General features: G+C 42.4%; 2 protein-coding genes and 1 long non-coding RNA gene across 4 annotated transcripts; 2 read left to right on the top strand and 1 right to left on the bottom strand.

The window, feature by feature from the left end:
• Positions 1-24,258: 24,258 nt before the first annotated feature.
• LOC140727631 (uncharacterized) lies at positions 24,259-48,173 on the bottom strand. The gene is made up of 3 exons (XR_012098886.1): positions 47,661-48,173; positions 31,239-31,390; positions 24,259-25,023 (listed from the first exon to the last, which is right to left on the bottom strand). It is a non-coding gene; the product is annotated as an uncharacterized lncRNA (long non-coding RNA).
• A 135-nt stretch (positions 48,174-48,308) lies between these two features.
• LOC140727629 (NXPE family member 3-like) lies at positions 48,309-82,976 on the top strand. 2 transcript variants are annotated; one of them, XM_073045236.1, is made up of 6 exons: positions 48,309-48,342; positions 60,670-61,123; positions 63,059-63,837; positions 72,613-72,686; positions 75,241-75,450; positions 79,199-82,976. In XM_073045236.1, the coding sequence occupies exons 2-6, from the start codon at positions 60,989-60,991 to the stop codon at positions 79,750-79,752; spliced, it is 1,752 nt and encodes a 583-aa protein (XP_072901337.1). In that variant the 5' UTR covers positions 48,309-48,342; positions 60,670-60,988; the 3' UTR covers positions 79,753-82,976. The 2 variants fall into 2 exon arrangements, with proteins under 2 accessions (XP_072901337.1, XP_072901336.1); XM_073045235.1 differs by lacking the exon at positions 48,309-48,342 and having other exon boundaries at positions 60,299-61,123.
• A 12,348-nt stretch (positions 82,977-95,324) lies between these two features.
• LOC140727626 (NXPE family member 3-like) lies at positions 95,325-124,362 on the top strand. Its single transcript, XM_073045231.1, has 6 exons — positions 95,325-95,465; positions 102,980-103,156; positions 104,399-105,184; positions 117,305-117,380; positions 121,653-121,862; positions 123,615-124,362. The coding sequence occupies exons 2-6, from the start codon at positions 103,010-103,012 to the stop codon at positions 124,166-124,168; spliced, it is 1,773 nt and encodes a 590-aa protein (XP_072901332.1). The 5' UTR covers positions 95,325-95,465; positions 102,980-103,009; the 3' UTR covers positions 124,169-124,362.
• The last annotated feature ends 19,817 nt before the right edge of the window (positions 124,363-144,179 follow it).

Here is a 144,179-nt window from a genome sequence, read left to right as displayed (position 1 = left end):
TCTCTTCTTCCACTATCAATGCTGCCCTCACCCGCATCTCTTCCATTTCATGCATGTCTACCCTCACACCCATCCTTCTGCTACCTCTCCAGGGATACGGTTCCTTTTGTCCTCACCTATCAGCCTCCACGTCCAGCACATAATTCTCCGGAACTTCCGCCATCTCCATCGGGATGCCACTGCCAAGCACATCTTTCCTTCCCCCTCCCCCACCCCCAATTTACGTAGGGATTGTAGGGATCGCTCCCAACGCAATTCCCTTGTTCTCCCCACTGATCTCCATCCTGGTACTTATCCTTGCAAGTTGAACAAGTGCCACACCTACCCCTACACCTCCTCCATCACTACCCTTCAAGGCCGCAAGCAGTCCATCCAGGTGAGGCGACACTTCACCTGTGAGTCTGTTGGGGTCATCTACTGTATCCATTGCTCCCAGTGTGGCTTCCTGTATATTGGTGAGACCCGGCATACATTGGGAGACCACTTCGCCGAGCACCTACAGAAAAAGAGAGATCTCCAGGTGGCCACCCATTTAATTCTCCTTCCCATTCCCCTTCCGACATGCCAGTCCATGGCCTCCTCTATTGTCACGATGAGGCCATGCTCAGATTGGAGGAGCAACATCTTATACAGGTGTTCCCCGCTCTGCAAATGTTTGCTTTATGCTACTTCGCTTTTACTAAAGACCTACATTAGTAACCTGTTTTCGCATTACAAAGAGGATTTTCGCTTTGAAGAAAAATTTTCCCATATAAATTAATGGTTCTTCACTTTACACCATTTCAGTTTAAGAAACGTTTCATAGGAACGCTCTACCTTTGTAAAGAGGCGGGGGGCACCTGTATTCCATCTGGGTAGCCTCCAACCTGATGGTATGAACATCGATTTCTTGAACTTCCAGTAATTGTCTCTCCCCCCCCTCACAATTACCCATTCCCATTTCCTTCGCTCACCTATCAGCTCCCTCTGGTGCTCCTCTTTCCCTTTCTCCTATGGCCTTCTGTCAGATCCCCCCTTCTCCAGCCCTCTATCTCTTTCACCAATTGACTTCCCAACTCTCTACTTCACCCTACCCCCCACCCAGTTTCACCTATCACCTACTAACTTGGTGAGTTCCTCCAGCGTTTTGTGTATGTTGCTCGGAACATTGACAATTCCTTCCCCGCCCAGCTCCTCCAGCAGATTGTTCAATAACTTTCCGCTGTTGTTTACAGCAAATCGGCTGCTTTCTGTACGGTAGTTTGCCTGTCGTTTATTAGGGAAAGGCATTCAAGTTATTCATCTGGCTACACTGTATGCCAGGCAAGCACATCTCTCTGCTCTCACTTCCAGTTCACCATTACCCAACCCAGGAAAAAACAACTCTGAACATTCACCCTATCTATGTCCACAATCCTGCATTCTAGCCAATCGTTAACCCACAACCAAGTTACTAAGTAAGTATCTTCATAGGTACGTTAGTTTGATTATTTGCACAATCTGACAGGTGGTAAGCTTGTAGCTAAGAAATTCAATAACCCAAAGTATTGTGCACTTCTGAGACGGAAATCCACACCATTACCCCAAGTACAGAAGTACAGTGAAAAACTTTGTTTTACACATAGGAGCAGAATTAGGCCATTGGGCCCATCGAGTCTGCTCCGTCATATAAATATTTATCTCTTATCAACCATTCTTGAGGTATATACCCAGAATATATGGTCTTACTTTCTAAGGGTATTTCACATTTAAAATGTCTTGTAGGGCATTATGTATCCCACTCCCAGAAAATATGATAATGGTTGCATTTTGATTTCCACAATTTCTCCAGTGAACAGAAAGGTTACTATCATAATGGGATTTCTGAAAGGGTGTAATAAAATATCTTATCAAGTTTTTCCGTCCAAACTCCCTCCATTTCTGTGAACTGGTACACTTCCATTGATACCTCCATATTACACACTTGAAATGATTCTACTACCATTATCTGAATTATATGCTCTTCTAAAGAGCTCTATCAAACATGTACTTGCCTTGGTTACATTTTTAACCGTCCTATTAACATACTGTCGCATCTGCAAATACCGATAAAAGTCTTGTTTTTCTAATAAGTGTTTCTCTTTAAGCATTTCAAAACTGAACAGTGTTTCTTCTTTCATTATATTGCAAAGAACTGTTCTTCCTTTAGCTGTCCAGTCCTTAAATCTAGCATCCAATTTATTCGGCGTAAAATCCAAGTCATATGCACACCATTTAAGAATTGCAATATCTCCTTCTAGTTTATATTCTTTTATAATAGTTTTCCATATTGTAAGAGTCCATTTCACCCATGGGTTATCAATAGTATTTATGCAACTTTGTAGGTTGTTATCAGCCAAAATTGCCTGTATGGGAATGGAAAGTATCCTCTCTTCAATATTTTTCCATTGAGCATCTAATGATGGGTTACACCAGCATATCCCAGCTCTCAACTCTACTGCAAAATAATAATCTCTGAGAAGGTAGGCCCCATCCCCCCTTTTCTTTGGCTAATTGCAAAGTTTGAGATGAATTGTAGGCCTTTTTCCTTGCCATATATATCTTTATAACATTTAGTTCCATTCATTGAACTGATTTTGGTTCATCTCTATTGGTAGGATCTGAAAGAGATATAATAGTCTGGGCAATATACTTATTTTAATGGATTCAATCCTTGAATTGAGACTAAAAAAAGGAATTAGGTTCCATCTTGTTATATCTTCCTTAATTTTTTATATATATAGGAGGATAATTGCATTCTGATAATTTTGCCAAATCTTTTGGCATAATGATGCCCAAATATTTGAAAGACTCTGTTCGCCATGCCCAGGGATATCTACTTTCAATTTCTCTTGGTGGGCTATAGTTATATGAAAGTAATTGGGTTTTATCTATGTTGATCTTGTATCCCAATAATTGACCATATTGTTCAAAGGATTGCATCAATTTAGGTAAAGAGTATGTTGGTTGCCCTAGATACATCAAAATGTCATCCGCTTAACAGTCCAATTTATGCTTTGTCCCTTTAATAGTAATTCCCCTGATATCTTCATTTTGTCTGATGTATTGAGCGATTGGTTCCAGATATAATGCGAAGAGTAGCGGTGACCATGCACAACCCTGTCTCGTGCCCCTTTTTAGGGTAAAACTATTTGATAAATATCCATTGATTTTAATCCTAGCAGTAGGATTGTCATATAGTGCCTGTATAGTTTTAATAATTGTGTCATGTAAACCAAATCTATGTAAAACTCTGTAAAGAAAATTCCAATTAACCAAATCGAATGCCCTTGCAGTGTCCACGTCAATCACTATTGCTTCGATTTTATTTTTTTGTATATGATCCATATTGTGAAGTGTCCTTCGTATATTGTCTTGTGTTTGGCGCTGTTGTATAAAACCTGTCTGATCATTATGTATCACTGTGGGTAGAAACTCTTCTAATCATTTGGCCATGATGGAGGTAGATAATTTATTTTATCATGTGAAAAAGACTAAGGAGCTGGTGGTGGACCTGAGGAGGGCTAAGGCACTGGTGACCCCTGTTTCCATCCAAGGGGTCAGTGTGGACATGGTGGAGGATTACAAATACCTAGGGATACGAATTGACAATAAACTGGACTGGTCAAAGAACACTGAGGCTGTCTACAAGAAGGGTCAGAGCCATCTCTATTTCCTGAGCAGACTGAGGTCCTTTAACATCTGCCAGACGATGCTGAGGATGTTCTACGAGTCTGTGGTGGCCAGTGCGATCATGTTTGCTGTTGTGTGTTGGGGCAGCAGGCTGAGGGTAGCAGACACCAACAGAATCAACAAACTCATTCATAAGGCCAGTGATGTTGTGGGGGTGGAACTGGACTCTCTGATGGTGGTGTCTGAAAAGAAGATGCTGTCCAAGTTGCATGCCATCTTGGACAATGTCTCCCATCCACTCCATAATGTACTGGTTAGGTACAGGAGTACATTCAGCTGGAGACTCATTCCACCGAGATGCAACACAGAGCGTCATAGGAAGTAATTCCTGCCTGTGGCCATCAAACTTTACAATTCCTCCCTCAGAGTGCTAGACACCCTGAGCCAATAGGCTGGTCCTGGACTTATTTCCACTTGGCATAATTTACATATTATTATTTAATTATTTATTGTTTTATATTGTTATATTTCTACACTATTCTTGTTTGGTGCGACTGTAACGAAACCCAATTTCCCTCGGGATCAATAAAGTATGTCTGTCTGTCTGTATCTACATGAAGAACAGATATTGGTCTAAATGACCCACATTCCATTTTATCCTTGTCTTCTTTCGGTATAGCTGAGGTTATCGCCTCCTTCCAGCTGGGTGGCATTTGTGCCTATTTTAGAGCCCAGTTCAGTGTGGGGAGTAAAACAGGAATTAACTCATTTTTAAATTCTTTGTACCACTCTGCCGTATACCCATCTGATCCTGGTGATTTGCTTAATTTAAGCATACTAATTGCAGCTTTTTGTTCAACTTCAGTTATGTCAGCAGTCATCGTTCTATTTTGTTCTTCGCTTAAAGTGGGTAACTCTGGAGAATTCAGGAAGATGTCAATTTGGGTTATGCTTTCCCCTGGGACTTTGGAATATAGAGTTTTGGAAAACACTTCAAAAGCTTCTTGAATTTCACTTAGCTTATTTTTATCACTTTTGTCTTGGATCCCTAATTCTATGAATTGTATTTTCTGCTATCTTTTTTTCTCAGTTTCCACGCCAGTATTTTCATAGATTTAGATCCACTTTCATAGTGACTTTCTTTCAGAAACAATAAATTTTCCCTAATTTCTTGTGTAGCCAAACTATTAATTTCATTCCTATTTTTCTAAATTTCCTCTAATGTCTCCTGTGCCAAACTCGATTTATGTGTTTTTTCTCGATCCTTCAGCTTATTTTGTACTTCCTCTAATGCTTTATTCCTGCAACACACACAAAATGCTGGTGGAACACAGCAGGCCAGGCAACATCTATAGGAAGAAGCACTGTCAATGTTGTGGGCCGAGACCCTTCGTCAGGATTAGTTTTATTTTTCCTTATTTTTTTTCTTATATGAAGATATTGCTATAATTTTCCCTCTTAAGACAGCCTTCAAATTATCTCATAGAATGGGAGGTGAAACCTCTCCATTATCATTGAGTTCTAAGTAAAGACCAATTTATTTTTTAATTTGTTCCTTAAAATAGGGATCATTGAGTAGACTTGAATTTAGTTTCCAAATATTATTCTTTGGTTGTAGGTCAAAATCAACAAATAAATATATAGGTGCATAGTCACTTACATCTATTGTCCCAATTCCACAGGTGTTTATTTCATCTTTGTCTTTTCCAAATGTTATGAAAAAATCTATTCTTGTATATAAAGAATGGGGGGGGGGGGCAGAATAATGAGTGTAATCCCTTCTGTAGGGGATGCGTATATATTCAATAGAGTAACTATATTTCCATCTATATTCCCCTTACCAGAATATATCTGCCCTCCTTATCTCCCATTTTGAATACTCTTTAAAAATTTAGCTTGCTTGAAATGAGAATAACAACTCCTCTCCTGATTTATATGAGGAGAAAAACAAATTAGTGAAGCCCATTCTCCTTAATTTTCCATGTTCATTATCATTTAAGTGAGTTTCCTGTAAACATACTACATGGGCTTGTTCTTTCTTCATTTTTGATATAATTTTACTGCATTTGATTGGATTTAACAGCCCATTGACATTAAAAGAAATGAATTTTACCTTGTCCTTAGCCATGTATATTTACCTGTCGGTATATCATTGAAATTAGCAGAGTCGAGCTTAATCGATCTACTCCCTGAACAAATAAGAACCAGGAAATGCGAATGAAAAAAAGGTAACGGAAGTGTGATTCCAAGGCTGAGGTCTCTAGTAGATGACCCTGGATTGAGCTAGAGGAAACATCTAGCCGTTGGGGATAGCCCCTCCTACCTGTGAGTTCAGGGCCCCCTCTACAGTACCCAAAAAAGTAAGTGAAAAAATCTATGTCCATTACACAGAAAAGACATCCCTGTCTATTCCTCCCATGTACATATTCACATTTAAGTGGGGAAAAAGGAGTGAATGAATGAATAAAAAATAAAATAACTGAGTAATATAAAATCCACATTGCAATATGTCCTTCTTGAAATAAGTATAGCACCGTCTATTTTTGCTTCTGTTTAGCTTATCAACTCTTTTGAAATTAGTCAGACCTTATGGCTGTTCTGGAGGGGGTGAGGTCTGTCTTCTGAAAACTCACAGTCTTTTCCTGATATTTTCTTCTCGCCCTCCTCCCGTCCCCTGCTTTCTCGATTCTCTCACTATTTCCCAAGAGAGCGGGATAGCTGCTCAGCCAAGCTTTCCCTCAGTTTGATCACGCTGACGGGCAACCCTCTGGCCTTCATGTCTGCAGTCATCACTTCCACTGTCTGATACAGCCGCGTCCCATCTTCATAAAATACTCGCAGTTTAGCACGGTACGGAGTCTGGAAGCTAATCTTTCTTTGCCTTAATACTCGCTTCACCTCAGAATATTCCTTATGTTTCTGCAGGACCGCTGAAGGGTAATCTTGATCAAAATATATTAATTTCCCATTCAAAAATACCTTCTTCTTTCCCCAGGCCCTACGCAGAATCTCTGCTTTGGTTTTGTACCGAAGGAATTTGATTACTATTGACCGTGGCTTATTTTCCGTCTCCATAAGGACTCGGGCTGAGTGCATGGAGTGCTCTCTCAATGTCAAGTTCTGTAGTCGGGGGAATCCCCAACATGTCCCGTAGTAACTTTTCTACAAACTCCACCATAGACAACCCCTCCGCTCCTTCGGGAACATTATATATCCTGATATTCTTCCTTCGAGACCTTCCTTCTTGGTCAAGTAGTTTATTTTCTTGTTGATTTAACACTTTTATCATCTTACTTAGTTTTGAACGCGATCTTCCACCTTTTCAATTCGTGTCTCTGCCACCGCTATTTTTTGATTAACATTAGTGAGCTCTGACTTGATATCAGTTAGTTGCTGTTTTATGTCTTTTTGGAATTCCCATATCTCTTCCAGAATTTTTATTAAATTTGCCGCTCCGCCTGAATGAGGCCCAGTGTCAGCCTCACTACCACACGCTCGTGTAAGAGAGCCACTCTTGCACCCCTCTCGCTCACAGACTCCGCAGTGATGCTTTTTTTTAATCTCCATTCCTTTTCCCCATTCTTGTCCCCCTTAACAGTTCAGATATTTTCAAGAGATCTTGTACTTGGCAGATTAATGGGGCAAAATAAGTGTTTTTCCAGAGGAGCTATTATTTTAGGCTGCCATTCTGGACGATGACATCACCAGAACCTTAAAGGTTTCAATGAGATCACCCCTCATCCTTCTAAATTCCAGTGAGTACAGACCCAGAGCCATCAAACATTCCTCGTATGATAACCCTTGTATTCCCAGAGCCTCTCCAATGCCAGCACATTTTTTCTTAGATGAAGAGCACAAAACTGTTCACAATACTCAAGGTGAGGCCTCTCCATACTTCATAAAACCTTAGCATCACATCCTTGCTCTTATATTCGAGATCTTTTGAAATGAATGCTAACACCTTGCATCTCAGATTTTTGGATTTTTGGATTTTCTCCCAATTTAGAAAATAGTCTGCACATTGATTTTACTACCAAAGTACATGACCATGCACTTTCCAACATTGTATTTCATTTGCCACTTACTTGCCCATTCTCCTAATCTGTCTGTCCTTATTTAGCCCACCTGTTTCCTCAACACTACCTGACCCTCCACCAATCTTTGTATCATCTGCAAACCTAGCAACAAAATCATCTATTCCATCAACTAAAACATTGATATACAGCATAAAAAGAAGTAATCCCAAATACAACCTGTACAGAACATCACTGGTCACCGGCAGCCAACCAGAAATGGTTCCTTTTATTCCCATTCACTGCCTCCTACCATCAGTCAATGCTCTAACCATGCCAGTAACTTTCCTGCAATACCATGGGCTCTTAACTTGGTAAGCAGCCTCGTGTAGCACCTTTGTCAAAGGTCTTCTGAAATTCCAAATATACAACATTCACTGTATCACTTTTGTTTATCCTACATGTAATCACCTCAAGAAAATTCCAACAGATACATCAGGCAGGATTGTCCCTTAAAGAAACCACGCTGATTTTGTCCTCTCTTGTCCGGTGTCACCAAGTACTCCATCACCTCATCCTTAACAATTGACTCCAACGTCTTCCCAACCACTGAGGTCAAGCTAACTGGTCTGTAATTTCCTTTCTGCCGCCTTCCTCCTTTCTTAAAGAGTGGAGTGACATTTGCAATTTTTCAGTCCTCTGGCTCCATGCCAGAGTCCTATGATCTTTGGAACATTGCTAATGCTGCCACAATCTCTATCGCTACCTCTTTCAGATCCCTAGGGTGTAGTTCACCTGGTCCAAGTGACTTATGTACCTTTAACTCTTACAGCTTTTTGAGCACCTTCTCCCTTGTAATAGTAACTGTACTCACTTCTATTCCCTCACACCCTTCAACATCTGGCACACGGTTGGTGTCTTCCACAGTTAAGGCCGATGCAAAATACTCATTTAGTTCAACAGCCATCTCCTTGTCCCCTGCCAATATTTCTCTGGCCTCATTTTCTAGTGGTCCTATATCCATTCTCATCTCTCTTTTATTTTTACATACTTGAAAAAGCTTTCACTATCCACTTTGATATTGTTTGCTAGTTTGATTTCATATTTCATCTTTTCCCTCCTAATGATTCTTTTGGTTGCTCTCCATAGGGTTTTAAAAGCTTCCCAATCCTGTCTTCCCACTAATTTTTGCTTTGTTGTATGCCCTCTCTTTTGCTTTTACATTAGCTTTGACTTCCTTTGTCAGCCATGGTTGTACTGTTACGTATTCGGGCAACAATAATATAGATGAGTTAGGCAAGGGGTTTTATAACGAATAACACGTTTATTAAACACTGATAACAAACCCCCTTCAAAAGTAAACAAACCCAAACAATGACCCGAAACCAGCTGCTGGCAGCTGAATCAAACAGTTCTTAATAGCGTTGCAGTCTCAAACAGTCTTTAAAGCGGTATTGAAAAGAACTCAGTTCTCTAAAGCGATATGCCGAATGAAAACAGTATTTTAAAACGATATGCCGGCAGTTCAAAAGCTCACGGTACTTTTAAAAGGAGAGACTTTTTAAAGCGATGTAAATTCTCTTCCACGTCGATGTCCTTCGATTCCCAGCGTCGAACTCCCACGTCGAATTTTATTAAATATAACAACTTAAAGTGACTGACCTCTCTTCCACACTATTCTCAAACCCTTTCTGGTCATCCCAGGGGTCAACAGCGAGAATAGTCAACGAAATCCTTCCGAATGAGGATCAAACAAGGTCGAAGTCAATCCATCGAAAATCGATTCTTCTCGATCTCCATTTTCCAAACTTTTCTTCACTCTCCCTTAGCAAAGAAACCGTTGGCTCTGACCTTTTAAACTTTAGGCATTAACAAAACTTCATTTTTAACTAAACTGCGTCATCCTTTTAAATCACGCAGTGACATGAAGTCATCTTGGCAAATCCAGCCACGAACTGCCCCACCTGACAGGGTGGATCTTCCTTTTATACCCTGTAGAAAAAAACCTGTCACATGACCTCTACTGGCGGGAAAATGACATCACTCCACCATTACCTCATGTCCAGTATAACTTCAACCCCAGTCACGTGACAAGGGTACCACTGTCACGTGTCACGGGTACGTAACACCTCCCTCCAAAAAAAAACATTTTTGGTCTGTCAAGAACAAAAATTTTTAACAATTACTTACAAAAAAAAACAAATGTATAAATCATATAACATACACAATACAGTAGGAGTGTTACAATAAAAAAAACCACTCCAAAAAAAACCATTGTACATTCAACATCGAGATAGACAATCAGCAACCACATTATCTTTACCTTTAATATGAGTTATCACAATATTGTACTCTTGTAACATCAAACTCCAATTTAACAATCTTCTGTTTTTGTTTTTCATCTTACTCAGAAAGACTAACGGATTATGATCAGTGTAAACAATAAGTGGTTTTTGAGTTGTACCAACATATACCTCAAAATATTCCAAAGCTAAAACAAGAGATAACAATTCTTTCTCTATTGTTGAATAGTTTCTTTGATGCTTATTAAATTTCTTAGAAAAGTAAGCTACTGGATGATCAACCTCATCACCCTCATTCCTTTGCATCAATACTGCTCCCGCAGCTTCATCACTAGCATCCACAGCTAATGAAAAAGGTTTTTCAAAGTCAGGTGCCTTAAGCACAGGTTGTTCACATATCATTGTTTTCAATTTTTCAAATGCTTCCTGACAAAACACTGTCCACACAAACTTTACATTCTTCTGCAGAAGGTTAGTTAATGGAAGGGCAACATTAGCAAAATTCTTACAAAATTTTCGATAATATCCTACCATTCCCAAAAACCTTCTGAGAGTTTTTTTCCCCGTTGGAGTGGGAATTTCTAAAATTGCCTGAACTTTTGCCTGAACAGGAGCTACCTTACCTTGACCCACAACATAACCAAGGTAAGTCACAGTAGCATGTCCAAATTCACTCTTGGCTAAATTAATAGTCAAGTTAGCTTTTGAAAGCTTTTCAAACAATTTCTCCACCGCAATAATGTGTGCTTCCCAAGTATCATTTCCTGTCACTAAATCATCAATATAAGCATCAGTATCTTTCAAACCCTGAATCACAGAATTAATCATCCTCTGGAAAGTACCTGGCGCATTCTTCATCCCAAATGGAAGAACATTATACTCATATAACCCAGATGGAGTTACAAATGCAGAAATTTTTCTACCTCTGTCCGTTAGTGGAACACACCAATACCCTTTCAACAAATCAATCTTTGTAAGGAACTTTGCTTTTCCAACTTTATCTACACAATCATCCACTCTAGGAATTGGATATGCATCTGTTTTCGTTACAGCATTCACCTTTCTATAGTCCGTACAAAACCTAATACTACCATCAGGTTTTGGCACCATTACACATGGCGAACTCCAATTCGAGTTAGAATGTCTAATAATATCATTCTCTAACATGTATTCAATTTCTTTCTCAGCAAGTTCACATTTTTCCATGTTCATCCTATATGGATATTGTTTAATAGGTTTGGCATCTCCAACATCTACATCATGTGAAGCTATAGTAGTCCTTCTCGGAACATCTGGAAACAAATCCTTATACTTAAAAATCAATTCCTTCATCTGTTGTTTCTGCTCTAGCTGTAAATGTGCTAATTTCTCATCCATATTTTCCAAAATAGTCGAATTAGGTAACCTAACAGAAACAATGTTAGATTTAGAATGAAAGTCAGATGAATCATCTATCATGTTCCCAGTTAAATCTAACTCATTCTCACTAACCACAACAGTCACAGTATCAGATTGTTTCTCAAAATATGGTTTAATCATATTTATGTGGCAAAGTTGTGTTGACCTTCTACGATCTGGAGTTTTTATTACATAATCCACATCATTAACTCTAGACACAATTTCATAAGGTCCATGAAATCTAGCTTGTAAAGGATTTGTCTGCACTGGGAAAAAAACCAACACCTTATCTCCAGGCTTAAACATCCTCATCCTAGCTTCCTTATCATACCAAGTCTTCATTTTCTCCTGAGCCAACTTCAAATTTTCCTTGGCTAAGCTACAAGCTTTATGTAACCTGTCCTTAAATTTCAAAACATAGTCCAACAAATTAGTATGCACTTCCTTACTAATCCACTGTTCCTTCAATAAAGCTAAAGGTCCTCTAACTCTATGTCCAAACACAAGTTCAAATGGACTAAAACCTAAAGATTCCTGTACCGATTCCCTTACTGCAAATAAAAGTAAGCTTATACTCTCATCCCAGTCACTTTCATTCTCCACACAATATGTCCTAATCATATTCTTGAGAGTAGAATGAAACCTCTCCAAAGCACCTTGCGATTCTGGATGGTATGCAGACGAAGTAATTTGCTTAGCTCCCAATTTATAAACTATCTGTTGAAACAATCCAGACATAAAATTACTACCTTGATCAGTTTGTATTTCCTTAGGCAATCCAAAATAAGTAAAGAATTTTATAAGAGCCTTCGTCACAGTTTTAGCTTTTATATTCCTAAGTGGTACTGCCTCTGGAAACCTAGACGAAGTACACATGATAGTCAACAAATACTGATAACCAGTTTTTGTCTTTGGTAATGGACCAACACAATCTACAATAACTTTAGAAAACGGTTCACCGAATGCTGGAATAGGTTGTAATGGAGCTACTGGTGTAACCTGATTTGGTTTACCCACAATCTGACAAGTATGGCACGTCTTACAAAACATCGCCACATCTTTTCTTAAACCAGGCCAGTAAAAATGTTTTAAAATCTTGTCCACAGTTTTCCTTATCCCTTGATGTCCACCTAAAGGCACACTATGAGCTAAAGTCAAAATCTCATTCCGATAAACTTTAGGAACAACCACCTGGTAAACAACATTCCATTCCTCACTTGCAGGAATTGTAGGCGACCTCCACTTCCTCATCAACACTCCTTTTTCCAAGTAATATCCTACTGACACCTTCTCAATTTCACTACCTAGTAAAGCTTGTTCCTTTAATTTTACAATCTCAGGATCTCTATTCTGCTCTGCTATCATCTCCTTCCGAGACAAAGATAAATCTTCATAGTCAGACTTACTCCCAGAATCTTGTTCAAACAACGAAGGTAAGAAAGTTTCTGACACACCCTCAAAACTCGAATCCTGAGTTGAACAGTCATGAGTAACAACCTCATTCTGCACATCAAACTTTTTAGCCATAGCTCTAGTCACAACACAAGAAAAATCTGTGTTAGAATTCACCTCAGGTACCTCTGACTCCATTGTCAAATGCACTTCAGGAAAAACTTGTCCACCTGCCAAATCATTACCTAACAATAAAGAAATACCCTTCACAGGTAAACTATGCTGTAATCCTACCTTAACAAATCCTGTAACTAACCCTGACTTTAAATTTACTTCATGTAAACGTACAGGCATAAAATCACTTCCAACACCTCTTATGTAATTTACCTCACCAGTATCACTCTCTTCATTAAACTTCAACACACTATCTAACATCAGTGATTGAGAAGCTCCAGTATCCCTAAGAATTTTTATTGGCACCAGAGTAGATCCTTCTTTCAAGGATACAAACCCTTCAGTTATAAAATGATCATATCCCTTTCTAACTTTGTCAGACTCTAACAAATCCTCATTTGTGTTTACCAAACCCTGTAACTTTACAGGTGCTTTAGTATGTTGCACACAAGCATCTGGAACTGCTTCCTTCTCTTTCTTTTTCAATTTGAAACAGTTAGCTATTACATGGCCAGGCTTCTTACAATAGTTACAAATAAGACCAAACTGTCTTTCCTTCACAGGTTTTCCTTCCTCCTTACCTCTCTCATTAACCTCTAATTTAATTTCTGATTTACCTTGAGTCTCCATATTATTTTTCCTCTTAAAAATTCTACCCTGAGGAAATTTATTCTTATGGATTAAAACATACTCATCAGCTAATCTAGCACAGTCCTGCAATTTATCAGTATCCCTCTCATTTAAGTAGGTCCTTACTTCAACAGGAATGCTTCTTTTAAATTCCTCCATTAAAATCAGCTCTCTCAATGTCTCATAGTCCCCATTTACATTTTTAGAAGAAACCCATCTCTCAAAACACATAGCTTTATCATAGGCAAATTCCACATAAGTCTTTTCCACAGACTTTTTCAAACTCCTGAATCTTTCCCTGTACGCTTCTGGGACCAATTCATACGATTTGAGAATATTTTCTTTCACAATATCATAATCTAATGCTTGTGCAGCAGTTAAAGCTGTGTAAACCTGTTGTGCCTTGCCTTTGATTACACTCTGTAATAACACTGACCATTTATCTTTCGGCCACTCTAACATCCGAGCAATAGTTTCAAAATGTTGAAAATATCTCTCCACTTCTGTTTCACTAAATGGAGGGACCAATTTAATTTCTTGGCTAGCAACAAACGGTTTTCTAGAATCAGAAGACTGATTCTCAGACCTTAAATTCACCATTGCATATTCATATTCTCTTTTCTTCTGCTCAGATTCCAATTTACACCTCTCTAACTCTGCTTTACTTTGTTCCAACCTCATTTGTTCAATTTGCAACTGCATCTCCAGATTACTTATTGGAAACGATTCTAAAATCGATTCTTCAAAATGACCCGAAGCCACAAAATGTGATGCGATCTTTCTCTGTATTACAGCTTTTGATGTAGTTGGCAAAATCCCTTTAAGATGCAACCGATTAGCGATCTCAGACACTTCAGTTTTTTTCGCCTTCGCTAACAAATCCGCGTCTGGCGAATCCAGAAACTCATCAATATTCATCGTTGCCGAATACCACTCACAAGCCAAACAAACAAAAAGAATCGAGCAATCCCCGTTACCAAAACACCGATTCAAAATTCAAAAAACTTTTTAAAATCAAATAATTCAATCCCGGACGAGCCCCCATATTTATGTTACGTATTCGGGCAACAATAATATAGATGAGTTAGGCAAGGGGTTTTATAACGAATAACACGTTTATTAAACACTGATAACAAACCCCCTTCAAATGTAAACAAACCCAAACAATGGTCCGAGCTCAGCTGCTGGCAGCTGGTCAGACAGTTCTTAATAGCTTTGCAGTCTCAAACAGTCTTTAAAGTAGTATTGAAAAAAAACAGTTCTCCAAAGCGATATGCCGAATGAAAACAGTTCAAAGAACGATATGCCGACAGTTCAAAAGCTCACGGTACTTTTAAAAGGAGAGACTTTTTAAAGCGATGTAAATTCTCTTCCACGTCGATGTCCTTCGATTCCCAGCGTCGAACTCCCACGTCGAATTTTATTAAATATAACAACTTAAAGTGACTGACCTCTCTTCCACACTATTCTCAAACCCTTTCTGGTCATCCCAGGGGTCAACAGCGAGAATAGTCAACGAAATCCTTCCGAATGAGGATCAAACAAGGTCGAAGTCAATCCATCGAAAATCGATTCTTCTCGATCTCCATTTTCCAAACTTTTCTTCACTCTCCCTTAGCAAAGAAACCGTTGGCTCTGACCTTTTAAACTTTAGGCATTAACAAAACTTCATTTTTAACTAAACTGCGTCATCCTTTTAAATCACGCAGTGACATGAAGTCATCTTGGCAAATCCAGCCACGAACTGCCCCACCTGACAGGGTGGATCTTCCTTTTATACCCTGTAGAAAAAAACCTGTCACATGACCTCTACTGGCGGGAAAATGACATCACTCCACCATTACCTCATGTCCAGTATAACTTCAACCCCAGTCACGTGACAAGGGTACCACTGTCACGTGTCACGGGTACGTAACAGTACTATTTTGCCATTTGTGCGGTTCTTCATTTTTTAGACTGCATCTATCCTGCACCCCCTCATTTTTCCCAGAAACTCAAGCCATTGCAAGCTCTGCTGTCATCCCTGCCAGCACCTTCTTCCAATCTACTTTGCCCATCTCCTCTCTCATACCTCTGTAATGTCCTTTACTCCTCTGAAATACTGCTATATCAGGCTTTACTTTCTCCCCATCAAATTTCAGGTTGAACACAATCATATTGTGATCACTGTCTTCTAAGTGTTCTTTTACCTTAAGCTCCCTGGTCACCTCCAGTTCATTATATAACATCCATTTCAGTATAGCTGAGTGCCTAGTAGGCTCAACAACAAACTGTTCTTAAAAGCCATCTGATAGGCATCGAACAATCTCACTCTCTTGAGATCCATTTCCAACCTGATTTTCCCAATCGACCTGCATATTGAAATCTCCCATGACTATCATAACATTGCCCTTTTGAAATGCCTTTTCTATTTCCTGTTGTAATCTGTGGTCGACATCCCAGCTACTGTTGGGAGGCCTGTATATACAGGGTCCTTTCACCCTTGCAGTTTCTTAACTCAACCCACAAGGATTCCTTTTGATTTGATGCTGTTCTTTACCAGCAAACCTCTTTTTTTCAGAGTTGATAAATATCTGAAAAAGAACAGGTGAAAGGACAATAAGAGAGGAAGTGGAATTGCTCCAAGAACTGGCATAGGCTTGAAACATGAAATTGTTCCCTTCTGTGTCTAAGCAACATTGATTTGCACAGAGAGAAGACCTGGGATTAGAAGATGCATGGGAAAAAATGATCAATTATGCAGGATATAGAAACACTGCTATGAACAGTGTATACAATTTTCAACAAGTTGTCAGCTAAGAAGTGAAAACTACAATAATTAGATAATGCTGTGGAATGTGGTATCACGTCATTTAGACCACTAAAAGAGTTAAGATGGTAATCAAGGAATTTTGTCGTTACCGCCTTAATGAAGTATTACGAAATTTCGATCTAGCATTGCAAGGAACGGATTAATGAATGTAACGATCCAATCAGCAACTACGGTCTGAAGATTTTGACCAATCCACAATATTGAGTAGATTAACAGTCTTTGACAAAGATCTGGCATTTCTTTGTAAACTCCTTCAGAAAATCTGTTTGAATACAATTGAAGCACTTGAATGCAAAATTACAATTGAATGCAAAAGCAAAAATTAACAAATCATGCTCACAGTATCAGCGATACCTTTTATTAGAATGACAAAGTGAACAACCTGTTTGCACCTATAACCTTTGACCTCGATAACTGTGCCTATTATTTGGTTCCTTCAATATGTGTGTAATCACCTGGAAAATAGATTTCCTGACGATGAACTAAGAAAATAGTTAGCTTTTGACTCCGCTGCTATTGCTAACGCAAACAATTTTGAATTTGGAAAAGAGAATGTTGTACGATTGGCAAAACTTTTACGAACTACAAAGAAAGTGTTTCCTCAAAACTATCACAGAAATATGGTGACTTTCAAACTTGTTGTTTCTGAGAAAGTTAAGACTTGTTCAGTTAAGACATTCACTGATATGTTGAACTACTTGCTTGGAAATTAAGCATGTGAAGAGCTGTCATTTGAACAAATGTTCTCATTGAAACATTTCAAGCTTCTAGTGCTGACTGCCAACAAATATAAACCCAGAGACAGACAAGAGGTGGAAAATTTGGATGATCTAATGTATCTAGACAGTGCTTATGGACAATGGATTTGTAAAGCCAGATGAGAAAAAGTTTCTAAAGTGTGAAAGATTTTCTTCGTGTTGTATTTAATTGTACCCTTTAATAAATAAAATGAAAAGTATGTGATTTTTCAATTTTCATTCTAAGTATTCATAGTAGGCATATTACACAAGAATATTTAAAGTGCTGTGCAGTTTTCAGACCGTGTAAAGATTTCCTGCTCAGAGCAATGGTTGGTCTGTGCATCTCAAAAAAAAATTAGATGGAATGTTGACTTTGAGAATAGGATTCTGATGGATAATAAATCAGACATGATGGAAAGATGGAGCAGACATGATGGGCCAAATTACCTCATTCTTTTCCTATATCTTATGGTCTGCTTTCTAGACTTAGCAGCTAGAGGTATCCACAAACAACAGAGGCACTATACACATGTTAAAGGTTATAAGAAATTTCTTTATCAAATTAATATAATGCAGAATAAATACAGAAGGAAAATGATTAATGAATTTCTAAAAGAGACAAAGTAATACTTATTAAACTATCACACAGTGCACAGCAGGAGGGAACCAAAAGTATCCAACAGCTTTTCCAGTCTCTCGCTCTCCCTCTCACTCTCCTCTATTAAGAGGAATAGTCAGAGTGGACAGCCAGCGCCTCTTCCTCAGGGCACCACTGCTCAGTACAAGAGGACATGGCTTTAAGGTAAGGGGAGGGAAGTTCAAGGGGGATATTAGAGGAAGGTTTTTTACTCAGAGAGTGGTTGGTGCGTGGAATGCACTGCCTGAGTCAGTGGTGGAGGCAGATACACTAGTGAAATTTAAGAGACTATTAGACAGGTATATGGAGGAATTTAAGGTGGGGGGGTTATATGGGAGGCATGGTTTGATTGTCAGCACAAGACTGTGGGCCAAAGGGCCTGTAATGTGCTGTACTATTCTATGTTCTATGTTCTCTCTCCATGTCTTTGTCCCTGTCTCCAGCTCTCGGCACTAGCTGTGACCCAGCTTAAGAGAAGATTCCCACTTGCACAGAGAAAGTGCCCCTTTTAACACCCTTCAAGACCCTTTACTCTAATCCATCCCAAGCCATTGCCTTTTCTCAAGGCTGTGGACTGGTACTCACACTAAGTTCTCAAAACACTGCTGTAGGCTGGTTCCCCTGCTCTTTCTCAAAATGTTCCCGCATTTAAACTTCCATTTTGTATTACACATTTTCAGTACACAAAGAATGAATCAAATTGAACTCCTCCCTTACACTCCACCCCTTGATTCCTCATTGGCACTTTATACAAAGTACTGGATTAAATACAAGGCTGAAGTTGACTATATTAATCATGCTTACAGTTGAAGCAGTGAGATTAACGTAATATGAATTCCATATGAGTAATAAATCACTTAACATGGGAGAGGCCTGATACTGCAATTATCTGGAACCTCTCCCTTAAGACAATAAATGACACAGATGACTGTCAGGTGAGGCAATGGAGAACATCAGAGTGGAGAGCACCCTTGTGGCCACCCCCCAACAATAAGCACTCTGTTTTGAGTACTGTTGGGGGAGACGACCTACCTGGGAGAAGCAACAGCGGCTGTGCCTCCAGCACTGAGTCTGGTCCTGTGGTTCAGAAGGGCAGGAAACTGAAGAGGATGGCAGTAGTAATAGGGGCCGCTATAGTGAGGGGGCAGATATGCAATTCCGTGGATGCGAAAAGGAAACGCAGGTGGTAGTTTTCCTCCCAGGCACCCGGGTCCACAGTGTTTCTGAATGCATCCACAATATCCTGAAAAGAGAGAGTGAGCAACTAGAAATCATGGTACATATTGGTACCAACGATACGGGTAGGAAAAGGGAGTAGGTCTGGAAAACAGAATACAGGAAGTTAAGAAGGAAGCTGAGAGGTAGGACCTCAAGGATAGTAATCTCAGGATTACTGAGTGAGGATAAATGCGTGGCTGAAGAATTGAAGCGGGGGCAAGGGTTCAGATTCCTGGATAAGTGGGACCTCTTCTGGAGCAGGTGTGACCTAAACAAAAGGGACAGATTGCACTTGAATCCAAGGGGAACCAAGAACCTTGCAGGCGGGTTATCTAGAGCTGTTGGAAGTGGTTCAAACTAGTATGACAGAGCTGAGGACGAGCCAGCAGGTTTACAAACAGATGATGTAATATGTATTATGAACGTATGGAAGAACAGGCAAATTATTGGGTAGAACTACAGACAGAGCAAAGAGTTAAATTGTACCACAGAGGCAAAATTCATATTGCATTTGCATTTGTGCATTGCATTTGGAATAAGGTGGACAAACTCATGGTGCGATTTGAGATTGGTGGGTATAATGTGGGCATCACTGAGTCATGGCTGAAAGAAGATCATAGTTGGGAGTTTAACATCAAAGGATATACTTTGTATTGAAAGGACAGGCAGGAAGGCATAGGCAGTGGTGTGGCGCTATTGGTAAGAGATGGAATTACATCTTTAGAAAGAGGTGACATAGGGTCAGAGAATGTCTAATCTTCATGGGTGGAATTAAGAAACTGCAAGGGTAAAAAACCATTATGGGAACCATATATAGGTCTCCAAATAGTAGCCAAGCTATGGGGTTGAGATTGCAAAGGGAGCTGGAAAGGGCTTGTAATAAAGATAATGTCACAATTGTAATGGGGAACTTCAGTATGCAAGGGGATTGGGAAAATCAGGTTGGTGTTGAAATGCAAGAGAGGAAAATTCTTGAATGCCTACAAGATGGCTTTTTAGTGCAGCTTGTGCTTGAGCCCACTCGGGGAAATGCTATCTTGGATTGGGTGTTGTGCACCAACCCAGAAGATATTAGGGAACTCAATGTAAAGGAACCCTTAGGAGTCAGTGATCATAATATGAATGAATTCATACTGCAATTTGAGAGGGAGAAGCATAAGTCACATGTATCAGTATCACAACAGAATAAAGGGAATTACAGAGACATGAGAGTGGAACTTCCCAGGTAGATTGGAGGGGGATACTGGCAGGGTTGATGGCAGAGCAAAGATGGCTGAAGTTTCAGGGAATAGTTCACAGTAGAGAACACCAAACTTTTGTGCACCGCGGACCAGTTTAATATTGACAATATTCTTGCGGACCGGCCGACGGCGGGGGAGGGGGGAGTTGGGGAGTGTTAATCACGACCAGAATATAGGTGATAAGTCAACTATAAGTCACTTATAAGTGGCTAATACACTCAATTTTGTTTCTAAAACACACAGCGCATATTTTCCTCACGTGAATGTAGTGATAAGTCAATTATAACTTACTTAAAAGTCAATAGCATCATAACATTTTAACTAACGTTTGGATATTAAAAACAGCGCATATTTTCCTTGTACAAACATATAAAATCATTGCAACACACTAATATCGCTGAATCAGTGGAAGCCCTGGCCTTGTTTCCCTGCAACAAGACAGTCCCATCGTGTGCTGATGGGAGACAGCAATACTCGAATACTCCAGTCTATTCTGCAATTTAGTTTTTGTGGCTCTCAGCACTTGCTTCTGTCCCACTTGCTCACGTTTCTTCGCTCAAAAAACTCAGCGGGTTTTTCTTTTTTTTTGTAATTTTTTTATTGAAGTTCATCAAACAAGCATTTCCATAAGATGTATTTCAGACATTGTACATATATATCGTATAATCATATATATCACAAAATCTCCACAAAGTATTTATCTGGGGTATACACTTATAGAAAAGAGTGGAAAGAAAAAAACAAGCAAAAGGAAAGAACTATGTACAAGTAGGGAGTGATCTTTTTTTTACAACAGATTCATTGATTTGTGAGAATAAAATCAGGCCTATGAGGCATTATGTAGTTAAACCATTTTTCCCAGTATGAATCAAATTGTTCCAGCTTATGATTAACAGATGCTGTTATCTTCTCCATTTTGTAAATGTCCATTTTAATTTCCATCCATGTATTTAAAGTTGGGCTCTCCTGCGATAACCATTTCCTAGTAAGAGTCTTTTTACCAGCCACCAACAGTATATTCATTAAATATTTATCTCTTTTCAACCATTCTTGAGATATATATCCAAAATATATGGTCTTACTCTCAAGGGTATTTCACATTTAAAGATGTCTTTGTAGGGCATTGTGTATCTCCCTCCAATAGTTTTTGATAACAGGGCAGTCCCAAAAAATATGATAATAATTTGCATTTTGATTTCCACAATTTCTCCAGCAAACAGGGAGGTTACTATCACAATGGGATTTCTGAGAGGGTGTAATAAAATATCTTATCAAGTTTTTCCATCCAAACTAGCAGGTTTTTCTTTAAGTGCAGGGTGCTTGGACTCAAGGTACTGATGCAGTTTTGAAGGCTTCATTGCCTCATTAGACAGCCTCCCGCCTGCCTGCCGCCAGATACCTTGGCCAGGTGCAGCTGGTCGTGGGTGGGGTGAGAGGTCAAGGTAAGGGCCGGAGGTCCCCGTACTGGGGCCGCGGCAGTCACAGTCTGGAGAGAGTGAGGAGGAGTGCGACAGGGCACGCACCCACCCCACTTGTCGGTAGGTAGGATCTATCGGCTGGCAAAAGTTTGGTTCAAGGGATGAATTTCAGTAGACTGCAGCAAGGTAGCTGCTCGGCTACTTATGGAACCCTGAGCCCAGATTAGGTCATCTGCGAATTTTAGCACCGGGTTCCCCACAAACATTCAGTGTGCTAAACGGGTTTAGAGGCCACGCCCATCTGTCTGCACTCCAGGCCAGTAGCATCAGCACTTCCCGCTGGCCACATGAGGCGGCCAGTTACCCGAGGCCAACCAGTGATCCCTGGTGTGAGGATCTCACTGCGTTTAGGCAACTGATGACTATGCGTGGGTAATGACTTTGCATGTGTAATGACCTCATGTGCGTTCAAGTTCAACGGTTTGGCGTGACAGGGAATGAAGAAAAGTGCAGCTGACTCATATCGTTTCATATCGCCAAATCATATTGCTTCCTCACGGCCCAGTGGTTGGGGACCACTGGTTCACAGGGCCCAGGATAGATGTGTCCCACAGAAGAAGAGGTTCTTAAAAGGCAGGGCTAGGCAACTGTGGCTGATAAGGGAAGTTATGGAATGTATGAAAGCCAAGGGAAGGACATATAAGGTAGCAAAAGTGAGTGGGAAATTGGATGATTGAGAAGCTTTTAAAATCCAACAAAAGGCAACTAAAAAAACTATTAGAAGGGAAGAGATGAAATATGAGGGCCAACTGGTGTTGATATTAGACCACTGGAAAATTATGCTGGTGAGGTGGTAATAGAGGACAAAGAAATGGCAGGTGAACTTAGTAAGTATTTTGCTTCAGTCTAAACCGTGGAAGACTCTAGCAGTGTGTTGAAGGTCCATGAGTGTCAGGGAGCAGGAGTGAGTGCCATTGCTATTACAAAGGAAAAAGTGTTAGGCAAACCGAAAGGGCTTAAGGTGGGTAAGTCACCTGGACCAGATGGACGACATTCCAGAGTTCTTAAAGAGGTTACTGAAGAGATAATGAATGCATTGGTCATGATCGTTCAAGAATCACATTATTCTGGCATTGTCCCAGAGGAGTGGAAAATTGCAAATGTCACTCCACTCTTTAAGAAGGGAGGAAGACAAAAGAGAGGAAATTATAGGCCAGTTAGCCTAACCTCGGTGGTTGGGAAAGTGTTGGAGTCCATTATTAAGGATGAGGTTTCGAGGTACTTGGAGACTAATGATAAAATAAGTCAAAGTCAGCATGGTTTCTGTGAAGGGAAATCTTGCCTGGCAAATCTCTTAGAGTTCTTCAAGGAAGTAACAAGCAGGGTGGAAAAAGGAGAGGCAGTGCGTGTCATTTGCTTGGATTTCCAGAAGGCATTTGAAAAGGTGACTCACATGAGGCTGCTTAACAAGATAAAATCTTATGGCTTTACAAGAAAGACACTGGCATGGATAGGGGAATGGTTGACAGGTTGAGGCAACAAGTGGGAGTAAAGGGGACCTTTTCTAGTTGGCTGCCAGTGATTAGTTATGTTCCTCAGGGTTCAGTATTGGGACCGCTACTTTTGACATTGTTTGTCAATGATTTAGATAATGGAATTGATGGCTTTGTGGCAAAGTTTGAGGATGAATGAAGATAGGCGGAGGGGTATGTAGTGCTGAGAACCAATGTGATTGCAGCAGGACTTAGATAAATTGGAAGAATGGTCAAAAATGTGGCAGATGGAATATAGTGTGGGGCAATGTATGACAACGCATTTTGGTAAAAGGAACAATAGTGCGGACTATTATCTAAATGGGGAGGAAATTCAAACATCAGAGGTGCAGAGGGACAGGAGTCCTCATGCAAAACTCCCAGAAGGTTAATTCACAGGTTGAGCCTGTGGTAAAGGAGGCAAATGCAATGTCGGCTCTTTTTTCAAGGGGAATATAATATAAAAATAAGCAGATAATGCTGACGCTTTATAAGACACTAGTGAGGCTGCACTTGGAGTATTATTGACAGTTTTGAGCCCCTCACTCTGAAAGTATGTGTTCTCATTGAAGAGAGTCCAGATGAGGTTCACAAGGATGATTCTGGGAATGAAGGGGTTACCATATGCAGCTTTGGGCCTGTACTCACTGGAATTCAGAAAAATGAGTGGGCATCTGTTGAAAGGACTAGATAAGGTAGACGTGAAGAGGATGTTTCCTCTGGTGGGGGTAGCTAGGACTGGAGGGCACAGCCTCAAAATTGAGGGGCAACCTTTTAGAACAGAAGTAAGGAGGATTTTTTTTTTTGCCAAAGAGTGGTAAATCTGTGGACTACTCTACTACAGACTGCAGTGGAGGCCAAGTTCATGGGTATATTCAAAGCAGAAGTTAATAGGTTCTTGATTATGTGGGGCATCAAGGGATATGGTGAGAGGCAGGTGTATGTGGTTGAGTGGGATCCAGGATCAGCCTTAATGAAATGGTGGAGCAGACTCAATGAGCTGAATGGCCTAATTCTGCTCCTATGTCTTATTGTTTTATAAACTGGACTATCCACTAAGCATTAAGGTACTATTATGGCAATATGTGAAAAAATCATAAATGAGGGGAGAATTTAAATGTTTGATCTCCAAACCCATGCTTTATTTTGGTTAATCAGTCAGTTTCCAAAGTTAAACATTCAAATGAATTTATTATGAAGGTAGGTATGCATCACTAAAAACTGCCTTAAGAGTTATTTACTTGCAGGTATTAACAGCAGAGCAATGAATTACATTATCAATGAAGAAACTATACTCGAGCAAAGACTGACAAGCAACCAATGTGCAACAGAGTACAAACTGAACAAACACAACACTAAATACATAAGTAATACTGAGAACAAGAGTTGGGGGGGGGTCAGTCCATGGGTTGTGGAATCAGTTCAGAGTTGAGGTGAGTGAATTTCTCCACACTGGCTCAGGCGCCTGATGACCAAGGGCAATAACTGTTTCTGGAACTGTCGGTGTGGGACTTAAGGCTCCTCCATTAGCTGCTGCTCAGGTTTCTTGGATTTAAAAGAAAATTAAATCTTTGGAAAACTCATGTTGTAAGATGAAATCTTGAAATGTTTCCACTGCTGCTTGGGCTTGAGAGTGAGGAAGGAGATCAGAAAGTCTCGAGTCTTATTGAAAACCACCTGGAAGAACTGCGGAACAAGATTGAACAGTATTTTTCCTCCCTTTCAGCTAAGAGTATGACTGGCTGAGGGATCAATCCTTCCTCTGAACCTTCTGCTCAACCTGAGAACTTGACTTTGAGAGATGAGGAAGGACTTTGTGAGCTGCAGTCTGATTGTGCACTCAAGATGAGATTTACTGACCTGCCCCTGGACAAGTCCTGGATTTCTGTGAAAGAAGAGTATCAACAGAAATTTATCATGTTTGCCTTATGAGTTATTAAAATTTATGAAAGGGAAAGAAAGAGATTAATTTCATGAAAGGTAAACTAAGCTTAACTATTTGTTTCCTTTTCAAGAAAGATTGGCTAAAAATTCATTCTCTACTCAAAGGAGCATTGGCAATTCTTTTTGGATTATCATATCTACAATTTACTGATCTCGCTAATGTTCCATAAGCTGTAGATATAAGAATTTTTATGCAGGGATTCACTGAGATCTGAAAATTATTTCGAAGGTTCCTCCTGGGCAAAAAGGTTGAGAAAGGCTGATCGGACAGAACATCGACCCTTTGCTTGTTCTCATCCTTCCATCATAACTACACAAGGTTTTGCTCCCCCAGTGGAGAGACTTCATCGTTCTGACTGTCCGGGGACCCTGACCGAAGCCTTCGGCAACAGGCTCTGTCATTCTGGATCAATCTGTTTTTACTTATTTTACTTTAACCACACGCCGTTCCAGCTCTTCGAATCACACCACACCAGCAATCCCCCAACAAACCCAATTAATCCTAGGTGAATAACAGGACAATCTAAAATGAGCAATTAAACTACCCACTGTGTCTTTGGACTGTGCAAGCTAACCCAATCCCCATACCCCTTTTGTCAATTACAGCTGCCCCCCCCCCCCCTTTACAAAGGTAGAGCGTTCCTATGAAACCTTTCTTAAGCCGAAATGGCGTAGTGAAGAACCATTAACTTATATGTGAAAATTTTTCTTAAAAGCAAAAATTCTCTTTGTAATGCGAAAACAGGTTACTAATATAGGTCTTTTGTAAAAGCGAAGTAGCATAAAGCAAACATTCGTAAAGAGGGGAACACCTGTATTCTTCCCATGATTCTTCCTACCCCAGCCCGGACCATGGGACAGGCACTAGGTTCAACTTTCTTTATATCATGGGGGTGTTTCCACAATGTGTACATGGTTCCTGTGGTGTTATTATCAGTCTGTGCTATTTCCACTCCCGCCGACTACAGACCTATAGACATCTCTCAGTGTGTTAGCCAGGGGGTTATCTGTGTCATTTCACTGCCTCCTGGACCTCTATTTGACTTCACTTTTCCCTCATCGATTTACCTTAGTCCTTCCAGTTTTTCAAGCCCTCATGGGCTGTCCCACTTGCAGTAAAAGAGCCTGCAGAACGCTCTTTAATTGTGCAAGTTCAGGTTCATGTGTCTTTGATTAAATATCTCATAATCTATGACATCCCTCCCCAGTCTACGGTAAATCCCTGTGTCTGTACCTACAGATCAAAGATTCACGATTCCTGACCCTTATTCTTAGTACTCCAACCAATGCAGACCTTCTCAATCTGCTTGAATTGCTACATTCAGAGACGCCAAGATCCCCTGTACATCAATGCCATTAAGGATCCTGCCAATAATTGTATACTTTCCCCCTGCATTTACCCTGCCAAAGTGCAGCTTGCCCTGATTAAAGTCCATCTGATGTCTGTCTGCCCAATAGGACAAATAATCTGTATCCACCCATTAGTGTCACTGATCTAAACAGAACACACGGAAAGATAGTTCTATTCTCACAGGTGTTGCTCAATTGCTCAAATGAGCAATTTTGCACTTCTCTGAACATCATTGATGTTAGGGCTAAAGAAGAGCTTTAGAGTTTAAAAGCACTCTCATCATGGTGGACAGTTAGCAGCAGATGACCAGATGGAGAAGACATTGCGGAACAGCTGAAGTCAGCTATCGCTTTCTCTCAAAGGTGCATTCAAAGGGAAATGTTACTTTCATAGATGAAGTTCAAATTTCAAAGTAAATTTTATTACCAAAGAACAAATACAGTATGTCTTCATATTCAATACTGAGATTCATATACTGTGGGCATCATCAGCTAATATATAGAATCGTAATTATAACAGAATCAATGGAAGATCAACTAGAGTGCAGAAGACAACAAACTACAAATACAAATTGAAATACATAGTAATAAATAATGAGAACATGAGGCAACAAGGTAAGGAGTACTTAGGGTGAGATCATTGGTTGTGGGAATAACTCAATGGATAAACAAGTGAGTGTAGTTATTCCCTTTGTTCAAGAGCCTGATGGTCCTAAATGTTCTTAAACCTGGTGGTGTGAGTCCTGAGGCTCCTATACCTTCTACCCAGTGGCAGCAGTGAGAAAAGGGCATTCCCTGGATGGTGGGGATCTTTGATGATGGATACTGCTTTCCTACAATGGCATTTCATGTAAATGTGCTCAATGATTGGAAAGGCTTTACCTGTAATGTATTGGGCCGAATCCAGTACCTTTAATGTTTCCATACCTGGCTGTGTTGCAGCTAGTCAATACACTCTCCACTGAACATCTATAGAAGTTTGTCAAAGTTTTAGATGTCATGCCAAATCTCCGCAGACTCCTAAGGAAGTAGAGGCCCTGCTTGTGCTTTCTTTGCAATTGCACTTACGTGCAGAGTGCAGAAAAAAATCCTCTGAAATAATAACCCCCAGGAACTGGAGGTCTCCACCTTTGATCCTTCTATGTGAATTGGTTAATGGACCTCTGGTTTCTCTCTCCTGAAGTCTACAACCAGTTCCTGAGATAAAGTGGAAGGCGCAAATGGTGTCCAAATGCTGGTGTTAACCAATGGAGACAGGAGAAGGTTACTTGGCTTTCACTGGGTTTATGATCCTGCAACTAATTTGAAAAAATATCTCCCTACAAGAGAGTCCCTTGCAACCTGTACCAACAATGGTCAACTCATCTTCTTCAATGGAAAATAAGGCTGTTTATACTGGCCAGGGCAGCACTCCGACAACCCTCTTCCTGCTCCTTCCTTGTGTCAGGCTCTGCTTCAAGACCCTGCACTCTGCAAAATTGCTCAGTACAGAGGCTATGGTGATAAATTTTCTACATTTGCAAGACATCTGCTGCTATGTGCCCCTCGATCAAAGCAGCCTATCAAATATTATATAGGTAAGGTTGCTTTATCTTTATTTGTGTGTGATCCAGGTTCAAGTGTAACTCGGTTTTGTGGTTGGAGAGTGCACTGTGTGAGCTGAAAGAGAGTAGAAAGTAGATCTTGTGCCCTCAAGTCTCTCCAGACACTGAAAATGTTCACCAGTGCAGTTTCTCTGAGGATATACTAATGGCCGTTTGACATTAACCATAGGAGAATCTCATGATTTACAACAAACTGCATCTTAAAGAAGTGGAACTATTTCCCATTGATGTAGAAATTGGTGGTACAAGTTTGAGGACAGCCTGGCACATCCCAGTGCAGGAGAACCCTGCTGCTCCTCACTGAAATTAAAGTAGTTGAAGTTATTTCTTTGTAAATAGAGAGTCTGGGAAACATCTTTCAAGCAGCCATGAGCAGAAAATTTGGAAATATGGGCAAAGGTTGGCTTGAAAATGTTCCAGTGATGAGGAAATTGAGAACTATTATGACATTGACCACTACTGATAGAGTAGCCCAGGTACAGGACCATAGCTGAAGGTTTTTCCACAGGATTTCACACCTCAATGATAAGTGTCTTGGAAAAATTGAGCCTCATAAAAACATTGTTCATCTGAAGTGCAGATAGATGCAATGTCTTTGAAGATTCTGGGATGAGCTCTTCCTCAATGAGCACGTCTTTGCCTTCTGCCGCAAAGTGTCTGACCCATTTGAGTGGTCAGCCGTTGTTGTGATAAAGCCTCAAGTGATGTCACTATTGATGCACCGATTGGAAAGGAATCTCAGCAGGCAAATGGTTGTAAGACACTCATTAACCTTTATAAAGTGTTTGGCCTGTGAATTTTGAAAATGTCTGGTCAGGAAAAAGCAGGGCACATAAACCTGGAGTGGACAAAGAATTGGCTAGAAGAGTTTCACCCAGAATTGTTTTTTAGCCTATCTGGGTCAAATGCAATTCTGCACATTATGCACTGTTGGAACTGGTGATTTCCAATCATCAGGTTCTTATGGGAGTCCAAGAATGAGTCGAAAACTTGTTGCTTCATAATTACTTATTGAAAGGGTAGAGCAAAGAAATAGGCACAGAGCACAGGGCAATAGTTTTACTACTAGGAGATGAGCAGAAACTAAAACAAAGAACTAATACGGCGATCTATGCAGAAAAGACACCTTTAGGAGCTTAGGAGGGATAATGACGCCTAACAGAAACCCCTTTGCTTGCATCTTCAGAAACAGCTCAGTTTCCATCATTAATATCTTCATTTTTCCCTTTCAGAGTTCTTTTGAAGACCCTGACCTGGAGTTACATGCAGGCTTTGGTTCTTTGTGGGAATGGGGCCCGTCCTTGGGGTTCCATGTCTGGCCATTATTTGACATGCCAAGTGTTTGACCTGAAAGTCTCGATTGTGTTCGGAAGCCCAGGATCTCAGGGCTCTGGAGATGGGTGGATCGAGGGTCAGTGTCACAGCAGGAAACTCGTGTGTCATCGGAGGAAAATCTCTCGCTGTGGGCCCGAAGACATGAGGTCCTTGCTATCTTTGGATACAAAGCTTGAAAAAAATGATGAAGCGGACTTTTAACATCATAAACCAGCAGGTTGTTGTTATGTCTCCCACTCGCTGTGAAAATGGGGGACTCCTCCCTCTCCCTTATTAGGGAGAGAGAGAACCTGTGGTTTGTCGAATGTCGGATGAAGTGCGAAGCCTTTGGGGTAACTTTGGTCTGTGTCTTTGCTATCGCTTAGCACACGCTTGGGCTCGGTCGCAGGTGCGCTTTTTGCTTTGCCAGTGGGGTGAGGGCGGATTGTTGCTCACCGCCACTTATGTGCAGGTGCGGGGAGCTAGGGGGTACTTTGGGGTTCTCACGTTTAACTATCATTCATTCTTTGGGGCACTTCTTTGTTTTCATGGATGTTTGTGAAGAAAAAGCATTCCAGGATGTATATTGTATACATTTCTTTGACATTAAATTGAACCTTTGAACCTTTATACCTAGGTGAGGCAAATTCCTATGATGGGGGGAACCTACTGGAAGTCACACAGGTATAGCATGTTTAACACTTAGCCAATAAAACATGAAAGGTGATAAACCATTACATAACTATTATATAATTTTGCCACCAGTAGGTAGAGTCTAACACCACATATTGTGAAAAATACAAGTTTTATGTTCGTGAAACTACAAACTAAGTCTTGCTAAAAACTCATATTTCAATTAATTACTTATTAAAACATAAATAACAACCAATTCCATCCAATCCCTTTGATTCTAAATCACACATTGGGTCATTACATCTGAAACTTCAGAGATAGAAAAACTTAAAGTATCTGTGTTACAGAGTAATCAAAAAAACTTCCGTTGTATAATATCACAGAACATATAGATGTTCTTCAAAGCATTTATAGCATTGGACACATCAAGCATACTTAAACAAGTTTGGATTACTTTGGTGATGATTGCCTTTAAACACAAAAACTGTAGATTAAGTTCATGCTTATTAAGATGAATATTGACCTTTAATATTGGGTAACCCAGCTTCAAAGACTGAAATTACTTCAATTAAAGAAAGTACAATTACATGAGCTGTGCCCTGCTGGAATGGTAGCTTCTGAACTCGGGCAAAAAGCATCCTTTATGGTAAATACATGAATATTGCTCTGCTACCCTATCCACAACAGCCCACACTATTGGATTGCTTTGCATTACCAGAGATGGTTATGAGTGCGGCTAAAATATGGATAGGGTCTCAGATGTGTCGTTTCTCAAATCATGCTGATCATTGTCACATAAACAACTCCATTTGAGACAATATGTGGGGGGTTAAAGACCTTTGTGTACTTGTGTCCCCTTGTCAGAATGGTGAACCACAGGCAAAGTAGCTACATCGCCGTCACTGAAATGTTTAATGGAAAGGATACATACTTGCTATGGATCTGCAGGAATGCCCAGCCGTGGTCGGAAGTGTGTGGTATACACTGACATGGCCAACAATTTGAATCATGAACAGTATCTGCATATTCATGTGATACCCATAAATATACATTATAAGTCATTTGAACTGGCATATCATGGGAAGGGGAAGTAGGAGATGAATAAAGTATCTATCTATCTATCTATAACAACAAACATCTACATAAAATCCATAATATCCAATAATTATCAACTTGCTTGAAGTCTTTTCACAGTACTTGTCTAAATCTGGTGTCATTTTAGCTCACTTGCAATGGCTGGCATGTAGCCACCTACCTTCTTCCTTGACTGCTGAACTGGTAATTAACAGTACTAGGTAAGGATCTTCTCACCGAGCTCCCAGTAGTTCCTTATGTGGTTTCTAGGACCCACTCACCAGGAATCAAGGTGTGCCCTCCTCCCAGTAGACCACATCAAGCAGCAGAAACCTGTTGAGAAGCAGACTGAACAGCTTGGGTTCTTTTCACACAATAATCACTAAACTATCTGCCATGGCGTGTGTACACCAGCCTCTCTGAGATCGAGGGCTCCCGGCAGTGAGATAGTTCACCTTGTTACCACTTTAAATGAACCCAGTTTTCTTTTCTTGTTTGGGGCTGCTCAGATGTTACACAAAATCAATTTGAACTTTCTTAAGAGTTTGTGGATGGTATTAATCCAGTATTTCTTCACAATCTTGGCGATCCTTCCAAATACCATGGAAATAAAGGGAAGACAGGTGGAAGCAACGGGTTTCTGCCTCATTGGTAGGTTTCTTGGTTTTTCCGTTGGCCCTTTTATGGGCCCAGTTGAACTCCTTCACCTTGTAGCCATTCCCTGTGAATGCAGAGCAGTGTATACGGACAGACGGGATGCACGGTGGGAGCCTCCATCAAGGAGCACAGGAGGTGTATCCACTTGGGTTATCCGGAGAAATCGGTGGTAGCAGAACATTGCATTCACAATAGCCATAGGATTAACTTTGATGGCATGTTGCCAGCTGGCATTTTTGAATGCCCTGAACTGAGACATTAAATAATGGTCTTTATAGTCTTTGATGGCACAAAACTACTGTGCCGCACCAATGGCTTTTGGGACCACCTGGTAAAGGAAGCCATTAAGATAAAACTAGAGGAAAAAGAATTTTAACAAAGATGAAGGTCTCACTCTAAGTAAGAACTGGAATTCGATTGTGAACAATGTGAGGCAGCAACAACTTGATTGATGTGCACTAACCAATCAGAAGGGATGGACAAATATTGGTTAAAATCGACATTGTACCCAGCTGGAAGCCCAAGAAGAGATTATTCACCAGGAAAGCACTAGATCCTTTTATACAAGTTATATGTTAGTGAAGCAAGACTAAATACTCATTAATTCAATTAATACCTTATTAAAAACATAAAGTACAACAGATTCCAATAGCACCTAAAATGTAACATGATCGCATTCCTAGGATGCTGAGTGATACACTTTCAGTTGCCACATGCAATTAAACTTTCATGACAATAACTAGGATATACTAGAATTCTGAAATATATTGAGAAAGTACAGGGTAATACATTTTGTATGCTCTGACTATAAAGACCATTATTTAATGTCTCAGTTCAGGACATTCAAAAATGCCAGCTGGCAACATGCCTGAGTTTCATTCCTTCCGCAACTACTGCAGCCGCACACATTCCTGCTCCTGATGGGCCACACGCGTACAAAACCAAAACAGTGCTGCCTCATCAAATGTGACAGAGCAGAATACTGATAACAACTGTACAGCAGCAATACCAAACCAAAACAATTGCCACTAGACTGTGACTGCTACAGACTGTTAAACTTAACCTTAACTTAACTTCACCCAGCTCCAATAAATGCTCCAAAAGTTGAATCCTATATTTGATCCTTTATTAGCAATTTGCAAACATACAAACTTGAAGCAAATAAACTTAAGCATACTCATATGTAAGCTAAGCATTATTCAGTGTTATCTCAACAGTCAGCAAAGGATATGATCAGCACTGCTCCCAAGCTACAAACCACCCCAGACTGCAAGAATACAGAACTTATTCCTCACTAATGTGACTACTTACTGTAGGTTTTCACAAATAGAGCAGCGCAGGCATTTTATGTTTAAGATAAACCATAACAACTCATTTATTGAACACCAAAAACTGAACACAAAGCGTAGTGAAAGTCCTTTAAATTATTACCTCATCACATCAGACCAGCCCCTTACAGCGAATCCCAATCCAATGTCAGTGGTTGTGAATTCTGTACGTTTCCACCAATTACATTACACTACAGAGCGCCCCCCGAATTCACTAAAACTGGCACTGTGCGCCTGCTTGGAGCTCAGACGATACGCCTAGCATGGGTCATATGTTCCATGAGTGGAGGAACAGCAGATGCCTTTGGCTCAACCAGAGGTGTGTCGGCATGCTTATGTCATGTGATGGCAGAGGCATGGCAGCAGAATACTCTGAATCTTCTTGGGTTGGCTTAAGGCGATCTACCAAAACACATTCAGGTTTACTCCTCTCAGCTATGATAAAAGGCTTTTCCGTTCATTCCAAAATGCAGAACAGGCCATCGTAAGGGGGTCTAAGGGGATGTTGGTGTGCAGCATGGTGGACGAAAACAAATGAGGCACAATGTAGGTCAACAGGAACCCAAGAGTGGTCTGCACCATGATGGGAGGAAGGAATAGGTGAAAAGGAATTGAATTTACCGAGGAGGGTGGAACACTGTTGAGTGGCTGGCCAGGAGGTCGTGGCATCAGGAATAAAATCACCTGGCACCCGTAACAGCTGCCTGTATACCAGTTCAGCTGCAGATGACTGCAGGTCCTCTTTTGGAGATGCGGGTGATACGCTGTGGCGTGATGTAGCCTAACACTGAGGTTCTGAGTCATCACAACCCAGAGGTCTGATATGAATTGGGGACCATGGTCAGAGGAAGTGTCAATTGGGGTGCCAATTCAATCAACGTCTGTGGCCATTGTCAATGCTAAAGGACTGACTTCCGGCCACCTGGTGGTATGGTCCACCATGGTAAGGAGGTGCATGAAATCACGGGGGAAAGAGGACCAACAAGGTCAACATTGACATGGTAAAACTGTTGCTCAGAGACCTCAAAAGTTGCCAATGGTGCCTGGACATGACGGTTAATTTTGGCTTGCTGGCACTGCAGTCTAATTACGCACATCCTTTCTAAGGCTATGCCACAGAAAATTTAGTGCTTCAGAATCCATCAGCCATTGGAAAGTCATCAATACACAGAAATGTATACCTGTCTACAAAGACAACATTCCTCATCAGAGAGATCTTCAGGAATGGTCTCACCTGAAGCATACTCGTTTGCTGGAAACTGAGCTGCTGAAAGGGGTGAATGTGTCTAAAGCATTCCATTGAAGATTTCAATCTCTCTTTTAGGCAGAGATGCAATGTGTTGTTGTTGCATCACTATCCTTGTAATTTCCTTCCATGTCCTTATGGCTTCCAACATGGCACTTAGATCTTTATCATCTGAAACACTAGAGCCTTCATATTGTAAATCAATATCCTCAGAAGCACCTTGTGCTATTGGATATGGCATTGGTTCAGAGTGCCTCCTTGGTGCAGGCTGAGTGTGAAGACCCTGAACTGCCCCTTGGGGTTCAAACTCATGGCTTATGGACATTTGTTCCTCAAATGTATCCACAATGACATCAAGTATGCTGGATTTTCTCTGTTGCATGTCATCATAGGAACTCTCACCAGAGAACTGCTCTGCTGGATCATATTTAGCATTCATGGCACTTGAAGCCCTTAGCACTTTAACTTTGGCTATCTTGGCTGCAATTTCTTCTTGCAACTTAACTTGGTTCTTCTCTCTCCAAAGTTCATTCTGGTTTCTCCAAAGCTGTTTCATCGTTTCTTCCTGCTTTTCTCAAAGCTACTCCTCCTTTTCTTCCAATGTGTGCTTGTTCCTCAATATTTGTTGTCATGCATATAACTCAGCTAAATCAGCCAAGATATCAAATGCACAAGTTATTCTGCAAGCAATAGAACATGCTGCATGTATGTTAGACATGCTATCTTCAGTGCATATATCATCATGTTTTTTGTCTTTGTAAACATTTTCATGTCCTCGAAAAAACTGATCTTGAATATCACGTACTTGTTTAATTTCACTCTTACGCTTAACTTCAAGGTCACTGCTTCCAGCTGGACTCATGTTGCTTTCCAAGCACACAAACCAGATAAAACAACAACAAATTCAACTCAGCTTGTCAACAATGGAAGCAACTCTATTCTGCAGCTTTTCAACAGAACCACCTGGCCTGAACACTTCAGGCAAACACCACTTTACAGCTTTTCAGTGGACACAGCAATGATGACCATTCAAAGCTATGTTTCAAACCTAAACACACAGCATGTATCATCAAAAAGTTGTTACTTGCCATAAGCTGCTCCTAACTGCATGGACACATTTGAATGCTTATGTTCATTTGATATAACTGTCGAACCAAACCGAAACAAACCTACTGTTACCTTCTCGCAGCAAAGGTTTTTGACCTAAAAACTGCAATGAAATAAGCAAGAATATATAACCTATTCCCTTCACTTTTACCACACACCCACTCATGTGATTAGTTACCATAATAAGCTTAATAAACATGCAGTACAGATTACAGTGTAGCTAGAGAACAGACTCCTACAGATTGCATGACAAAATTGTACTGGTTTAGGACTGCAGAACTCTGAAAAACAGGTGATAATATTTCCAGTTGTTTCTTGTCAGCTGTACAACCTACATTAAAACAGACAAACATTCAGTTCATAGCAGGAGTTAGCCACTCAGTCTTGCATATCATGGATGTAATTGTAACCTCAACGCCAAATTCCTGTCCACTCCCTATACTTGTACAAAGACGCCCAGGTTCCTCTGTGTCTCAGAGTCCTGTAATCTCTCAGCATTTTGTTAATGTACTAGTTTATTTTTCTTCCAAAATGAATAAATTCATATGTTCTCAATTATACCCCACATCTTTGCTCAACTAGCCTATCCATATCTTTGCAATCTCCAGTGTTCTCTTCACAGGTTACATTCCTACCAAATATAGCAACCATTCATTCACACTCTTCACACTCAGTTATCCAGAGTGTTGCAAAGTTGATGCTTAGGTACATCTTGCCAACCAGAGAAAGACCCATTTATCTTCACTCTGTTTTCTATCCATGCCAATATGTTTACTCTTGACCTTTGAGCTATGACGTTATTAATTATTATTTCAAACAATTTCCCTCTTACTATTGTTAAATTAACAATCCTGCAATGTTTTGCTTTTTGTCTCTCTCCCTTTCTAAATAAAAAAAACAAGTAATTGACAAAGGCAAGATCTTGAGCACGATGGATAAGGAAGAGAAGTAGATGGAAAAGGAGATATAGAAGTAGAGGGAGGAGAAGTGGAATTGAACAGGTAATCTATAAATTTACTTTTCAGCTAGTTTGTCCTTCAAGAACTCATCCAAACAAAATATAATGGTCCATGAATTACATTAGATTAACATTTTCTGTTAAGCATATTAAAGCATTTAAAAATTATCCAGCCAAATATATTCATGAATTCACATAGGATTTATGCTGATGTGTAATTTGAATTCTATACAAACCATTCAACAACATGAATAATACTAAAGACATGGTTGTTAGGGTTGTATTTTAAGAATTTTAACTAGTGGCTTGAAAAGTAGTATTTATGATTTGATTTCTCATTGGAGTCCAGGATGTAACATTACCCTCTGTGTATTTAGAGACAGATTTCGCCAACCTTTGCTGCAGCTATGAAGAGGATGAGAAATGGATGGAAACAGACATCTCTGTATTAAACACCAGGCTTGAGTGTCACTACTATTGACTCTACCTGATCACTACTACAAATCAAGCATTCTGCATTCCATCGTATTGAATACAGGAGAAAGGAACAAAATGACTTTGGGGTTTAACCAGGAGCTAATCTAGGAATAGATTCTGCAGGTGCAGCAAATCTTGAGCGACACACACAAAATGCTGGAGAAACTTGACCAGACAGGCAGCATTTTTTGGGGAAAACATTTTGGGCCGAGACCCTTCAACAGGACTGGAAAGTTAGGGGACATAAGTCAGAAAAACAAAATGGGGGGAGGGGAGGAGGAGGAAGAGTACCAGCTGGCAGGTAATAAGTGAGCCCAAGTGAAGGGTGTAATGTACTGTGTGAGTATTCGTAGTTCAGAGTGCGTATGACGTCAGAACGGGGGTTAAAGAAAATGGAGGTCTGTTGAATAAACGTGGTTGTTCAATCTACAGCGTTGTCTGAGTCACATCAATACTACATGGTGTCAGAAGTAATTGCAAGAAAAAAAGGAGTGAAAGATGTCACAGTTACAGCTACCGTCAAGTTTAAGCCTATGAGGTAATCTTGCTGAGAACTGGAAAATATGGATCCAGCGGTTTGAGCTGTTTTGCACCGCTAGCGGCATAGCTGAAAAAACGGAGAAAGTGCAATGTGCTACGTTTCTGCATGAGGCAGGGTTGGAGGCAATAAAGGTTTGCAACACGTTTGTCTTCCAAGATGGTGAGCGAGATAAAATTGAAGTGTTGAAGAAAAAGTTTCAAGATTACTGCGAACCGAGAAAAAAACCTATCGTACATCTGACACATATGTTTCACGAGGGCTCAAGGACCGACAGAGACCATAGACGCCTACGTAACAGATTTGAAGAACTGTGAGTTCGGACAATTGCATGATTCTTTACTACGCAACAGGATTGTATGCGGCATGCGAGATGGTCAAATGAGAGGCAGGCTGTTGAGAGAGGCGGGGCTTATATTAGATGTTTGCCATGCCAGCGAGATCACATCAAGTCAGGTTAAAGTGCTCAATGAAGAGATTGATGTGCACAAAATAAAAACTGTGAAAGCTGACAAGAGTAGGACAAAGCCAGCTCCACAGGATGATCAAAAGGAAGTTAACTGCAACAGATGTGGTTATAAACATGGATACAGAAAATGTCCAGCCTTTGGTAAAACATGCAAATTATGCAGAAAAATAATCACTTTGCAAAGATGTGCAAATTGCAGGAGCAAGCAAGGAAAATGCATGTTGTGGAACAGAGTGAGGGCAACAGTGACATGTTCATTGGCACAGTTGAAGTGGAACAGGAGGTATGCATCAAGAATATTGACAATGCAGAGATGGAGGATGAAGATGATTGGACTCAAGATCTGATGATAAACAGGAGGAATGTGACATTTAAGCTTGACACTGGGCAAAGTGCAATGTAATGTCAGCAGAAACATCAGAGGAAGACTGAGGAAATCCACCTGCAAGCTTGTTGCATATTTCGGTCACAAGACAGCACCATTGGGAAAGAAAACACTCACATGTGTGTACAAAGGACGAAAACACAAGATAGAGTTTGAGATAGTACAGCAACATGTTCCAGCAATACTGGGCAAACCAACATGCACAAAGCTAGGCCTGGTGAAGCGAATCTACGGTGTGGAAAAAGAAAATGACATTCTCAAAGACTTTGCTGACTTGTTTTCTGGATTAGGATGTTTACCAGGGAAACACCATATCCAGATTGATCCAACTGTTGCACCAGTCGTGCATGCCCTGAGAAAGATTCCAGTAGCTCTCAGGGATCGAGTAGCGGAGGAGCTACACAGAATGAAACAGATGGGAGTCATAACGAGACAAATAGAACTGACCAACTGGGTGAATAGTATGGTGACAGTGGTCACAGAAAAAAAGATGAGGATTTGCATGGATCCACAAGATCTCAACCGAGCCATCAAAAGAGAGCACTATCCACTGCTCACGGTTGAAGAGGTTGTCTCCTGCATGCCTATTGTGAAATACTTTTCAGTATTAAATGCAAATCAAGGTTTCTGGCAGACCAAGCTGGATGACGAAAGTTCCAAATTATGCACTTTCAACATGCCCATAGGGAGATATCATTTCCTGCGTCTACCCTTTGGGATTTCTTCTGCATCAGAGGTATTCCAGAGGTCAGTGGCACAAATGATTGAAGGCCTGGATAGAGTGGTCAACATTATTGATGACTTGCTGATATGGGGTGACACAATTGAGGAGCATGATCAGAGACTGAGGAAGCTCCGGGAGAGAGCACGTGAGTACAACCTAATGTAAGATCAGAACTATAGAGATCAAATACATAGGTCACGAACTCAGCGCTGATGGGCTAAAACAAGATAATGAAAAGGTCAGGGCTGTGGTACAGCTACCACCACCCGAAGACAAGCAAGAACTATTGAGGTTCATGGGCATGATACAGTATCTTGCCAAGTTCATTCCCAACTTATCAGAGGTCAGCACTCCACTTCGAAAGCTACTAGAGAGCAACACTGAATGGCATTGGGAAGACGAACAAAAGAAAAGTTTTGACACATTGAAGCAGTTGGTTACCAATGCACCAGCACTCAAGTTCTATGATGTCAATAAACCGGTGACGATGTCTGTGGATGCCAGTTCGGAAGGAATAGGAGCTGTTATACTGCAGGATGGGAGGCCTGTGGCATATGGATCACGAGCACTTACAGACTGTCAACACCGATATGCTCAAATCGAGAAGGAATTACTTGCCATAGTTTATGGGTGTGAGACGTTCCACCAATATGTATATGGCAAAGAAATCCAGGTTGAGAGTGATCACAAACCACTTGAGAGCATCTTCAAAAAGCCACTTCATCAAGCTCCTATGAGGATGCAAAGGATGCTTCTCAGGCTACAGAGGTACACTCTCACAGTCACCTATAAGCCAGGAAAAGAACTGCACATCGCTGATGCTTTGAGCCGTGCTTACCTCAAAGAGCAAAAGGAAGAGTTGCTAGGAAGAGAGCTGGAGGTCAACTGGGTTACACCTGAGCTACCTATTTCTGAGGAGAAGTTGAACATGTTCAGGAAAGCGACTGCAGATAATCCTGAAATGCAAATGCTAAGAAACATTACAATGAATGGATGGCCAACAGAAAGAAAAGATGTTCCAAAAGAAATACAGAAATACTGGACATTTAAAGAGGAAATTAACTATGCATCAGGACTAATGTTCGAAGCAGCAAAACTCATAGTACCAAATCAAATGAGACAGGAAATGCTCAACAGAATTCTTGAGTCACACCTGGGGACAGTGAAATGTAAAGAAAGAGCAAGGGACATTCTCTATTGGCCAGGTATGTCAACTCAGATAGAGGACATTGTGTCTCAATGTGCTGTTTGTAATGAAAACAGAAACAGCAATCCAAGAGAGCCTTTGCTTCCCCATCCACTACCAGGAAGACCATGGGAGAAGCTTGGCACAGATCTCTTTCGCTATAATGGTGCAGAATATCTGCTTTGTATGGACTACTATTCAAAATATCTGGAAATCACCAAGTTAAGTGACACATCCAGTCAAGGTGTCATTACCGCAAAGGTGGGAGTGGAGGATGCTATCACGTATTTGCTGCACAAATCCCTCTCTCACCAAGATGGGGTCAGTGGTGCTATGAGGATTACATTCCTGGACTTCTCTAGTGCCTTTAACACCATCCAGCCCAAGATCTTAAGGCATAAACTAATGGAGATGCGAGTAGACTCTCACATAGTGGATTGGATAGTGGACTGACTACTTGACAGATAGACCTCAGTATGTGCGGTTGGGAGACTGTAGGTCTGACACGGTGGTCAGCAGCACAGGAGCGCCGCAGAGGACCGTGCTCTCTCTGGTCCTGTTCACCCTGTACACATCGGACTTCCAATATAACTCGGAGTCCTGCCATGTGCAGAAGTTCGCTGATGACATGGCCATAGTGGGGTGTGTCAGGAATGGACAGGAGGAGGAGTATAGGAAACTGATACAGGACTTTGTGATATGGTGCAACTCAAACTACCTGCGTCTCAATATCACCAAGACCAAGGAGATGGTGGTGGACTTTAGGAGATCTAGGCCTCATATGGAGCCAGTGATCATTAATGGAGAATGTGTGGAGCAGGTTAGGACCTACAAGTATCTGGGAGTACAGTTAGACGAGAAGCTAGACTGGACTGCCAACACAGATGCCTTGTGCAGGAAGGCACAGAGTCGACTGTACTTCCTTAGAAGGTTGGCGTCATTCAATGTCTGTAGTGAGATGCTGAAGATGTTCTATAGGTCAGTTGTGGAGAGCGCCCTCTTCTTCGTGGTGGCGTGGAAGCATTAAGAAGAGGGACGCCTCACGTCTTAATAAGCTGGTAAGGAAGGTGGGCTCTGTCGTGGGCAAAGTACTGGAGAGTTTAACATCGGTAGCTGAGCGAAGGGCGCTGAGTAGGCTACGGTCAATTATGGAAAATTCTGAACATCCTCTACATAGCACCATCCAGAGACAGAGAAGCAGTTTCGGCGACAGGTTACTATCGATGCAATGCTCCTCAGACAGGATGAAGAGGTCAATACTCCCCAATGCCATTAGGCTTTACAATTCAACCGCCAGGACTTAAGAACTTTTTAAAAGCTATTATTAATGCTTTTTGAGATAGTGATTTAGATGCATCATATTTTTTACTGAGTTAAGTATTGTATGTAATTAGTTTTGCTACAACAAGTGTATGGGACATTGGAAAAAAAGTTGAATCTCCCCATGGGGATGAATAAAGTATCTATCTATCTATCTATCTATGAAGTCGACATTTGCAAGACATGGTATTCCAGATATTGTCGTCAGTGACAATGGTCCACAATATGCCAGTGGTGAGTATAGAGAGTTTTCAGAAAGCTGGGAATTTCAACATGTTCCTTCCAGTCCTGGGCACGCTCAGTCTAATGGACAAGCAGAGAGAACTGTACAAACTGTGAAGAACATGCTCAAGGAGGCACAAAGCAGCAACAGTGGCCCGTATATTGCTCTGCTTGAATACCGCAACACACCGATTGAAGGTGTGGGGTTCTGTCCTGCACAGCTGTTGATGGGACATCATCTGAAGTCCAAGCTGCCAACATCCACAACTCTACTGACTCCTGAAAGTAATGCTCAAGTACATGACAAGCAAATAAAGCAAAAGAGCTACTATGACAGACATACAAGACAGTTACCAGATCTGCATATAGGTGAAAATGTCAGAATACAGAGAGGAGACACTTGGCAGCCAGCTGTGGTTGTGAACAGGCATCAGCAACCAAGATCCTTCATAGTTCGCACACCAGATGGAAGAGTCTACAGGAGGAACAGGAAGCACCTGCTGAAGACAGGTGAGAGGGTGTTTCCACATACAGATACACAGGACATTTCCACGGATACAGACATGGAAACAAACGACACCAAGAGTGAGGGGCATGACGAAACCCCACGACACAATGACGGTGAAAGTTCGGCACAGACAGACCGAGGTGGAAATGCAGACACAGAGGTTACTCGAGAGACTGACTCTGAAGGACAAGCACACTCACAGTTCTGTCGCACAAGGTCTGGGAGACAAGTCAAACTTCCAGCTAGATACAGAGACTAGATCTACCTACAGTCTCGCACAGTTTGAGACAAAATCACACATGTTATAAGTTCCAAGGTGTGAAATAAAAGGTTTATTAGTCTATGTTAGTAAAAGAAAATATACTGCTGTTAGTATTGTAAGATACAATGTAGAATACAGTATAAGAAGTTAAGATTATTATTAGTTTATCTCATGGCTGTTGTAATGTTAGAAAGTCATACCTAGAGGCATTATAGACAATAGACAATAGGCGCAGAAGTAGACCATTCAGCCCTTCGAGCCTGCACCGCCATTTTGAGATCATGGCTGATCATCTACTATCAATACCTGGTTCCTGCCTTGTTCCCATATCTCTTGATTCCCCTATCCATAAGATACCTATCTATCTCCTTCTTGAAAGCATCCAGAGAATTGGCCTCCACTGCCTTCCGAGGCAGTGCATTCCAGACCCCCACAACTCTCTGGGAGAAGTTTTTCCTTAACCCTGTCCTAAATGACCTACCCCTTATTCTCAAACCATTCCCTCTGGTACTGGACTCTCCCAGCATCTGGAACATATTTCCTGCCTCTATCTTGTTCAATCCCTTAATAATCTTATATGTTGCAATCAGATCCCCTCTCAATCTCTTTAATTCCAGTGTGTACAAGCCCAGTCTCTCTAACCTCTCTGCATAAGACAGTCCTGACATTCCAGGAATTAACCTTGTGAATCTACGCTGCACTTCCTCTACAGCCAGGATGTCCTTCCTTAACCCTGGAGACCAAAACTGTACACAATACTCCAGGTGTGGTCTCACCAGGGCCCTGTACAAATGCAAAAGGATTTCCTTGCTCTTGTACTCAATTCCCTTTGTAATAAAGGCCAACATTCCATTAGCCTTCTTCACTGCCTGCTGCACTTGCTCATTCACCTTCAGTGACTGATGAACAAGGACTCCTAGATCTCTTTGTATTTCTCCCTTACCTAAATTTACTCCATTCAGATAATAATCTGCCTTCCTGTTCTTATTCCCAAAGTGGATAACCTCACACTTATTCACATTAAATGTCATCTGCCAAGTATCTGCCCACTCACCCAGCCTATCCAAGTCACCCTGAATTCTCCTAACATCCTCATCACATGTCACACTGCCACCCAGCTTAGTATCATCAGCAAATTTGCTGATGTTATTCTCAATGCCTTCATCTAAATCGTTGATGTAAATCGTAAACTGCTGTGATCCCAATTCCGAGCCCTGTGGCACCCCACTAGTCACCACCTGCCAATCCGAGAAACACCCATTCACCGCTACCCTTTGCTTTCTATCTGCCAAACAGTTTTTTATCCATGTCAATGTCTTCCCTCCAATGCCATGAGCTTTGATTTTACCCACCAATCTCCTATGTGGGACCTTATCAAATGCCTTCTGAAAATCGAGGTACACTACATCCACTGGATCTCCCTTGTCTAACTTCCTGGTTACATCCTCAAAAAACTCCAATAGATTAGTCAAGCATGATTTACCCTTGGTAAATCCATGCTGGCTCGGCCCAATCCTATCACTACTATCTAGATGTGCCACTATTTCATCTTTAATAATGGACTCTAGCATCTTCCCCACTACTGATGTTAGGCTGACAGGTCGATAGTTCTATGTTTTCTCCCTCCCTCCTTTCTTAAAAAGTGGTATAACATTAGCCATTCTCCAATCCTCAGGAACTGATCCTGAATCTAAGGAACATTGGAAAATGATTACCAATGCATCCGCAAATTCCAGGGCCACCTCCTTTAGTACCCTAGGATGCAGACCATCTGGACCTGGGGATTTGTCAGCCTTCAGTCCCATCAGTCTACTCATCACCGTTTCCTTCCTAATGTCAATCTGTTTCATTTCCTCTGTTACCCTATGTCCTTGGCCCATCCATACATCTGGGAGATTGCTTGTGCTTCCTTAGTGAAGACAGATCTGGATCTGGCAAAGTACTGGAGAGTTTAACATCGGTAGCTGAGCGAAGGGCGCTGAGTAGGCTACGGTCAATTATGGATAACTCTGAACATCCTCTACATAGCACCATCCAGAGACAGAGAAGCAGTTTCAGCGACAGGTTACTATCGATGCAATGCTCCTCAGACAGGATGAAGAGGTCAATACTCCCCAATGCCATTAGGCTTTACAATTCTACCGCCAGGACTTAAGAACTTTTTAAAAGCTATTATTAATGCTTTTTGAGATAGTGATTTAGATGCATATCATATTTTTTTTTTACTGAGTTAAGTATTGTATGTAATTAGTTTTGCTACAACAAGTGTATGGGACATTGGAAAAAAGTTGAATTTCCCCATGGGGATGAATAAAGTATCTATCTATCTATCTATCTAAAGTACTTATTAAATTATTCTGCCATTTCTCTGTTTCCCATAACAATTTCACCCAATTCATTCTTCAAGGGCCCAACATTGTTCCTAACTGTCTTCTTTCTCTTCACATACCTAAAAAAGCTTTTGCTATCCTCCTTTATATTCCTGGCTAGCTTGCATTCATACCTTATTTTTTCTCCCCGTATTGCCTTTTTAGTTAAGTTCTGTTGTTCCTTAAAAATGTCCCAATCATCTGTCCTCCCACTCACCTTAGCTCTGTCATATTTCCTTTTTTTTTTTAATGCTATGCAATCTCTGACTTCCTTTGTCAACCACTGTGGCCCCTTTCCCCCCTTTGAATCCTTCCTTCTCCGGGTGATGAACTGATTTTGCACCTTGCGCATTATTCCCAAGAATCCCTGCCATTGCTGTTCTACTGTCTTTTCTGCTAGGATATTCATCCAGTTAACTTTGGCCAGCTCCTCCCTCATGGCTTCATAGTCTCCTTTGTTCAACTGCAACACTAACACCTCTGAGCTGCCCTTATCCTTCTCAAATTGCAGATAAAAACTTACCATATTATGATCACTACCTCCTAATGCAGGGGTGTCAAACTCATTTTATGTCATGGGCCGGATTGAGCAAAATGCAGCTTCATGCAGGCCGGATCAGTCAGACGCGTGTGAACGCAGCTTTCGTTGCCTCCGTTTTTTCAGCCTGCTCTCATGTGTCTCAGTCTCTGCTATAACTACAAAGTGTTTCACTTTACAAATTCCGTTTCTTATGAAGAAGACTGCCGAGCAAGACTGCCGAATAAACACTAAAAACCCTGAAAACCTGGTACCTGAATAAACTCAGCATTAGCCATATCATAAGCCATAGGCGCTTCGATTACTGGGGCCAGCTTTATTAGTAATTAGATATTATCTCGCGGGCCAAAGATAATTCCACCGCGGGCCGGATTTGGCCCACGGGCCTTGAGTTTGACATATATGTCCTAATGGCTCCTTTACTTCAAGATTGCTTATCAAATCCTGTTCATTACATAACACTAAATCCAGAATAGCCTTGTCCCTGGTCAGCTCTCGTACAAGCTGTTCCAAGAATGCATCCCGTAGGCACTCTACAAACTCCCTATCCTGGGGTCCAGCACCAACCTGATTCTCCCAGTTCACCTACATATTGAAATCCCCCAATAACTACTGCAACATTACCTTTGCCACATGCCAATGTTAACTCCCTATTCAACTTGCACCCAATATCCATGCTACTGTTTGGTGGCCTATAGACAACACCCATTAGGGTCCTTTTGCCCTTACTGTTCCTCAATTCTATCCACACAGACTCCACTTCTCCTGATCCTATGTCCCCCCTTGCAAAGGGCTGAATCTCATTCCTCACCAACAGGGCCACCCCACCCCCTCTGCCCACATTTCTGTCCCTACGATAGTACGTATACCCTTGCACATTCATTTCCCAGGTCTGATCTCCCTACAGCCATGTCTCCGTTATCCCAACAACATCATAGTTACCCATTCGCACCTGAGCTTCAAGCTCATCCACCTTATCTCTGACACTTCGGGCATTCAGATATAGAATTTTTAGCCCATTTCTCCTCTCTCTGTTTGAATGTCTGCCTATTGTGCTTAACCCAACTCCCCGAACTCCCATCGGGCTATACGTCCCTAGAATTTTGTTGTCCTTCCTAAATTTACTAATTCTTTCTGCACATTTAACTCCATGTTCCGTCAGACAATCCCTCTGTACATGTGTCCTCCTTATCACTTGTTCCGCCTCACCTTTCTGTACTACACACTTAATATTCTGGAACCGTGTAGTCCCCACCTGTCCTTTATTCTTCATCTCGCTATCCTCTCTCACATTCTGGATCCCAGCCCCCTGCAAATTTAGTTTAAACCCCCCCACCCCACCAAGAAGCCCTAGCAAACTTCCCTGCAAGAATGTTAGTACCGCTCCAGTTCAGGTGTAAACCATCCCTTCGGAACAGATCCCACCTTCCCTGGAACAAAGCCCAATTATCTAAAAATCTGAAGCTCTCCCTCCTGCACCATCCTCTCAGCCACGTATTAATCTGTATAAACTTTCTGTTCCTTGCCTCACTCGCACGTGGCACAGGTAGCAATCCTGAGATTGTTACCCTGGAGGTCCTGCTCTTCAGCTTCGCACCTAACTCCCTACGCAGGCCCCCCTCACTCATCCTACCCACGTTGTTGGTCCCTACATGGACCACATCATCTGGATTCTTGCCCTCCCTCTCGAGAATAACCTGCACCCGATCTGAGATGTCTCGGACCCCAGCACCAGGGAAGCAACATACCATCTGAGACTCCCAATCTTCCCCACAAAATCTCCTATCTGCTCCCCAACTATAGAATCCCCTATCACTACCACTCTCTTCTCTTCCCTCCTCCCCTCCCTAGTCGAGGGTCCAACCTCAGTGCCAGAGACAAGACCACTGCAACCTGTTCCTGGTAGGTCATCCCCACCAACAGTATCCAAAACGGTATATTTATGGTTGATGGGAATGGTCACAGGGGTGCTCTGCTCTCTCTGTCTGCTCCCCCGCCTCTCTTGACTGTCACCCATTTGCCTACCTCCTGACTTTTCGGTGTGACTACCTCCTGATAACTCTTATCTATCTCTGTCTCTGCCTCCCGAATGATCCGTAGTTCATCCAGCTCCTGCTCCAATTCCCTAACTCGGTCTGATAGGAGCTGCAGCTGGATGCACCTTTTGCAGGTGTGGTCATCAGGGACAACTGTGTTGACCCTGACCTCCCACATACTGCATACGGAGCACACCACTGCTCTAACTGTCTCTCCCATTACTTGATCCCAGATTAGTCAGAATAAATGAAAAAAGAACCTACTGACCTTACCTTTTTACCTCAGCAAGCACGTACTCAGGCTCACTGATTTCCTCTCACCGAAGTCCTCTTGCGTCGAAGCCCGCTGAGCCAAAGCCCAGCACTCTGCTCCCGCGTACTTCGCTGCCCACACCGACACTGCCCGCTCCTCTCTCTCTCCGTCTTGTTTTACGGCGGTTGGCACCCAGCTTAATGGTGCATTACCGCCTCCTTCTGTTCCAGAGTATGCGATGGACTCACATTCTACATCCCTTCACCCAATCGCACACATACACATACCCTAACCTACACTTTATCCTCCCCATCCTAGTACCCTATTTCTGTTCATCCATCATATCCTATAAAAAAACCCTGTACCCCTTAAGAAAGCTAAAAATACCCTGACCTGTGTTCTCTCACCCATGCCCAGCAACCCTTTTAATGTGAATTCCTGCACCCCCAATACTGTTAGATTAATTCTCATCATCTCTCTCTGTATCCCATACTTCCTGCAACTCACTGCCACTCCTAAGAGTGGGCCTCTTTTTAAAGCCTGTGATCGCCGCTGACGTCACCCACGCCTGCGCAGTTTTACCTTCCTCATCAGGTACTCTCCAGGTAGGTCCGAGGGTCTCGGCCTACCTCGATCTCCAGTCGTCTGTCGACCACGAGCACTCCTTACTCCCGCTCCGCTGCCCGCACCGACAGTGTTTTGGTAATTCACAGTATTGTAAAAAAAAACTTGAGAAGGGGGATGTAATGTATTATGTGAGTATTCGTAGGTCAGAGTGCGTATGACGTCAGAACGCGGGGGGTTTTGTAAAATGGAAGTCTGGTGTATAAATGTGTGTGTTTAATACTTCGGTGTCCGAGTCACATTAACGCTACACCCACCCACCAGGACCCCAATAATACCAGGCAGATCCACCGCCATTTCATGAGCGCTTGTCTGAATTAAAACAAAGTCTTTGCCCGCTATTTTGTCAAACCTCCACTCCATGACCGTAACTATTCCTATAGCTTTAACGGCACTTAAAGTCTGAATTAACAATTCATTGGGACTACGAATGTCCACCCCACTCAATGCACACGCATTTGTTACCGCTAACCCCATGGACTCGCACCACGCTCAACCTCTGCAGCGTCCATAACCTTTTATCTTAATCACTTTACCGGACAATACAGAGGCTTAAACTGGATCAATGCTCAGGACAACCACACAGCATCCAACAAAATCAATCCAGGACGATACCCCGACAAATGAAACCCCGCTGGTTTCCTTGGCTGCGTAAGTCTACAGAATACACACTCCGGTTCCGCCAAACCCGCGAGACTGAAATGCCCCCCCCCCCCCCACCCCAAACCCCGGTTTTTATGGATGCTGTGTAATTTGCTACCCTGTGCTAAGAAATAACAGTACGCTGCATACGATTAAAGGCATTATATTTATGAATCTTAACTAAAGGATTAGTAAAGTAAAAAACTAAACTGGCCCGTTATAATTATACAGACAAATGTACACAAGTTGGAGCTCAATTCTTCCAAAAGGAAATGGACTGCGGCACCTTCTCCACCGGATCAAATCTTGCCGCCAGTTCTCTGCAGGGTCTTCCCTTTTCATCTCCAGCTGAAGGAAGGACTCGGCTCACATACCATAGCACCCCTTCTCTCTAACCATAACACAAATACTGCTTCGACAGACAGACCATTGCATTAGTGGTGAAACCTCTCCCAGGATATTACTGTAACATATAGAAAATGCTGGAGGCACTCAGCAGATTATGGAAACGAATAAACACGCAATGTTCGGAGCAGACACCCTTCAGCCTGTATATGCTACTGTGGATTTCCAGCATCTGCAGAAACTACTTTATTTATGAACTGAATTTAAACTTTTTAAAGTCTCTGGCATACTGATTTTGCAATTTATCACAGTTGTCTTATTCCTTTTTCACCTGTTCAGTTAAATTTTCACTTGTTTGTTTAACTCAACAGAGTCAGGTCTCAACTCCCATATTTGAGCTTCCAATTCAGCAACATCAAACTTTTTTTACTGTAATAAGACTGCTAATGTCCATCCAATTTTTCCTTTCTCTCAGTCATTCTCTGGATCTTAAATGATGCCTTATTCATATAGCAGCCAAATTTTATTAGACAACACTGATAATATATACAATTCATCTTGATTTCTTCATTAATCTTGTTAAATTGGAATATTTTGTTCTGTAATAACCTAAACCCTGAGGCATCTGTTCACAGGAAGGATAAGATCCCTCTTTTACTGTAGTGGGTTTCATTAATTTGACCACCACATTAACTTCGTTACACAGAACACTTAGCTTCCCACTTAATAAGACCACAAGACGCAGGAGCAATATTAGACCATTTGACCCATCACATCACTTCTGCTATTATATCATGGCTGACAGATTATCCCCCTCAACCTCATTCTCCTGCCATCTCCCCATAACCTTTGACACCCTTATTAATCAAGAACCTATCATCCTCTGCTTTAAATATATAGAACATAAGATATCCAATGACTTGGCCTCTGGACCTGTGGCAATGAATTCCACAGATTCTCCACTCTCTGGCTAAAGAAATTCCTCCTTCTCTCTGTTCTAGAAAGATGTCCTTGTATTCTAATGCCGTGCCCTCTGGTCCTAGACTTCCCCACTATAGGAAACATTCTCTTTATGTCCAATCTCTCCAGGCCCCTTCAATTTTTGAAATTATCTCCAGTTTAGAAAATAGTCCACATCTTTATTCCTTTTACCAAAGTGCATGACCAGACACTTCCCTACACTGTATTCCACCTGCCACTTACTCACTTGTTCTCTTAATCCATCTACACGCTTCTGCAGACTGTTTCCTTAACACTACCTGCCCCTCCACCTATCTTTGCATTATCTGCAAACTTGGCCATATCTACTGTTTGATAGCTGTCATATCCAGCATCATAAACTGCTTCGAGAAGCTGGTCATGACACGCATTAACTCCAGCCCCCAGGTAACCTTGCCAACAGACAAAATAGGTGCACATTCCCTGGTACTACATTCATCTCTGGAGCATCAGGACTATAGGACCACCAACGTTAAGCCGTTGTTTATTGAGTCCAGCTCTGCTTTCAGTACTACTTGTCCAAACAAACATCTTCAATCTCCTAAACTTGGGACTCAACGTCTTACTATGCAAATGGATCCTTGATTTCCTGTCCAACAAACCACAATCAGTAAAGATAGGCAGCCAAACCTCTGTCATGATTATTCCCCACACTGGTACCCAACAAGGCTGCATCCTCAGCTTCCTATTCGATTCCTTATATACTCACAGCTATATGGCCAGATTCAGCTCTAACTCCATCTACAAGCTTGCGGATGACACCACCATTGTGGGCTGAGTCTCAAATAACCATGAATCAGAGTACGTGTAACCGGGTGACCATCGAATGCTATTCAGTATTGTAAAAAGTGTACTCAGGCACCCATCCAGGTAATGCTAGAATAGTTGTCTGTGCCTTTAAGTGTAGATGGTGATGTCATTACGCATGCGCGGGATAGTGGGAAGACCATTTTGTTTCCTGCTGAAGAAGCTGGTGGGGCTTTGGAATTGAGTTCCTCCCAGAGGTACTGGCCTTGATGAGGAAGGGTGAGCATTAATCTACAATATCCATGTGAATTTGTTTATACTTGTTGGCAATGCTTTAGATTTTCATGAGTAAAGGACTCGACGCTGGATAGCATGGCTTGTGCAAAGTTCCTTACCAGCCAAGTAGGTCAGTCTTCCTGTAATTTAAGTACCAGGCGATATCTTGTAAAAGTTGTGCCAAAGTGTACCTTTTGTCTAACTTTATTGTAGCATGACTGATTGTGCATGTAACAGCGTGATGTGAATGTTTAGTCTCGATTCAGGGGTTCAGCACGTGTGCATTAAAAAGTAGTAGACGTCCTAGATGAGATGTATTTGCTTACATTTTTTGCTGCTATGTATAAGATACAGGGTTGGGGGGATTCTAATGTTGCTTCTATTGTGTTCCTTCAGAATTGCCACTACCATATTACTACTGTATTAGTTTGGTGCAGTTTTCTATTATGTATTTTTATACTGCATACGTAATCCATCGATACACAAGTGTGTGGATCGAAGGTTAAACGGAGATTGTAATGGCAGGACCTGATTGTGAAGTTATTCGTTTTGTTTTAAGACCCTCTTCTGGCACTTAAACATCTGAAACAGATAAAGGAATTAAAACCCAAAAAAGTATTTGTTGTCCTGAGTGTGTAATTCACCCCAGGCTACACAAGAAAGAGACAGAGAACCCAGTGGCATGGTGTCATGACCACAACCTTTCCCTCAATGTCTACAAGAGCTGTTTGTAACTTTGGGGGAGCATTTACTGTATATATATTGCCCAAGAATACATGAGTTCATGGCAGAGTAATGGATCACTGAGTCAGCATTTAACACCTTGCCAACCATGAGTGATCCATTCTTTTTATCAAATACAAGTTACATTGCAACTGCAGCCAAAATGCAGGGCTTTTCCCTGGATAATGTGCCACATGTAGCTGTACACAAATTATCTTGTCTTGGTATGCCAGATGGCTCCGGTCCCCTGCTCTGCAAAGTGAAGCCATGCTCTTCAAAGACCTCTCTTGCCTGGGATGGCTGCACACCATCTGTAAACTCTCATGACCTTAACCCTTACCTTGCTGCAACTTCCATGCTCTCCCATTTTGTCCTGTAAAGAACAATACACACCTTACCAAATAGCAAAAGCACAGAAACTCTGAAACTCTGTGATAGTTTCATCAGGGGTAATTGGATGTTTTATCATGATGGAAGCAGCGTCTCTGTGGTCCACCACTCCAGAGAGTGATCGCAAGCTAATATTCAGATTCAGATTCAGTTTATTGTCATTTATAACCACAAATACAATGCAGTTAAAAAATCAGACAACATTCTCCGGACTGATATCATGAAAAAAGCAAAAAACAGACCACACAAGAAAAACCATATAACATTTGGTAATCCCCAATCCAGAGTCCGGAGAGGCTGCTGTGTATCGATATCGTGCTACCGTCTTAGCACGTTCCCCAGAAAGGAACTACAAACCCATCAGATAAACCTAAAGCTACAAGACCTACACAAAACCACATAGTTACATATAGTTATAGTTAACATAGAGTTTCAACGGTGCAGACTGTTACGAAGGATGAACAACTCTGATGGGCAGAAGGGTGCAGAGTGGCCCATGTCCCCCTTTTTGGAGAATCGCAAATCGCTACTATTTCGATGCTGCTAACAAGGAAGTAAGAGAGACAAAAGGAAATCTGCCAAGGCAGTTGTTATTGATAACAGCTGATGAAAGAGAATGAGAGAGAGAGACTCAGCTAAAAGGTACCCCATGGTGGAATGGCTCCTACTAACAAAAGAGGAGCGGAACCATTGATTACTGCTATTGTCTTTTGGAGAAGGATTGTTTACTTGGTACTGTTCTATTCATTGAAACCCCTCGGGGGCAACCAGAGTGGGCTGGTTTGATGGGTTACATCATCCCAACCTGATTGACACATGAGACCCCGTGAGTGGGGATAAAAGTGAGGTCTGGAGTAACACCCCTCAGATGCACCAGGAGAAATGCTAGTGAGCAGCAGAAACCCACGAGACAGTGTGGGACATCGGAGACCGAACGAAGGGTCGGTAAATTTTAACTCACAGTGTTTATAGCGAGACCGGTGGGGGCTTGTGTGTGTGTCCACCCTTGCCTGGGTGACGAGTCCACCACGGAAGAACGGTCTAGCTAAAGGATGGAGGGGTCACGCTTGAATGGCCACAACAATGACACATCGACAGATGGAAATCGTAAAGGAAGGTTGGCAAAGACCATAGCTGTTACTGTTTGCGCGCTCTCTTTCTCTAGTCTTTCTCTCTCTCCAACAATTGCAACACATCGACTGACAACTACCGCAGCCTGCATGAACTGAACTGAACTTTATATTTCCATCTGACAATTCATTATCCCCTAGACAACGATAGAGCTTGTTTTATTATTGATTATTATTATACCCGCACTTTTAGGTTTAGTATTGCTAACGTGTATTATCTGTATATTTGCATTGATATTGATTTGTATATTTTTACTAATAAACACTGTTGAAAATAGTACCACCAGACTCCAACGGACACTTCTATCTTTGCAGGTAAGACACCCACCCAGTTACGGGGTTCGTAACAAGACAAAACCATAATTGATAAAAGACTAACTGACAAAGACCACATAATTATAACACATAGTTTCAACAGTGCAAAGCAATACCGTAATCTGATAAAGAGCAGTCCATGGCGTGGTTTTAAAAGAAAATCTCAAAGTCCCGACCGCCCATCATCTCACGCAGACGGTAGAAGGAAGAAAAACTCTTCCTGCCATGAACCTCCAGTGCCGCAGCTTGCCGATACAGCAGTAGATAGTAGAGTGAATATCACAATCTGCAGGAATGCTCAGTGTGTACAGTGGAGTTACCCCAACTTCCCAGCAGGGGATGAAACTAGGTGGTGATGGGGTCCTGTCCAGTCTTCCCAACTTTATCTTCTAACTGGATATACACCACTAAATCAGTGATATTCTCAGATGTTTCAGGGACGTGCATGCAACATTCCTGGCCAATGATTGAGCACATATTACCCATCTTGGGCAACAGGAAGTCTAGTGCTTTTCAATTTTGAAGGTCCACAGTGTTTTTGTCACCATTTCTGCAGTAACGTCACTGATGGCCTGGCACATATCACGTAGCACAATGGCTGTGTCAGCAGACAGCTTCTCCAACACTGACGTCATATTGATGCTCTCATGAGTGTCTAGAATGGGAATACTACAGTCTCCGTAGACCTTCCACGGCAGCCCTTTACAGCAGGATGAAGAGAGAATGTTGGCAGGCGGTTCATATATGCCACTATGTAGGCCGAATAAAATCTACCCTCCGCGACTTTGGTTCAGGCCGAATATCCGTTTTTAAAAAGGTAACCCTGGGAGCCAATGGTAGTCCTGGCAGCCACACACTCAACAGGTAGCTTTAATAGGATTCAGAGGGTCACTAGAGGTGTAAACATCGCATGTGCTGTTACCTAATATTGCTGTTACTTTGATGCACACCTCAAGACAAACAAGAACACGCTGGCCATGAAAGCTACCCATCCCCCCACAGGTGAGCAGCCACTGCCTGTAACAGCAGCAGACGTGAGCAGGAGTCTGCAGAAGAGTCAACCCCCGTCGGGCAGCTGGGCGAGACAACACCCCAGGCCGAGTACTCGGGGAGTGTGACACCAGCTCACTGGCACCTTCAACACTTCACTCAGCCAGGCTACTGTCCCTACAAGTTTCAAATCAGCTACCATCCTCCCTGTATCAAAGAACTCTACACGTGCAGAACTAAATGACCAGTGTCCAGTGGCACTGATGCCAATAATCATGAAGTGCTTTGAATAGCTGATAATGGCACATATCAAAAACACCATTCCTGTTACACTGGACACTCACCAATATGCTTACTAACAGAAATGCTGCACGACAGATGTCATAGCATCTGTCAATCATCTGGCCCTGACACACCTGGGAAACAAGGACACTGATGACAGAAGACTGTTTTTGGATTTCAGTTCAGTGTTCAATACTGCTGTCCCACAGACCGTGGTGAATGAACCCCTTCTCAGTCAAACTACAGCACTGTGCAAATGGGTGTTGGACTTCCTCACAAAAAGACCTCAGAAAATCAGGACACACAACCACTCCTCCGCCCCAATTTTCCTCAATCTGGGTGCCCCCAGGGATGTGTGCGCACAAGATTGCAGAACCAAACACCCAAGCAATCACATCAAGCTTACTGATGATATGCCAGTGGTGGGGTTCATCGCCAACAACAATGAGATGGCCTACAGAGAGAAGGTGGAAGAACTCAAGGCCTGGTGCCAGACAGATAACATCTTTCTTAATGTCAATAAAGCAAAGGAGATGATTATCAATTTCAGGAGAACTCACAGACCTCACTGTGACCTTTACATTGGCAGCACAACAGTGGAAACTGTGAGCAGTTTTAAACTCTTTGGGACTGCTTGGGACGGAAACTGCATTGCAGCAGACAGGAAGGCTCAACATGTAATCAAAACTGTCCAACACATCACTGGCACCAGCCTACCCATCACCAAGAACATATGAGAGGTGACAGAAAAGAGCCAGGAACATCATGAAGGATCCCACCCATTCCCATCAGGGGGGAGACGAATTTGCATCCACGGTTAGGGCCACCAGAGTTAAAAACAGTTATTTTCCCCAAGCAGTAGGACTGAACAACACCTTCACCCACTAACTCCACCACTACTTTTGGAGAGGATCCTAACGGGAGTGCGGCGGGAGCCATCTTGAATTTTTCTTATTCTCATCAGAGTTAAGAGAGGTGGGACTGCGCAGGCATTTGATGGTGGGCAGTGAAGCGGGGAAGATTTAAAAAGGACACAGCCTGATACAGCGGGCAGCGTCGTTTGCGGGCAGCAGAGTGAGCTGGGAGCAGAGTGAAGGTTTAAGGGCTAGGGCTCAACGGGCTTAGGTGGAAGCGGGTTAGGCGAGGTAGGTTCAGGTTTCAGTTTTTCCTGTTATTTGAGGAAACGGGAAGTATGAGTGTGAGGGCAGCTTGTTGTTCTCAGTGTCAGATGTGGGAGGTCCTAGAGTCTCCTAGCTTTCCGGAAGTCCACATCTGCACCAGGTGCACCGAGCTGCAGCTCCTAAGGGACCGTGTGAGGGAACTGGAGCTGCAGCTTGATGACCTTCATCTGGTCAGGGAGAGTGAGGAGGTGATAGAGAGGAGTTACAGGCAGGTGGTCACTCCGGGGCCACGGGAAGCAGACAGGTGGGTCACGGTTAGGAGGGGGAAGGGGAAGAGTCAGGTACTAGAGAATAGAATATAAAAGCAAGGAGATAATGTTGAGATTTTATAAGACACTAGTCAGGCCACACTTGGAGTATTGTCAATAGTTCTGGGCACCATATCTCAGAAAGGATATGTTATCATTGGAGAGAGTCCAGATGAGGTTCACAAGGATGATTCCAGAAATAAAGGGGTTTGAGGAGCATTTGGCAGTTTGGGCCCGTATTCAGTGGAAATTAGAAGCATGCGAGGGGATCTCATTGAAAACTACTGAATATTGAAAGGACGAGATAGGGTGGATGTGGAGAGGATGTTTCCTGTGGTGGGGGTATCCAGCCCAGAGGGCATAGCCTCAGAATTGACAAGTGACCCTTTAGAACAGAGGAAAAGAGGTATTTTTTTTAGCTGAACAGTAATAAATCCCTGGATTGCTTTGCCATAGACTGTGGTGGAGGCCAAGTCTGTGCATATATTTAAGGCGGAAGTTGATAGCTTCCTAATCAGTCAGGGCGTCAAAGGATGTGGTGAGAAGGCAGGTGTATGGGGTTGAGTGGGATCTGGGTTCAGCCTGATGGAATGGCAGAGTTGACCTGATAAGCTGAATGGCCTAATTCAGCTCCTATGTCTTATGGTCTTATAATCAAGAAAACACACCAATGCCTCTACTTCATCAGAAGGCTTAAGAAATTTGCCATATCCCTTTGACTCTCACATCGTTTTATAGATGAACCATAAAAAGCATCCTATCCAGATGCATTGAGGCCTGGTACAACAACTGCTGTGACTGACACTGCAAGAAACTGCAAGGAGTTGTGGATCAGCTGAACATATCCAGAAAACCATTCTCTCCTCCATGGGCTTCTTTACAATCCTTGCTGCCTTGTAATCAACAAGCACCCGACATAATCAAAGGCCCCATCCACCCAGACATTCTCTCTCCTCTGACGTAGATACAATAGTCTGAAAGCATGTACAACCAGGCTGAAGGACAACTTTCATCCTGCTGTTATAAACTAATTGAATGTCTCACTAGTACAATAAGATGGACTCTTGAACTCATAACTAAAGACTTTCACCTTATCGTCTGTTTGCACGGCACTTTATCTGTAACTGTAACACTTCACTCCACATTCTGTTATTATGTTCCCCTTGTGCTGCCTCAATGCACAAATGTGATGATCTGCCAAACATTGGACTAGACAAGTGCAGAACACTAAACATAAAGAAAGGTGCAATAGATCTAGTAGAATATAAAACAGAGCAGCAGGATATAGTACAACTGATGGATGAATATGAAACATACAAGTATCTGGGATATCAACAAGCAAAGTAAATGGATCATAGTGCGATAAGGGGAAAACTTCTGACAGAATTTACTTCAAGGCTTAAGAAAATCTTTCAAACAAAGCTTAAGAGTAAAAATATCACACAGACAATAAACATTTTCACTTTTCCCATATTAATGTATTCTTTTGGCATAATATCTTGGTCCAAAACTGATCTGGAAAATTTACAGAGAATAATAAGAAGGGAAATGACTACATTTAGAAAACACTATGTAGACTCAAACACACTTAGATTAATGCCAAGAGGAAGCTGAAACAATCCAGCACATCACAGGATCCTGCAGCAGTTTAACTCAATCTGATTACTTACACAGGCACAAACAAGTTGCACACATCATTCACCAAAACCTTGCTCTAAAATACAAACTCATTAAAGACACCATTCCTTACCATAAACACAAGCCTGATCCAGTTTTAAACAGTCCTACAAATTATATTACAACTGATCCATTATTACTGATAGGACAATCCATAATAACCATCCCAATGAACAAGCAAGAAAAACTTAATTAATATAGCCACTCCAAACACATATTGCATATAGAAATCAATAAGTAAAAACACCAAAAATATGATGAATTAAAAAAACTGAAACTGGAAGACAATGGAACATGAACAGGGTATACATTGTCCCAATAGTAATATCTACAACTGGAATCATCACAGAGTCACTGCACAATATCATTAAACAACTAGACGGACACAACAATATTTATGTAAATCTGCAACAATACTAAACACACTAAAATAGTCCAAAGGCAACACGAGTGAATCTGCAGATGCTGGAGATAAATAAAAACACAAAATGCTGGCAGAACTCAGCAGGCCAGACAGCATCTATAGGATGAGGTAGTGACGATGTTTCTGGCCGAAACCCTTGATGAAACACAAAACACTCCTGATGAAGGGTTTCGGCCTGAAATGTCGTCACTACCTCCTCCCATAGATGCTGTCTGGCCTGCTGAGTTCTGCCAGCATTTTGTGTTTTTAAAATAGTCCAAATGTGCTTAGCAATTGAGGAATGAGCATGTACAAAAGAAAATCTGCAGATGCTGGGAATCCAAGCAACAAACACAAATGCTGGAGGAACTCATCAGGCCAGGCAGCATCTGTGGAAAAAAGTACAGTCGATATTTCGGGTGGAAACCCTTTTGGCAGGACTGGAGAAAAAAAAGCTGAGGAGTAGATTTTAAAGATGGGGAGGGGAGAGAAAAACGCCAGGTGGTAGGTGAAACCTGGAGGGAGAGGGATAAAGTAAAGAGTTGGGGTTGATTGGTGAAGGAGACAGAAGGCCACGGGAGAAAGAGAAAGGGGGAAGGTCCCAGGGGAGACGATGAGTGGGCATGGAGACAAGGTGAGAGAGGGAAAAGGGGGTGGGAAATGGAGAAGAGAGTGGGGAGGCATTATCAGAAGTTTGAGAAATCGATGTTCATGCCATCAAGTTGGAGGCTACCCAAACAGAATACAGGGTGTCATTCCTCCAACCTAAGTGTGGCCTCATCCCGACAGTGGAGGAGGCCATAGATGGACATATCGGAATGGGAATGGGAAGTGGAATTAAAATGAGTGGCAACTGGGAGATTCCGCTTGTTCAGGTGGACGGAGCATAGGTGCTCGGCGAAACAGTCTCTCAATCTACGTCGGGTCTCACCGATGTACAGGAGGCGGCACCAGGAGCACCAAACACGGTAATTGACCCCAGCAGACTCACAGGTGAAGTGCCGCCTCACCCAGAATGACTGTTCAGGGCCCTGGATGGTAGTAAAGGAGGAGCTGTAGAGGCAAGTGTAGCACTTGTTCTGCTTGCAAGGGTAAGTGCCAGGAGGGAAAGGAGTGTGCTTGGCCTTGGTTATGCTCGTACCTCATGCCCCTACAACAATAATAATAATAATAATAATAATAATAATAATAACAACACATGGAACTTAACCAATTTACATCCCAGAAGTCTACAAACTTTGGGTTATTGAACTTCCTCGCAACTAGTCACAATGCAAACTATGCAAATCCAATGACTATAACCATGGAGATGCTGACTAATACATCTGTAACATGGCTTCAGTGCTGTTCGTTGTGGGTTATTATGCAACATTGTGTATGAAGTTATGAAGGGCAGAGGTGGGGTGAATGTGCAGAGTGCATTTCCCTGGGCTGCTGAACCAAGAGCTAGAGGGCGGACGTTTAGGGTTCTGTAGAAAGAGGAACGGTTAAAGTGTGAGTACGTTTAAAGCAAGAAGGATGGGATTTAATGGGAACTTGGGGGGGGGGGGGGGCTCATTTTTCAGCCAGTGAGTGATGAGTGTTTGAAATGAGCTGCTAGAGGATGTAGTTGTGGCACATTACAACATTTAGAGTCCGTAGTCGGAAACATGTTTTTTAACGGGCCAATCGGGGCAAGTGGAACCAGCGTAGATGAGAATCTTGCTCCGCATTAACCAGTTGAACCGAAGGATATCTTTATACCATGACTCAAAGTAACAATTGTGTCGCTCCCCACTGATGCAATGTGACGCTCGTATCTCACAGTGCTGGCGGCTGCACAGTCGCGCCCATTGATTCTGACATTCAGGCAAAACAAAACTTCGAAGGACTATTGTTTGAAATATTTATGCGTTGCCTGTCTTGGGCAAGGAGGTTCACTCGGCGAGTTTTACAATTATTAATAGGTAGATTCATAAAGAATAATACAAAATAAGTTTTGTTGGCAAAAACGACGTTTTCGGGGAACCATGGTCCAACAAAAAGGTGAACATTTTTAACCGTTCCCCCTTCTACAGATGCCTCTTGATGAGAATTTCAAACAGGATTACAAACACCCAGATTTAGATCGCCCATCCAGATGAAAATAAAGTGAGAAAACCAGGAAACAGCGCGCTCCCTCACCTTTCGATGCAGCCAGGAAACCATCAGAGTATCTTTCTCTTAGACAAAAGCAGCGAACTATAAGCACGATAAACTCTAGAGATCCTGGAATCTAAAGCAACACGCAAAATAACCGAGAAACTCTGCAGGTCAGCAACATCAATGGAAATAAACGGACAGTCGACCTCTCGGACCGAGGAAACGGGCATGCGCGTTAAAACTGAAAGTCCGTAAATGCACGGGAGTTCTAGACTTGCCGATATGGAAGAACAACCTAAATTTAAAAACGGTTATATCCAGCGTTCGCTGTTCGTGTTTTTGATGCTGTTAACTCTGACACTGGTCTTTCTAACCCTGCAGAATACAAAGGTGTGTATAATGGTGAAAGTAAAATGCTCAGTGAAAAGCAGTTCCTGACCATCGTTTGAAGTGATTGTGTTTAAACGAGTGCGCGTCTCTTGTTGAGCACCCGTTTTACAGGGAAATGATTAAAATGATCACAATCTGTTGCTCATCGCTCCTCTTCTCCTTCTACTGGCAACTCAAGACTTTAACCCATGCTCTCTTTCACCATCCTGTCCGCTCGGACACGCAAACTGTTGGTGCAGTTTGGGTACATCGTCGTTTTCGCTCATTACCAACCCTGCAAGTAGACACGGGTATCTGCTGTGCCTTCCCACTTTCTCCCCTTCAACTGTGGATCTACACACAGAGCAACGGAGAAATTATTAAGCTGCGCCTTCATAGCGTTGAAACGGCTATTTTAAATCACTTTTTATTAAACTATAAAAGTTTATTTACATCATCAGGTACAAACATTCAGTATTTACAAGACAGTAAGTATATTCAGATCAAAATGTGGTTACTACCGTCTATAAAACCGTCAATACCCCGTGCCGTGGGGGCACCGTTCCTGGAAGTTTCTCATTGTACCGCGTGCTCCCTCTCCAAGAACAGCCGGGAGCGAACAAATCCTCAGAAGAGGGGCACGGGGCGGGCAATCTGCCTGGGCAGTGTCTTCCATTTTCAGCCGCTTCGACACATAAATGGCCAACTTGGCCAGGCCCATGAGCATTCCCACCCCCTTCCGAACTGGGTGCCAGTAGATGAGGAACGCGGAACTAAAGTGCAGCGAGAACCTCAGCAGCAGCCCCTTGAGAAACGAACAGAGAGGCTGCAACCTCCCCCGTTCCGTGTACGCGTGGTTCACTGACTGTTCCCGTCTACAGAGTGGACAGGTGAACCTGCTCAGAAACCTGTTGTGCGGTACTGCCCGATACACCTTCCACCCCAGCTCCCCAATGTACAGTCCTTGTGACTGGTGTCCTCGGGTGTATTTAAGTAGCAAACGACCAGAATTTGAAATATGATCTGTTCCTTCTGATTTTTTATTGTTAAGTTCAGCCAGTAATGGAATTGGGAACAATGGTGAAGTATAGTTGACCCAACGAATCGATGTCCACAGATCTCCCGCTGCCCAGTTTTCGGCAGAAATGGAGTTTAGCAATCTCTACTGTTGGAAATTGTTACTTTAATTAGAGCCATTATGGATACAAATCGTACTGCCGTCCACGGGTGCTCTGCATGCCCTGACAAAGCGTTCTGTTCAGCACTGACAGTGAGCATTAACAGTTCACCTGACCTGTAGTGGGGCACAGTGGACAATCCCACTTTGCTGCATAGGCTGATCTAACAGAATCTTTGCACAATGCTCAGCAGTGAGAATGACTCTTTGTTTTCACTTCATTAACTGTGGATAATGCGAAATTCAGTTCCTCCTTTAGTTAGCTTCGGGCGCTGAGTGGATAAATTCACTGTATAGGAATACATTGTAAGCATTTTTATTAATTTAGTTTATCTCTTGTTTTTAGATATCATGCTAGAAAGTGTCAGGTAGAGCCTTTCTCACTGAAGTATACACTCAGTGGCCATTTTATTAGGTACAGGAAGTGTGAGTGTATTTTCATAATCTTCTGCTGCTGGTGCTCTTCTGCACACCGCTGTTGTAATCCACGGGTATTTGAATTACTGTCACCTTCCTGTAAGCTTGAACCAATCTGGCCATTCTCCTCTGACCTCTCTTATTAACAAGGTGTGTTCACCCACAGAACTGCATTAACAAGGTGAACATGTGTACCTAATGAGGTGGCTTCTGAGGGCGTGTATAATGCTGTGAACACTAGATAATAATTCTGTGATTAGAACTATGTTTTCTAATGATTCTCGACTTGATAATGAACATGAAAAAAATGTGGGTGTGATGATGTTGAAAAGTATATTCATTAATGTTGTTGCTTTCCGTAGTTCGAGCAATTTTCAACTTCCAGAGGAAAGCCCAAAAATCCAGCTCCAAAAAGTAATTCCACAACACAGCAGGAAGGGAAAATGGAGGAGATCGATTGGGTACACAGGCTGGTGAAGATTGGCTATCAGTATCACAGCTTCACTCCTGAAGAAAGATTGGAGGGTTCAGCCTTGATGAAACTGATTGAATGGCCAAAGCCTCCCAATGCTGAAGTTCCCTTTCAGAAAAGCAGTGACCCAACACATACTTGCTTTGTTATTTTAAATTCTGGAAAGACTTTCTATGTGGGAGATCAGTTACAGGTGATGGTACGTATGTACGATTTTGAAGGAAATCCAAAGCAATACGGGGGTGACTATCTCCAAGCCCGGATCCACACTCCAGAGTTGAAAGCTGGTTCAGCAGGAACGGTTATAGATCATCAAAATGGATTTTACTATATAAATTTTAATTTATCCTGGGCGGGAAAAGTCCAAGTGTCTGTTTCGTTGGTTCATCCCAGTGAAGGGATCCAAATATTAAAAAGGCTACGTGAAGAACGACCAGATAGAGTGTATTTGAAATGTACTTTCAAAGCTGGGGATGTTTCCGAGACTACAGTATGCAGTCTGTTTTTGCCTGAAACTAAACCACTCTGCAATTTTACTGATCTCAGGGCAGGGGAGCCCTGGTTCTGTTACAAACCAAAGAAGCTTTCCTGTTCTTCTCACATAAATTATGCTATAGGAGGATATGCAAAGAATGTTATAATTGGAGAAGAAAGACGTTTTTTTCAAAGGTTACGAACATTTACTTTTTTTGAAATTCAAAGTCAAAATGTGTTTAATATCAAAGTGTGTATATGATATACAACCCTGAGATTCATCTCCGTACAGACAGCCACAAAACAAAGTAACCCAATAGAACCCATTAAAAAACGACAAACACCCACTGTGCAGAAAAACAACAAATCATGCAAACACTTGAAGTTCCCGAAATAAGTCCACAGCCACAAAGCCAGTCATCACTGCAGCCAATTAGTTGCAGGGCACAGTGTCAGTGAGGCGAGTTGTACTGGCCTGCCCCTCACCTCCAGCCCTGACACCCTGACCTTTTTAATTTGGCCTGGCGTTTAAACTGTGCAAGCCTCAGGTCATTCCTCGCTCTTTTGTCAGGGCCCCTCCGGATCGATACGCTCTTTGGTCTGGACTCCACCTCCTCAATTCAGCCTGTACCCAGCCCTTCCAATTAGGTCCGGCACTTAAATTGTTCAAACCCCAGTCCTGCCATGGGTCTGCATGTTTCACCTTGGTTCTGTCACTTCGAATCATCTCCAAGTCTGCTCCAGGTACCACTGCCTTGATTTGCCTCATAAATGCCATGTCACAACCGCCCTGCACCTTCGAGGCTTCAGTTTACACTGCAAGGGAAGTTATAATCTAGTGATTGCAATGTTCATTTTCCATAAAAAGTGTTAATAATGACTTATTTAATAGTTTTTTTTAAAGAGCAAACACGAGGAAATCTGCAGATGCTGGAAATTCAAACAACAAGACACAGAAAATGCTGGTGGAACACAGCAGGCCAGGCAGCATCTATAGGGAGAAGCGCTGACGACGTTTCGGGCCGAGACCCTTCGTCAGAAATGTCGACAGCACTTCTCCCTATAGATGCTGCCTGGCCTGCTGTGTTCCACCAGCATTTTCTGTGTCTTGTTATTTAATAGTTTTGTTTGTTTTGTTTTGTGACAGGCAAGTAGACACTGTACTTCACCTGTGCTGTCTTGTTATTTTGTTATTGCCATTTTTCAGTATTTTCTGGGTTTGTTTCTGATTTGTATCTAACCTACGCTGTTTGTTGCTTTGAATTTCCATTCATTTTGTTTCTACATTTGGAGTTCTAATTAATTTAAGAAGTTTCAGTTGCTCCAGTTTGCTGGTGCTGGTTGTTAGGTTTAATTACTATAAATTATCTCTATGCTGGTACGAGAATTGGGGGAAGATTTGATAAATATCTGAAAAAAAACAGGTAAAAGGACAGCAAGAGAGACAATAGACAATAGACAGTAGGTGCAGGAGTAGGCCATTTGGCCCTTCTAGCTAGCACCACCATTCACTATGATCATGGTTGATCATACACAATCAGTACCCTGTTCCTGCCCTCTCCCCATATCCCTTGACCCCGCTATCTATAAGAGCTCTATCTAACTCTCTCTTGAATGCATCCAGAAACTTGGTCTCCACTGCCTTCCGGGGCAGAGCATTCCACATATCCACCACTCTCTGGGTGAAAAAGTTTTTCTGCATCTCTGTTCTAAATGGCCTACCCCTTATTCTTAAACTGTGGCCTCTAGTTCTGGACTCACCCATCAGCGGGAACATGTTTCCTGCCTCCAGCGTGTCCAATCCCTTAATAATCTTATATGTTTCAATCAGATCCCCTCTCATCCTTCTCAATTTCAGTGTATACAAGCCCAGTCGCTCCAATCTTTCAACATATGACAGTCCCACCATTCCGGGAATTAACCTTGTGAACCTACTCTGCACTCCCTCAATAGCAAGAATGTCCTTCCTCAAATTTGGAGACCAAAACTGCACACAATACTCCAGTTGGGGTCTCACCAGGGCCCTGTACAGCTGCAGAAGGACCTCTTTACTCCTATACTCAATTCCTCTTGTTATAAAGGCCAGCATGCCATTAGCTTTCTTCACTGCCTGCTGTACCTGCATGCTTGCTTTCATTGACTGATGTACAAGAACACCTAGATCTCGTTGTACTTCCCCTTTTCCTAACTTGACTCCATTTAGATAGTAATCTGCCTTCCTGTTCTTGCCACCAAAGTGGATAACCTCACATTTATCCACATTTAACTGCATCTGCCATATATTTGCCCACTCACCCAACCTGTCCAAGTCACCCTGCATTCTCATAACATCCTCCTGACATTTCACACTGCCACCCAGCTTTGTGTCATCAGCAAATTTGCTAATGTTACTTTTAATCCCTTCATCTAAATCATGAATGTATATCGTAAACAGCTGCGGTCCCAGCACCGAACCTTGCGGTACCCCACTGGTCACAGCCTGCCATTCCGAAAGGGACCCGTTAATTGCTACTCTTTGTTTCCTGTCAGCCAGCCAATTTTCAATCCATGTCAGTCCTCTGCCCCCAATACTATGTGCCCTAATTTTGCCCACTAATCTCCTATGTGGGACTTTATCAAAAGCTTTCTGGAAGTGGAATTGCTCCAAGAACTGGCATAGGCTTGAAATATGAAATGAAATATGAAATTGTTTCTTTCTGTGTTGTAAGAAAAGATCTAAAAATGATCTACCATTTTTCTGCCTCCTGTATAACTGCTTTATTTTCCTTTGCAGTCTTTGTCATCCTCTGCTTGCTTTCAAATATATTTGCAATGTCAGTAAATATGGTTACACTACATTCAGTCCCTCTTCCTAAACAACTTAAATTCAATGGAATATACTGTCACTCTGTCTGTACCACTGATGTGTTAGAGGTTGCCAACCAAAGTGATTCATTATCCTGACTGTTAATTAGTTGGTCCTCATTACATAATCTATAATATGATATATATAATTAGGTACTTGCATTGTGTGATAACCTTTTATCCAATAGCATCTGGAAATCCAAATACACAATTCTTGGTCTCCATTCACCCAGGGCAAGCCCTCTTCTCATTGTTACCATCAGGAAGGATGCCTGAAGCCACACACTCAGTGGTTCAGGAACAGCTTCTTCCCCTCTCCCATCAGATTTCTAAATGGACAATGAACCCATGAACACTACTTCACTTTTTTATTATTTCTGTTTTGCACTTTTTAAATATATATACTTTCTGTAATTGATTCATTTTTTCCTATGTTTATCATGTATGAAGTTATACTGCTGCCACTAAGTTAACAAATTTCATGATATATGCTGATGGTATTAAATCTGATTCTGAGCATTCTGCAGTGACTTCTGACATCATGGGGAAAATTCTGTAACCTGTTGATAGATGTTGCACTAAGTGTCTATTACTTGCTGCCTGAATTCTCTTTTCTTTAAATGGGGTTGTATTTATGCTTCTGTAAACCATTAGGCCTTTCCAGAATCTGGGGATATTGGAAAGTCGGGATCAATATCTTCACTATCTCTGCATCCACTTAGAACACAGAACAGTATATCTGAGGAAATGGTCCTTCAGTGCACAATGTTCCTTCCATTCCCTGACTGTTCATGTATCTGTATAAGTGACTCTTAAATGTTGCCTTCATAGAACATAGCAGAACATACAGCAGAAGAAAAAGCCTTTTAACACACAATGTTGCACTGAACCAGCAAAAAGCAAATGAAAAACTCCTGAACATTAATCTCTCCATGTCCATATCCCTCCAACTTCCTCACATTCACGTGCCTATCCAAACGTCTCCTAAAAGCCTCTAATGTATTTGCCTCTACCACTATACCAGGAAATGCATTCCAGGCATCCACAACTCTCCGAGTAAAAATACTTGCCCCTCACATCCCTCTTGAATGTACCCCCTCTCACCTCAATGCATGTCCTCTGGTATTAGGTATTTCAACCACGGGAAACAGATACTTTCTCCACTCTATATATGCCTCTCATAATCTATTAAACCTCTTTCAGATCTCCCCTCAGCCTCCAGCACTCAAGAAAACTGCCACCTCTCCTGGCACTTACAACTCTCTGTAAGAAATGTTTCTTCTTTACTTGCTTTAAATTTTTCCCCATCTCACCATCAACTTTGACTAACTATACCTCTCTTCATTTTATATTCTATAATGTCACATTTCAGCCTCTGACATTCCAGGAAAAGCAGTCCAAGTTTATCCAATCTCTCCTTATTACGACAAAGACTCTCGCCGAACGGTTTCAGCTTGAAACATCAACAATACTTTTTTCCATAGATGCTGCCTGACCTGCTGAGTTCCTCCAGCATTTTATGTGTGTTGCTTACCTATTGCTAATACTCTTTATTTTTAAATAATACAATTTATTTGTGTCACCAGTTTGCCAATCTTGTAATAAATGCTGCTTGGGTTCAGATAAAGTCTCTTTCATTTTGGCCACTTACCATTTTTCTCATTTTTATTTGGAGGGCACATCTTGTGTTTGCTTTTCTGTTTTTGTCCATCGTCTCAACATGCTGCTTATCATTATGCATTTGTTTCCTTGCTCAATTCCTCAACTTCACAAATTTCCCCTCAATTGGACCATAACTATGTCAGTAGACCCCATAGTATCCTAGGTATTTTATTTTCCAACATAAACTCTAACAAGTCTATCCAGGTGAAAAGGTCCCTTTCTCTCCATTTGCCCACAGAAATTGATGGCAACGTAGCATTTGTTCCATAATGGCATGCAAGCCACAAACCTAAACAATGTGCCTGCAAAGAGAACTATTTTTCTTCACGACCAGTGACAAACAAGGCTGCATCATTGCCCCAAAGCTTTTCTCAAGCCCCCTGTGTTTCACCCCACTGCCAATAATGGAGCTAATCCAATCTGTCATGGCTGGGTATGTTGCAAAAGCCCCTTACAAGTATTAGTGACAATTTTGTTTTCTAACTGAATTCCTGTCTGGTTTCTCTGAGACAAGGCATGGAGGGCATGAACCTTCCTCGAGGCTGACTTTCAATGTCTATCCTAATTCACTGAGTCACCCAGTTCCTCTGCCACCCCTTTTTATTGCTGAGCATGTCAGTAATTCAAATGCAGAGTGATCACAATATCATTAATTAATATGCCAAATTGGCAATGCCAAATATTACACCTATCCCTATGTACAAGAACAATCAACATGGAAGGCAAAGAAAGCACTCAGAATTTAGTATGGCTCAATCTTTACTAATACTTGGATCAGCTAAATTTTAGACATTCAAATAATGCTTATAACTCTCAATAATCTTACATCTATTAGCTTGCTACCTGATACATTCAATCATAGAACTCAGCAGCAGACTTGGAAACTATTCAATTGAAATAAACTGGCCAGGCTCACTGACATTGTTGTCATGAATATCTATTTACAGTCTGTACCTCGCAGTTTAATTACCATAGGTCATTTCTCACAGCAGCTGCCAGTTGTTAATACTTTGATCAGTCACTCAGTACTGATGTGACATTCCTCCAGTTAAACGGTTTGCATTTCTGGAGAATTTCACAGACCATGAACTAACCTTGTGTGCAGTCACTGTCCAGTCTTAAGTTTCGGGTTGAGTCTCTGCAAGAGTTCTGTTTAGGATTGGGACTACATGGGTGCAGAGTCTCGACCCCAAATATCAACCATTCATTTGGCTCCTCATTTCCTGTCCCAGCAAGTTCTTCCAGAAGATATTTTCTTTCTCCACATTCCAGTACCTATAGTTACTTATGACTTCTTGCTGTTTTAACCCTTTTTTCCACAATCATCGGTTCATATGAAGTTGGCCTTAGATACATCCCACCAAGTTCTTAGATACTGGCCAGAAGCAGCTGAAGTTATTTTCCAATTGAGATGGATTGAATTATGAAGGGCTTAAAAGCGTGAATAAGAAGCACATCTTCTCTTGGCAGAGGATATAGATTTAAATAGTTGCTAAGACAATTAGTAAAGATCTGAGCTGAAGTTCCTTCACCTAAGAGTTGATGTGCACACAGAATTGTGACATTCAATGTTGCACACCCAATCCTAGAAGTTGATGCAAGGCAAATTATGAAAACATTAGGTAGGAACTAGGAGAGTTAATTGGGAACAGCTGCTTTTGAGCAAGTCCACATCTGACATGTGGTTGGTCCTTAAAGACCAACTGCATAGAGTACAGGACAGATACTGTCTGTTCTGGTCAGAAGGAAGGACAAGATGGCAAGATAAGAAAACTTTAGATATTGAGAGAGGTGTTGAATTTAGACAAGAAGAAAAAGAGAAAGTACTTGTATGTAAAGCTTAGGAATCTATAATCAAGCAGAGCCCTTAAGGATTACAAAAGAAGACAGAAAAGAACTGAAGAAGGGAATTAGGAAAGCCAGGAGGGGCAATGAAAAGTCCTTGACAAGCAGGATTAAAAACAATTCCAAGGCATTCTATACATACAGTGAGAGCAAGAGGATAACCAGGGAGAAGGTGGGACCACTCAAGAATAAAGCAGTGGGGGTGAAGGGATGTCTGCTTGGATGCTGAGGATATGGGTGAGGCTCTTAATTAGTATTTTACATCAGTATTTGCCAAGGTGAAGGGCATGGGAGATAGGGAGATCAGTGCTGAGAGTATTGATATGACAGAGCATTTTGAGGTAAAGGAGGATGTGGTTTTGGATCTCTTAAAGACCATTAAAGTGGATAAGTCACAGGGTTTGATGGGATACATCCAGGGTTATTGAAAGAGGCAAAAGAAGAAATTACTGTGGACTTGAACAATGTCTTCAAGTCTGCTACAGCAACAAGCAAGGTAACAGAGGACTGGCAAGCAACTAATATCCTTCCATTATTCAAAAAGGGAAATTGAGATAATTCTGGAAATTATAGACCAGTGAATCTCACATCAGTAGTAAGCAGGTTACTGGGAGGAATTCTTTAGGTATAGGGTTTATGACCATTGGAAAACCATAGCCTAATTAGGGAGAGCCAGCATTACTTTGTGCAGCTAAGTCATGTCTTACTAACTTGATTGAATTTTTTTGTACTGGGACCTCTCTCTTTGTTATGTTATGACCTAAACGAAAATGTAGATTGGTGGGTTAGTAAATTTGCAGATGATACAAAGATTGGTGTTGTGGTGGATAGTGTAGTTGACTGACAAAGAAAACAACAGATAAATAGATAGATACTTTATTGATCCCAGAGGAAATTACAGTGTCGCAGTAGTATGACAAGTGCACAGGTATACAAATATTAGAAGAGAAGTAAGAAACAATAAAAAAAAGTTACCTCAAACAGTCTAACAGAAGGAGGTCATCATTTCCCCGGCTATAGGTTGACTCATTATAGAGCCTAATGGTCGAGGGTAAGAATGACCTCATATCACTCTATAAAGCAGCGCAGTTGTCTTAGTCATTTACTAAAAGTGCTCCTCTGTTCAGCCAAGGAGGCATGTAGAGAGTGAGAAACAATTGTCCAGAATTGCCAGGACTTTCCATAAGTTCTTTTGTTCTACCACAGTCTCCAGTGTGTCCAGTTTGACTCCAATAACAGAGCCAAGCTTCCTAATCAGATTATTGAGACTGCTAGCATCATTTGTGTTGATGCCATTGTCCCAGCACACCACAGCATAGCATAGAAGATTGTACTGGTGATAGCAGACTGGTAGAACAGGTGAATTTCTGCAGATGACTTGACATTGTGTTGTATCGAAAGTCAAAGGAATACAAGATAAACAAGAAGGGATATAAATCAGTTGCAGATATTGTTGAGAAAAAGCAGATGGAGTTTAAACTGCCTAAATGTGAAGTGTTGCACATTGCTAGGTCTAATGCAAAGGGAAAGCACACTATTAAGGGCAAGATCCTTAACAGTGTCAAAGAAACAGAAGTATCTTGTGGTCCCAGTCCATTGCTTCCTGAAAGTGTCTACACAGGTTGATACGATGGTTAAGAAGGCATATGGCATGCTTGCCTTTATTAGTCAAGGCATTAAGTTCAAAAGTCAGCAAGTTATGTTGCAGCTTTATAAAACTCTAGTTAGGTCACATCTGGAGTATTGCATAGTTTCGGTTGCTCCATTATAGGAAGGATAGCGAGGCTTTGGAGATGGTGCACAAGTCATTTACCAGGATGCTAGGCAGGTTGCTTTTTTTCTTGGAGCAGCGAAGGCTAATGAGAGATCTGACAGAAGTTTATAAGATTATGAGAGGCATAGATAGAGTAGACACACGGCGCCTTTATCCCAGTGTTTAAGTATCTAATACCAGACAGCATACATTTAAGGTGAGAGGGGGAAATTTCAAAGGAGACGTAAGGGTCAGGTTTTTTTTTACAGAGTGGTGTTTGCATGGAATGTGCAGCCTGGGGTGGTGGCAGAGGCAGACACATTAGGACTTTTAGGAGACGTTTAGGTAGGCACATGAATATGAGGACAATGGAAGGATAATGAAAATGTGTAGGCAGAAAAGATGTACTTAGTCAGCCATTTGATTACTAATGTAATTGGTTTAGCTAAACATTTTGGACCAAAGGGCCTGTTCCTGTGCTGTTTTATGAGATTACACTAGGTAGCTCCTTTGACTGGTATGAACCATATGGATGTGAATAATCTGAATGGAGCAATGCTACAGCACTGTTAATCCTCAAGTCTAATGTAATGGTTCTTATCTAGAGTCTGATACTTTAATAAAAGATGAATTTCCTTTAGTAGCAATAACATCTAATGTGCAAGGCAAGTTGGAATGCACTGGGTTTGCTGAGTTATATCTTTGAAACTATTAAAGAGATTGAGTTTAAAGCCAAAATTTTGGAGGCTACATTAATTGCATTGGGCTAGGTTGGAGAAATAGAATAGTTAAGGACTTTCTTCAAACTGTCTCCTGAATATTTTACATTGAACATGTGACTTAATCTATGGTATTGGTATTTACAGTGGTGTCAACATCAAGAGACCCATATTACCCTGTGGCATCGGTCATGTAATCGTAAAGCCGTCCCCACGACAAAGTAAGATCATTTATAATCATAACTAATAAACTGATAGTTTGGTATTTTAGAGAAAATATAAATAGAATAATGGAGTAGTTCCTTGGCGTAAGTATTGCAGATTTTTCAAATAAAATACAGGTCCACAATCCCTTATCTGAAATCCTTGGGGCCAGTTGCATTTCAGAATTCAGAATTTTTTTGGATTTCAGAATCCCTCTTTATTGGCTCCGGGACCCTCCATGGATACCAAAAAAACACATATGCTCAAGTCCCTTATTTAACCTGTCTCAGTACAGGTGGACTTTAGGACCCAGTGGAGCTCCGGACCTATACACATCCTCCCGTATACTTTAAATCATCTCTAGATTACTTATAATACCTAATACAATGTAAATGCTATGTAAATAGTTGTTATACTGTATTGTTTAGGGAATAATGACAAGAATTTTTTTTTATTTCCAACAAAATCATTCAATAAAACAAAAATATACAGCTTCAAATGAACGAAATCAAACACATGGTAAATGACTTATTGGAATAAATGTAGAACATCACTGTCACTATAAAACTTCAGTAACTTGTCTTTCTGTTTCTTTAAATCATATACAGCAGTAGTTCCGACACTATATTCTTCACCATATTCACCATATTCTTTCTTCACTGATGCACCATGATCAAGCTTCTGCAATAACTCCACTTTCTGTGTTATTGATAATGATAGATGCTTCCTTCTCTTTTTCTCATTGTTACCCATAGGAGTATCTGCAGCTCTTTTTGACATTTTCACAGTGAAATTAAACACAAAGTCAACAGTGAACACAAAATATCAGCGAACAGCAAATGCATGTGTAACTAGTACGAGCGCTGAGCCACAACTGGCGTCTGGCGGCCTCTGCTAGTGCTGCCACGTCACACCTGAGTGACGTCAGCTGTTGGTGAAAAAACACTTCGGTTTTCAGAGCTTTTTGGATTTCAGAATTTGGAATAAGGGATTGTGGACCTGTATAACTTAACAGTGTACATATTTATTTTTGGAATTACATAAACATCAGCTATATATCCTTTTAAAACTATAACTTATTCAGCAAAATGTACAGTTTAGTTGGTTTAATATTGATCCAGAATTTTACACTGAATATATTTATCAATTTATCAATGATGATGGACCATCATCAAACATACACTAAGCCTGAGCATTTCTGCCAGATCCCCCCCCCCCCACAGCAACAGCAGCAATAAATAAAATTGGTGACTTATTCCACAGGAAATGAAATGGGTTAGAACTAGTGGTTAGCCAGCTACTAATCACTGCTGTAATGCACAAATTGTAGATGAGAGAATTACCAGTAATCTTAAACAATTTTGTCCATTTATTATTCATAATGTAACATTTCATAAATAAGGTGGTGTACCATTTGCTCTTGGTGCAGATATAGTATTGCAGTTAATCAATGTTCCCTCTAATTTGGAATGTGTGCAAAATTCTTGTGCTGTGCAATTTTTTGCCCAGAGACAATAACATGTGCACTAAATAATTAAATCATTTCTTCAATATAAACAGTATAAATGAGCCAGTTCTAAAATCTGCAAACAAATCAAAAACTCCACATTGTCAACACCATCTGCATCAGAATCCAGTAAAGGAAATGTGATCGTGTACGATCGTGAAATATACTTAACATGCCAATGAGATAGAGGGTGACCATTTTTTGTGCGTAATTTAAATTCCTTTGTGTGCTACTGGCAAAAGGTGTGTACACACACAAACACACACACACCCCCACCCACCCACCCTAGAGGGAACATTGCAGTTAATATCTAATTAGTTTTGTAGATTGAGACATCTGGGTCCGATTTTTGAATAAACTACTTTCCAGGTTTATATTTGCTTCCTTAAAAACAGTCTGGAACTCTGCTATCAAATTGAGAAATGTAAAGCAAGTTGATCTTATTTATGGCCTGCCACTGCCCTACCTTTCCCTGCACTATCTGATAGTTGAAACAACATATTCAAACAGTATTCACAGGCTCTTTTTCCTGTGGGCCAAATATTCTGTCCCTAGGGATTTATTCTGGAAATCAACTGCATGATTTTTTCCTGAGGATGTGGAATATTGATATTAAACATTACAGATTGAAATATATTTGGGTATTAGTTGGACTTGTGATATGGTAATGCAAATACACACTGAAAATTCTGCAGTTTTGGCTGTGAAAAGAGATGACCACAGATACTAGGACATGGAGCAAAATGATAAGTTGCTGGAAGAACTTGGTGGGTAGAGCAGTATCACTGGAGGCAAAAGAGATGCCTGACATTTTGTGTTGAGAGCGTAAAAAAGTATAGCATAGGAAAAAGCCGTTCGGCCCACAGCGTTATGCCAAACCGATTAAATTAGTAATCAAACGGCCAACTAAACTAATCTCTGCCTGCTGACACAACATTATTAATGTCTTGTTTGGGTTTTTCCAGGGGTTTATCTCCTTTCTATGTAAGTTAAAACTCCTCATTTCAGAAAGTAATGGCAACCTAGCATATTTTTTATCTCCATGTGTCTCACTTTACGTTCAGCCACAGATCTCAGGGAATGTGTTCGGGGCAAGCCAGTGGTATCACCATCTGGCTTTTATTTTAAGAACTGGTGGATATCCACAACCTGTAATATTCGTCACTTTACCACTCCTGCAAAAATTACAAAGTGCCTTCGTGGGAAAAAAGTTCATCTGTTTGGAGATTCTACAATACGCCAGTGGTTTGAATACCTGACAGCTCTCCTTCCAGGTTAGTTTGATTCATCATTTGATCTTTGTAACAATGTTTCTCTGTGCATTTAAATATAAAATGGAAATAAGACAGGACATAATTGCACTACTCTTGTAGAACTGAGAAACAAGATGGGGACGGTCAATCTCGTGGGGATGTGAATAGGCTTCCCTGTTGTCAGCACAAACCTGAGCAGGTGTGCAAAAAAATTGCTCTGTTTTCTTTTGTACATTGGTTCTTTGTCAGTCTTTGTTTATGTATAGTTTTCATAAATTCTACTGTATTTATTTTCCTGCAAGAAAATTAATCTCATGGTGACATATACATACTTTGATGATAAATTTACTTTGAACTATGATTGAATTTAATTTACTTAAATCTTACATCCATCCCATGTGAGGGAGTGAAAATCTTTGTGCTATGACTCCGTCGCAATGTACAGAAGTAAATTTATAAGTCTACCAGCTTGTAGAAAGAAGCTGTCCCATAGCCTGTTGGGCCTGGCTTTAATGCTGTTGCAGCATTTGCCAGACGGAAGCAGCTGAAACAGTTAATGGTTGAGTTTCCCCAATGATCTTCCAGGCCTCCTTTACACACCTGCTGTTGTAAATGCCCTCAATGGAGGGAAGTTCACATCCACAATTGTGCTGGGCTGTCCGTACCACTCTGTGTGGTACCCAGTGATCAGGGTTGGTACAGTTGCCACACCAGGCATTGATACAGCCAGTCAGGATGCTCTAAATGGTGCCCCTGTAGAAGGTCTTGAGGATTTAGGGACTCATGCCAAACTTCTTCAGTCGCCTGATGTTCAAGAGATGCTAACTGGTGGGGTACGAGGAAGTGTAATGGAACTAGGAGTACAGATGCTTGGTTCATTCCAAACAGCATCACAAATAGACAGTGTTGAAAAAGACGTTTAGCACAGGCTGTCATCAGTCAGGGTACCGAGCATAGGAGTTTGGACATTATGTTGCATTTGTATAAGCTGTTGGTGAGACTACACTTGGAGTTCTGTGTAGAGAGTTGATCACCTTGTGTGTAAAACTGTATCACACTAAATGTTGAATTGACTGCATTGGTTGCTATGTGGTTGATAACAGGGTAACTTAACTGGCTGCTGTGAAGTGCCCTATTGTGGATGAGCAATGGTAGGAGAATGCCAGGTTGGTGTGAGGCAGTGAACAGGCATCAGGAAGAATTTTACCAAATAAGTGGGAGGAATGTGATTAAGAGGAATGCTCTAAAAGCTGGCAGAGTCAACGGGCCAAAAGGCCAAATTCTGTGTCAGTAAAGATTATGAAATACAGAAACTCTGATAATCTGCTTATAGGAGCTCTCCAGGTTGCACAAGATCTGACGATGCAAATTCCCCCATAATTTTTAAAGCCTTTGTCAGAGCAGCTATGTTAGTTGCAGAAATCCAAACATCTTCAGGAGTTATGGAAGTACTAATACATTCAAAAGGCAACAAGTCTTATTTTTTAAAAAAAACTATTTTCATGAAAGTTCCCTACAGCAATTAATCAGATGCATTATCTTTAAGAATTTAGCTTCTGGCTTACAATGAGAGGCAACTTAATAGATTTACATTGTAAACTAACAAGGCTAGCTCTTCTATTGATACTTATAAAATCCTTCATCAAATAGTATCACCTCCATTGAATCCAGTAGATGGTGGCATGCACTGTCACAGCGGCCTCTCTGGATCCAGTCAAAGGTGTAATTGTTCATCCTCTGTCTTTTTTTTCCAATCACAAGACACTTTCCTGGTAAGTTCCTGGATTGAATGGAGCCTGACTTGTTGCAAATCATGTTGTTGCCCGGACTTGTCGAGTATTGTCATGGCAAAGGAGTGTGCGGTCCAGCAAATAGTGAAAATTATTAACTTGGACATTTTTATTGTGATAGAAACATAGAAATCCTACAGCACAATACAGGCCCTTTGGCCCACAAAGTTGTGCCAAAAAAGTCCCTACCTTAGGAATTACTAGGGTTACCCATAGCCCTCTATTTTACTAAGCTCTATGTACCTATCCAAAAGTCTCTTAAAAGATCCTATTGTTTCTGCCTCCACTACCGTTGATGGCAGCCCATTCCACGCACTCACCACTCTGAGTAAAAAACTTACCCCTGACATTCCTCTGTACCTACTCCCCAGCACCTTAAACCTGTGTCCTCTTTTGGCAACCATTTCAGCCCTGGGGAAAAGCCTCTGACTATCCATACGGTCAATGCCTCCATTATCTTATACACCTCTATCAGGTCACCTCTCATCCTCCGTCGCACCAAGGAGAAAAGGCCGAGTTCATTCAACCTGTTTTCGTAAGGCATGCTCCCCAATCCAGGCAACATCCTTGTAAATCTAATCTGCTCCCTTTCTATGGCTTCCACATTCTTCCTGTAGTGAGGCGACCAGAACTGAGCATAGTACTCCAAGTGGGGTCTGACCAGGGTCCTATATAGCTGCAACATTACCTCTTCTGATCACAAGACCCCGTTGGACATTGTGTTGTCAATGAGCCAGTGAACTGGGATTTGGAGTGTTCTACATTGCCAGTGTTCATTGATAACACAGGCAGCAGTGGAACAACATTGCTTCAGTTGTTGCACAAAGCAGGTCCTCTTGTCCCAGTCTCAACTGCAGCAGCTGTCCGGAGGAGAAGACACCGAAGGTGATGTGGGAGGGAGCATTGTTCTCCAGTGTTCACTGAGTGGAAGGCAAGCTAGACTGCCTTCATCTGTGGCTGCACTAGTGCATAATGAGCTTGTTTTTGCAGAAACGTGGCTCAAAGGCAACATACCATGCTCAATCAATCTACACATCATCAGGCTGAAGTTACGTTATTTTTGTTGACACTCCTTTTCTGCTGACGTAACTGTCTGACCTGTGTGTAACTGTTGGCTGTGTTTCATTTGGCTATATTCATCTGTATGGTTGAATGATAGTGAAGCATAAAATTGAACTACTGTAAAGCCATCAATATTAATCAATGGATTTGAGACATTCTGACTGTGTACCATTGTAACTGCTTGAGGAAGACAAAAAAATGGTCATGTTAATCAACCTGATTAACATTGTTCATTTTTGACTTTTGGAAAAATTGGTTTATGGATATTCTCAGGAGAAGAACACTTATGTAATCCCTTTTTGACTCACCAAGCCCCTATTTCTCTCACTTATTTTAAACTTACCTGATTTATTGAAAATTGATTATAATAGTGTAAAATCTCCATACAAATGTGCAACATTTAGTTGTCCAGAAAATAAGCTAATAACACTGAAGTACCAGGTGTGCTGAATTATTGGGGTTTTGCTGCAATGTGAGAATTGTTAGAGCTTGGAATCTTCGGAGCAGCAGCTGACTTATTTACCTCAGCATACCCAACCTCAGTGCTCACGTGACCATAGTAGTTCTGCGGCTGTTCCAGACTAACCACTGGTTAATGGTAACTTGAATACATTGATGAAATGGGATTTAACAATTGTAACATTAGCAATGTAATTGAATGTCAAGGGGGGGGGGTAGATTATCTCCAAATGGAAATAGTCATAGCTTGGCACTTACCATATATAACTTGAGGAAACTAAATGATAAAGGCTCCAGGATTCCACTGTGAGAAATGCCCCTCTTTATTCAGCTCTAACCTTGTGAGATAGTTAATTCAATGCCTCCCTTTGGAGTTATGTTGTTTAAAATGTCTATTCAATTTTCAAAAAAATTATCATCAGGATTGTGACTTAACAAGTTAAATATATTTTATTTAGGTCTTAAAATGTTTGATCTTGGCAACCATATCAAGGCTGGCCCTCTGTGTGCTTTGGATGTGGAAAACAAGATTATGCTGGAATATTGTGCTCATGGTCCACCAATCCAATTCAGAAGTCTTTCAAGCCAGCATTTGTATTATATTTCAAATAAATTGAATGAAATTAAAGGAGGGAAAGATACAGTTATTGGCATTACCATATGTGCCCATTTCAACACTTTCCCAGTGGGAGTCTACATCAGAAGGCGGCAGTACATCCGGAGATCGATTCTGCAGCTGCTCAGCAGGAATCCAGATACAGTGATTGTTATAAAGACTGGGAATGCACGGGAAGCTAACCAAGATTACATTCTTAACTACAATGACTGGTTCTCTTATCAACTCGATGTATTGATGAGAAGAATATTTGCACACATGAATGTTGCATTTGTGGATGCATGGGAAATGACCATAGCCCACTACCTGCCCCATAACATACACCCTCCACAAATTATTATAAAGAATGAAATAGATGTGTTTCTTTCATATGTGTGCCCTTCTGAAAAGGAATAAAGGTATTTGTTTACCGTGCAAAGCAAAATCTACATAATGACATTGGAAATCTTAGATTTGTCTGTCTAAAATTGGTGCAATTTGAACCATAGAACATAGAACCACAGAAAACAGGCCATTCAGCCCTTCTAGTCTGTGCCAAAACTTTATTCTGCTAGTCCCATTGACCTGCACCCAATCCATAACCCTCCAGACCTCTCCCATCCATGTATCTATCCAATTTATTCTTAAAACTTAAGAGTGAGCCCGCATTTACCACGTCAGATGGCAGCTCGTTCCACATTCCCACCACTCTCTGAGTGAAGAAGTTCTCCCTAATGTTCCCCCTAAACCTTTCCTGTTTCACCCTAAAACCGTGTCCTCTCATATTTCTCTCTCCTAATCTAAGTCGAAAGAGCCTACTCCCATTTACTCTGTCTATACCCCTCATAATTTTGTAAACCTCTATCAAATCCACGCTCATTCTTCTACACTCCAAGGAATAAAATCCTAACCTGTTCAATCTTTCCCTGTAACTCAACTCCTGAAGACCTGGCAACATCCTAGTAAATCTTCTCTGCAGTCTTTCAATCTTACTGATATCCTTCCTATAGTTAGGTGGCCAGAACTGTACACAATACTCTAAATTTGGCCTCACCAATGTCTTATACAACCTCACCATAACAACCCAACTCCTATACTCAATACTTTAATTTATGAATGCCAGGATGCCAAAAGCTTTCTTTACAACCCTGTCTACCTGTGCCACCACTTTCAGGGAATTATGTATCTGAACTCCCAGATCCTTTTGTTCCTCTGCACTCCTCAGTGCCCTACCATTTACTGTGTATGTCCTACCTTGAGTTGTCCTTCCAAAGTGAAACACCTCACACTTGTCTGCATTAAATTCCACCTGCCATTTTCTAGCCCATTTTTCCAGTTGGTCCAGATCCCTCTGCAAGCTTTGAAAGCCTTCCTCGCTGTCCACAACACCTCCAATCTTAGTATCAACAGCAAACTTGCTGATCCAATTTACATTATCATCCAGATCATCGATATAGACAACAAACAACAATGGTCCCAGCACAGATCCATGTGGCACACCACTAGTCGCAGGCCTCCAGTCTGAGAAGCAATCCTCCACTACCACTCTCTGTCTTCTCCCACACAGACAATTTCGAATCCAATTTACAACCTCTCCATGGGTACCTAGTGTCTGAACCTTCTAAACTAACCTCCCATGTGGGACCTTGTCAAAGGCCTTACTAAAGTCCATGTACAAAACATCCACAGCCTTTCCTTCATCTACTTTCTTGGCAACCTCTTCGAAAAACTCTACAAGATTCGTTAAACACAATCTACCACACACAAAGCAATGCTGACAATCCTTAGTGAGCCCTTGGCTGTCCAAATACTTGTATATTCAAACTCTCAGAACACCTTCCAATAATTTACCTACTACTGATGTCAGGCTCATTGGCCTGTAATTACCTGGTTTACTTTTGGAGCCTTTTTTAAACAACGGAACAACATAAGCTACCCTCCAATCCCCCGACACTGCACCTGTGGCTAAGGACATTTTAAATATTTCTGCCAGGGCCCCTGCAATTTCTACACTTGTCTCTGTCAAGATCCGAGGAAATATCATGTCAGGCCTGGGGGATTTATCTAACTTTATTCGCTGTAAGGCAGCAAGCACCTCCTCCTCTTTAATCTCTGTATGTTCCATGACACTACTGCTTGTTTCCCTTCCTTCCATATACGCTATGCCAGTTTCCTGAGTAAATAGTGATACAAAATAACTGTTTAAGATCTCCCCCATCTCGTGAGGCTCCACACATAGACAATCACTCTGATCTTCTAGGCGACCAATTTTGTCCCTTACTATCCTTTTACTCTTAATATACTTGTAGAAACCTTTTGGGTTTACCTTCACATTATCTGCCAAAGCAACCTCATGTCTCCTTTTTGCCTTCCTGATTTCCTTCTTTAGTATTTTCTTTCATTTTCTATACTCTTCAAGTACCTCATTTGTTCTTTGTTGCCTATACCTGCTATACACCTCTCCTTTTCTTAACCAGATCGTCAATATTCCTTGAAAACCAAGGTTCTCTATGCCTGTTAACTTTGCCTTTAATCCTGGCAGGAACATGCAAACTCTGCACTCTCAAAATTTCACCTTTGAAGGCCTTCCACTTACTGAACACATCCTTACCAGAAAACAACTTATCCCAATCCACTTCCTAGATCCTTTCTTATTTCCACAAAATTGGCCCTTCTCCAATTTAAAACCTCAACTTGGGGACCAGACCTATCCTTACCCATAATTAACTTGAAACTAATGACATTATGGTCACTGGACCCAAAATGTTCGCCTGCACGTACTTCTGTCACCTGACCTGTCTGGTTCCCTAATAGGAGATCAAGTATTGCATCCTCTCTGGTAGGTACCTCTACATATTGATTTAGAAAACTTTCCTGAACACATTTGACAAACTCCAAGCCATCTAGCCCTTTTACATTGTGGGAGTCCCAGTCAATATATGGAAAGTTAAAATCCCCTCCTATTACAACTTTCTGTTTCTCACAACGGTCTGCTATCTCTCTACAGATTTGCTCCTCCAATTCACTCTGACTATTGTGCGGTCTGTAATACAACCCTATAGTTTTTATTTGAAGATGAATTCAATGCATGAATTAATTTGTCACTGTAAACAAGTATTTTGTCATAAGTGATTCATTTTTGGGCATTCTGTACCGGAAGCTTCAATAAAAGTAATAGTGTTAACTTTGAAAGGTTAGGAATTTGGGTTTTGAACATCTGGGTCATCATCTTTGTGTCTTCATCTGTCATGTCAAAATTGAAGTTGCATAGGAGGGCTATTATATAAAGGAAATAATAATACATTCATGATTTACAAAATAACAATTTATCAAGCAATTGATTGTCATAATCCAAATTGCTTATTCTGTAAAGGATTCATTGAATATCAGAGAACTTGGGATTTGTTGATTTTGTGTCTTAAATTAGGTGCTTTTGAAGATTATCTTTATTGACATAGAAATTATTTGTTAATAATTATCTTGAAGCTAATATAGAATTAGACTAAAAGAATTCACAATGTTCAAAAACAGACCAGAGAACTGCTACGTGAGTGATGATAGATTAGATTCTGATATGGGTCTCTATTGTGGACTGAGAGTGGGAAGGGGCAGGGAAAGGGGAATCAAGGTTGGGAAAAGAGGAAGGGAGCACAAAGCACCAGAGACTTTCTGTAATGATCAATAAACTACTTGTCTGGAACTAAATAATCTTGGATTGGTGTGTCTATCTCTGCACCATTCCCGACATCCTTTGCTCCCACCATATTTACAAACTCTCTTTCTGCTGCACGTTGACAAATACATTGCTATACAAAAGACAGTCATATTATATACAGTGCCCATAAGAAGTATTCACCCCCCCCCCATGGAAGTTTTCATGTTTTATTGTTTGACAACATTGAATCGCAGTGGTTTTAATTTGGCTTTTTTGACACTGATCGACAGAAAAAGACTCTTTTGTGCCAAAGTGAAAACAGATCCCTAAAACAAACATACAGAACCTAGGACTTTTGCACAGCACTGCAAGTCTTACCCTCTTTCAGCGTTATCATAAATGAGCAAGCACAGTAATTGCTATACTTTGTAGCCTGGGAAAAACACACATTCAAGCCAACAAATACTTGTTAGGGGCTTTAATTCCTTTATCTATTTTAGATGTTTTAATGCAGAAAGAGGGTATCAAAATAAAAACAGCAACACAAATTTAAAAAGAACAGTTCCTGCTGTTACAATCTCAGCTTAATTTCAGTCCATTAATATCAACTAGTTACATATGCAGTATGAAAGTAAATAAATCAAAATATACAAAACCAATAGAGTAGTGGCAATTCTAAAAAAAATACAAACATCAGAATCTCACCAACCCTGTACCTTATATACAACATCAACATATAAATAAATACATCTTATCTTAATTAAGTATACTCGCTTAGGGACACACATGCTCATGCATAGGCTAGACCCCCAAACGAGTTTTCCTCACTCACGCTACGCAAACAGAAATGAACACATTCACATTACTCTGTTATATTCACATTCAGTCATGAAATAATAAAGTATGACAAAAACTTTTACAATATACTACCTTGTAGTTAAATTACTAGAAAAACTAACCTACTAGGCCAATAAGGAACTTCACACAATCACGCTATCCAGCGCTGATGCCTTACTCGCAAAAATTTAAAGCATCCACATGTAAAACATGTCAAATTACCGATATTGTAGATTTACAAACAAGCATACTTGAATTTACATGGATATTATCAAATATTATTGACCTTTGCTTACCATGCCTGGGGAAAGCAACTCCCAGCACTCGACACAAACAAGAGAGAATCTGCAGATGCTGGAAATCCGAGCAACACACACAAAATGCTGGAGGACCTCAGCAAGCCAGGCAGCATCTATGGAAAAAAGTACAGTCGATTTGGCATGCTGAAACCCTTCAGCAGGACTGGAGGGAAAAAAAGATGGAGTCACATGGTGGGAGAAGCACAAGGTGATAGGTGAAACTGGGAGGGGGAAAAGATGAAGCAAAGAGTTGGAAAGTTGATTGGTGAAGAAGTACAGGGCTGGAAAAGGGGGAATCCAATTGGAGAGGACAGAGGGTCATGGGAGAAAGAAAACTGGGGGGTGGGAGGAGGAGCACTAGAGGGAGGCGATGGGCTGGCAAGGAGATAAGGTGAGAGAGGGAAAAGGGGATGGAGAATAGAAAAGGAGGGGGGGGATTAGCGGAAGTTCGAGTAATTGGTGTTGGGGGCTACTCAGACAGAATACGAGGTGTATTCGGACTGTGGCTTCATCGCGATGGCAGAGGAGGCCCTGGATGGACGTGTCAGAATGGGAAGGGAAAGTGGAATGAAAATGGGTGTCCACTGGGAGATCCTGCTTGTTCTGCTGCGCGGAGCGCAGATGTTCAGCGAAGCAGTCTCCCAATCTACGTCGGGTCTCACTGATATACAGGAGGTCACACCTGAAGCACCGGGTACAATGGATGACCTTGTTCTTTCTTCCATGGCCTTCTGTCCTCTCCTATTAAATTCCTCCTTCTCCAGCCCTGTAACTCTTTCACCAACTTCCCAACTCTTTACTTCACTCCCACCCATTTCATCCTCTGAACTTTTTTTTCTTCAGTCCTGCCGAAGGGTCTCGGCCCGAAACGTTGACTGTACTCTTTTCCATAGATACTGTCTGCCCTGCTGAGTTCCTCCGATATTTTCCATGTGTTCTCAGCAATCGCCATTCATTCAGGAACTTTGTAACTCTTCCTCCACACTGCATGTGCACAATGACGTCACCGGTTTCTCTTAAAGGCACTTTAGCATTACCAGGGTGAATACACAAGCACACTTTAACAATAAAATTTAATATTAATGGTCACCTGATACATATAATACAAAGCATGGCTAATAATTTATGTTACAACATACAAGGAGCTATAAAAGAATGATGTGCTATGAAATACAAACTTCAAGACAACTATTTGAGCTTAATAGCTATGACATCATGCAAGTTCTGTACTTACAGTAGGTTCATTTAAATTTATGTAAACTATGGTTGTAATACACTGTACTGCTGCTACAAAAAGTTAATACTCAATATGCATGCTCGTGACAATAGATTTGATCTTTAACTTGTAATTGAAAATGCCATACCCCAAATGATATTTAGTACTTAATGTGATATGGACACTGCCCTCTTAACATATTACACATAAAAATAACATAATGGAAGTTTCCATGTTCTGTCACTGCATTCATAGGACACAGACATTGAACTACTTGGAACAGGACTAGATGTGAGAAGGAAGCAAGGGAAGAAGGGAAGATAGGACGCTGGACCTGACACCGGCCCCGGACCGGACAAGGACTCCAGGCCTGGGCTAGGACCTGATGAGGATAGGGAACCAGGACATGGAACTGGGGACTAGGAGCCTCAGCTTGGACTCCGAGCCAGAGACTGGACAAGGGCCCAGAACCTGGGTCTTGACTCGGGCTCGGACTCCAGAACCCGGCGAAGACAAGACGTAGCTACAGAACGAGGAGAGGCACAGGGCTGGACGTGAGACTGCTGGACGGGACAAGGGAACCTCAGCACAGGACGAGGGAATCCCAGCACCAGGCAAGGTACTCTTGTGCTGGGTGAGGCACATGGACATGACAAGAACCCAGAGCCTTGGTCGAGGGAGAAACAGGAACATGGAACACCAAGCCAGGACCCCTCCTTGGGTACAGGATGTAGGGCCGGGACTCATTACTCAGAACGTGGAACGCAACGAGACTATTCCCGGTTGCGGCAAAATGGCCAGACCTTCCTAGCGAAGGCACGGACACAGACAGACAGTTCCAAACAGGGCGAGGCTCCAGGCAGGAAGGTGAAGAGAAGGGATACAGACAAGGGGTTTGGACAGGAACAATCCAGCAGCCCGAGGAACTCTCTCTCTCTCTCCTCACCCCCCCCCCCCCCCCCCCACCACCCAGCTTAATGGTGCATTACCGCCACCTCCTGCTCCGGAATGTGTGATAGACTCACATTCTAAATCCCTTCACCCAATCGCTCACACACACATACCCTAACCTACACTTTATCCTCCCATCTTTGGCCATCCTAGTACCCTATTCCTGTTTATCCATCATATCCTATTAAAAAAACCCTGTACCCCTTAAGAAAGCTAAAAATACCCTGACCTGTGTTCTGTCACCCATGCCCAGCAACCCTTTTAATGTGAATTCCTGCACCCCCAATTCCCTTAGATTAATTCTCATCATCTCTCTCTGTATCCCATACTTCCTGCAACTCAGAACTACATGTTCTACTGACTCCTCTTCCTGACATTCCTCACACAATCCTGTCTGGTGTTTCCCTATCAATTTCAATGTTTGGTTTAGTGCACAGTGCCCCAGCCTTAACCTAGTCTACACAATTTCCTCTCTTCTGTATCTACTACCTACAACACTTTCTGGTATTTGATATAAATGCCTCCCTTTCCCCTCCCTGTCCCATATTTCTTGCCACATTTGGTTGATTTTTTCCCAGATTACACAATTAACCTCTGCTTTACTGATACTAATGTGCATTTCTATATTTTCTTTCTTTAATGCCCTCTTTGCCAACTCATCCACCCTTTCATTCCCCTTCACCCCTACATGAGCTGGAACCCATAGAAATTTAACCTGACCTCCCTGATTTGCAACTCTTGTGACTGACTGAAGGAATTCATGAAGTACATCTTGCCGGCTGTTTGAGTGAGAAGACCTTAAACTTGCTAGAACTGAAGATGAATCTGAGCATATCAACGCTTTGACTAGTCCAGCTTTCTCCACCCAATGCAACGCAACCAACACCGCCATCATCTCCATTGTATACACCACTAACTTATCAGATGTTCTTCTGCTGATTGCAATTGCTTTTGCTGTTATAGCCACCCCAAACCCTGTCACTCCTGTTTCAGGTTCCTTAGCACCATCTGTATAGACCTGAGTATAATCACTATACTTTCCATCACATGACATTTAAATGCACTTACCAAATCAGTTTTATATTTTCCTTTCCTTTTTACCTCTAACAAATGCCAGTCTACATCAGGCCATACAAGCTTCCATGGAGCTACAACCGGATAAACTACTGAAGGACTTATCCTTAGATCAAACACTCCACATGATCTAGCAATATCATTCCCTACCCGACTAAAGTTTTCCCTCTGAAACCTCCCATTTTCCCAGGACTCCTGCAACACTCCTTTAGCAGGGTGAGAATCATTGTGTCCCTGCAAATTAGCCCAGTAGTTTGCCATCAATTGCATCCTTCTTAATTCCAAAGGCATTACTCCCATTTCTACCTGCAGGGCTGACACTGGTGATGTTTTAAAAGCCCCACTGCACATTCTCAAAACCTGAGCCTGAATCACATCCAGTTTCCTTATAAGAGACTTGCTGCTGATCCATATGCTACACTTCCATAATCCAACACAGATCTTACTAAAGCCACATACACTCTCTTCAATGCTGAACAACTTGCTCCCCATTCCCTACCAGTCAAACATCTCATCACGTTTATTACTTTTTCACATTTCTCTTCAACTTTCCTGATATGGTCTGCTCATGTTAATCGTGAATCAAATATAACTCCCAGAAATTTAAATGATCCAACCCTTTCTAATTCAATTCCATAAATCCTTAACTTCTTCCCTACCTCAATTCTTTTCCTAGTGAAAAATACAGTTTGAGTTTTTTCTACTGAAAATCTACATCCCCAATCATAACCCCACTCTACCACTTCATCAATTGCTCCTTGTAGTTTCCTGATTATATGCTCCATGTTCCTGCCTCTTTTCCACAAGGCCCCATCATCCGCAAACAGTGACCTACCTATATCCACTGGTACCTTTGTCAAGACATCATTGATCATAATGATGAAAAGTAATGGGCTAATCACACTACCCTGAGGTGTGCCATTTCCCACTATGTACTGTTTTGATCATTCTGATCCAATCCGAACTTGAATTTTTCTACCGAACAAAAAATCTTTAATCCAATTAAAAGCTCTACCCCCAACCCCCATCTTGTGCAGTTTAATTAATAATCCTTCCTTCCACATCATATCATAGGCTTTTTCAATGTCAAAAAACACTGCAACTACTGATTCTTTATTTGCCTGGGCCTTTCTTATTTCAGTCTCTAACCTTATCACTGAGTCCATGGAATTCCTTCCCTTCCTAAAACCACTGATAACTTGCCAGCATTTCTCTCTTCTCAAGATCATACGATAACCTTTCTGTTATCATCCTTTCCATTAACTTACATATATTTGATGTTAGTGCTATTGGCCTGTAGCTAATGGGTTTTGACGGATCCTTGCCGGGTTTCCTTATTGGAATTACTACTGCTTCTTTTCATGCACTTGGTAATCTTCCCTTCTCCCACACTCTGTTATAAAATGTTATAAATGTTATAAAATAACTTCAAGAGCGCTCCTTCTCCTAGATTTTTTAGCATAACATAACATATTAGATCTTTCCCTGGGGAGGTTGGTCTCGATCTCTTTATTGCTCTCACCATTTCTGCCAAAGTAAATGGATCATCAATTATATCATCTGTTTCTTTCCTCCTGTTTAACACACCTGGGTATTGACTCATTGTTCTTTCCCTTCTCCTTCTCCCTTCTTCAGACAAATTTTCTGAACTATGTATCATTACAAATGACTTGGCCATGATCTCAGCCTTATCCCTGCTGGAGACTGCTGTTTCCTCCTCAGATACCATTACTGGATATTCCCAATCCCTTCTATCTCCCCCCCCCCCCCCCATCCTCTTAATCATTCCCCATACCTCTCCCACAAGCATTGTTCTTCCTATTTTGTTGCAAAAACTCCTCCAACTTGCCCTTTTAGCTTGACGTATAGTTCTTCTCACCACTGCCTGTGCCTTCTTATATTGAATCAAATGCTGCATATTATGGATCCTTTTAACTAGCCTGAATGCTCTATTTCTGTTTTTTACATCCTGACAACATTCCTCTGTCCACCATGGAAACAGTTTTCTATTCATCCTATTTTTACTCCTGGGTATAGATCCTTCTGCTGCCATAATAATTGCTGAAGTCACCACGACTGAATCTGCAGATGCTGGAAATAAAAACACAAAATTCTGGCAGAACTCAGCAGGCCAGACAACATCTATGGGAGGAGGTAGTGACGACGTTTTGGGCCGAAACCCTTCATCAGGAGTGAAGTAACATGGGATGGTCGAGGGGGGATAAGAAGTGGGGGGAGGGATGAATTAGAAAGCTGGGAAGTGATAGGCTGAAGGGAAATGAAGTCACCTGACTGTTTAATACATCTATATTTCCAGAAATGTCAATCTTTGTCAATGCTTCTTCACTTAACTTCTGGAACTTACCCCAATCTGCTTTTCCAAACACCCACTTTGGGATTCCACCACCTGGTCTTACTTCAACTCTTTCACCCACTGAACATAAAACTGGGTAGTGATCACTGCCTACAGTTGAAGCAGTGCAAACTCCCCAGTTACTAATGCCAGCCAAGATATTAGACACTAATGTAATATCTAATACCGACTCAGTTCCTGTTGTTATGTTTATCCTTGTTCCTCTCCCATCATTTATACACACCAAATCCCTTTCCTCCATCAAATCTTCAATTACCTTTCCATTTGAATCTGTAATCAGACCCTCCCAAACTGTGCTGTGATTATTGAAATCTGCACACCACACTACTTTATGTCTGTTTTGTCCTTGTATCCTTAATAGGCTGTCCAAATCTAAACTTTTACATGGATTGTAGTAGTTAATTATATCTACTCCCTCCCCTCTCTCCCACAGTTCCACCACTATGTATTCCTGATCGTCTCCTTTTTCCAGTACCCTATATGGTATACCTTGCTTGATTAACATAGCACAACCCCCTCCTCCCCCTAGATTTCGATCTTTCCTTATTATTGTATACCCATATACCACAAAGTCTAAAGTTGGTTTCAACCAAGTTTCCTGAATACACACTACATCTGGTTTTACAACCATTTCCTTAATAAAGTCCTTAAATTCCTGGCCATTGGCCAGTAAACTCCTTGCATTCCATTGCAAAAGAATCACCATAATGAGTATTAACCAACCTATGACACTTCCTGGCTTGGCTGATTAGTGAGGTTCTCCCTCACTTCTTCCCATGTCAGTCCTACTAACCCTAAATGGTTTAATGCTGCTTTGACCACCAGCTGAATTTCGTCACTTTTTGACTTTACCTCAGCCATACTATTAATCATTCCTGCAATGAATGTTACTAGAGCCTTTTTGTCTACATAAATCCTGTTATTTGTCCTTTGCTGCATTTCTCACATCCCTATAGCTCCCTGTTCATTAGGAGCATTATTCTGTTCTCTTGACATTCTTACAGCTTCTGCATAAGTGATCGTTCTTTTCACTCTTATTTCTTGAATTTTGTTCTCCCGTCTCATAACCTCACACCCCCTATATGCCACATTATGAGCTCCTCCACAATTACAGCATTTTGGTTGCACTCCTGTTCCGCACTTTCCATATTCATGATCACCCCCACATCTAGCTCATCTCCTCTGCCTTTTACAGTTTTTAGCTATGTGTCCAAACCTTTGACAATTATAGCACCTCAACGGCTTTGGCACATATACCCTTACTGGGTAACTCATGAAACCCAGGAACACCTTCTCTGACACTCCTTCAAATTCAATCAATACTGCTTCACTTTCCTTTTTCATTCCCTCCTTTGTTCTTTTCAGTCTTAGAACATTAACTACCTTTCCCCCTTTGATATTCCTCTTTAAATCCTCCATGTTTATACTCATTGGTACACTCGTAATCACTCCTTTACAACCGCCATTTCGTGCTCTCACCCTCCCTGGATATTCCACCTTGCATTTTCCCATCTCTTTTAGATTGAGTGCTTTCTCAAGTTGTTCCTCATTCGCATATTTTACCAATAGATTGCCATCATTAAGGACTTTTGCAAATACTATTTCCCTGATCTTATTTGCCAGAGTTGTTGTTAGCACAAACGGGTTAATTTTCTTCATGTGTCCTTGCGCCTTCTCATTAAACCTAATTATGACAACACCTCCTCTCTGAACTTGTTCATCTTCCTCACTTTCAGAACTCTCTCCACTGTCATTTCTTATTCTTTTATTCCCTTTGTCTCGGTTTTCATTCATCCATCCCCTTACTATCTCCTCATTCCCATTATTTCTCCCTTCATAATAATCCATTTCTCCTCAGCTGCCTATCTCTGATCCCAAATCCCTATCCCGCTTCTTCCCCTCAACAAGTTCCCAGCCACAGCCGGACCGAGAGCTTTCGCAGCCCGAGGCTGAATCTTGAAGCTATTTATGGAGCCAGCCCCAACAAGAATCAGGTGCCTCTACAGAAACTGGGGAAACCCGGAAAACCTGGAATAAGGAGCGTAGACCGATCCATGAACCGGAATGCTGAATTCACGGACCGGACCATGACAATAGCCGTACCCTTGACAGCAGCAGGTGCAGTTGTTGTTTTATGCACACAGTACAATCTTTGAATGTAAACTGACGTCTCGGCCGGAAACGTCGACTGTTTAAAAGTTTGAAAATACATTTACTATCAAAGTATGTATAAAGAAGACAACCCCGAGGTTTCTCCTCCCATGGAACAAACAAAACACCATGGAACCCGTTCAAGAAAACATCAAACACCCAACTCGCGAAAAAAAAACACATTGTGCAATTGGCAAAAGTGAGTGAAGAACCCATAAAATATTAAACATGAAACCCGGAGTCTAGTAGTATTCAGAGCCATCGGTCCACTGCTGATGGCAGAGCTGTTCTTCAAAGTGCCCCAGATCACATCGATCATCCTGATCAAACCACTCAAAAACAGCAAAAAGAAACTAGAATCCAGGAACATTTGCAACATTAATCTCAAAGTCTCCCAAAACAAGTCCACAGACTCGCTGTTCAATCCTTGCGATGTGGATCCCAAGGCTCGTGCACTTTCCTCTGACAGCAGCTAGTGAGCGGGAGAGGAAGGCCGTGAAACCCTAGCAGACAGTACCGACCACCCGTCCATCCTCCGCTCTCGTCCTCGTTGAATTCACCCTTGCTCGCTGTCTCAGTTGGAGTGAAGCAATGGAGTTAGTTGAACGTGGGCTCACGCCAGGCTGAGTAGCAGAATCATAACCCTCGGCCCACAGGCTCGTAATGAGTTAGCTATTACCGTCAATCCAACCTTTCAGTAACATACTATAACTCTGCAATGTGTGGGGAATAGTGATGAGAAGGAGAAGGTAATTTCAAAGAAATAAATACACCCAGGGTAAATATGATTAGGGTAAACACAACACAAAAGTTTGAATGTCCCTTTAAGGGAAAATGAGACTATCATTTGTCTGAACACTGAAAATTCACCGTTCGCCAGGAAGCAATAGCTTAACTCACAGCAACATAAACTTAAATTAGAATTGTATGGACAGAATATTTTAACTGTAACAAACAAGATAAAGAAAGGGGTCCATCACACACATATAGTGTGCACGTAATTATTGGAGCTCATGATTGTGTAATCAACCAAATTTGCTTCACTTTATTAGCTCACGGTACCGAACAATTCTGGCCAAAAACACAGTAAAAGTGAAATGTCAATTAATATCCAGACCATTCTCTGCACAATGATTTTCCAACAGCAGTATCTATCCTTCCAGAAGGTTCTGTGAGCATTTCAGTATGTTCTTCACTCATGTTTGTCGTCCCTCTCCCTCTTCTTCGAGCTCCTTCCAGAAAATGGCTACCCCAGATCCTTCTAGAATCTTCCGGGCATCCTTTTAGCCAAATGCTAACATGACAAATCTTGTCAGCTAAGACAACAAGCCTAATTTGTCAATCAACTGAATTACTCAATTAGAAAAAAAACATACAGCACAATACAGGCCCTTCGGCCCACAAAGCTGATGTGATTTAATTAAAGGATCACGTTGGATTTTGATAAAATCTGCAGAAAATAAAGTACCCAACAGTATATCTCTATTAATAAAGCGAAGCATGGTCTTAAACCAGGGATATACACGTATTTGAAAGCAGTAAAAAAAGTCGTTTGATGAACTGGCTGCAGAACGTCATCGTTGGTTGCGTTCATCACTGGCACCATCTTGAAGGAATAATTTTGGTACTTTAATTTAATTTTGGTACTTTATTGTCGCCAAACAATTGATACTGCAGCATACAATCATCACAGCGATGTCTGATTCTGTGCTTCGTGATCCCTGGAGTACAAATCGATAGTAAATATAATAAAAATTTAAATTATAAAATCATAAATTAAAAAAAGGGTAAGTAAGGTAGTGCAAAAAAAACAAGAGACATGTCCAGATATTTGGAAGGTATGGCCCAGATCCGTTCAGCAGTCTTATCACAGTTGGAAGGAAGCTGTTCCCAAATCTGGCTGTACAAGTATTCAAGCTCCTGAACCTTCTCCCGGAGGGAAGAGGGACAAAAAGTGTGTTGGCTGGGTGGGTCGTGTCCTTGATTATCCTGGCAGCACCGTTCCGACAGCATGCGGTGTAAAGTGAGTCCAAGGATGGAAGATTGGTTTGTGTGATGTGCTGGGCTATGTTCATGATCTTCTGCAGCTTCTTCCGGTCTTGGACAGGACAACTTCCATACCAGATTGTGATGCACCCTAGAAGAATGCTTTCCACGGTGCATCTATAAAAATTAGTGAGGGTTTAGGGGACAGGCCAAATTTCTTCAGCTTTCTCAGGAAGTAAAGGCGCTGGTGGGCCTTCTTGGCAGTGGACTCTGCTTGGTTAGACCAAGTCAGGTCATTTGTGATATTAACCCTGAGGAACTTAAAGTTTTTGACCTGTTCCACCTGCGCACCACCGATGTAGATGGGGTTGTGCGGTCCGCTACTCCTTCTGAAGTCAACAACCAATTCCTTCATCTTGCTGACATTGAGGGATAGGTTATTGTCTTCGCACTATGCCACCAGGTTCTTAATTTCCTCTGTATTCAAACTCATCATTACCCAAGATACGGCCTACAATTGTGGTGTCATCAGCAAAATCATATATTAAGTTCGATGGAGGTTTGGCTACACAATCATGGGTGTACAGTGAGTACAGCAGGGGGCTGAGTACACAGCCTTGTGGGGCACCGGTGCTCAGAGTGATTGTAGAGGAGAACTTGTCCCCTCTTTTTACAGCCTGGGTCCTGTCTGGGAGGAAATTGAAGATCCAGCTGCAGATCTGGGTGCTAAGACCCAGGTTCTGGACTTCAGGAATCAGTTTATTTGGAATGATGGCATTAAAGGCAGAGCTGTAGTCAATGAAAAGGAGCCTTACATATGCGTCTTTATTCTCCAGGTGTTCCAAGGAGGAATGTAGTGGCAGAGAGATGGCATCTGCCCTTGACCTGTTTCTCCCACAGGCGAATTGCAAGCAGCGAGGTTGACCGGTAGGCTATGGTTGATATGGTTGATAAAGGAGTTTATTCCTTCCATAGATGCTGCCCAACTTGCCCAGTTCCTCCAGCATTTTGTGCGTGTTTCTGGCATTTACAGTATCTATTGTGTTTTAAATTTATTCGCTGTTTTTCCGATTGCCTTTTGTGGAGTCCAGAATTTGCTCATAGTCGTTCAAGGCACAATGTCACTAGACGCTGCCCATTGACAACAAACAACAAAAGCCGTTTCACTGAATAATTTTACAATCCTATGAAGGGTTACTGTTGCTTTAAAATTCGGCTATTATCATATTATTGCAACACGGTACGAAAGTCTGAGACTATTATAAACAACCAGAGTATTTCAGATATGACAAATTATGTACTACATTATAAACTAAATTACTGGAGTCAATTTGCTCTTTGTGAACTCAGTGAATTTCATCATCTGTAGGTTTTCTCGAGATTGTCACTGAACTCGCCTGTTTGGTGACAATAGACTCGTTACAGGGAGTGGTCGATAATGTTGCAAACTTTGGCTGTTGAAGAGCCGAGGAGATTATTACTATTTTTCTGATGGTTCGATCGTTGCTAACTTTACGAGAGGAGCGAAGTGTAATCCGGCGACGGCACCCTATTTTATAGTCCGAGGGAAACAATTACAAATCGCAGGTAATTCAACATCGATTCTTATTCCTTTATTCTAACATTTTTGTAATGTCTCCGAAAGAAAAGTCCTAATGAAAGCTGCCGGTTTAATCTCTCAGCAGCAAACTGATGTGGGAGACGATAATAAAAATATATTTCAGATACTTTTGAATCTCCGGGTAGATCGTAGTTTGTTTTGTTTGCATGACGCCAAATGTCGAATGAAAATTGAAGATCCGTTGGGAATCTTTCTTGGGTCTCTTGTGCTCGGGGACTGTACCTTTACATTTTGTAACACACGAATAAACTGCAACGCTCGACAGAAGCAACAGCTCCCGCGGAAACCTGAAGTACATGTTCTGTGGCCATAGTTTCTACGGAAACTTATAGTTACAGCACAATACTACATACAAGACATATTTTTAAAAAGTCATTCAAATTGTAATTTATACAGCGCTTCTTTTAGTGTTTATGTATCCAGGGAGAAATAGAGGGGAAAAGTGGGGACTATCCTTTTTTTTTCGCGTCAAGTCTGATTTGAATTGCTGTCTTCCGACACTGCCAGCTAGTCCTCGGAATATATTAACGAACGAAAATGTTTCGCAATTCTTCGCAGCTCAGGGTATCGAGGGAATAGCACATCTATTCTGCAACAAAAACATGCCGGATCTGTGGAGAGAAATGGCAGTCGACGATTCGGGTGTACTGTAGACGCCGATCGTCCTTTTTCCTCCACAGATGCTGCCTCGCCCGCTGTGATCCTCTTTTAGTCAGTGTCTTGCGTGACTTTAGGGCGTTGCGATAAAATAAGTACTCAGTGACGTATAATGAGTTTAAATATGCCACTATATTTAAACTAAAGAACAAAACTGTGTTAACAAGAAAATGTCCCAATAAAAATTGCACTCGACAATTCAATGAACTGTTCACTTCTCAATTTTCTAGAGAAGGGGGCTTCAAAGTTTTACACATTGCTTTGTAATTTAGCTGCCCTGTCTCAATTCTTTTTTCTTGTGAAGATATCATTTCTTCGCATTATGAAACGGCTTGTACATGTGATGAATTTCTTCACAGCAAGTCTTTGTGACGGTGATTGCCGACGAGAGGTTTTCCAGCCTCCTTGACACAAAGGATTTTGCAGTGTACAGAAAAGTCACTTAGCCCATTATAATTCTTCTGTCAGTGGGATCTCGTCATTTTGTGCCTTTCTCCCATTTCTTACATATATCCTTCTCAATTCTTCCTATCCAAATGTTGACGCACTTCTCTTCCTAAAACCTCTTTTTTTCTTAATTTTTCTTCAACTGTTGTTTCATGTCTCTGTTTCCACAGCCTCCGTATATGGGATTGGCTATTAGGACCGAATCATTGGACTTCTCAATCCCACATGAAGACTGTAGATTCCATTTTCATTTAGAACAAAGATAGGTGGATTCTTGAATATTTAGGGAAATTTAACTTTGTGCTTGCTTCTGTCTTTGACTTGAACTGTTCAATGGATTTACAGTATAGATGGTTTTCTATTTCTATTTTTGTAGTTTCTTTGCCTGTAGCTGTATCACTGTATCACTTTGTTACTAAAGCTGTTGCATGGACTATTCTTATCAAAGACATTTTCTTATATGTCAAGTTTGAGCTAGTTTTCAATACCAGATTGCCACAAGTTATTTGCTATTTTTCTTTTGAATCCTTTCTTTGTTTCTTGGTGTTATGTGTAAAGTGAGTTAGTGTTATGAACAGCTAATACAATGACTATCCACATGATATGCATCTCATTCTTGAATGCTGAAGAATTCTCTTGAGAATATTATCTCTAGATCCAACAGGAAGGAACGTCAGAACATTTGGATATGATCCAAGTGTGGAAAGGCAGACAGACACTGAAGCAGGTCAAAATAATAGAGTCATAAAGATTACAGCACAGAACCAGGCCCTTCGGCTCATTTAGTCCATGCCAAAACTTTTAACCTGCCTAATCCCACTGACCTGTACTGGGACCATTGCCTTCCATTCCCCTACCATCCATGTACCTAGCCAATCTTCTCTTAAATGTTGAAATCAAGCTCACATGCACCATTTGCACTGGCAGCTCATTCCAAACTCACGAACCTCTGAGTGATGAAGTTTCCTTTCATTTTCCCCTTTCACCCTTAACCCTTGACCTCTAGTTGTAGTCCCACCCAACCTCAGTGGAAAATGCCTGCTTGCACTTACCTTATCTATACCAATCATTCTTTTGTATTCCTCTATCAAATCTCCTCTTGATCTTGTACATTCCAAGGAATAAAGTCCTAACCTATTCAATCTTTCCATATAACTGAATTCCTCCAAACCCAGCAACATCCTTGAAAATTTTCTATGCATGCTTTCAACCTTATTTACATCTCTCCTGTAGGTCGGTAACCAAAACCACACATAGTACTCCATATTAGGCCTCACCAATGTCTTATACAACTTCAATATGACATCCCATCTCCTGTACTCAATGCATTGATCTATGAAGCCAATGTGCCAAAGGCTTTCTTTACGACCCCATCTACCTGTGATGCCACTTTCAATGAATTATGGACCTGTATTCCCAGATCCCTTTTTTCTACCACACTCCTCAGTGCCCTGCGGTTCACTGTGTAAGACCTATCCTCCTTGGTCCTACTGAAATGCAATACTATGCACATATCTGCATTAAATTCCATCTGCCATTTTCTCAGCCCACTTTCCCAGCTGATCCAGATCCCGCTGAAAACCATGATAGCCTTCTTTGCTGTCCACTACATCCACAATCTTGGTGTCATCCACAAATTTGCTGATCTAGTTAACCACATTATCTTCCAGGCCATTGATATAGATAATAATACAAACAATAATGGATACAGCACCGATCATTACGGTACTCCACTAGTCAAAGGCCTCCAGTCAGAAAGGCAACCATCTACTACCACTCTCTGGCTTCTTCCACAAAGCCAATGTCATATCCAATTTTCTACCTTATCTTGATGCCAAGTGACTGAACCTTCTTGAGCAACCTCCCATGCAGGTCTTTGTCAAATGCCTTGTCAAAGACCACATAGACAACATCCACTGCCTTGCTTTCATCAGCTTTCCTGGTAACTTCCTCAAACTCTATAAGACATAACCTACCATATACGAAGCCATGCTGACTATCCTTAATCAGTCTGTGCCTTTCCAAATACGTATATATTTGATCCCCTACACTACGTTCCACTTTCCCCCCGTTGATGTCAGGTTCACTGGTTTATTTTTAGAGCCTTTCTTGAACTGCTCTATCCTCCATTCTCTGGTACCTCACCTGGCACTAAGGATAATTTATATATCTCAGCGAGGGCTCCAGCAATTTCTACACTTGCCTTCTGCAGGGTCTGACTGAAACATTTTGTCAGGCTCTGGAGATTTAACCACCCTAATATGCCTCACAACAGCAAAGACTTCCTCCTGTAATCTGTACAGGTCCATGAAGCTGATGACACTTTGCCTCTCTTCTGGACTCTGTATCCATCTCCTGAGTAAAAACAGGTGAAAAAAAATCCATTTAAGATTTCCCCATCTCTTTTGACTCCACACATGAATTACCATTCCGATCTTCCAGATTTTGTCCTTTGCAGTCCTTTTGCTCTTAACACATCTGTAGAATTCCTTAGGATTCTCCTTCACCTTGTCTGTGAAGGCAACTTCATGCCTTCTTTCAGACATCCTGTTTTTTTACTTAAGTGTTTTCTTGGATTTCTTATTCTCCACAAGCACCTCGTTTGTTCCTACCTGCCTATACCTGCAATGCACCATTTTTTTTTTTGTATAAGAACGTTCGGATATGGCCTATGTGGGGAGAGAGAGCGAGAGAGACTGACTGAAGCAGATCAACAGTTCACTGACTTTAATGAGAATTGTTGCAGAATTTGAAAGAAAGGGGGAAGAAAACAATAAATGCTAGGCCAACGGGACTGTAAAGTAAAACTCAGAAACTGAAAGCCAAGTGCCAACACTGTGATAACTGAATGCTAAATGAATACTACACGTCCACAGTGTGTCAAAACGGTGGTTCTCTTCCCCGGACATGGATGAGGGTAAAAAGAGAGCATAACTTCGCTGGGCCAAGTCAAAAGAAAGAAGTTAAATACCACCATAATGAAACAGTGATTAGCTGGAATGTACATACTCACAAGCGCATTTGCCAATCCCAACCCCAACCCTAGTGCTCAGCCTGCCTGCAGGGGTGCAAAGACCCTGCAGTGGAATACATGGTTGTGATAGGGACAGAGAGAAGGGGAACTACTGACCTGTCAGCCTAACGTAATACCTCACATGCTCTTCATCATTTCATTTCGCTGACCCTGACCCTCTTTCTTCAATATGGACATCCAATCCCTATAGACTTCCGTTCCCCATCAGGAAGACCCTAAGGCTTTCCAAACAACAGACCTAAACAGTTCCATTTCACCATCACTATCCTCTGTTTGGTAGAACTGATTCTGACACTCAACAATTTCTCTTTGAGCTCTTCCCACATTCTCCAAGCCACCAGTATCACCATGGGCACAGGTATGTCTACCTTTTCATTGACTAGTAGAAGTGTCCATGTCCCAATGTTCCTCAAATCTTATTCAACTACATTGATACTGCTTCATGCACTCATGTCGAGTTCGCCAATTTAATCAATTTTGCATCCAACTTCTACCCCACCCTCAAAATTACTTGGTTCATCTGTGACACATCTCTCTTCTTTCCTGATCTTTTGTTCCCCTTCTCCAGAGACAGACTATCTATGGACATCCTTTACAGACTCACGGACTCTCGCAGTTATCTTGACTATACCTCTTCCCTCCCTGACACCTGAAAAATTGCTGATCCCTTTTCTCAATAACTCTGCCTCCTATTCTAGAATATCAAGGAGTTGTTGTTTATCAGAAAATGGGGCTTCCCTTCCACCACTCCACTATCAACGCTGCCCTCACCCATATCTCTTTGATATCACCTGTGTCTGACTCCATCCATTCCACAATTTGTCATAACAAGGATAGGGTTTCCCTTGTCCTCACATTCAGTAACACCCCACATGCTGCCGTATCCAGCACATCATTCTCTGCAAATTCTACAATATCTAATAGGATCCTACTACCAGGCACAACTCTCTCTCCTACCCCATTACCCCCTCCCCTACTTCCCACAGAAAACACTCTCTGTATGAATTCCTTGTCTACTTGTTGCTCTCCATTGACCTCCATCCCAGCACTTATCCCTGCAACCATGACAAAAGCTACACTTGCCCCTACACCTCTTCCCTCACTACCATTTAGAGCCCATCTAGGTGAGGCAACTCTTCACCTTTGAATTTGTTGTGGTCATTTATTGTATCGGGTGTAACCTCCTTTACACCGACGAGACCTAACGCAGATTGGGAGACTGCTTCAACAAGCACATTTGTTCTGTCCTCCCCAAATCCCAGTGACCACCCATTTGAATTTGACACTGCTATTTCCATTCCAGCATTTTGGCCTATGAACTCCTACCATGATGTGGCCAAACGAAGCTGCAGGAGCTACAACTCAAACTCCAGGGTAAACAACAACATCAATTTCTCAAACTTCACCATGATGCCCCGGTTTTTATTCCCCTCTTTTATTTCCCTTATTCTGGTAGCCCTTTCACCTCATCTGTTCTCCCTAATCCTCATGAACTGCCCAAGACTTCCCTCCAGTTGTCCACCCCACCTCCCTTACTCCACTGTCCTCTCCTATCAAGCTTCTTCCTCAACCCTCTGCATCTTCCACCTATCACTGTCCAGCTTTTCACTTAATTCCCCTCACTGGTCTCACCCATCGCCTACCAGATTGTACTCCTCCCCTTCCCACTAACTTCCTAATCTGGATTCTCTCCACTTCCTCTCCAGTCCTGATGGCTGGTCTCAGCCCATTCCTCTCCATACTGTAGATAGTGCCAGACTTGCTGTGTTGCTTCCGCATTTTATGTGTGCCAGTGTCTCTTCATGTTTTTCTGTTACCAAGCCACACCTCCTCCTAACCCCTTTCTTTTCCCAATTTCTATCCAGGTCCACAGTAGCAAACTAGTCTCTACCACCACAGTCACCCCACTGAAAAATAATTAGCTCACTTTATCATCCCATTCCCACAGTTCCAGCAAGGAAGAAAGCCTATCCCTCTACCCACTTATGAATTGTGAGATATTTGAAGATATAAACATATTCATCGTTAAAAACATATCCCCACTATCATGTCCCACTGCTGTACCATTGCCTTTTGAAGACTCTCCTTTACTTTACTGTCACCAAACAATTGATACTAGAGCGTACAATCATCACAGCGATAGTTGATTCTGCGCTTTGCACTCCCTGGAGTACAAATCAAAGTAAATATAATAAAAATTTAAATTATAAATCATAATTAGAAAATAGAAAAGGGAAAGTAAGGTAGTGCAAGTCAGGTCCGGATATTTGGAAAGTACGGCCCAGATCCGGGTCAGGATCCATTCAGCAGTCTTATCACAGTTGGAAAGAGGCTGTTCCCAAATCTGGCCGTATGAATCTTCAAGCTCTTGAACCTTCTCCCGGAGGGAAGAGGGAGAAAAAGTGTGTTGGCTGGGTGGGTCGTGTCCTTGATTATCCTGGCAGCACTTCCCCAACAGCATGCGTTGTAAAGTGAGTCCAAGGATGGAAGATTGGTTTGTGTGATGTGCTGGGCTATGTTCATGATCTTCTACAGCTTCTTCCGGTCTTGGACAGAACAACTTCCATACCAGGTTGTGATGCACCCCAGAAGAATGCTTTCCACGGTGCATCTATAAAAATTAGTGAGGGTTTTAGGGGACAGGCCAAATTTTTCAGCTGCCAAATTTTTTCAGCTATATCTTTTCCTCATATATTGTGTTTGCTTTTATCCATACTACCTTGATTGATGGAAAATTAGCAGAATTACCATGGACATTCCTTTAGATGGTAACCAGATTCCAGTCCTCCAGAAGAACCTTATTTGGATCTGTGGAAAATATGGTCAAAGTTTTCTCTTTGAATGGAGTGGAATGGAAGAAAGCAGCATCCATCATCAGGTTCCTCCACCATCAAGGCTATGCACTTTTCTTATTATTACCATCGAGCAGGAGGTACAGGACCCTCGGGTCCCACACCACCAGGTTCAGAAACAGTTATTGGCCTACAACCATCAGGTTCTTGAACCACTATGGATAACTTCATTCACCTCAATGCTGAACTGATTCGACAACCTGCAAACTCACTTTCAAGGACACTACTACAATACGTTCTTAGTATTATAGTTTTGTATTTGCACAATTTGTCTTCTTTTGCCCATTGGTTGTTGTCAGTCTTTGTTTATGTATAGTTTTCCATAAATTCTAATGTATTTCTTTGTTTTCCTTTAAATGCCTGCAAGAAAATGAATCACAAGGTAGTATATGGGGGCATGCATGTACTTTGATAATAAACTTACTTTGACATCAAAGCTGTCAGGTTAAAATTGTTTGTCTTAAATTTATTTGAATCATTTAAATTTCAGATTTGCAGAAAAGAAGTTTTAAACAGACCGATGGGCAAGGGAGCACAGCAACCTTCCAATATGAATGACCAATGTAAAATCAAAGTGCCTCTTTATTTCAATTCCAAGCAGCTCCTTTACATGTTTCTGGTATCGCTGACACTGCTTGTGGTAATTATAAGCTTTCAGCTCATCAAGGTGTGTAAAATGGTATTCTGAAAAATCGATCGAGTAAACTGAGCATGAAGAAACAATATTTAAAAGCTTTTCTTTTTAACACCAGATCCAAGAGGAAAGGATCAGATTGTTCATAGTTCTGTTGTAGCCATTTTGACCAGGAGCTGTGTTTCTCCCTGTTCACCTTGGTGGTTTATGAGAGCAGGGAGAGGGGCCAGATGCACTTTTGGAGATGTATGAGAATGTCATGTCCTTTTACCGCATTCCTTTTTAATTACATTTCAAATGTAGGCATGACACCACCACTTCAATGTCGCATTGGGATCTGGGTAGTGAGGATACGTCTTCCTGCTGAGTGTTAAAGTATTAGTGGGAAGCAGGCATTTTGATTCATGGTCTCCATGTCCTTTGGTTTAGCAACTAAGAGCAAGTGAGCTAATTTTATTGTACTAAGATTATCCAGTTTTAAATCTCTTAAATAACACAATTTCCTTCTGATATCCTCCTCTATTACATGACTTCAATGTTGAAGAACAGAGGTAGTGGTAGCTTTTCAGCACATAGATTCAGTCTGCCAGTTTGCCTTCTGTTGTCTACATTTCTGCTATTATTACTCACAGGGGTTAAGTATTTGGTGTTCTTAGATATTTCAGACTGGGAATAAGTTGCTCCATTTATTGTTCAGGAAACATTTTGAATAGTTAAGTTTACAAATGATGTAGGAAAACTAATTTTGATGAACAGCTCAGTAGATACCCTGTGGTTTCTGATACTTTGACTAAATTATTTCCCACTGTGTAACCTTGACTATACTTTCAGGTCACTTGATCAGTAACATGGTGTCATGATAAAGTCCCACCCTGTTGTTTTTTACTTTTGCCATACAACAGAAGTTATTGGGCAGTGATCAGGTATCGAAGCACTGTGTAGATTGTTTTCTTTTCTCTCACCAACTCTGGAATTCTGTAATACTTTTACCCAGACAGGAACCTACTCTGGGGCACCTTCAGTCTGATAAGTTTTCAGAAGTACCACGTTACTTGAGATGGGTGTTTCTTATGGATGCTGCAATCCTCAAAGGAAGGCACAACTTAGGTAACCCTGTTCTTCTCGGATCTCAATGTGACTTCATCGAGAAGACAGTGGGATTCATAGCTCTGGATAGTCTCTCTGAATTCCCTTGTGGTTGACAGATAAATCTTCTAGGAACATCTCAGATGCCAACATAAGATATTCAATACTGAATTATTTTTCTTTCCACAGTCAGATATACATTCACTTTCTCAATCAGACTCCCAATGGAGCAGGTATCCACCTCTAAAGAATTATTCCACAATACAGCAAGACATGGAAGTGCTGAAGCCTGATTGGACACACAAGCTGTTGCAGTACGGCTACCAGAGTCACAGCTTTACCCCTGAGGAAAGATCAGAAGGTGCAGCTGTATTGAAAATGATTGAGTGGCCAAAGCCTTCGAACTCCAGTGTGCCTTTCCAGAAAAGCAGCAACCCATCACTTACACGTTTTGTTATTTTGAATTCTGGAAAGACTTTCTATGTTGGAGATCAGCTACAGGTGATGGTGCGTATGTACGATTTTGAAGGAAATCCGAAGCAATACGGGGGTGACTATCTCCAAGCCCGGATCCACACTCCAGAGTTGAAAGCCGGTTCAGCAGGAACGGTTATAGATCACCAAAATGGAACTTATCACATCAATTTTACTTTATTCTGGCCAGGAAAAGTCCACGTGTCTGTTTCACTGGTTCATCCTAGTGAAGGGATGCAGGTACTTTGGAGACTTCGTGAAGAACAGCCATTTAGAGTGTTTTTGAAAAGTACCTTCAAATATGGGGCTATTTCAGAGACTACAATATGCAATGCATTTTTACCTCAGACTAAACCACTTTGTAACTTTACTGACCTCAGGACTGGAGAGCCTTGGTTCTGTTACAAACCAAAAAAGCTTCTCTGCTCTTCTCGTGTCAACTATGACAGAGCAGGATATGTAAAACTGAATTTGAAGGGGGAAGATATTAAATTTTTCCAAAGCTATGTTATTTATTTCCTTTCAATTATAACTTAGTTTCTTGATTTAGCAAAACTGTAGCAAGATTGCAATGCTGACAATTTTTCTTTTTGGTCATGTATAATCTGGATCAGTGGATAAATGTGCTGAAAATGGCAAATGTAATTTAATGCAGACAAGTACAAGTTGTTGCACTTTGGTAGGACCATCAAGGGTAAGTCTTGCACAGAGAATGGTAGAGCACTGAGGTGTACAGTAGAACAAAGGGATCTGGGAATACAGGTCAATAGTTCTTTGGAAGTGCTGTCATAGGTTGATGGGGCTGTAAGGTAAACTTTTGGTACATTGGTCTTCATAAATCGTAGTATTGAGTACAAAGTATTGATGCTATGTTAAAGTTGTATAAGATGTTGGTGAGGCCTAATTTGGAGTACATTTGCAGTTTTGGTCACCTACCTATAGGAAAGATGTAAATAAGATTGAAAGAGTACAGAGAAAATTTACAAGGATGGTGCCGAGTTTAGAGGATCTGAGTTATATGGAAAGATTGAATAGCTTAGCACCTTATTTCTTGGAACATTTGGAAATTTGATAGGGATATACAAAATTATAAGGGTAATAGTTAGGATAAATGCTAGCAGGCTTTTTTCACTGAAGTTGGGTGGGATAATAACTAGAGATCATGGGTTAAGAGTGAAAGGTAAAAATTTAAGGGGACCTTCTCTCAGAAGGTCATGAGAATGTGGAACAAGTTGTCAGTGCAAGTATTGCATGCAAGCTCGATTTCAACGTTTAAGAGAAGCTTGGATAGATACATGGAAGGTAGAGGTATGGAGGACTGTGGTCCCAGTGCAGGTCAATGGAAGTAGACAGTTTAAATGGCTCAGCATAGGCCAGATGGGCCAAAGGGCCTGTTACTGTGCTGTACTTTTCTATGACTCTGACTAATTGATTCTCAAAGATTTAACCTAGATGGAAGCCTGCATCTCCAAGTCACCACCCAGCTAACAGGAGTCACCTGCTACACGTTTCCAACTCATCACCTGCAGCCTATTTAAACCCAGCTCTCATCCACAGTCCTTATTCACCCATCACATCAGCCAGTCACAACCAGCTGCTCCTAGTCACTGTAACCTTGTTGCCTTGTTGTGTTAAGTATGGGTTCTCTCTTGTTTTGTGGCCCCTCATAGCTTGTTATTTTGCAGGAAAAGTTATCGCCCACTGCTAGGTCATCTCTGCTGCTCTGCATTTGGTTCAAGACTTCTGTATATTTCCTGACAGATGAGTGAACCAGTGATTGACCTGCAGAGCTTGCTATCCTAAAGAAAGTAGTCTGTCGACAGGCACACACAATCCTGAAGCAGCAGGAAGCTATTAACTCTATAATTCTCCATTTCAGTACAGCAATCCCACGACACTCAACCTCCTCCCTGATTCCGGTGCCTGAACGCTTCAAACTGATCCCCAGTGCCAAGCCGCGACTTCCTGTCCCAGCTGGCCTTGCATTTCAAGCTCCGGCCATCTCTGTATGTTACAGACTGAGGCAAGACTGCCCTTGTGTTTCTCTCATGATTAGGTGAGCTCTGACCTGCACTGCTGTGAATTGGGACAATAAAACCCCCGTTCGCAATGAATGTGAAGATTTCACAACCTGAGATGCACTGGATTTTCAACCATCCATGAGGTACTGGTTGGACGCTTCGCATGCACCAATGCTCACGCTCAGTTCTGTGGAACTTAGGAACCTCATGGCAGAGTGCGGCTGGAATGCAGAAGCGATGCTGGCGCACTACCATCACGGCCTCTCAGAGCACTTGAAAGAAAATCTTTCTACCCAGGAAATGCCCACTAACATCAAACGCCTCATCACTCTGCCTCTTCTAATTGACAAGTGTCTTATGAAGCAACTCTGCAGATAATCAGCTAGAATCTCAGTTCCATTCCCAGAACCATTTCAGGCTGCAGGACCTTCTTTACCAATGCCTCCAGAAACCAGGTAGTTAGGGAGAACTCCCTTAAACCTTACCACCGCCCCCCCCCACCCACCCAACCACCAAGAGCGTGAGCATCGGCAGAGAAACAAATTGAGCACTTACTGCGGTACTGCCAATCACCCATGCATCAAATGCCTCCTGCATCTAGGAAGATTGAACCACCAGGAAGAGACAAGGGACATTCTAAACGTTAAGCTCCCTCCAGTCCTTTGTTCCTGCACTATAGTACGAGCTCCTGCAGACATTGGAGAGCATCCTGAGTCCACTCAATACCTCCTGAATGACTGACCCAACACTCCTCTTATCTTGTGTTACCCCTGGCTCTCCACTCATAACCCTCACTTCATCTAGTCATTAGGTTTACTGCTGAGCCGGAGACCCACCTGCCTGCCACCTTAGTTGACCTTTCCCTACAAATCCTTGGCAACTTCGGACAAGTTTTCCAGGATAACCTCCAGCAGACTGTTGGAGAAAATAGAGATAGTCACCATAATTATCAGACTTGTCTTCAATGCTATTCTTGAAAGCCCTCACAAATAGATGATAAATGAATGCAATATGTTGTATCATAAAACTTGTTATTTCCTTTCGGGTTCTTATGACCTCCAGTGTGGGAGTTAGACCTTTATCATCTCAAACACAAGTTTCTTCACACTGTAAATCAATGCCCTCAAAGCACCTTATGTTATTGGACATGGCATAGGTTCAGAGCATCTCCTTGCTGCAGGCTGAGTGTGAACACACTGAACTACCCTTTGGGACTCAAACTCATGACTCATAGACATTTGTTCTTCAGATGTATCCGCAATAGTATGTAGTAAGTTGGACTTTTTCTGCTCCATCTCAATATAGGGACTCTCAACATAGAGCTGTTCTGTTGGAGAATGTTTAGCACTTGAAGCCCTTAGCACTTTGGCCATCTTGGCTGCTATTTCTTCCTGCAATTTAAGCTGCTCCATATTTCTTTAAAGCTGTTCCACCTGTTGTTCCAGAGAGTGCTTATTTCTCAATATTTGCTGTCTTGCGTATCACTCAGCTAAATCAGCCTCCATTTGAATGTGCAGAAATGTGGTGTCAGATGCATGGTAATATGCTGCACACACTTTAGGTGTGCTGAATTCAATCTTATACATGGTCACAGCCTGTCCTGAGGCTTTGTGAATATTCTCATTTCCTCCAACAAATTGACCTTCAACATCGCGAGTTTGTTTAATTTCTCTTAGTCTTGGCTTCAAGGACACTGCTTCCAGCTGGACTCATGTTGTTTTCCAAGTATGCAAACCAGACAAAAAACAACATCAAATTCAATTCAGCTTTTCAACAATGGAAGCAATTCAATTCTTCAACTTTTCAACTGAACCAAGTGATCGAACTCTTCATACAAACACCACTACACAGCTTACAACTTTATTTAGTCCAACTGGACAGGCAACACTGGCCATTTGAAACAGTGTTTCAAATCCAAACACACAGCATATATCAACAAAAGTTCATTACTTGCCATAAGCTCTTCCAGGCTGCAGTGATCCTAACTTCTTGGATACATCTGAATGCTGATGCTTATTTGGTATAACTGTTGAAAATTATTTTTCTGTTAGAAATGTATCAGAAAACCTAAACCAAAACTAAAACAAAAATAATTGCTACTACTTCTGACCACTATGGATGTGTTATACTTGCATGACCTGCTCCCAGTTACAATAGTGAAATCCTTCATTCAATCCTTAATTCGCAATTAGCAAACATAATTTTAAAAAGATGAGACTTAAGCATACCCGAGTGTAAGTTAAGCATAATTAAGCATTATTCAGCATTATCACAGTGATATCGGGTGATCAGCAAAAGATATAGATCCACCAGTCCCAAGCTACAAACTGCCGCAAAACAAGCAAGGATACTGAACTTATTCACCCCACTCACATGACCAGTTACCATAATAAACATAGTAAATGTGCAACACAGAATTCAATGCAGATAGGAGATTGATACATGGCTCCTACAATGGGCACATCTTTGCCTTCAGCCGCAAAGTGCCGGACCCACTTGAGTGCTCAGTCATTATTTTGATAAAGCCTCCAGTGATGTCACCTTTGAGGCATTCATTGGTAAATGCAGGACAAAATACACCCTGTAACACAGCCAGAGACCTTTAGAAAGTGCTTGACCAGTAAGTCTTGAAAATATCTAGTCAGGAAAGGGTGGAGAGCATAAACATGGATTGCACATGGAAGTGGCTGGTAGCCTCACTCAGAAGTGTTTATTAGTGTAATCTACCTAGGTCAAATTAACATTCTGCACCTAAAGTGTACCACAACCACAGTCCTTAGATCATGGGTGATACAGTTTCTGTTGCCACTAGGCAATTAAACTTTTATGATTTTAAATAGGGTGTACTGGAATTCTGAAATTCTTGAAAAGGTGCAGGGTAATAAGTTTTGTATGCTCTGACTGTAAGGGCCAGTGTTTAATATCTCAGCTCAGAACAATCATGCATGAGCTTACTTCCTTCCCTAACTTCTACAGTCACTCAGATTTTTTGAACCTCACAAGGAACATGCACACACCAAATGTGACAGAGCAGAATACAAATAATCATTATCTGAATGGATTGTACTGGTTTAAGATGGCAGAACTCTAGAGCAGGCAATATTATTTCAGATTGTTTCTTGTAAGCTGTTTAGACTTATTTACAATCAGGCTAAAAGACAATCAAGACTTGCAAAATGCTAGAAGAACTCAGCAGGTCAGGCAGCATCTATGGAAGTAAATAAGCAGTCAACATTTCGAGCAGAGATCCTTTAGACTTTCTCGTGTTAAGACTAAAATTAAACTCAGAGCAAAAGCTGGCTACTCACCCTTTGAGCCTGCTGTATATTTGAAAAAGATCACCGAAAGCCGTTGATGAGAAAATCAAGATTTGAATAGCTCAGACTCAGCAGAAAGCAGCTGATTGGGCAATCGAGGTCAGGTGACCAAGCAGTTTGAAAAGCTCAAACAAATATCTAGAGGGTTACCTCAAGCGGAGCGGCCTGTGGAAAGCAGCCAGTGAGTGAGTGGGTCAGTGAAGAAGTGGAGATTTGAGGCTTTGACTCGAGAGATTCTGGCAGTTTTGGAGTTGGACTGTGTAATCAAGTCAATCAAGATTTGAATAGCTCAGCAGAAAGCTGATGATTAGACAATCAAGATTTAAATAGCTCAGACTCAGCAGAAAGCAGCTGATTGGGCAATCGAGGTCAGGTGACCAAGCAGTTTGAAAAGCTCAAATAAATAAATAGAGGGTTACCTGAAGCGGAGCGGCCTGTGGCAAGTGGCCAATGAGTGAGTGGGCCAGTGAAGGAGTGGAGATTTGAGGCTTTGATGAGAAGAGGCGGAGGTCGAGTTTGTTCCCAGTTAGTCTTTGCAATGCCCCCTGAGACAGTGATGTGCCTCTCCTGTGAGATGTGGCAGTCTTGGGGGAACTCCCCTCTCCCGCAGAGTCATATCTGCCAGAAGTGCTTGCGGCTGGGTGATCTGGAAGACCATGTGAGGAATCTGGAGCAACAGCTGGATGACCTTCGACTCATAAGGGAGAATGAGGCAGTCATAGATGAGAGCTACAGGGAGGTAGTCACATCTAGGCTGCCGGAAGCAGGTCATTGGGTGACAGTCCGAGGGGGTAAAGTGAAGGAGAGTAGACAGGTAGTGCAGAGCACCCCTGTAGCCTTTCCCCTGAATAATAAGTTTACTGTCCTGGATACTGTTGGTGAGGACAACCAACCAGGTGTGAGCCACGGTGGCAGGTCCTCTGGCACTGAGTCTGACCCCAGAAGGATGGGATGGAGAAGAGGAGAGCTGTCGTCATTGGATACTCTATAGTCAGTGGAGCAGACAAGAGATTTTCTGGACATGAGAAGGACACCCGCATGGTTTGTTGCCTCCCGGGTGCCAGGGTCCGGGATGTCTCTGACCGGGTGCATGACATCCTGGTACGAGAGGGAAAACAACCAGAAGTTGTGATACATGTTGGGACCAATGACATAGGCAGGAAGAGTGATGAGGTCCTGAAGTGTGAGATTCGGGAACTAGGCAGAAGGCTGAAGAGCAGGACCTCAAGGGTGGTGTTCTCAGGATTGCTGCCAGTACTACATGATAGTGATGGTAGGAATTGGAGGAGATGGCAGTTGAATGCATGGCTGAGGAATTGGTGCAGGGGGCAGGGTTTTAGATTCTTGGATCATTGGGATCTCTTCTAAGGAAGGTGGGACCTGTATAGATTTGATGGGTTGCACCTGAACTCGAGGGGGAGCATTTTCCTTGCTGGTAGGTTTGCTAGCATGGTTCAGGAGGGTTTAAACTAATTTGCAAGGGGAATGGGACCTGGAGCAATAGAGCAGTGAAAGAAGTGCATGGAGTAAAGCCAGATCTAACATATAGAGAGGCTTTGAGGAAAGAGCAGCAGAATAAAGGGTATAAAGGTAGTAAGGTAGAAGGACTAAAGTGCGTATACTTCAATGCAAGAAGCATCAGGAAGAAAGGTGATGAACTGAGAGCTTGGATACATACATGGAATTATGATGTAGTGGCCAGTACAGAGACTTGACTGGCACCAGGGCAGAAATGAATTCTCAATATTCCTGGATTTCAGTGCTTTAAAAGGGATAGAGAGGGGGGGAAAAGGGGAGGAGGGGTGGCATTACTGGTCAGGGATACTATTACAGCTGCAGAAAAGGTGGATAATGTAGCAGGATCCTCTTTTGCGTCAGTATGGGTGGAATTCAGGAACAGGAAGGAAGCAGTTACTCTAGTGGGGGTATTCTATAGGCCCCTTGGTAACAGCAGAGATACCAAGGAGCAGATTGGGAAGCAGAATTTGGAAAGGTGCAAAAATAACAGGGTTGTTATCATGGGTGACTTTAACTTCCTTAATATTGATTGGTACTTGATTAGTTCCAAGGGTTTAGATGGGGCAGAGTTTGTTAAGTGTGTCCAGGATGGATTCCTGTCACAGTATGTTGACAGGCCAACTAGGGGGAATGCCATACTAGATCTAGTATTAGGTAACGAACCGGGTCAGGTCACAGATCTGTCAGTGGGTGAGCATCTGGGGGACAGTGATCACCGCTCCCTGACCTTTAGCATTATCATGGAAAAGGATAGAATCAGAGAGGACAGGAAAATTTTTAATTGGGGAAGGGCAAATTATGAGGCTATAAGGCTAGAACTTGCGGGTGTGAACTGGGATGATATTTTTGCAGGGAAATGTACTATGGACATGTGGTCGATGTTTAAGGATCTTTTGCAGGATGTTAGGGATAAATTTGTCCCGGTGAGAAAGATAAAGAATGGTAGGGTGAAGGAACCATGGGTGACAAGTGAAGTGGAAAATCTAGTCAGGTGGAAGAAGGCAGCATACATGAGGTTTAGGAAGCAAGAATCAGATGAGTCTATTGAGGAATATAGGGTAGCAAGAAAGGAGCTTAAGAAGGGGCTGAGAAGAGCAAGAAGGGGGCATGAGAAGGCCTTGGCTAGTAGGGTATAGGAAAACCCCAAAGTATTCTTCAATTATGTGAAGAACAAAAGGTTGACAGGAGTGAAGGTAGGACCTATTAGAGATAAAAGTGGGAAGATGTGCCTGGAGGCTGTGGAAGTGAGCGAGGTTTGACTATGAAGGAGGTAATCGATAAATTTACTTTTTAACTGGATTAACTTTCAGCAATTCATCCAGCTGCAAGTCTGAAGGACACCATCTGTTGCTGATTATTGTCGTCTTCAATTGTATGTAATGTTGTTTATAGAGGGAGTGAGCATGATTATACTGCATTTGTGAATTGCATACAGTAAACAGTAAGTGCAAACAGTAACAGTAATTAAAGAGAACACAAGGGAACAACAATAGAAAATGATTAAGTGAAATTGCAGGAACAAAGTTGATAAAACATCATGCAGGTAATTGTACATTGGAAATAAGTATTGAAAGAGATTATATTTACAGAATGTGGTACAATTTTAGAAATCCACAGGAAAAGCCAGACCCTTACTTATACAGTGGATTTGGTTATATAGTTAATTTGCTGAAGTTTCATGGAAATATTTGAAAAGGTATAACTGAGTAACAATTATATATTTAAAAAATATATAGAACAAATTAGAATGCTACCAACACTACTACACAATGAAACTATACTGTATCAGTTCCTAACAATTATTGACAGCGGAATTAATCCAGTGTATGCTGCTGTGTTCTTTTGATTGACCGTAAATGAACAAAATCAGCACAGATACCTAGTGTGGATAGTGGATAGTGGATTGCCTTTCTGCACCTTGGCAAGGATCTTAATTTTTTTTAAATGGTAGAAGTATCAAAAATCACTGCTTTTAGAATTGGTATACATCGGCACAAATGCATAACATAACACAAGCATTCACAACTGATGCTATTTTAAAACTGTTCACTCTAAGCATGGTGTAACAGTGAACAAGTGCACACAACTGACACTAGTTGGAACCTGTTCAGCAACAATTTCCTGTCCCAGTTAAGTGGCAGAGTGTCCCAAGTAAACAAAGGGAATCCCAGCTACTTTCTTGGTTAATTTTTGTTCTTTAAGAGCTGTCCCAAATAAGGGGCTGCCCCATTCAACTGTCAGCCCATTAACTGGACTTAGAATCTAAAGGTGGCAGGTCACGTTGAGAAAAATGTTCAATGGACAAAGATAATCCTAGGCATAAAAATAAAAGAAGTTCAACTAATATTTTCATAAATTATGATTTTGGCCTCAACTGAAGAACCAAGTCCATTTCTGGGCTCAAGGGTTTGCTGCTTCAAAGCCATGTGAGCCACATTAGGTACCCAGAGAGACAGTGACAGGAGAGAGTGCAGCTAGGAATTAGTAGAGATGATAGAAAAATAAGCATTTTACAGATTAAATGAGAAGAAACGTTTGCCTTTGTTGAGGAATTGGCAATGGAATGTGAAGGTTCAAAACAACTGGCAAAAAGGCCACAAGTACATTGAGAAAAATATTGACTTGCAGAATGGCTTTAATGCACTGCCTAAAAGAGTAATGGTACAAAAATGTCAAAAGAAATTTGGATATACAGTATCATTAAAATGAGAATATTGCTGGGCTGGTGGCTAAAGCATAGATAGGGAATTTACTGAATAAGTCTTTCAAGTAGCCCGTATAGATATAGCTTGTTTTGATAACAGTAGTACTGAGGTTGGGGATGGCATTAAACTGGAAATTAGAAATGCATGCAATAAAGGAACAGTAGTTATAATGGGTGACTTCAATCTACACATAGATTGGATGAACCAAATTGGTAAGGGTGCTGAGGAAGAGGATTTCTTGGAATGTATACGGGATGATTTTCTGAACCAACATGTCAAGGAACCAACTAGAGAGCTGGTCATTCTAGATTGGGTATTGAGCAATGAGGAAGGATTAGTTAGCAATCTTGTTAGCAACCTTGGGTAAGAGTGACCATAATATGGTGGAATTCTTCATTAAGATGGTGAGTGACATAGTTAATTCAGAAACAAAGGTTCTGAACTTAAAGAAGGGTAACTTTAAAAGTATGAGACCTTTAAAGGTTTGAGGTATGAGGTATTAGCTAAGATAGACTGGCAAATGATACTTAAAGGGTTGATGGTCGATATACAATGGCAAGCATTTAAAGATCACATGGATGAACTACAACAAGTGTTCATCCCAGTTTGGCAAAAGAATAAACCAGGGAAGGTAGTGCACCCGTGGCTGACAAGGGAAATTAGGGATAGTATCAATTCCAAGGAAAAAACATACAAATTAGCTAGAAAAAGTGGCACACCTGAGGACTGGGAGAAATTCAGAGTCCAGCAGAGGAGGACAAAGGGCTTAATTAGGAAAGGGAAAAAAGACTATGAGAGAAAGCTGGCAGGGAACATAAAAACTGACTGTAAAAGCTTTTATAGTTATGTGAAAAGAAAAAGATTGGTTAAGACAAATGTAGGTCCCTTACAGTCAGAAACAGGTGAATTGATCATGGGGAACAAGGACATGGCAGACCAAATGAATAACTACTTTGGTTCTGTCTTCACTAAGGAAGACATAAATAATCTTCCGGAAATAGTAGGGGACCGAAGGTCTAGTGAGATGGAGGAACTGAGAGAAATACATGTTAGAAGGGAAGTGGTGTTAGGTAAATTGAAGGGATTAAAGGCAGATAAATCCCCAGGGCCAGATGGTCTGCATCCCAGAATGCTTAAGGAAGTAGCCCAAGAAATAGTGGATGCATTAGTGATAATTCTTCAAAACTCCTTAGATTCTGTATTAGTTCCTGAGGATCGGATGGTGGCTAATGTAACCCCACTTTTTAAAAAAGGAGGGAGAAAGAAACCAGGGAATTATAGACCGATTAGCCTGACATCGGTGGAGGGGAAAATGCTAGAGTTGGTTGTCAAAGATGAGATAACAGCACATTTGGAAAGAGGTGAAATCATCAGACAAAGACAGCATGGATTTGTGAAAGGAAAATCATGTCTGACGAATTTTATAGAATTTTTTGAGGATGTAACTAGTAGAGTGGATAGGGGAGAACCAGTAGATGTGGTATATTTAGATTTTCAAAAGGCTTTTGACAAGGTCCCATACAGCAGATTAGTGTGCAAACTTAAAGCACACGCTATTGCGGGAATGGTATTCATGTGGATAGAGAATTGGTTGGCAAACAGGAAGCAAAGAGTAGGAATAAACAGGACCTTTTCAAATTGGTAGGCGGTGACTAGTGGGGTACCGCAAGGCTCAGTGCTGGGACCTCAGTTGTTTACAATATATATTAATGATTTAGATGAGGGAATTAAATGCAGCATCTCCAAGTTTGCAGATGACACGAAGCTGGGCGGCAGCGTTAGCTGTGAGGAGGATGCTAAGAGGATGCAGGGTGACTTGGATAGGTTAGGTGAGTGGGCAAATTCATGGCAGATGCAATTTACTGTGGATAAATGTGAGGTTATCCACTTCAGTTGCAAGAACAGGAAAACAGATTGTTATCTGAATCGTGGCCGATTAGGAAAAGGGGAGGTGCAACGAGACCTGGGTGTCATTGTACACCAGTCATTGAAAGTGGGCATGCAGGTTCGACAGGCGGTGAAAAAGGCAAATGGTATGTTGGCATTCATAGCAACAGCATTCAAGTACAGGAGCAGGGAGGTTCTACTGCAGTTGTACAAGGCCTTAGTGAGACCACAGCTGGAGTATTGTCTGCAGTTTTGGTCCCCTAATCTGAGCAAACACATTCTTGCCATAGAGGGAGTACAAAGAAGGTTCACCAGATTGATTCCTGGGATGGCAGGACTTTCATATGAAGAAAGATTGGATCGACTAGGCTTATACTCGCTGGAATTTAGAAGATTGAGGGGGGATCTTATTGAAAGGTATAAAATTGTAAAGGGATTGGACAGGCTAGATGCAGGAAGATTGTTTCCCATGTTGGGGGAGTCCAGAATCAGGGGTCACAGTTTAAGGTTAAAGGGGAAGCCTTTTAGGACCGAGATGAGGAAAAACTTCTTCACACAGAGAGTGGTGAATCTGTGGAATTCTCTGCCACAGGAAACAGTTGAGGCCAGTTCATTGGCTACATTTAAGAGGAAGTTAGATATGGTCCTTGTGGCGAAAGGGATCGGGGGTATGGAGAGAAAGCAGGTACAGGGTTCTGAGTTGGATGATCAGACATGATCATACTGAATGGCGGTGCAGGCTCGAAGGGCCAAATGGCCTACTCCTGCACCTATTTTCTATGTTTCTATGATAACAAGAACCCACACCTGTGGCATTCTAGTGTGAAGACATTTTGTAACTGCACTGGGTTCATGGTGAATACTCACTTGACTAAAGATTGGAACTCACCATCTTTTGGTGTGCTGAATTTGTGCCATCTACAACACTGACATTTACCTGGATCTCCTGATAAGTTCATGAAATTGGACAATTGCTGTTAAAAGCAACACGATGCGAACCATGAGACCTGTGTTGTTCGTTATGGGGGATGTACAAGAAACCCTCAGCTACCTTGTTAGTGTCACTGCAGCTTGAAGTAAGAGAATAGTCGAACATGTTTTTGAGCTATATCTAGTAAGCATTCTCTTTACGTATTGATGCAATGACTTATTCTATGAAATATTTCCATTTACAGTAAAGTCAATCTCAAGAAGCCTTTACTTCCCAGTACCAGAGATTATGTAACTGTAAAACCTTCACCTCAGGCACGTACGATTATTTTTATTCATTACTATTAAGTTAATAGTTTGGTAAGAACTACAAGTCCTCAGCCATTCCAAACAAAATATAAATATCCATGTAGTTATTTCCTGAATTCTATTAGCATTTTATGTTCAGCTTGATTAAAGCATTTACAAATTATCCAGCCAAATATATTCATGAATTCACATAGGATTTAAACTGAGGCAAAATTTCCATTCTATACAAACCATTCAGCAACATGAATTATATTAAAGACATGGTTATTAGGGTGTATTTTAAGAATTTTAATTAGTATTATTTATGATGGATTGGTTTGATTTCTCATTGGACTCCAGGATGTAACATTATGCTCTGTGTATTTAGAGCCAGATTTCCCCAACCTTTGTTGCAGCTACAAAGAGGGTGAGAGATGGATGGATGTAGACCATCTCTGTGCTCTACAGCAAGCTTGAATGTCACTTCCCGTGACTCGACCTGATCACTTTGACAAAATCAAGCATTCTGCAAATCCAAATATTGGATTCAAGAGAAAGGAAATATCAGTTTAGAGGCTACCCAGACAGAATATGAGGAAATGCTCCTGCACCCTGTGTTGGGTTCCTCATGGCAGTCATGTCAGAATGGGAACAGGAGTCCAAACTGAAGTGGATGGCTGCCTTTTGTGGTGGACAGAGCAAAGAGATGTAATGGTCCCCCAATTTATGTCGGGTCTCACCGACATAGAGGAGGCTGCACCAGGAGCACCTGTTACCATAGATAACCCCTGACATTAGAAACATAGAAACATAGAAAACCTACAGCACAATACAGGCCCTTCAGCCCACAAAGTTGTGCCAAACATGTCGCTACCTCAGAAATTACTAGGCTTACATATAGCCCTCTGTTTTACTAAGCTCCATGTATCTATCTAAAAGCCTCTTAAAAGACCTTATCATATCTGCCTCCACCACCATTGCCTGCAGCGCATTCCACGCACTCACCACTCTCTGAGTAAAAAACTTACCCCTGACATTTCCTCTGTACCTACTCCGCAGCACCTTAAACCTGTGTCCTCTAGTGGCAACCATTTCAGTCCTGGGAAAAAGCCTCTGACTATCCATACGTTCAATGCCTCTCATCATCTTGTACAACGCTATCAGGTCACCTCTCATCCTCCGTCACTCCAGGGAGAAAAGGCTGAGTTCACTCAACCTATTCTCATAAGGGATGCTCCACAATCCAGGCAACATCCTTGTAATTCTCCTCTGCACCCTTTCTATGGCATCCACATCCTTCCTGTAGTGAGGCAACCAGAACTGAGCACAGTACTCCAAGTGGGGTCTGACCAGTGTCCTATATAGCTGCAACATTACATCTCAGCTCCTAAACTCAGTCCCACGATTGATGAAGGCCAATGCACCATATGCCTTCTTAACCACAGATTCAACCTGCGCAGCTGCTTTGAGCGTTCTATGGACTTGGACCCCAAGATCCCTCTGATCCTCCACACTGCCAAGAGTCTTACCATTAATACTATATTCTGCCATCATATTTGGCCTACCAAAATGAACCACTTCACACTTATCTGGGTTGAACTCCATCTGCCACTTCTCAGCCCAGTTTTGCATCCTATCATTGTCCAGCTGTAACCTCTGACAGCCCTCCACACTATCCACAACACCACCAACTTTTGTGTCATCAGCAAACTTACTAACCCATCCCTCCACTTCCTCATCCAGGTCATTTATAAAAATCACAAAGAGTAAGGGTCTCAGAACAGATCCCTGAGGCACTCCACTGGCGACCGACCTCCATGCAGAATATGACCCATCTACAACCACTCGTTGCCTACTGTGAGCAAGCCAGTTCTGGATCCACAAATCAATGTCCCCTTAGATCCCATACCTCCTTACTTTCTCAATAAGCCTTGCATGGGGTACCTTATCAAATGCCTTGCTGAAATCCATATACACTACATCTACTGCTCTTCCTTCATTAATATGCTTAGTCACATCCTCAAAAAATTCAATCAGGCTTGTAAGGCATGACCTGCCCTTGACAAAGCTATGATGACTACTCCTAATCATATTATACCTCTCCAAATGTTCATAAATCCTGGCTCTCTGGATGTTCTCCATCAACTGACCAACCACTGAGATAAGACTCACTGGTCTATAATTTCCTGCGCTATCTCTACTCCCTTTCTTGAATAAAGGAACAACATCCACAACCCTCCAATCCTCTGGAACCTCTCCCGTCCCCATTGATGATGCAAAGATCAACACCTGAGGCTCGGAAGTCTCCTCCCTCGCCTCCCACAGTAGGCCTGGGGTACATTTTGTCCAGTCCCGGCGACTTATCCAACTTGCTGCTTTCTAAAAGCTCCAGCGCATCCTCTTTCTTAATACCTACGTGCTCAAGCTTTTCGGTCTGCTGCAAGTCATCACTACAATCACTAAGATCCTTTTCCATAGTGAATCCTGAAGTAAAGTATTCATTATGTACCTCTGCTGTTTCCTCTGGTTCCATACACACTTTCCCACTGTCACAATTGATAGGTCCTATTCTCTCACATTTATCTTCTTGCTCTTCACATACTAGTAGAATGCCTTGGGGGACATTCTTGCAGGTGAAGTGTCATCTCACCTGGATGGATTCTTTAGAGCCTTGGTGGTGAGGGAAGAGGTACAGGGCAGGTTTGACATTTGTCATGTAAGCACCAGAAGAGGGATGTGTGGGGAGGGGTTGAGTGAACAAGGAACTCATACAGAGAGCAATCACTGCAGAAAGTGGGCGGGGATGGAGGGAGAGTTGTGCATGATGGACGACCTGTTGGAGATGTCAGATGTTACAGAGAATGGTGTTCTGGATACAGAGGCTCATGGGGTGTTAGGCAGGGACAAGGGGATCCCTATCTCTGTTATGACTAGCCGGAAGAAGTAAGAGCAGATGGAAATGGGAGAATGTGTGAATGTAGCATTGATAGTGGTGGAAGGGAAGACCATTTTCTGAAAAACAGGCAAATCTTGATGTCCTAGAATGGAAAGCCTCATCTGAGAGCAGATGTGGAGGAGTCAGAGGAACTGAGAGAAAAGAACAGTATATTTACAAGTAATAGGGTGGAAAGAGGTACAGTCAAGATAAATGTGAGTGTCAGTGATTTGTATAATAGATAATTTGTCTCCAGAAATGGAAACTGAGAGATCAAAAAAGAGGGAAGAGGAGTCAGAGATGGACATTTAAAGGCAGTGTGGACATTGGAGGCAAATTTGATGAAATTGATGAGATCAGCACCAATGCAGTCATCAATGTAGTACAGATTGAGTTAGGGAACATTGCTGGTGTAGACTTGGAACATGGACTGGTCCAGGTAGCTGACAAAAAGGCAGGCATAGCTGGCTTAGAGAAAGTGAGAGGAGCCAAAAGAGAGATTGTTGAGGGTAAGTGCCAGTTCCTCCAAATGGAGGAGCGCGGTGGTGGAGGGAAACTGATTAGGTCTGTTTTTCAGAAGGAAGCAGTGAGCTTAGGGGCCTTCCTAATAGGGAATGGAAGTGAATGGGGACTGGACAGCTTTTGTGAAAATAATATGGTCAGGGACATGGAACTGATCAAGAACATGTGAAGTGTCACAGATGTAGGTGGGAGGGACTGAACCAAGGGAAACAAAATGGAATCAATGTATGTGGACACAAGTTCAACGGGGTTGGAGTAGACAAAGCCAAAGGGCTTATCAGGGCAGTTAGGTTTGTGAATCTTGAATAGGAGGTAGACATGGGCAATGTGGGATATGGGAGCTATGATGGCAGTAGATGGGAGATCTCCAGTGGTGAGGGGAGAGTGAAGGGCAGTACATTCAGAGGGGATGAGGTTTGAGTAGGTGAATGGAGTTGTAAAGACAAGATGAATAATGTCACGTACACAGTTAGAGATGGAAATCAAGTGTGCCTAAGGCCAAAGTGGAATGTCTAAGAGGAGGAAGTGGGTTGAAGAAGGAGAAAGGGGTGGGGAATTCTTGCCCAAGAAGTAGGCCCAGAGATGTAAGTGATGGAAGAAGAGCTTGGTGTCATCACCAGGTCTTCACCAACATCTCAAGTGAAAGGTGGGTGAGCAATAAATACTACCCGCACAGAGAATCCCACCACCAGTAAATGAATAAAACCAAACTTCGTGGTAATTGCTAAATAAACTTCTTGGAAGATGTCGCTGCCATTGAAACTGTGACTAACCAATTACGGTTGCATTACTAGTCCAATGTATATTACACCACAATGTCTGTACTTCTGTTCACTTTATTCTTAGCTGCAGTTCCTGGTGAATGTGTCCGGGGAAAACCAATGATATCACCATCTGGCTTTTATTACAAGAACCAGTGGATGTCATCAAGCTGTAAAATCCATCGTTTTGACACTGCTGTAAACATTACGGACTGTCTCCGAGGGAAGAAGATGTATCTGATTGGAGATTCCACAATGCACCAATGGTTTACGTACTTGATTCGATCTCTTCCAGGTTAATCTGTCTATCTTGTTTTGGTGGATAGTACATTAAATTCATATGTTATATTTGAGATTGGTCTCTGATATGGTAGATTATATAGGAAATGCTAGAGATACAGGCCATTCAGCCCATCAGTCCACTGTGGTGATAATACTCATACTTGTGTCCTCTCACAAAAATCCATCAACAGAAACTTCTGCACCCTTCACCCTCATTTGTTTGTCCAGTCCCTCAGTCAACACATCTTCTACCTTTTTGAATCACTCCCCATTCTAATTTTTCACAACTCTGTTGGCAAAGAAGTTCCTTCTGAATTCCCTTTGAAATATCATGTGACAATCTGAGCAGAGTCTCAGAGAGGCAGCCCTTAAGGTCCTCCAGCACCCAGGGCATGACCTTTTCCTCACTGCTACCATCAGGAAGCGGGTACAGAAGCCTGAAGGCACACACTCAGCTATTCAGGAACAGCTTCTTTCCTTCTGCCACCCAATTCCGAAATGGACATTGAACCCTTGAACACTACCTCACTTTTTTAATATATGTTATTTCTGTTTTTTGTGATAAGTAGGTGAGAAGAGGTATAAGGCCAGAGTGGGGAAAAGAAGAAGAGGGGAGGAGGAGGGATTATTTTTAACCAGAAAGAGATATCAATATTCATGCCATCAGGTTGGAGGCTACCCAAATGGAATGTAAGATGTTGCTCCTCCATTCTGAGAATGGTCTCATCTTGGCAACGTGTCCAAATGGGAATGGGAATCGAATTAAAATGTTTGGCCATTGTAAGTTCCACTTTTGGCGGATGGAGTGGAGATGCTCGACAATGTGTCCCCAGTTTACAACTGATCTCACCAATGTAGAGGGGATCAAACTGGGAGCATTACACACAATAGACAACCACAGTAGATTTGAAAGTGAAGTGTTGCCTCACCTGGAAGGACTGTTTGAGGTGCCAAATGGAGGAGCGGGAGGAGGTGAGTGGGCAGGTGTAGCACTTAGGCTGCTTACAGGGATAAGTGACAAGAGGGTGGTTAGTGGGGAGAGATGAATGGACAAGAGGACCTTGAAGGGAGTGATCCCTGAGGAAAGTAGTGCAGAGGGGGGTGGGGAAGAGGTAAAGATATATTTAGTAGTAGGATCCGTTTAGAGATGCCAGAAGTTGTGGAGGATGATGTGTTGAATGTGAAGCCTCATGGGGTGGTAGGTAAAGGCAAGAGGAATTCTATCACTGTTAAGGCAGTGGGAAGATGGAGGCAGTGCAGATGTTTGGAAAATGGAGGAGATGTAGGTGAGGGCAACATCAATAGTGGAGGAAGGGAAGCCTCATTCTTTGAAGAAGGCAAACATCTCTGATGTCCTGGAGAGAAAAGGTGCATCCTGGGAACAGATGTGGTGGAGGCAAAGGAATTAAGAAAAGGGCATAGCACTTTTTTTTACAAGAGATAGGGTGGGAAGAGGTATGGTGAAGGCTGCTATTGTATTTGGTAGGTTGATAAAAGATGTCACTTCATAGTTTGTCTCCAGAAACGGAGACAAAGAGATCGAGGAAGGGGAGGGAGCTGTCATTATTGTATGTCTCTTACTACCAAAGACAAGGATCCTATGCCAGGTTAGTATCTCTTAGCTCCTTAATTACATTGACAAGGTGTTAAGTCATTTATTCTATTTGGTGCTGTAAGCCTGAAAATCAAGGGTGTTGTCCATTTACATGTGTATACATTTTACTAAATGATGGCCAGCAAGTTACATTTATTTTATTCCTTTTAGGTCTGAAAGTATTTGACCTTGGCTCTTCTGGAAATGCTGGCCCTCTCCTTGCCGTAGACAAGGAGCACAACATCATGGTGGAATTTCGTGTCCATGGACCCCCAATCCAATTCTACAATATTTGGAGCCAGCTATTGCGGTACACTTCAAATAAAATAGATGAAGTTAGAGGAGGGAAAGATACAGTCATAGCAATTACCTTATGTGTCCATTTTGCCTCTTATCCAATAGAAGTGTACATTCGGAGGCTGCAGTACATCCGGAGGTCAATCCTACAGCTTTTGGGCAGGAGTCCAGATACTTTAGTGGTAATAAAGACGGCTAATGTACGGGCCCTTACACCATCCTTCAGTCTACGCCAGAGTGATTGGTTTTCCTATCAGCTTGATTCAGTACTGAGGAGGATATTTGCAGGCATGAATGTAGCATTTGTAGATGCGTGGGAAATGACCATAGCCCACTACCTGCCCCATAACATACACCCTCCACAAATTATTATAAAGAATGAAATGGATGTACTTCTTTCATATGTGTGCCCTTCTGAAAAAGGTTGATGGACATTTGAAGAATATATCAATGTTTGCTTTAAGATAAATCATCTTTGAATTTTCCACAGATAGGGAGTATGTACTGGATACAATCAAACTGTTTTGGAATGTGTAAATAATCCTATGTTCTTTTCTGTTCCAGTATTAGTGGGAATTCTGTATGTAACTCAATACATTATGCAGGCATTGTTTCCATTGACTATCCATTTATCATCAAATAAAAATGGTTTGCTGTGCATTCCCAACGTTTTCTGTTTTAATTTCAGATTTCTGACTCAGCAATTATTTGGTTTTCACACGTTCTAATGAACTAGTTTGCTAGTGCCACTAGGGAGGATTCAAAGTAGATTGACAGAGTGGTGGAAACCAGAGTAGCAGGACAGAGGGATTGAAAGGAAGAGAGATGGCTAGACATGCAAGATCAGACAGGAACAAGGTTATAGACTCAATAGGACAGACTGATTGAAATGTGTGTGTTTTAATGCTAAGAGTATTATGACTGCGGGTGATGAACTTAGAGTTTAGATCAGTATATGGAACTATTTTGTTTTAGCCATTAAAGAAACTTAGTTGAGTGAGGGATAAGAATGGATATGTAAAGTTCCAGTGTTTTGATGTTTTATAAAAGAAGATAAAAGCAGATGGGTGAGGTGACAGTTGTGCAATTAATGAGGGACAATATCACAGCTGCACTCGTACCGGAGGGCTCATCCACTGAGTCTAAATGAACAGAATAAGAAAGATGCAATCACACTACTAGATTATATTACCTACCTTCGAATAGTCATCAGGACATTGAGGATCAAATATGCAGGCAGATTAGGGAAAGATGTGAAACAACAGGGTTGTTGTAGTGTGCGACCTCATATAGGCTGGGATATCTTTAGTGTAAGAGGTTTAGACAGGGCTGAATGTATTAGGTGCATCCAGGAAGGCCCAACAAGAGAAGAGGTCAAAGCAGATCTGGTGTTGGATCATAGAAGCGACAGGGTGAAGCACGGATCATCGAAGCCTGACGAGGTGACGGATCTTAAGTGGGAGAGCAGTTACCAGTTACAAAACTCCTTAAGCTTTAAGATAGCATAGATAAGTACAGACGTTGTGAGACTAGGGAGTTAATTGGAGCAGGGGAAAATTACAAGGGGATTAGGCAGGATCTAAGGAGTTAATTGGGAACAGCTGTTTTTGGGCAAGTTCCCATCTGACATGTGCAGAGTGTTTAAAGACCACCTGTACAGAGTACAGGACAAGTGCATATGTTCCAGTAAGAAGGATGGCAAGGTAAGGGAACCTTGGATCTTGAGAGAGGTGTTGAATTTAGTTAAGTAGAAATAGGAAATGTTTAAGGCTTAGGAAGCTAAAGTCAAATGGTACCCTTGAGGATTATAAAGAAGCCAGAAGAGAACTAAAGAAGGGAATTAGGAGAGCCAGGAGGGGCCATGAAAAGCACTTGGCAAGTAGGTTTAAAGAGAATTCCAGGGCATTTTATGCGTTCTGTACAATCAAGAGCAAGAGGATATCTAAGAAGCAGGCAGGACCACTCAAAGATAAAGGTTGGAACATATTCTTGGAGGCACAGCATATGTGTGAGTTCCTATTTTCCATCAGGATGTGGAGGATAGGGAGATCAATGTAGCATGTGTTTATTTTCTAGAACTTTGAGATGAAGGAGGTAGTTTTGGGTCTTGTAAAGAAAATCAAGATGGATAATCATCCCAGGTTTGTTAGGATATAGAAACATAGAAAACCTACAGCACAATACAGGCCCTTCAGCCCACAAAGCTGTGCCGAATATGTCCTTACCCTAGAACTACCTAGGCTTACCTATAGCCCTCTATTTTTCTAAGCTCCATGTACCCATCCAGGAGTCTCTTAAAAGACCCTATCGTTTCCGCCTCCACCACTGCCACCAGCAGCCCATTCCACGCACTTACCACTCTCTGTGTAGAAAACTTACACCTGACATCTCCTCTGTACCTACTTCCAAGCACCTTAAAAAATGCCCTTTCATGCTAGCCATTTCAGCCTTGGAGAAAAGCCTCTGACTATACACATGATCAATGCCTCTCATTATCTTGTACACCTCCATCAGGTCACCTCTCATCCTCCGTCACTCCAAGGAGAAAAGGCTGAGTTCACTCAACCTATTCTCATAGGGGATGCTCCCCAATCCAGGCAACATTCTTGTAAATCTCCTCTGCACCCTTTCTATGGTTTAATATCTCCCCCATCTGTTTTGGCTCCACACGTGGATTACCATTCTGGTCTTCCAGAGGATCAATTTTGTCCCTTGCAATCCTTTTAGTCTTACCATATCTTCACCTTGTCTGCTGGAGCAACTTCATGCTTTCCTGATCTCTTTCTTAAGTGCTCTCTTGCATTTCTTATACTTCATAAGCACCTCATTTGTTCCTACTTGGCTAAACATGCCGTGCACCTCCCTTTTTCTTTTAGCCAGGGCCTCAAAATCTCTTGCAAACCAAGGTTCCCTACATGTGTTATCTTTACCTTTTATTCTGACAGGCACATAAAAGCTTTGTACTCTCAAAATTTCATTTTTGAAGGCTTCTCACCCTCCTCGTACACCTTTGCCAGAAAACAGTCTGCCCCAATTGACGCTTCCCAGATCATTTCTGATACCATCAAAATTGACCTTTCTCCAATTTAGAATCTCAACCCGCTCCCAGACCTATGCTTTTGCATATTTACATTGAAATTAATGGTATTGTGGTCATTGAATGCAAAGTGTTAAACTGCACAAACTTCTGTTACCTGCTCTGTCTTATTCCTTAATAACAGATCCAGTAATGCACACTCTCTTCATGAGACATCTGTGTACTGATGAAGGAGTCTCTATCCCATCTAGTCCTTTTCCAGTATGGGATTCTAGTCAATATATGGAAAACTAAACTCATCTACTATAACAACCCTATGTTTCTTGCAACAGTCTGCAATCTCTCTACAAATTTGTTCCTCTAAATCCCCAGTACTGTAACAGCCCCATTTACTTGGTCATAACTTTAATATTTCTCAGTTCCACCCATAATGCCTCACTAGTAGAGTTCTCCAGTCTGGCCTGATGGAGCAAAGCTGTGACATTTTCCCTGACTAGTAACACCACCACTCCTCCTCTAATCCCTCCTGCTCTGTCACATCTAAAACAACAGAACCCCAGAATACTGAGAAACCAGTCCTGCCCCTATTGCATCCAGCTCTCACTAATGGCTACAATGTTGTACTTACAGGTGTTGATCAATGCCCTGAGCTCATCCGCCTTTCCTTCGACACTTCTTGCATTGTTACATATGCAGTTCAGGACACTCGTCGCACGATGCTCAACGTTTTGATTCCTGACTTTGTCTGAGGTCTTACCAACTTCTGCCTCCATAACCTCTTCATGAACTGTTCTGGCACTCTGTTCCCATCCCCCTGCAATTCTAGTTGAAACCCCATCATGCAGCATTAACAAACCTTTCCACAAGGATGTTAGTCCCCCTCCAGCTCAGGTGCAAACTATCCCTTTTGTACAGCTCCCACCTTCCCCAGAAGGGAGCCCAATGACCCAAAAAGTCTTATGCCCTCCCTCCTACACCAACTCCTTAGCCACATGTTAAGATGTAGAATCTTCCTAGTTCTGGCCTCACAAGCACGTGGCATGGGTAGCAATCCTGAGATCACTAGCCTTGATGCCGTACTGTTTAACTTAGCCTTAAATCCCAGAACTCCCTATGCAGAACCTCATCACTCGTCCTACCCATGTCATTGGTATGTTCATGGACTATGACCTCGGGCTGTTCACCCTCCTACTTAAGAATGCTGTGGACTTGATCTGAGATGTCCCAGACCCTGGCACCCGCGAGGCAATACCATCCGGGAATCTCGTTCTCACCCATAGAACTTCCTGTCCATTCCCCAAATTGATGAATCCCCTATCACCACAGCATGCCTCTTCTCCGTCCTTCCCTTCTGAGTCACAGAGGCATACTTAGTGCCAGAGACCAGACCACTGTGACTTTCCTCTATTCAGCCAGACCCCCCAACAGTATCAAAAATTGTATACCTGTTCTTAACGGGTTGGCAACAGGGGTACTCTGCACTGGCTTCTTAAACCCTTTTCCCTTTCTTGTACCTTGTGTGTAACTATCTCTCTATATGTCCTATCCATCACCCCTTCAGCCTCCCGAATGGTCCAGAGTTCATCCAGATCCAGCTCCAACTCCTTGACATGGATTGTTAGAAGCTGCAGCTGGATGCACTTCTCGCAGATATAGTCATCAGGGACGCTGGAGGTCTCCCTGCCTTCCCATGTACTGCAAGAGGAGCATTCAACTATCCTTGCTTAACACAAAATGTAGAGGAGCTGTGACCCAAATACAAAACAGTGGAGATGATTTAGTGGTGAGTGGCCAGTTTAAAAATAAACTCCAAAATGAGAAGTCACAAGGGGCCACGAAACAAGAGGGATACTAAACACAACAAGGCAACAAGGAAACTGAAGAACTGGAGCGACTGGTTGATTTGATGGGTGATTCAGGACTGTAGATGAGAGCTGGATTTAAATAGGCTGTAGGTGATGAGTTGGAAACAAGTGGCAGGTGACTCCTGTTAGCTAGGTGGAGACTGGGAGCTGCCTGCCTGTGGAGGCCTGACAGGACAGACAAGACACATCCCCTCCTAGGATGCTCGACATCCCAGGACAAAGCGGATAGGTCTGTTGGAACTCTTCGATTAGGATGGATCCAAGATGAAACAGGTCAGCATCCAAGATGTTTCGTCCGGCCAGTCAAGCAGGTAATGCACACCCCATCCACGATGACATGAATCCATCAACTAGTGAACTGTATACACTGGACCATCTTCCACCATTCTATTTTCTTGAAGCTCTGCTCCCCTCCTCAATTTTTTCCTTTGAGCATCATATGATTGGTTGCACCAACATATCACAGCTCTCAACTCTGCTGCAAAATAATAATCTCTAAGAGAAAGTAGACCTCATCTACCCTTTTCCTTTGGTAATTGCAAAGTTTTGAGACGAACTCTAGGCCATTTACCTAGCCAAATATATCTGGGTCATATATAAAAAAATAAAATTGAAGCAATAGTGATCAGCGTGGATGCTGAAAAGGCATTCGATTCGGTTAATTGGAATTTTCTTTACAGAGTTTTACATAGATTTGGTTTCCATGACACAGTTATTAAAGTTATACAGGCACTATACAATAACCCACTGCTAGGATTAAAATCAATGGATATTTATCAAATAGTTTTACCCTAAAAAGGGGCACAAGACAGCGTTGTGCATGGTCACCGCTACTCTTCACATTATATCTGGAACCATTAGCTCAATACATCAGACAAAATGAAGATATCAGGAGAATTACTATTAAAGGGATAGAGCATAAATTGGCCTGTTATGCAAATGACATTTTTGATCTATCTAGGGCAATCAACATACTCTTTACCTAAATTGATGCAATCCTTTGAACAATATGGTCAATTATCAGGATACAAGATCAACATAGATAAAACCCAATTACTTTCATATAACTATAGCCCACCAAGAGAAATTGAAAGTAATGGTTGGTAGGTGACTCCTGTTAACTGGGTGGAGGCTGGGAGCTTCCTGCCTGTGCAGCCCTGACACTTACTTTGATATTCTAATCCTGTAGAAATGAATGCCAACATTGCATTCACCTTCCTTACCTGCAACTCAACCTGCAAGTAAACCTTTAGGAAATCCTGCACAAGCACACCCAAGTTCCTTTGTAGCCCTGGTTTCTGAAATTTCTCCCAGTTTAGAAAACAGTTTAAACCTTTATTCTTTCTACCCGGGTGCATGGTCATACATTTCCCTGCACTATATTCCATCTGCTGCATCTTTGCACATTCCCCTTGTCTGTCTAAGTCCTTCTGCAGACTCCCTGCTTCCTCAAACACTACCTGCACCTCCAGGCATTTTCATATTTTCCGCAAACTTGGCCACAAAACTATCAATTCTGCCATCCAAATCATTGACAAATAACATGAAGAAAAGCAATCCCAACACTAGTCCCTATAGAACACCACCAGTCACCAGCACCCAACCAGAAAATACTCATTCCCACATATTGCCTCCAGCCAATCAGCCAATATTCTTTCCCTGCTGTTCTCTTTCCTGTGATTCTATCGGCTCTTACCTTGTTAGCAGCCTCATTTCTGGCACGTTGTCAAATGGCCTTCTGAAAATCCAAGTACACAACAATCACTGACTCGCCTTTGTCTATCCTGCTTGTTGTTTCCTCAAAGAATTCCAACAGATTCGGCAGGAAAAATTTCCCTTTAAGGAAACCATGCTGATTTTGGCCTATTTTATCATGTGCCTCCAAGTACTCTGAAATCTTATCCTTGATAATGAACTCCAACATCTTCACAACCACTGAAGTCAGGCTAACTATTCTATAATTTATTTTCTTCTGCCTCATTCCCTTCTTAAAGAGTGGAGTGGCATTTGTAATATTGTAGCCCTCTAGAACCATTCCAGAATCCAGTGATTCTTCAAAGATCATTACTACTGCCTCCACAATCTCTTCAGCCACCTCTTCAGAGCCCTGGGGTATAGTCCATCTGGTCCAGGGGATTTACAGTATCTACCTTCAGATCTTTCAGTTTCCCAAGCATCTTCTCCTTGGTAATAGTAAACACTCACTTCTGCACCCCCTTCGCTCTTGGATTTCTGGCATACTGCTAGTGTCTCCTATGGTGAAGGTCGACACAAAATACATAATAAGTTCTTCCACCATTGCTTTGTCCCCATTACTAACTCTCCAGCATCATTTTCCAGCAGTCTAATATCAACTCTCATCTCTCTTTCATTCTTTATATACTGTTTCTGAAATAAAACTTTGATATCCTGTTTTATATTATTAGTTGGCTTACATCCATATCTTATCTTTTCCTACGGCTTTTTAGTTGCCATCTATTGGTTTTTAAAAGCTTCTAGTTTCTGGATGAGGATGGATGAGATTTTATGGTGTATTTGGCCCAGGGTAGCTGCTGACTCCACACAGAGTGGTTCTGGGAGACCGGACAATGCAATACAGTCTCTAGCTATTGGTTGGCCCGTTCGGTCTGGCCATTGGTCTGTGGGTGGAATCCTGAAGACAGACTCACGGAGACACTCAGAAGATTACAGAATGCCCTCCAGAAGATGGATGTGAATTGATGGGACCAATGTGGGATCAGAGTCTCTTGGGATAGACAGGGATTGTAACAGACTAGTAGGTAACTGGTTGGAGTTCTTGTCTTGAGCACAGACCGAGCAGATTGAGATGAAGTTGCGGATATCATCTCCTAAGGAGGGCCACCAGAACCGCCAACTGATGAAGGCCTGAGTATACTTGGTTCCACAGTGATAGGATAACCGGGAAAAATGACCTCACTGCAATACCTGTGAGTGGACAGCTGGGAACATAAACACGGTTAGTGGGATATTGAGTAGGGGCCGCCTCACTCTGTTGAGCAGCTTGCACCATGGCTTCAATGTCCCATTGCACTGCTCCCACCAGACAGTGAGCAGGGAGGATGACATCGGGTACCTCAGGGGTCTCAGAGGAGGGAAATCTTCGGGAGAGGCCACCAGGTTTTCCATTCTTGGAACCAGGGTGGAAGGCCAGGCTAAGATTGAATCTTGAGGAAAATAGGGACCAACGAGCTTGATGAAAGTTGAGACACTTGGCCGTACAGATATATTACAGCAGGGGTGTCAAACTCATTTTAGGTCATGGGCCGGATTGAGCAAAATGCAACTTCATGCCGGCCGGATCAGTCAGACGGGTGCGAAGGCAGCTTTCGTTGCCTCCGTTTTTTCAGCCTGCTCTCATGTGTCTCAGTCTCTGCTATAACTACAAAGTGTTTCACTTTACAAATTCCGTTTCTTATGAAGAAGACTGCCGAGCAAGACTGCCGAATAAACACTAAAAACCCTGAAAACCTGGTACCTGAATAAACTCAGCATCAGCCATAACATACGCCATAGGCGCTTCGATTACTGGGGCCAGCTTTAATAGTAAACAGATATTATCTCGCGGGCCAAAGATAATTCCACCGCGGGCTGGATTTGGCCCGCGGGCCTTGAGTTTGACATATATGTATTACAGATTCTTGTGATCGGTCGAGATTAAGAATGGCAGTTTTGCTCCCTCCAGCCAATGCCTCCGTTCCTCCAGAGGTAGCTTCACAGCCAGCAGCTCCAGTTTTCCGACATCGTAATTCCGCTCCGTGGAGGTGAGGCGGTGAGAGAAGAAGGCGCAGGGGTTCACTTTCTCATCCTTGGCTGAGCGCTGAGAGAGAACGGCTCCTACGCCAACGTCAGACACATCCACCTCCACAATGAACTGCTGGTCGGTGTCGGGTTGAACCAGGATGGGGGCAGAGGAGAGACATTCCTTCAGGTCAGTGAATGCTTTTTCAGCAGCAGGGGACCAGGAGAATCTGACAGCCGATGAGGTAAGAACAGTGAGTGGTGCAGCCAGTGTCCCGATGCACCAACCACTCTCTGAGTCAAAACCTTCCTCTAATATCTCCCTTGAACTTCCCACCCCTTACCTTAAAGCCGTGTCCTCTTGTATTGACCAGTGGTGCCCTGGGGAAGAGACACTGGCTGTCCACTCTATCTATTCCTCTTAATATCTTGTATACCTCTAACTTATCTCCTCTCATCCTCCTTCTCTCCAAAGAGTAAAGCCCTAGCTCCCTTAATCTCTGATCATAATGCACACTCTCTAAACCAGGCAGCATCCTGGTAAATGTCCTCTGTACCCTTTCCAATGCTTCCACATCTTTCGTATAGTGAGGCGACCAGAACTGACACAGTACTCCAAGTGTGGCCTAACCAGTGTTTAATAGAGCTGCATCATTACCTCGCAACTCTTAAATTCTATCCCGTGACTTATGAAAGCTAACACCCCACAAGCTTTCTTAACTACCTGTGAGGCAACTTTCAGGGATCTGTGGACATGTACCCCCAGATCCCTCTGCTCCTCCACACTACCAAGTATCTTGCCATTTACTTTGTACTGTGCCTTGGAGTTTGTCCTTCCAAAGTGTACCACCTCACACTTCTCCGGGTTGAACTCCATCTGCCACTTCTCAGCCCACTTCTGCATCCCATCAATGTCTTTCTGCAATCTTCGACAATCCTCTACACTTTCCACAACACCCCCAAACTTTGTGTTGTCTGCAAACTTGCCAACCCACCCTTCTACCCCCACATCCAGGTCGTTAATAAAAATCACGAAAAGTGGAGGTCCCAGAACAGATCCTTGTGGGACACCACTAGTCACAACCCTCCAATTGGAATGTACTCCCTCCACCACGACCCTCTGCCTTCTGCAGGCAAGCCAATTCTGAATTCACCTGGCCAAACTTCCCTGGATCCCATGCCTTCTGACTTTCTGAATAAGCCTACCGAGTGGAATCTACCATCTGTGGGTTATGAATGTCTGAGTTATGGACAGAGGAGCCCCCATAACATTATTAAGTACAAAAGTCAGATGAACATATTTTCATTCCACATCGGCTACAGAATCAGAGTCAGGTTTATTATCACTGGCATGTGTCATGAAATTTGTTAACTTAGCAACAGCAGTATAATGTAATACATGATAATGTAGAATGAAAAAAAGTAAATCAGTTACAGTAAATATATATATTAGATTTTAAATAGTGCAAAATAGAAATAAAATATGTATATTAAAAGGGAGGTAGTGTTCATGGGTTCAAAGTCCATTTATAAATCATATGGCAGAGGGGAAGAAGCTGTTCCTGAATCACTGAGTGTGTGCCTTCAGGCTTCTGTATCTCCTTCCTGACAGTAACAATGAGAAGAGAACATGTCCTGGATGATGGTGTGAAGCACCATCAATAACTCTCAGAGACGGGAGGCGAACGATAGGCTTTTATTAGTAGCAGAAGTGACCACAACATCTCGGAGACTGAGGGAGGAGCAGTGCCTCCAATCGCCTTTATACAGGGGTCTGTGGGAGGAGTCACAGGAGCAGTCAGCAGAGGGGCATGTCCAGACAGGTATACACATAGTTTACCACATTCACCCCCCATTTGTTTTAAAAGAGAGTCCCCATGGGGCAAAGTTTCTCACAAGTATATTTACAGGTTAAGTCTATCAGGTGGTCGAGTCTGTCGCTGCGATCTACATAGAACCGGTGGTGATTGCACCAGTGACGGTGGTTGTGCTGGCTCCATCCTGACTTGAGGTGCCAGCCCGTTAGGCGTCAGTAACCCCTCATGCGTGTGCGTGGCGCCCAGTATGGGAGTGTCGTGAGGAGTCTGTGTAGGGCTTGGTGTGCGCGATGTCTCGTGGGTATATACATCAGTGGGTATGGGGTTCATAGTCACTGTGGAGTGTTCGGGGTAGGGGTCTGGTACTCCTGCGGGCACCAGGTCGCGGACGGAGACCGTGTCCTCCCACCCATCAGGTAAGACCACGTAGGCATACTGGGGGTTTGCATGAAGTAGGTGAACCCACTCAACCAGCGGGGTGTATTTATTGCTCCTCACATGTTTCCAGAGCAGCACTGGCCCTGGGGACGTCAGCCAAGCCAGTAGGGTGGTCCCAGTGGCAGACTTCCTGGGAAAAGAAAAGAGTCGCTCATGAGGGGTGGCATTGGTGGACGTGCACAACAGGGAGCGGATGGAGTGGAGTGCTTCGGGGAGGACCTCCTGCCAGCGAGAGACCGGCAACCCCTTTGACTTAAGGGCTAAAAGTGTGGCCTTCCACACTGTGGCATTCTCCCTCTCCACCTGTCCATTTCCCCGGGGATTATAGCTTGTGGTCCTACTAGTAGCAATGCCCCTAGCCAGCAGGGACTGGCGCAGCTCATCACTCATAAATGAGGACCCTCTATCACTGTGGATATAGCAGGGATATCCGAACAGAGTGAAGAGCTGGCGCAGGGCTTTTATGACGGACGTGGCAGTGGTGTCGGGGCAGGGGATGGCAAAGGGGAACCGTGAGTACTCGTCGATTATGTTGAGAAAGTAGACATTGCAGTCAGTGGAGGGAAGGGGGCCCTTAAAATCGACACTCAGTCGCTCAAAGGGGCAAGTGGCCTTGATAAGTTGCGCCTTTTCAGGACGGTAAAAGTGCGGTTTGCACTCAGCGCAGACTTGGCAGTCCCTGGTCATCGTCCTGATTTCCTCAAGGGAGTAAGGCAGGTTCCGGGCTTTCACGAAATGGTAAAGTCGGGTGACCCCCGGGTGGCAAAGATCTGCATGGAGGGCGTACAGCCAGTCGAGCTGCGCGTTGGCACACGCTCCCCATGATAGGGCAACAGGGGGCACATTGAGCCTTCCAGGCCAGTACAGAATGTCATAGTTGTAGGTGGAGAGTTCTATTCTCCACCTCTCAATTTTATCAGTTTTGATTTTGCCCTGCTGTTGGTTGCTAAACATGAATGCAACTGAGCGCTGGTAGGTCAGCAAGGTGAACCTTTTGCTGGCGAGATAGTGCCTCCAGTGCCTAATAGCTTCCACTATGGCCTGGGCTTCTTTCTCCTCCGCGGAGTGCCAAATTTCAGGGCCCTGAAGGGTACGAGAGAAGAACGCTACCGGCCTTCCTGCCTGATTGAGGGTAGCAGCCACCGCGAAGTCGGAGGCATCACTCTCTACTTGGAAGGGAATGGTCTCATCCACCGCATGCATCGTTGCTTTGGCAATGTCCCCTTTAATGCGGCTGAAGGCCGCACGGGTCTCAGCAGAGAGGGGAAATGCGGTGGACTTGACCAGGGGGCGGGCCTTGTCTGCGTAGTGAGGGACCCATTGGGCGTAATAGGAAAAGAAGCCCAGGCACCATTTGAGGACTCTGAGGGTGGTGGGAAGAGGGAGTTCCACCAGGGGGTGCATACAGTCGGGGTCAGGGCCAATGACCCCATTCTCCACGACATACCCAAGGATAGCAAGTCGGGTGGTTCCAAACACACACTTGTCCCTGTTATAGGTGAGGTTAAAAGCTTTGGCCGCTTGGAAAAATTGTTGGAGGTTGGTGTCGTGATCCTGCCAGTCGTGACCGCAGATGGTGATGTTATCCAAATATGGGAATGTGGCCTTCAGTTGGCACTGGTCCACCATCCGGTCCATTTCCCTCTGGAAGACAGAGACACCATTCGTGACACCGAAGGGGAGGCGCAGGAAGTGATAGAGCCTGCCGCCCGCCTCAAAGGTGGTGTAGGGGCAGTCCTCCGGGCGGATGGGGAGCTGGTGGTAAGCGGATTTCAGGTCTATGGTCGAGTACACCTTGTACTGACTATCTGATTGACCATATCTGCGATGCGGGGTAGGGGGTACGCGTCAAGCTGCGTGAACCTATTGATGGTCTGGCTATAGTCCACGACCATCCTATTCTTCTGCCCGGTCCGAACAACAACCACCTGGACCTTCCAAGGGCTTGTGCTTGGCTCAATGATCCCCTCCCTGAGCAGCCGCTGCACCTCCGACTTAATGAAGGCCCTGTCCCCCACACTGTACCTCCAGCTTTTAGTTGCCACGGGTTTACAGTCGGGGGTCAGGTTGGCGAACAGCGGTGGGTGAGGGATCTTGAGGGTGGAGAGGCTGCAAGTGGTGTCAGCAGCGCGGCCATTGGCATGGTGTTGGGTGGGATGTGCGGGTCGGTGTTTGTGTGTGTGGTCAGTAGCGGGGTATATGACGAAGTCCCACAAAACTGAGGATTTCTGACAGTGATTGGTGGGAGGGGCCCGTCATACTCCATTGTCACACTTTTCAGGCAGCTCTGGAAGTTGAGCCCCAATAGCACAGGGGCACACAGTAGAGGCATGACCAGTAACGCAAAGTTCCGATATTCTGTGCCCTGCACCATCAATGTCGCTACACAACCCCCCCCCCCCCCGGGTGCCTGTGGAATGCGATCCAGAAGCCATGGTGACCCCCTGGCTTACCGGTTATGTCACAGTCCGCAGCGTTGCACTGTGTCCGGGTGAATAAAACTCTCAGTGCTGCCCGCGTCAAACAGGCAGCTAGTCCTGTGCCCCTCCACCAGGATGTCCATCATTGACCTTGCGAGCTGGTGTGGAGCGCTTTGGTCGAGGGTCACGGAGGCCAGAGTTGCATCGTCGTCTAGGTGCCCGGTAAGCACCCATGGGTCAGAGGCGGGGAGAGATGGTGCCGACAAAGATGGCCGCCCCCATGCCTTGCACGCGGCGGGCAGGCAAGATGGTGGTAACCAAGATGGCCGCCCCCATGCCTTGCACGCGGTGGGCAGGCAAGATGGTGGTAACCAAGATGACCGCCCCCATGCCTTGCACGCGGCGGGCAGGCAAGATGGTGGTAACCAAGATGGCCGCCCCCATGCTTCGCACGAGGCCGGCAGGCAAGATGGCGGCGACCAAGATGGCGACCCCCATGCCTCGCACGCGGCGCTGCTCGACCCCGCTCGAGGTTTGGACTTACAGGCCTTGGCAAAGTGGCCCTTCTTTCCGCAGCTGGAGCAGGTAGCTTCTCGGGCCGGGCAGCATTTTCGGGGGTGCTTTTCGAGTCCACAGAAGTAACACTGCGCGGACCTGCGACTGGCAGCAGCCGAGGTCGATTTGCCGGTGGGTTGCGGGGTCTGCAGCGTTCACGGGGCCAGCAGGAGATCGCGCACCTGGACAGCGTCAGCATCATGCAGTGCAGCTTCCAGCGTGTCGGCCAGCTCCATCGCCGAATGTAAGGTAAGATCGGCGTGTTCCAGCAGCCGCTGGCGCACGTACACTGACCTGATCCCCATAACGAAGGCGTCTCTTACCAGCAGCTCTGCATGCTGTTCCGCCATCAGTCCCCTACAGTCACAGGCCCGCACGAGTTTGTCTGTAGTTTACCACATGGTGGTCCTTAATAATGGCCGCCGCCTCTCTGAGGCATCGCTCCTTGAAGAAATCTTGGATACTATGGAGGCTAGTACCCAAGATAGAGCTGACTCATTTTACAACTTCCTGTAGCTTCTTTCAATCCTGTGCAGTAGCACCCCCACCCCCACCACCACTCCTTACCAGACAATGATGCAGCCTGTTAGAATGCTCTCCATGGTAAATCTATAGAAGTTTTCGACTATTTTAGGTGACAAACCAAATCTCTTCAAACTCCTAATGAAACATAACTGCTGTCTTTCCTTCTTTATAGCTGCATCTATATTCCTCTCCATAGTTATTGCCTGACCTGCTGAATTCTTCTAACATTTTGTGTCTATTACTCAATTTTAATAGTTTAGAATTGAAATTATTATATAACCGTTGTACTGATTTGTTCAATATGTCTTCTCCTTTCTATGCCATTGAAATATTTGCTGGTGTAGTGTTTATTTCAGGACCTATTTCGGTTGGAAGAATAGCTTCTGTACTGCATTGTTTTATGTAGATATGTTACCAGCAACTTCTACAATGTTAGTTGCTATTTGACAAAAGAGCAGCCCAAGCATTTTATGCACTATTTACAGAAAGAGTCAGACTCAGTCATATATATTGAAACCTCCAATGTAACTACCTCAATTCTGAGCAGCTAATTTAAACTGTTCCAGCTTTTGTAGTAATGTAATTTCATTTTATGAACTATTATGGCCAAGAGACCATTTTTCCTTAGCTTATCATTTGATCATTGCTGTCTCTAGCAATGCAATATTTGCTATGGACATAGTAATCTTTGTAGAAGATCAAAGCCACAAGAAGTGGTCACAAGTTTCCAGAATCACCCCACAAACTATTCACTCACACTCTTTGGAGCATAAAAGGTTTTGTAGTTTTGATGAGCCTCTGTCCCTTCTCTGTATGTCAGAGGTTATACAGAAACATTAATATTCAGGGAGCAGCCAGAAAATTTGAACTGAATTAAGCATCTCAGTTTGCATTGTACAAGTGTGCCTAAACAGTGTGTATTTTTATACACTGCAGGATTAAAGACTAAAATTACAAGATGAAAAATGACCCAAATATGGAAAAATAAAATGAGTGAGAAGAGTGTGGAACTTCTAATAATTCAATTTAATAATCATCAAATTTAGATCATGAGCTAATTGATTGGGTTAATCTCAACATATTCACTGTACAAATAACCTTATGGTAGTCATTAAAACATATTGCAGATGCCAGAAATCTGAAATAAAAATGACCATTTAATTCTCATGTTATTGTCTTCTTCACAACCAAATACATTCTGTGTTCACTTTACTTGCACATCTACATTCACGATATGGTAGTTATGAGGAATTTCAATATGCAGGTAGAAACATAGAAAACCTACAGCACAATACAGGCCCTTCAGCCCACAAAGTTGTGTCAAACATATAGATTGGGAAAATCAAGGTGGTACTGGATATCAAGGGTGTATTTCTAGAATGCCAAGAGGGGAGAGGGGGGAAGGGGGAGAGGGGAGAGGTGGGAGGGGGAGGGGGGCATTGACAGATGGGTCAGTTGTGGGAATGTGGTGCTCGACCCCATGCTTTGTGGAGAATGTGGGCTTGGTGAGTTTTAGGAACTCGCCCAGCAGTCGGGTGAACTCACATGTGGTGTTACATGCACTTGACGCAGTCGTTGTGGGGAACTTACTGGAGGAATAGTAAAACAACTCAAAGTCCTTGACATCCACAAGCTGGCACGTCTTAAGATCAACTAACAGTCCTTGTCGATGTCGTGTTCTGTAAGTCTAGATCCTGCTGCCATTGGCGACCTCCAGGAGGCTTTGTCTCTCTTTGCCTTCTGATCAATAGGCAATGCTGACAGCGCATTCACTTGAGCACCCGTGTCACACAAGAAGGGTCACCCTGAAAGGGTGTCCATAATGAACGGTAGACAACCCAGCAGCTGGACTCCACCATGTTCACAGACCTCTGATGTCCCAGTGCACCGGCACTGTCAAAGCTGCAAGGCACTTCCTGGCATTCGTACCAAAGCAAGCATAGTGTTTTTTTTAGTCATAGTGTTATGTTTAGTATTTTATTTAATATTGAGATGGAGAGAAAGTTGCATTCGAGAAACCAGCTACTTGCGCTGAGAAAGGTGCAAGTCAGTGTTGCGCAACAGATCCAGATCCCGAACGAAATTAAACGGAGGTTCCGCGGCTCCAGGGCTGGAAAACTGCGCAGGGATAAGTGGACGGAGATGAAGAGGCGTTATAAACCCGCTGTTCCTTCGGTCATTATGGGGAACGTGAACTCGCTGCCAAATAAATTGGATGAGCTAGCCTCATTAGTAAGGAATGTTAAAGAATACAAGGAATGCAGTTTAATGTGTTTTTCCGAAACATGGCTGACGGCTAACATCCTGGATGTAAATGTAGAATTACCTGGTTTTACTACGGTAAGATTTGACAGAGATGCCAAAAAGTGTGGGAAGAAGAAAGGAGGGGGACTCGCTGTCTACATTAACGAAAGATGGTGTAACCCCGGGCATGTGAGTACAAAGATCTCCGTTTGTGAAAGAGATATTGAGCTGATCGCCGTGAGTATGAGGCCATATTACCTGCCTCGAGAATTCGCAAGCGTCATTGTTGTGAATGTGTATGTCCCGCCGCGTGCCGACGCAACGGTAGAGTGTGACGTCATCAGCTCCGCTGTTGCTAGGCTTCAGACACAGCACCCTGAGGCACTGGTGATAATTACAGGGGACTTCAACCATGTGACTTTGGACAAGACACTACCTGCTTTCTCCCAGTACGTGGATTGCTACACCAGGGGTAATTGGACTATTGACCTACTGTATGCAAACGTAGAGGAGGCATATAGTGCATCCCCACTGCCTTCATTGGGGAAAGCTGATCACAACCTGGTTTTGTTACAGCCCAGATATAAATCAATTGTGATGAGGCATCCCACTACCACACGCTCTTTTAGGAAGTGGACTCCTGAAGCTGAACAGGCCCTGAGAGACTGCTTCGGTACTACTAACTGGGATGTACTGCAAGGGGGGCTCTGTGGGGGCGTTGAGGAGGTCACTGAATGCACAACGGACTATATTAACTTTTGTGTGGATGCAGTTGTCCCTGTTAGAACTGTTCGCTGCTATCCCAATAATAAGCCCTGGATCACTAGTCACATCAAAGGCCTCCTAAACCAGAAGAAGAGGGCCTTTAAAGATGGTGATCGGTTGGAGCTTAAAAGAGTTCAGAAGGAACTCAGAGTACAGATGAGGGGGGCAAAGGAGCAGTATAGGAGGAAGCTAGAACTAAAGCTGCAGAAAAAAAGCATGAAGGAGGTGTGGGATGGGATGAAGATCATCACCGGATGCGGTGCAAAGCGGAGGGCGAACATAAGTGGAGATGTGGAGAAAGCGAACCAGCTGAACAACTTCTTCAACAGGTTCGACAGCTCAATCTCATCCTCACCGCAGAAATCCACACCAGGCTTACTTCCCTCACAGGAAAATAGCCACTCACAGGAGACCTTGCCCATGCCCAGGATTACGGCTGCACAGGTGGAAGGTCAACTGAGGAAGATCTGTACCAGCAAGGCGGCTGGACCGGATGGAGTTTCCCCACGATTACTGAGGGCCTGTGCTACTGAGCTGGGAGAACCACTACAGCGCATCTTCAACATGAGCCTGGAGCAGAGAAGAGTACCAAGACAGTGGAAGACATCCTGTATTGTCCCGGTACCGAAGAAACCACAACCAAAGGAGTTGAATGACTTCAGACCTGTTGCCTTGACGTCGCACGTGATGAAGACCATGGAGCGGCTGATAATACAGAATCTGAGGCCACAAACCAGGCACGCCCAGGATCCTCTTCAGTTTGCATATAAGGAGAAGGTGGGAGTGGAGGATGCTATCACGTATTTGCTGCACAAATCACTCTCTCACCTAGAGGGGGTCAGTTGTGCTGTGAGGATTACATTCCTTGACTTCTCTAGTGCCTTTAACACCATCCAGCCCAAGATCTTAAGGCACAAACTAACGGAGATGGGAGTAGACTCTCACATGGTGGATTGGATAGTGGACTACTTGACAGATAGACCTCAGTATGTGCGGTTGGGAGACTGTAGGTCTGACACGGTGGTCAGCAGCACAGGGGCGCCGCAGGGAACCGTACTCTCTCCGGTCCTGTTCACCCTGTACACATCAGACTTCCAATATAACTCAGAGTCCTGCCATGTGCAGAAGTTCGCTGATGACACGGCCATAGTGGGGTGTGTCAGGAATGGACAGGAGGAGGAGTATAGGAAACTGATACAGGACTTTGTGATATGGTGCAACTCAAACTACCTGCGTCTCAATATCACCAAGACCAAGGAGATGGTGGTGGACTTTAGGAGATCTAGGCCCCATATGGAGCCAGTGATCATTAATGGAGAATGTGTGGAGCAGGTTAAGACCTACAAGTATCTGGGAGTACAGTTAGACGAGAAGCTTGACTGGACTGCCAACACAGATGCCTTGTGCAGGAAGGCACAGAGTCGAATGTACTTCCTAAGAAGGTTGGCGTCATTCAATGTCTGTAGTGAGATGCTGAAGATGTTCTATAGGTCAGTTGTGGAGAGCGCCCTCTTCTTTGTGGTGGCGTGTTGGGGAGGAAGCATTAAGAAGAGGGACGCCTCACGTCTTAATAAGCTGGTAAGGAAGGCGGGCTCTGTCGTGGGCAAAGTACTGGAGAGTTTAACATCAGTAGCTGAGCGAAGGGCGCTGAGTAGGCTACGGTCAATTATGGATAACTCTGAACATCCTCTACATAGCACCATCCAGAGACAGAGAAGCAGTTTCAGCGACAGGTTACTATCGATGCAATGCTCCTCAGACAGGATGAAGAGGTCAATACTCCCCAATGCCATTAGGCTTTACAATTCTACCGCCAGGACTTAAGAACTTTTTAAAAGCTATTATTAATGCTTTTTGAGATAGTGATTTAGATGCATATCATATTTTTTACTGAGTTAAGTATTGTATGTTATTAGTTTTGCTACAACAAGTGTATGGGACATTGGAAAAAAAGTTGAATTTCCCCATGGGGATGAATAAAGTATCTATCTATCTAGTAAAAAAACTGACCCAGCATTGTTTTGTTTTTTGCAACTGCAGGCACGTGTGTGTTGGAGGCCCTGCTGACCAGGCATATTGAGGCAGGGAAAGGAAGAGAAATCATGCACCTCCGCCTGGCTGTGATGTTGAGACTTTATAAAGCACTGGTGGGCCTCACTGTTGCAAAGACAAGGCTGAGGATGAACCCAAGTGCAGGATACAGGTGTGGAGGCAGAGTTGTGAGGCATTAACACCGTCACGAACAGGGAACCGGTATCCAAGAGAGTCTTTACCCAGAGACAAGGTTTACGTAGAGTATCCAGGAAATGATGCAGAGCTTAGAACTGCCAGTTCTACAGAATCAGGAAACAAGGTTTACTCACACTAGAGTCAACCAACAAATTGGCAAAGCATGGCTGTGATGCTGGAGTTTTATCCTATCTTCACTACTGGGAACCAGGTGTGCTGTAATTAGTGGAACTGGGAATGATTGGAAATCAGACGAGGGGATTAAGGCCCAATTAAGGAGGTAATAGCAAGATGAGGAATTGCCAGACAGGACCATGACACTCACTTAGCGTGTTGTGAGCAGATATGAGCCTCTTATCTTAGAAATCTGTGCTGAATCTGGAGAGGTTTAAAGGAGGTTCATGAAAACGATTCCAGGATTAAACAGCTTGGTGTACGAAGTGCAATTGATGACTTGGAGCTTGTATTCATTAGAATTCAGTAGAATGAGGTGTGACCTCGTTGAAACCTATTGAATAGTGAAATGCCTTGGTAGAGAGGATGCAGAGAGGATACTTTCTATAGTGGGAGAGTCGAAGACCGGAGAACACAGCCTCAGAACAGAGAAGCATCCTTTTAGAACAGAGATGAGGAGGAACTTCTTCAGCCAGAGAGTTGTGCATCTGTGGAATTGTTTGCCACAGGCAGCTGTGGAGGCCAAATCTTTATGAATAATTAAGATGGAGGTTGATAGATTCTTGATTGGTCAGAGCATGAAGGGATATGGGGAGAAGGCAGGAGGTTGG

The sequence above is a fragment of the Hemitrygon akajei genome, chromosome 5 (genome assembly GCF_048418815.1).
Source record: "Hemitrygon akajei chromosome 5, sHemAka1.3, whole genome shotgun sequence".
NCBI classification, from domain to species: domain Eukaryota; kingdom Metazoa; phylum Chordata; class Chondrichthyes; order Myliobatiformes; family Dasyatidae; genus Hemitrygon; species Hemitrygon akajei.
Note: the sequence above shows the minus strand (reverse complement) of the source record. Positions and strands in the feature narration are given on the sequence as shown.

Bases quoted from the DNA above. Each gene is read 5' to 3' on its own strand.
- LOC140727626 (XM_073045231.1), top strand. From the start codon at position 103,010: ATGGGCAAGGGAGCACAGCAACCTTCCAATATGAATGACCAATGTAAA. The intron at 105,185-117,304 runs AGCTATGTTATT...ATTTCCATTTAC, and splicing joins AAGATATTAAATTTTTCCAA to AGTAAAGTCAATCTCAAGAA. The intron at 121,863-123,614 runs GTTAATCTGTCT...TATTCCTTTTAG, and splicing joins CTTGATTCGATCTCTTCCAG to GTCTGAAAGTATTTGACCTT.
- LOC140727629 (XM_073045236.1), top strand. From the start codon at position 60,989: ATGCACGGGAGTTCTAGACTTGCCGATATGGAAGAACAACCTAAATTT. The intron at 63,838-72,612 runs GTTACGAACATT...TGGTATTTACAG, and splicing joins GAAAGACGTTTTTTTCAAAG to TGGTGTCAACATCAAGAGAC. The intron at 72,687-75,240 runs GTAAGATCATTT...CTTTACGTTCAG, and splicing joins AAAGCCGTCCCCACGACAAA to CCACAGATCTCAGGGAATGT.